Consider the following 141,757-nt stretch of genomic DNA (forward strand, 5'->3'; position numbering starts at 1 on the left):
AAGAGTTGTGTCCAAAAATGTGTATTTCAGGGTTGTTCTGTTGTCAAAGCACAAATGAATGAAAGCAACACAAGAACAAAGCTGAGTAATCATCTTATCAGTTCATCATAAAAAAGTGTCGGTCGGAGCCCTGCAGGAGGAGAAAACACTGTCAGATGATCGAGGCTGAGGAGAATATAGAGCACAGAATAATACTTCCATTATTCACTCAGCTGTCTAGACGCTGAACTGATTGGATTGACTCAGGTTCGCATGTAGTTTTATCGTGTTTTGTGCGTGGAGTTTGCATGTTCTCTCTGTGCATGCACAGTCCAAAGCCATGCAGGTTATGTTCTCTAGATTGTTTGCTGGTGTCTTAGTTTTCTGAACTGGAGTACAGAGTGTGTACGTTATGTAACATGGAAAAATCTCCAACAGCTACGCCACAAGAAAACAATATCTACAGACAAAATGAAGGGTGAAATCAGAAGATTGATGAAGTTATGTGATAATTCATGACTATAGCAATTCCTACATTCTCCTTTAACCTATATGAGCAACTGATGATGTCTCTGCAAACACGTCTTCTTTGTTGTTGTTTCTGTGAATTAGCTGCACGCGGGAAAAGTGACAGATAAGATTGTTTACGAGCGCGAGAATAAATGCTTCTTGTGTGAGTGTGGAAGTTTTATCTGTACTTCACTGTGACTGTCCCTTTTCAGATGCACCAATATCTGTGCCTGAATGTCCTCCGCTCATGCGGATTCTTTTTCCTCAAAGGAGGATTTTCATGAATGAAGCGTCTACACATCAGTATGCGTCGCCTTTCTTTCATGCGGAGACTCATTCATGTCGAGGAAGTGAGGCTTCATAAACACAGATCAGCACATGAGTCATTGTGCCTCCTTCCTGACAAGTCAGCCGCTAATTTGAGCACATTTTCATTCACCGATTTAATTACCGTGTGACTATTTATAGCATATAAGTTACATGAAGGGAGAAGAGATGCTCTATATATATTTTTGGGTTCATTTTCTGGAGGGAACAGGCTGTGTGCTCATATATAACATGTATAAAGGGGAAAAACAGCATCAGCTACACATATAGAAAATAAATTCCTGTAAAATGTGTTTACACATTTCAAATTGTTTGAACGGAGCAAGCGGCACGAAATGATAAATGATGCCCTGTGAGTTCAATGTATGATAAACCGGGACGTGATGACAGCGGATTTAATGATCGGCTGTGAAGGAGGGAAGAGAAACATAGACGAGCCTTTGTTTGTGTTTGTTAAAGCTTCTTTCTTCAACTCCTCAGTGTGTGTGTGTGTGTGTGTGTGTGTGTGTGTGTGTGTGTGTGTGTGTGTGTGTGTGTGTGTGTGTGTGTGTGTGTGTGTGTTTGTGTGTGTGTGTGTGTGTGTGTGTGTGTGTGTCCTGTGACTGTGCTCGTGTCTGAGGTGTTGAATAATGACAGAAATAGCAGATTCTTGCTCATGCCAGCAGTACCAATCACAGGGGAGGAGGAAAAAAACATTACAATGGTTTCCATGGCAACTCCAGCCTCCTCCTCCCCCCCACACCCCACACCCCACACACACACACACACCCTCCTGCAGAAACCTGAGGGCACAAACATTCACACGCTCTATGTGTGAATTGCCAACACTTTATTTCTTTTCCTTTTTTCTTTTTTTTTTTTTGCAGACACGTTAGATGAGTGTGTTATTTCCAGACTTGTGTGTCCCTCTTTAGCTTAAACACAGGTGGGTTGATTCATGCTCATTTATAGCCATTGATCTAAGAACAGTCTGCAGTGCGATCTGAGACACAACCAGTAGAGGGCGCCGTCACATTTAAGAAAGAACCGCTATTCTTGATGCTTCTGACGATATTGCTCTTTTCTTCTTTTTTTTTTCTGGACACCATGCTGAAGGAATCAGGACCTTTAGGTGACATTCATGCACAGCTTGTTCATAACTCACACAGAAACATGCACTTTACTGCAGAGAGGAGACTTTCACCACCTTCAGTTTGTATTTTTGTCTGAAGCACAAAGGTGCGAGGTGGATTTCAATATCTCTCAGGGAAATTTCAGTTCCTCTGCCTGACGTATGCAGCGTGCACAGACATCCATTGTTCTGGTGTGAGGAGATCACGCTCCGGCTGACGTCAGAGCCCCAAAAATAACCCATTCTGTAAAACTACAATACGAGTTTCAGAGAGACAGACAACCATGGAGATGGAAGCAAACCACGGACACGGTCATAAATGTACAGAACCTGTAACAGATCAGCTCTAAGCAGCACAAACATGGAGGTCACCACTGTCTGACCAAAGTTATAGTTGGATTGTCACAACACAGGTACGACGTCCACCTGGAGAGTCAAATCAGGCTGTTTTAATGAGATGATTCAACCCTTCAGGTGACATTGTGGAACCTGATGGGCAATTATTATTATTTTTTTTACCAAACATCTGGCTCTTTATCTATTTTTCTATCAATTCTGTCACAGCACATCATCTTCAATTCAATTTGATTTTATTACTATAGCGTCAAATACAAGAGTCATTTCAAGGTGCTTATAAAGAAATTCCACATGAGCAAACATAGGAGACGCTGGAAATGAAAAACTCCAGGAACAAACCTGCACAACCAGACTCAGAGGTGGAGACTTCTCTATTTCTGTCTCCCATGTCCTCGTCTGCCAGCCGTCCCTTGTCTTGCATCCATGAACCTCCTCTCTGACCTTCCTCTTCTCCTCTTCATCCTCAGCTCATCATCTATCATCTCTCCTACACACACACACACACACACACACACACACACACACACACACACACACACACACACACAAACATTAAAGTGGTAACAGAGTTATCGAATGTTTTCATCCGTAACCCTCTCGGGTACATTCATACATTCTCAGTTTCTTTACATTGATGAAGTGAAAGAGTCATTTGCTTTAAACAACTAATTTTCAGTTTGCAGATCACATAGCTCATCCTAATAACTAGACAAGTATTATCACTATTGCAGACACATTATTTATTGATGTATACTGAAATAACTTGACTTTGATGGGCAGACTGCAACACCTTTAAAAAAAAATTATAAAATCAGCTCAGATGAAAGTTTGGATTCCTTGCTGAGAGTCCTGGGACAGCCTGTCCTGCAGTTGGCAGCCAGAGAAAAACACTGACCAGACACAGTAGCTGGTTTGTGCCGTTTGATTTGACCAGATTCAGGCATTTGGCTCTCTGTCGGCTCGTTCCAGGTTGGCTCTCTCCTCCTGCACATGATGATCGCTGACGTCCCAGACTGCCGTCTGCCGGGGGACGTAAAATAATTATAAAACTCAAAAACAAGAGGCAACAAAAAATAAAGAAGACAGGGTAATGTGGCCACTTACAGCCATTCCAGTCAAAAGATTTCAGTGTGATACAACAATGCAACACTTCAGCCACCAGATGCTCCGTGCCTCTTTTCACTGTCACACTTTTACTTATGAGTACATCATGACTCCTTCGCTTTTCAGCCTTTTACTGACTATGGGTAAAGTGATGTCATTCCGCTGATTCATCTGCTGGTTTATGATCAACATGAAACTTTTGCCTTGGTAAATTCAACTTGTTTGCAAGTAAGATTCCACCCCACCCGTCCCTCCACAAACACCCGGAGGTGACAGCATGAATAAGCAGACTGAGCTGTGCTCTGAAGCATCTGGGCCGGTGCTGCAGGGAAGTGAGGCGTCCTTGGTTGAGTCACAAATAACCTTTGGGAGGTTTTGCTGCTTTACAATGCGGCAAAAAGGGAAAAAAAAAAGAAGAAAAACTACCTTCATGTGAGAGAAGCTCAGAACCACATCACAACACTGAGATGTGTGATTCTATCATGGTGACTGGAGCTGAAAGCAGGAGACACCTGGACAGGTGAGCAGTCCATCATTGAAGATGAAAGTTTGACATGTGGACATATGTGCTGATGATTCAGTTGTATGGCTCACTAAAGAAAAGCGTCTACTACGCTGCAGGATTGACTTTTTTTGATTTCTTGGATCAGTAAGTCTGATATGTGAAAACATTAAATGTATGAGATGCATCTCACTTCAATTCTCCACCTAACAATCTGCACCGCCAGGTGTGCGTCTGCAAGATCCAAAGTTTGTACGCACATTCTCCCGCAAAGTTTACTTTTTTAGATCACAAACTTTGCGTGGGAAGTGGCGTACGCATCTTTCAGGACCCGTTTTGTGCTTTTCTGCTTGCAGCTTTTTATTATTATTATTATTATTATTATTATTATTATTATTATTATTATTATTATTATTATTATTATTATTATTATTAATATTATTGTTATTATTATTATTATGATTATTATTATCATCATTATTATTATTAATAATAATAATTGTTACTATTATTATCAATAATAATTATTAATATTATTAATAATTGTTACTATTAATAACAATAATAATAATAATAATAATAATAATAATAATAATAATAATACTTACACACACATAACACACATATCCAGTTCAACATGTGTGAAAAAGAGATGAATAATACAACTTATTTAATCTGACCCCTTCTACTATATTCAAGAACCAAATTTTATAACTATCCTTCTTCCTGAATTTATAATATAATATAATATAATATAATATAATATAATATAATATAATATAATATGGACAGTGACAGATGGGGAATCGAAACATAATATGTCTGCCAGCTGAACCACTCCTCCACTCAAACACATAAGTCAACTCACACAGCTGCAGTGTATTTCTGAACTAGTCCAATCAGCACAGTAGCCCATTTAATTAATCAGAGTGACGCCCGTCTCCCCGCCGGTTACCCTTCATTCATCACACCCCTCATCTCTAAAGCGAGCGACAGCATGTCTGCATTTTCTACTCAACCCTGCATCCTGCCGACATCAGCAGTATGAGAGGGAACATCAATAGCTGCCACAATTAGGAGCACTTAAATGCATTTCCTGTTTGTGAGCGTGTGTTGTAAATGGCAGCACTTTGAGGCTTCGCTCAGCACACAGCTGAGTTTTTTGTTATTATGGGAGTGGGCGTAATCTGTAACTTTTTATTTTACATAAAGAGGATTATTCCGACTCTCTTCTGCAGTTATGTAACAAAAGAGCACATTCTTTAAAAAAAAAAAAAAACAATAACCAAAGACCTCAGATTGGTGTTAGATAGTTGTTGTTGTTTTTAATCATGTGTGCATACTTTAAAAAGAAACAGTTTAACATGTGAGATGTGAAGACTGAATCCTTTGTGTGATTACACGTGTAGAAACAACGGCTCATACAGATATCAGAGGGCAACAGAACCAAAAGATGTATTTATGTAGCATTATTCACAAACAAGACTGTTGACAAGAACTTGGAGATGCATTGAGAGAACATTAAATTTGTGTTTCCTGAAATTGTATGATTGAACATTAAATTTGAAAGCAGAAAATTGGCATACAAATCACATTTGAATTGCAAAAGGATAAAAACATTTTTTTAAAGTAACCGTAAAACGTTTGAAATTGAAGTTAAGCTAAGAGACACAACTACAGACAAATGTGAAGTCAGTAGACGGTCCAGGCAGTAGATGATACTTCCACTGCTGAAACACTAAGTTGACCTCAGGTAGTCGACAAGAAGAGGAAGCTTGTTAACTTGCGAGTGAACTCCACAACGCGCCAGTGAATCAGAGGCATTAAGGCACTCGGTGCCGTGTCGATACATAACGAGAGCGTCATGTGCTCCGTTGACAGGTGAGAGCAGGGTGGAGGTGTGTTTATGCAACGTTTGCACCCGAGAGGCGGCAACAAAGACCAGACTGTGTGAAAAAATAAATGTCTGACGCTACGAGGAGTGAGAGGAGTGAGGAGCTCACATGTTTGCACTGCGAGATCGTTCAGAGTCACAAATATATGATAGATACTACAGGCTGAGTTGTTATCTCACATCAGAATGATCCACACATAAAGACTGAATACATACAAGACATAATGAACCCGTTAGAGACTAGCTCATCTCATGACAAGGGAAAATTCTGACGACACAGGGCACAATTAAGTCTGAATGAAACGGTTTTAATAAAAGAAATAAGATAACTGAGACTGTAGATGGAGGTTTTGGCATCTGCATTTCGTCACTAACTTCAAGAGGTCAGAGGTCAAGTGAGTGACTTGTATTTCTCATTAGTCATCAAATATATGTTTCTGCGTTCTATTAAGAGGTTTCATTTGCTGAATTATAACACAACATGCTTTTTGATTGAAGGAAGTTAATTTCACTGTCGCGAAATGGTCAAGATTTGTCTGCCAGTTTGTATATTATTTGTCACATTTGGCTAATATTATTTTGATGACATCTGCTGTGTCAGTGTCCACATGCAGGACTCTGAACTCTGAACATCTCAGATTGACAATGGAATCTGATTATATAAAGTGCTTTCAAACTGGTAAAGCACTGAAGAGTTACTGGAGAATGTTAACGTTACGAAGGCGGAAAATGACCAATAAGACCTGAAGACCTTAAAATCACATTTTAAATGGTGGCAGTTTTTTGGTTAGTGTTTTTTTCCTGCTGAAGGAGAACCGTTTTGAAGTGGCCAGCCGGTTGTGCAGCGATGGGGCGAAGCACGAAGTTACTGTGTGTTGGACAGTGGATGAAAGAGTATTACTCACACTAACTGTCCAAATGAACATTAGGTGACAGAAATAGTCATGCGATGCATATTCATGAGAACATCACAAATGCCAGAGGTCTGCAAAAGTGAAACATCGACTCGACGCCCCGTCATGTTTTAGTAGTTAGTGAGATTTTCTCTCTCTGTCAGGGGGTTCGGGACAAAAAGTGCTGCTGGTCATCCGTCCCGCCGCAGAGTCAGAGGCCGTGTGGACCTGCGTTCTTCGCCCTGTTTCACCATTTCCTCTCTGCTGCAATCTTCTGTCCTCATTACAGCCACAGAAAGCTGCAGGCAGGACAGGGAGGAGGAGGATGAGGAGGAAGAGGAGGAGGCGGGAGGGGGTGATGTTGTGAAATCCAGACAGATGCTGCATGGTTAATAATGCAAGCCAGCTGTCAGCATGCACGAGGGTGACAAACTGAGAGTCAGCAAAGCAGTCCTCAAGCCGGCCGGAGACTCAGACTCCAGCTGCAGCTGATAGGCTGATATACTTCTACACGCCAGATATATCAGCTATTAAGGAAACAAATATACATTTTGAACTGATTGCACGGAGATGAATGTAAAGCCAACGGCAGCAGCTGGTTTGAGTTTTCTTGTAATTAAAACAAAAGCTGTAACAGAGCAGCTGTTTAAAATATGTCACATTAATTAAACGTCTGCTTTTATTTCTAATACAGATATGAAGCAGAAGGATCCATAAACTACTGGTAGTGTAAGGTAATGCTTAAAGAAAAGCTTGAATCCCGGTTACCCGGTGTGTTAGGATGTATTTATTAGCACTGTACACTAAAAGTTGTGAGGCCTGTTGATCAAGCTTTCGTCTCGTGATAGAAACACACATAAAAGGACCAAATAGTGTTTAGTCGGACTCACTTACTACACAAAGAGGCATTAAAACCTCAATTCAAAGCCAATTTTAATGAAACCTCCCTGTGCAGAAATCCCCAAAACGTCTCGTAAAGCTGTTGCATCATGCATGTTTTCACCACCTTGTTGCTTTGAGCAACGATGCTGCTAAATTTCATGTTCATATCTCAGCTCGGGACTCAGTGTTGTTTTGTGTTTGCTACTCTAAAGAAATTTGTTTAAAAAAAAATCCAACTTTTCTTGAAATATTAAAATTTTCTTGGTGGTTTGTCGGGTCGCATTGGAGTCTCTTGAAGGCCAGTTTTGGCCCATGGGCCTTATGTTAGACACCTCTGGTATAAAGCACAGGCTAAAAAAGAAATTAGTGCATTAGTGGAACTAAACTAGTGTAGAAAATGTAGTGATGAATATAAAGTAATATTTCCAAAATGCTGTTGGTGTGTGAACCAAACAGAACAGACCACATGTAATGCATTTATCTTAACTAGAAAGAAAAGAGGTCACACTTTATCAATCCTCTGGCTCATCGTTGCAGGTCATTAAAGGTATTCGGGGGGGGCGGGAGGGGGGGGGGGGGGGGGGGGGGGGTCTTATCTGCAGATCCAGTGTGATCTTCCTCGTCAGCCTGACGGTGATATCTGTCTCCTCAAGTGTTTCTTTGTTGTGGATTCATTCATGTAACGGGGCACACACACACAAACACCCACACTGTTTCATCTTCCTGTCTGCTTTATTTTGACTGAGAAAAACAAGCAACCATGAATAATAAAGAAGCGACATTCACTGCACCGAGGGTAATTTTGTAATTTTTCACCCCCCATCTTTTATTTCTGAGTGGCTTCAGTTTAAAGACACACCGTTCAAATGAACCAGCTTCCTTCAGGATGTTTGGACCTTTCATGGCTCGTTGTCTCCGATCTGATGCACACACTGATCTCTGATTATGAGGGATTAAGTTGTACGGAGTATCTTCCTCCTCCTCTTGATATTTTGGCAAAACGTAATTTAATTCTCATTAATATTAAAGAATCTCCAAACCGCTGACATCGCTCAGTCTCCCTTGCGAAGCTGCGGGCACCGTTGCTGACGGATGACGTCTTGTAATACTCGCCGGGTTGCATCGGGGATCTGTACAAGTACCCCCCGCAACATCGGACCCGATACTCGATACTGGTATCGGTATCGGTGCACCCCTACTGATTGTACATGTACAAGTTCAGTAATAATACCTGTATTGCAATTACTATTAGGCCACAAAGACAATTGAATTGAATGTTGAACCAGAATTTGTTTATTCATCCGGGACGCCATGTATAATATCATCATTTAAAATAGCATGAAAAGAAAAGGAGATTAACTCACAGTCTATCAAACGGGATCCCATCCCCAGAACAGATTACCAAAATACAAGAGAAATACAGTATTTAGAGAGAGAGGTCAAAGGAAGACGCAGATTTTAAAAGTTAAATGGCAGCGTTTTCTATTTATGGCAACAGAAGCCAACTTGTGGATCTTTTGTCGGGGCCCACTGTTAATGCACATGGATAAAATAAACTCTGAAATCCATCACGGAGTTAAAAAGAGGACAGCTGAGCACTCTGGGAAGCCTCCAGAGATCCTCTCCTATTGCGTGTTTGCATGGGAAGCAGTTGTGTTTCTAGTTATCACACAGCTCTGTGACAATGGCAGCTGAAACCGGATGGAATTGAAATAACGACCCCGCATTAAACCCCGTTTCCCAGAAAATGTCGGCGCACACATGCAGAGAGCAGAGAGCTGTGATTAATGGAGGCAACAGCAAGAGAAGAAGAGCCTTTTAAATCCCGGAGCGCTCGCCACAAGGCTGTTACCAAAGCAGAAGATTATCACAGACGGACACAGAATGGAAATAAATCTGTTTAATTTACAGTAACACTCTCCTCTCCTCTGAATGAGGCTGCGTAAGACGGCCCTGGACCTTGGATATCCATTATCATGACACAAATGTCAGGACTCAAAATGAGACCGCACCAAGGCTGCAGCTGCTTTGTGAATGACTCATCCAGTTTAATTTAATCACTGGAAGGAGTGGAAAAACAAAACGGAGGGACAAAAGCCACAAGCAGTGCGAAAAGACACTAGTTTCTCTGTATTTCTATTAGAATATGTTGTATAACACAAACTCCTGTATTGGAAATTTGACCTGAAATTAATTGATGCCTTTCAGCTACAAAATGTAAATCAACCAGATTAAATGCAGAAAAGGAATCAAACATCCAAGGCCAGTATCATCAGTCTCTCTCAGCTCCGCAGTGACCCGAGGCATTTTTTTTGACTCATTGTTTTATGTTTTGTTTGACTCTTGCCGCAGTGTTGTTTCCAACACAGCAGGAGGTTCTAAAAATCCACTGCTCGCTACTTGACAGGCACCAAATGGCACACGGGCAATGTTACCAGCTACTGAGAGGAACAGGAAGCGGCTAACAAGTGCTGGATGGAGAATGACGACTGCAACAGAAACTAAAGATTACAGAATCTGTGCGTCTGTTCACCCGCCAGCGGTGCTCGTTGCCACTGAAAACAACACTTTGAAAACGGCGCCCAAGGTGGACATTTTGGTAAACGCTTTGAAATTAGGGGAAAATGCATCTTTCTGGAAACACTCAGGCTCCGTCTCCTTGTGGACGGCGGAAACGCCGAAGTAAATCGTTTGCGCAGTTTTATAGTCGACAGCCACTAATAGCGATACAACTTTGTCGTCTGTCCGTCCGAATGTCTGTTTACTCCCATTGCTATTGTTTATAGAGCATTGTTCTCTGCTGCACGTGTGTGTGGTTTCATTAGAATAACAAACAAACAGCACCCACTCGTGGCCAAACATGAAAACTACATCGTCTTCAGCATTTTCGCCATTTCCGTGTAAACGGACACCGTTTTCAAATCATTGCTGTGTAAACACGAAACGATTGAAACGTTGTCGTGTAAACGAGGGCTAAGATTTATTGGCGCAATGTTTAAATTTCAGTTAAAAAAAACAACAACAAAAACGTTCCTCTCTGTTTGTGCTGTGCAGCTGCTGTTAGTTTTGCCGCAGTGCCTCAGTGAGCTGTTTTCCTGGAAACGCTTGTTTGTGCTCCACGTTGTCTCTGCCCCTGCTGCGAGGCCGTCCGGCCCCGGCTGGAGGACGGCCTCCAGGGAGAGCACCCGCGGGTGACCCCACACCTGAATAATAAATGCATCCTGCAGCACCAAAGTAACTGACTCATTCACTCTCCCACCACACACACTGCCACGGGCATCAGCAGGAATTATATAATGACTGCAGAGGCCAGTCCCGGCTTAACACGGAGCAAAGACTGTCTGTGAGCGGCTGCTGAATCGGCTTTTTGGGCCGACTTCCCACTTGTGTGTTGTGGGATCGAAGCGAACCACCTGCTGGTAGGATGGAGGTAAGAATGAAGATTGATTTCATGGGGGACGAGTGTAAAACCTGCTTATTAAAATCCTCTTACTCATGTCGGAGTCACGGCCGTGCAGTCATGCGTGAAGCGTTTGTCTTACGCAATCGGGGCCGTCAGATTTTGTTTTGGCTGGCAGTGTGAAGGCCAGAGTTCAGAGGAAACGAGAACAAGGTTGGTGCAGGGAATTGAGAAGGGGGGGGGACTCAGGGTTCTCCGGGTCTAATTTTAGAAGCATCCGAGATCATCAACATGTCCTTTAATTGCAGAGACGTGCTCTCAATCACGGGAATACACAGAGAGAAGAGCTTTCCTCCAGCAGGCTGCATCTTCACCTCCCCGTGTGTGTGTGTGTGTGTGTGCTCCATTATTCACGGCCTCGAGCTGAATAAATAAAGGCAGACGAGTGAACACCCCCCAATCTAATGATGCGACGAGACGTTTGTCTTCAAAGCCAAAGGACAGTCAGTCCAACGCCGTCTCTTCCTGCCTCCCTTCCTTCTCCCTTCCACTTCTGAGCCAACATTTGATTTGTAGCGTCGGCATTTCATTTGAAATGCTTCCCGACTGAGATACCTAATATTTTAATTGCACCCCCATCTCATACTGAGTCCATTATCATGAAATGTTTCTATATTCAACCCTGAAGTTTTGGAGGAAAATATTCATTCCAGCAAGTCGCAGTGATGTTACTGTCTTCATTTTCACTGCGTCACAACAAAACATTTCACTTTTAATTGCTCTGCTTCCCTTTTCTTTAAAAGCAGATCCTGATTATCGAATCCTTGATTATTTTGACCCTAAGAAAATTTATTCAGGAATGTATTTTCGTCTTCGCCTGGTTACAGCGCTCCGCTCCAAAACGCAGATACATTCCACCGTCTCCCTCGGAGGACAATCATTGCCGTCTGACTGGAGCGCTGCAGAGAAGGCCTCTTCATCCGGGGCTGACGTGACACCGGCGGCCACAGTCAGAGGCAACGAGAGCTAAAAGATCGGGGAGGAATGGCTGTAGGTCGGCGTTTAAACCCGCCCGCTCACAGACTCCACGTAAAAACAACAGACTCTGGATTCATTTGCAGGATACAGAGTGAGTTTCTCTGCAACGTTCATCAACTAAACCAACTACACCAACACACTGTTTTCATTTCTAAGCTGCAGAAATTCCGTTTAAATTCTTATGTCTGACGTGTCAAACCCAACGTGTCCAATGAACTGATTACTATTGTCCTGGAAACCTTTATTCAGCTTACACATATTGTTCCTATCAGTTTTCCCAGGAAGTGAAATCTGAGCTGGGACGTTGTGCCAGTGGACAACTGACAACTTCCTCTTACTCAGAACTGCTGAGTGTGCAGAACTAATCTGTGAGAACTCAGTTTGTAGCAATCTCCTTTGTAGTAAACACAGTTTTTCATAAATGGAAAACTGTGCAAACAGTTTAATTCTGTAAACATCTGCTAAGATGAACCGACACACAACAAAACCTGTACACACATATATGTATAGGTGTAATACACGTTTCAATCCTCATTACGGAGTCAAATTTTCTGATGGGCAACATGAGACCAGCATTCATGGCAGCATCATTGAAATCTCAGCTCCGGTCTCAGTGTTGTGATGTGTTTGCTATTTGTAATACTTTATTTTTTATTTTTTTAAATCAATATTTTCTTTGAAAATTTTCAGCATTTCCTTGGTGGTTTGGCCGACCAGTTTTATTTATGTTTGACACCCCCTGATCTTCAGTATGTAATTAATGAGATGTCCATTCGCAGTGAATAGTTCAGTCATGGATTAAAAACATAAATAAAAAATGTGTCCGAGGATTGAATCTTGTTTTGAAAACAGCCACGGCAGAGTCAATTTTACTTGTTAGATTAGAGGGAAACGTGGCTGCATCATTTATGAATGTTTACATAAACCTATGTAAGTTATTCACCATCGGTGGGACTCCTATGCAAAGCATTCAGTCCATCAGGACTCCCAGACGGTCTGAGCATCATCTAAAGGTGCCAGGAGATAAATCTTTAACAGCAATTCATCTTTATTTATACATTTCAGTGTAAAACGGATTAAACTCGACGCACATTACGTAGAAGGGGTAAAAAGAGGGTTTTGCCCTCTGAGACTTTGTCCACCCTGTTCATGTATCTCAGATTTAGTAAAGATGGGGCAGTAAACAAAGAGGGAGGTTGTTATCATATCTTCTTCTAGGTTTCTGAGTTTAGTAGTCCAGTGTTTTTAAATTGTAAAACACTATTCTGATGTTTTGATTGCCATTTCGACTATGAATACATTTTTGACTTATTGCTTCTCAACGATGGATTTTAAGAGACAAACCAAGGGCCACATGTTGTCTTCCTGTCTTCTCCAGGAGGCTTCTTCTCATTGGCCGAGAACAGATGCATGGCTCCTATCACAAAGACAGAGGATTATCACTGTTTTCCCACATACTTAATTAGACGAGATTCATCCTCCTCCGTTGGGAATGGCCGATACACATCAACTCCTTCATCTCTGCCGCGCGGAGAGGATTACCAGGTATTAGAGATCCAGCCTGGGAAATGCCATCTGTTTCCAATATCACCGGCTCGCATTCGCTGTCTTTTCAGATCATAAACAAAGCCAACCTGCGTCCTTTGTTGTGTCCGTCTTCGCACTTGATTACAGATTTAATATTTCCCAGATGAAACTTAAAATAGACGTGTAAGGAGCCCTGTCAGTTTCACCTGACAAAAAGTAATTATGCCCATTTATTACACCGAGCCTTGTAACTGCAGGCGAAGCAGCTTTAATTAGCGAGTGAAAACAACATGTGCCCTGCCTCCTGATTACATTCATTGTTAGGAGCTGGCAGTGCCTCGTGGGGCTGACACCTGCAGCACTTTCTCCATGGTTCGGAGCGGGAGGCTTTTCACAGCGTAGGAAGACGAGCCCCCGTCAGAGGTCCTGTGACACTGCTCCGGCCCACACTCCTTTCCTACACAAACCAGAGTGATTGAATCAGTGGAGGAAGCCCTGTTGTTCCGCCCAGACTGAGATGTGTTGTTGGGTGTTGTTGTCAAAAAAGGGGGACCTAGTTCAGTTTGGTCGTTTAGCACCACTAACCCCGTTGAGTTTCTTAGAAAACTACCGTGTAGTCGTGGACACGTGGCTCGGACTCGGCCTGTTGCTAAGCGATGCGAGAACGAGACGTGCCAAGATTACAAACAGCTTTGCCTTTTATCAGACCATGTGGCTTCCATGTGGGCTTCTTCCTCCAAGATATGATTGTTCAGTGACCTTGTCTCATCCCTGCTCTTCTGATCACACACAACACTGGGAGAGTATCCATGGAAACCGAGAGCAGTCCAGACATCGCCAAACAAATCTTTTTTTTTTTTCCTTTTTCTGTTTCCTCTGGAGACCAGTCCTTCAAGTCTCAAATACAGTTTTAAAATAGTTTAAAATATATATTTTTTTTAAATTACCCTCTACATATGAAGTGTCTGCTAATATTTGCGTAACGGCATAAAATCTGCCACTTCTTCATCGAGATCGAAGCTACTTCATCTGCAGACCAAAAAAAACACATCCAAAAAACAAATTGCAAAACTTCAATGATCCGCATCCTACTGTTTCAGTTCACCATCAGCTCAGTGTTTTTGGCTGCAGCAGGCAGTATTTTTTCAGCACATATAGTTCTAAGAAAACCCACTGTGCACCACCTACAGACAGTTTGTGGTCAGCGAGTGAACACAGTAGAGTATCTAGATGCTCCACCACCAGGTATTTTCCTCCAGGAGACCAGAAACCTACATAAAATAGACTGAAGTGGATTTTTTTTTTTTTAACATGAGTCAGGAACTAAATCTAAAATATGAAAAGTATTGTTGACGATTTGATTTGGAAAATAGCTAAATAACCTTGAACTGGCCACAGTTTTTCAGCCATAGCAACGTGTTGTAGATGCAGCTGCAGCAGCTGTGCGAGCAGCCTGTGTGGTTGTACTCACATCCATGTGTATGCTGTGTCAACCAGTCAGCTGAGAGTGAGTTTACTGTGTAAGCAAAGAAGCAGGTGGAGCGCCGGCAGAGTGAACTGTATGCAAACATCACTCTCAATGATGTGATCAGGCCTGGGAAAAAGAAAACAACGGAAAAAAAAAAAGACTGATCATATGATCACACAGACTTCTTGCGTTCAGGTTGTAACTTAATGTCAACATTTATGAAACATGATCAGGTCATCTCAGGTGAAAAAAATAAAGCAGATGAAGTTTTTGTTGCAGGAGTCACTAAATGCTGCCAACTCTGAATGACTAATGAGCAGTGGAGTTCAGCATTTCTTTCTTTCCTTCTTTGCCTTGACTGATCACTTTGCCAAGAAAAGACAGATATCCTGTCACATTTCTTTAATATTTCATGACACGCTGATGAATTGTGGCGCACGTTTGGTAACTCGGTGTTCCTCTGTCAGGAAATCTCCCTCGCTCTTAATCAGGACATCGATCCGGCTGGGAAACCTCATCCGAGCAGGTACGTGCAAGAACAAGAGAGGAGAAGGCCACCTCAGATTTGCCACTAAGCCAAAACAGTCAACGAAAAGGCCGGCGGCGGTTGCCAGGCAACACTATCCCTATCCCAGCAGGAAGGGGAGTCGAACGGTGCATTAATCACTTTCAGCTCCATCTCACAAGAGTCCCTGTGCTCCACAGCTCTGGTCAGACAGAGGTTTCACGAGTTAATATGATATGAATGGTGAGTTTAAAGTCAAGGCATGGTGTGGTGTTTCCTGGATTCATACTAAAAAACCTTGCAAATGTAATCCAAGCCAATAATGAGGAATATCTGTCTGTTTTAAAGGGGCTTGTCTCACCTGCTATTATTTTGCTAAACAGGAGGGATCCACTCTTGCAATCAGGCATCGAACCTAATGTCTGCTGGACGCATGAAATCAAGGTGACATTTAAATCAAAATCATTGCAAAGGTCAAAGTCTTACATGAGGACAATTTAAACTCCCATATAGGTTTAATATTGTATTGACATGGATTTTGTGCACTGATTAAAAAGCTCTTTCATTTAATGTGACCCCCCAGATCTAAATCTGTTTATGTTAAATTCTATTGTAGTGATGTCAAAACACCTGATGATAACCTGATATAGTTAATCCCTCAGAGGAAGGTCACGCCCACATTATAATGAGACGACATTAAAATGTTCCTTCTGTCTCGTATTGCTTTAACCTTCACTTGTGGTGGCATTCCCCAGTAGGAGGCTGCATTACTGTAGCGGTTAATTCAATTGGCAATGCACAGGCCTGCACAGCTTTGCCAATGCTAAGAATTGCTGCAGCAGATCTGTGAATTGAGGAAAATCCGTCAAAAAAAAAAAATCAACAAATAAATAAATAATCAAAAGGCAGCGTGTGGGTGGATTCACTTGAGTAAAAAATGACAAGGTTTTCCCTGCTCAGCCGGCACGCAGAAACAGACCTAATCAAATACAAAAACAGTGTGCACGGCGAGCCAGACAGAACGAGCTGCTTGAGGGAATCAATTCAAGTATCGATCCACAAAGAAGTAACTCCGTGGTGTGAAAGCTGTCAGCACGTTTTAGGGAACATCAACATCTAAATATGCTCCAACAGGGTTAGTCTCTGGCCCGAATGCTGTGTTAAAGACGACATGTTCAACCATGTTGACGCTGGAAAAAGAAGACATCAGATGCATCCCCTTGAAGATAGAGAAATTAATACACGAAAGGCTTTTTTTCCACTTACAGTTTAAAGAATGAAACATTTGTTTGAGTCTTTCTTGTGTTCAAACTAGGGCTGCACCAATACAGATTCCAGCATTGGTACAGGGTCCGATACTCCACAGAGTACTCCCACTTATACTCATAAAAGCTCCTGGTGACCATTACGTGACATCATGCATCAGCATTGATGTTAATGAGAAAGACAAACGTAAGGTAGACCATAGATTATAATCTGCCAAAATATCAAGAGGAGGGGAAAAATATGTCATACAACAGCAGCAACGTAATCACCAGAGATATTTGGACCAGCAGAGTTATCCCGATCTCATTAACAGCATTAACAGTCATTATAATATCTGCTGATTCCATTTTTTTATTTGTGCTGGGGAGCTGCGTCGACACGTCACATCCAAGATGGCGACGTCCGGTCAATGTGGCCGCAGCGGTAAAAGAATGGACGGACAAGCTAACATATCAGTCAAGCGCGACTGACACAAGAAGGCTACGTCATGGGAAATAGGAAACATATTTAACTTACCACCGAGGTAAACCCATAAATGCGCCGTCGTCTTTTAACTCTAAATGACTCTAAACGAGTGTGTAGTGCCGCATTATGTACTAACGGTGTAATATGTAATACTGCAATACATTTTCAACTCATTATGTAATAATGGTGTAATATGTAATATTTTACTAAATGTTCAACTCATCATGTAATAACGCTGCATTTTGTAATAATCTGCCACATTTTGTCATAAAATTCTTCAATGGATTCTGTAATAAACTTTTTCATATTTTGTAATAACTAACAATATTTTGTCATTTGTTACATATTGCAACAAAATGCAGCAAAGTTTATTAGAAAATGAGGTGTTATTACATAATGACCTGACAACTTATTAAATTATTACATATTGCACCATTATTACATTATGCGGCGCTACAGTGCATCCTCTATTGAATTCATAACACAAGGACATCATAAAAACACCATATTCCCTGCATTTTATTTGTGAAAAATAAGTATGAATATTGGCGTCAATCATCTAACTTTTGTCTGATTGCCTATTATTCTCTTGTGGCTATAATCGACTTATTGAATCGACCGGGCCCTACTGTAGACGCAGCAGTATACTGGAGCCTTCGAGGCTGTTGGAGGTGCCTGTAGCGTTAATGCAGAGGCGGTTCACGGCAACGCATAGCCTTCACACATCGTATGGAGTATGAATTTGGCTTCATGGCATTTAATACTCGAATCGGTACTCACTATCAGCAAGTAGCTAAAGGTTAGTGCTAGTACTCGTCCTTTAGAAAACGTGGCATGGGTGCGTCCAACAGACACCAAAACGAAGAGGAGAAGACGGCGATGAAGGAAAGACCAAAGGCCCACCAGTTGGAGCCGATCTGAGACAGTTGGGTCACGCAGACTCTATGAATGTGGGCTTTTTGTGTCCCACAGATGTCACGGCAATAAAGTGACATTTGGAGGGACCAATATAATCACGCTCTCTAATTAATTTATTTATTTTTGGTGTATTTTTCAGAGTCTTAATCACAGATGACATGACAACAAAGTACCACCTTACATGACTCACTGTAGAAACTGGGATTACTCAATCAAGATCATCCGCCTCAATACAATCGGACCTGCTTGTGTGACGAGAAAATAAAAATAGTAGCACTCTCCAGAACATGCAGTCACGGCTCGCACTCTGCTGTCAGATGGTAAGTGATGAGCGAGGAGAGAAAAATGTGTGACAGCTTTGTACGGCCATATTCAGCCACATGTGAGAGAAATCTGTGCCGACAGAAACAACTAGCCAGCGACTGTATCACACTGTGGTGTCAGAAATACGTTTGGTGAGGTTAGTAAACCCTGCCATTGTTATTGGCTAGAATCAGCTCCACCACACAGCCTTGAGCGGGATAAAAGCTGAATAGAAGATGATGAAAGGATGAATATTGCTTTAGCTATTGCTCTTTTTGGTGACAATGATAGACAGAGGTGAATGTGTGTAAAGCATTTCGTACTAGGGTTTGGCTCGGGAGAGGTGGACTCGAGACGCCAGACATCGTTGTTGAAAGCCAACAATGTCACTTTATTACAAACAAGGGAAAGAGAGAAATCCCAAAAGCAAAGTCCTCAAGTTCAAGGGAGCAAAAAGACACGAAAAGAAACAAAACAGCAATGCAGAAACACAGAAACACAGATGGAACGCCAACCACAACACAGAAGAGAAGCCCGTTATATAACCAAAGCCACCAGGTGAAGACGATCACACACTCGGGAACAGCTGAAAGACATCAGGGCAGGGAGCAGCAATCAGACATGAGGAGGGGAGACTGGAGACAGTCAGGCCACGTTTATGCACAGGTATTTGAAAAACCTGCAATGTTTCTCTGCGTTTGGGCCTTGCTTTTACACATAAACACCACCAACGATGATTCCTGAAAACTGAGATCTGGATTAAGTTACCTCGATGAGTTCTAGCGTATTTGCATTTCCGCACTTCCGAGGACGCCCTGCAAGTAGTTACTCATGACGTAGGTGAGTACACACTGGCGTTCTAAGAATTGGAAAACGGTCCATGTCTCCGGTTCCATCTAAAGGGGGGTAGGCTGATATTTACGTCACAATTCAAGACGTGGTGTTTTTTTTCCAGGATTTTGATTGGCTATCATGGCTTCATGCTTCTCGCTACTGCCCCCTACAGGTTTGGCAGGCTCATAGCAGCTCTGAACCAGGTGTATATGCGTACATGTAAATGAAGATTTTTCTTTTTTTTTTTTTTTAAAGGTAGAGGGGTAAATATCCGTTTTTGTAAAAGCCCAGGTACGTGTAAACGGGGCCTCAGAATCCGACAAAAATAAAAACACAAGAGACGGCATATGAACCATGTCATTTCACAGCTAAACCGTGAAGTTTTATAGTTTGACCCAGTGATGACTGGAGCAAAGATCAAATGTTCACTTTTAAGTTTCTTCCTCTGGGAAGATGGAGCTATAGTGGTTAGCCCTGTTTTCTCATCTGAGTTTTTTTTTTTTATGTGATTAATGTTATTATAAACGTGAGTCTCTCTCTGTCTCTCTCTCTCTCTCTCTCTCTCTCTCGGAGAAGACCTGAGAAATTATAGCAAAGATTAATGGATAACAGGGAAATGAAAAATCCCTCACTTATCATTCAAACACCCCCCCCCCCCCCCCCGATTTATTCTGTATATTTGCTCTCAAACATTGACATACATTTTATATTCAACAAAATATGTTCCAATCTGACTATTTTATTTCTTTACTTTTTTAAACGTCTATCACTGTTTCCGTGTCTTCAATTGTCACATTGTTATCTTGTTTTGATATTGTTACTGTTGTTATTGTTGTACTTATTATTATTATTGTTCATATTAGTTTGCCACTCTTATTTCTGTCCACTTGCTGCTGCACCAATGCAAATTTCCCCATTGTGAAATAAATAAATGATTTTATCTTATCTTGTCTTGTCTTGTTTTGTCTTGTCATTTGTTGCTAATGTCCTTTTGTCTCTTTGAGTTTTGTTTCTTTGCGTCTTTAGGTGAGTCCTCTTCCAGAAAACAGCGCCTTCCCTCTTGGTTTGAGTGAACTTCAACCGCTGCATCCGCAGTAGCAGCATCAGGCCTGTGAGGAGCCACTGTAATGAAGCGTGTGTGTGTGTGTATGTGTGCCGAACACTGCTGATCCTTAATGATCTCCATGGCTGCTGATGAGAGCGGACCAGAGCCGGACCTGCTCAAACTGCGCCAATTACCCGCAGCGGACGGAGGCGCGGCGGCGGCGGCGCATCCACAGAGCACTGAAACCAACACACACCTGCTTAAAACGGGGTTATCGGTGCCTGTCTGTTGAAAGGACAAGTGCTGTCTGGTATTTACGTAATTTGTTCTTTTATTTTCTTTTTTTTTTCGCCGGGTGCGCCGGGTGCCTCGTGGAGCGGGATTATTTAGAGGAGCTCCGTGCGTCCTGCTCCCTCCTCCCTGCGTCCGTTGTTGTCCTCCACACACAGAAGACTGAGACTCAGTCAGACGGGGGCTGTTCGCATGCAGCAGCGGAGTAAACAAACCAGGAGCTGTTTTCATGGAGCCCAGCGTCTCTGTTTGAGGTGAGCGTCTCCCTGCGTTCTTCTCTATCTCCTTCCTGCGCACGTTTCCATGTCGAGCTCGTTTGTTTTCCTACATAATGGTGCAATGCAACGCTCCACCGGCTCTGAATAGACAAGGGCATCTCGGAAGATCCCGAAATACATAGGATTGCGTGTTTATACATTTAGATCCTTTATTGGTTGGTTATTTTAGTGTGATTTCAGCGTTTGCTGGTGTATTTTTCTGCGCGTCGGAGAGAGAAAGAGAGAGAGAGAGAGAGAGACAGGGAAATGGAAAGAGGAAGAAAATCGATGCGTTTCCTCCAGGTGTGTGTGTGTGTGTGTGTGTGTGTGTGTGTGTGTGTGTGTGTGTGTGTGTGTGTGTGTGTGTGTGTGTGTGTGTGTGTGTGTGTGTGTGTGTGTGTGTGTGTCAGGGGAAAGTTTGTGCTGTAAACAGTGTTTGCGTGAGGAAGGAAGACTCGGAAAGAGACAGTGGCCTCGGTGCATCACACTGCTGCATGTTCCCTGTGGTTCAGAGGGGAGGGACGCCTTTGCACACTCACTGAAGTGAATTATGTAAAATACTGGTGCTTTAATGACTTTTGTATTGATTTTTAGGCGGTCTGGCCTTTCATGAGGACTGTAGCAGGATTGAGAGTGAAAGTCATCCATTCTTCATTAGAATACGATGTAAACAAAGTGAAAACCACCAGGATCAATATCAGAAGACCTACCACAGAAACCCATTGCAAACCTAACTGTTCCAAATTACCTTTACGTGATTTGTATATTACAGTTTGTGTGTTTTATGAGTGAATCCCTGTGGATGGATTCATTGGGAAAGCACTAAATAAGTTAAATCCATTGATCATTTATATAATGCAGGATTTTGCATTTTATTGTGTTGTTTTGTTTAAATCTGTGTTTATTTAAGACCTAAAACAATGTCTTCTTCTTTTTTTTTTTTTTCAGCCTTCCATTCAACAATGTGCCTGGAAATCCAGCAGCTGCCCCTTCAGACTTCTTTCTGAGAATGGGAACATAGTGAGCGCCCCTGGGATTTCAAACACCTGCCAGCATGTTGCAGCCTTCCAGCAGAACAGGTGACGGCCGGTTGGAGTCGTTGCGCCCTCGGAGTCGTCGGAGATGGGCCCTGTTCGTCTCCCTCTGCACAGCCATCCTCTGCCTTCCGGGGGAGGCGGGAGCCACAGTAAACTGCCACAAAACGTGCATCTGCGCCTCAAACATCATCAGTTGCTCCAAGATGAATTTGACCGTCATTCCGACGGGTTTGCCGCTCTACACCGCCGTGCTGGATCTCAGTTACAACGAGATCATCCGGCTGCGAGCCGAGTGGACCACGGTCAAGCTCCCAAATCTTCACAACCTCCTTCTCAGCCACAACAGTCTCCACTTTGTGTCTTCGGAGGCGTTCATCTACGTCAAACACCTCCGCTATTTGGACCTGTCCTCCAACAGCTTGCGGCTGCTGGACGAGTTCATTTTTGAGCCTCTGGTCAACCTGGAGGTCCTCTTGCTGTACAACAACGAAATCACGCAGATCGATCGCTCGGCGTTTATAGGCATGATAAACCTTCAGAAGCTGTACCTCAGCCAGAACCAAATCTCACGCTTCCCTGGGGAGCTGGTGCGGGAAAAGTCCCGCCTGGAGAAACTCACCCTTCTGGATGTGTCCTCCAACAAGATCAAGATCTTGCGGACTGAGGAGCTCCAGCTTCTGCCCGCCTGGATTAAAAATGGCCTCTACTTCCACAACAACCCGCTGCAGTGTAGCTGCGATCTTTACACGCTCCTCGCCCACTGGTACATCCGAAAGCTCAATTCCGCCGTGGACTTTAAAGACGACTTCACCTGTATTCTCCCCGGACCCCAAAAAACACAAGCCAGAGTGTTTGACCTGAGCGGCGACTCGATGAACTGCAGCACGTTTGAGGAGAAAGACGAAGAGGCTTATCTGGAGCAAACTCTGACACTGAGCTGCGACACCAAACACAGGGACATGACAAAGACCTGGTTGCTTCCCGGCAACGTGCCGGTGGCGCCGGGAAGCAACCAGACGACCAAAGTCTTACCAGACGGCAGCCTGCAGATCAGGCCAGTGAGAGCCGAGGACTCCGGCACCTACACTTGCATCGCCATGAGCGACACCTTCAACGAGACGATCTATGTGGTGCTCAAAGTTTACAACATCACCATGGAAGGGAACGGGGACATGCTCAACACGGCGTACACCACCCTGGTGGGCTGCCTGGCCAGCGTGGTGCTGGTGCTCATGTACCTCTACCTGACGCCCTGCCGCTGCTTCTGCTGCCCGAACAAGGGCAAGGCTCGAGGCGAGGACAGCATCCACTCCTCCATGCTCAGTGTCACGCCCACCCACGGCGACCCGGCACTGAAGGCCGAGCTGAACCGCCACGTGGCGTTCATAGACTCCAAGGACTTGCAGGGGCAGAACGGCAAGCTAAATCCCACCGAGGAGGAGGAGGACGAGGACGAGGAGCTGGACGCAGAGGCCGGTTCGCTCATGAAGGGAAAGAGAAAGAAGTCGGTAGCAGAGTCCATCAGCTCCGTCTTCTCAGACACTCCCATGGTGGTCTGATAGGAGTCACATGACTGGATGTATGATGTTACTGCAAGAGCCATCAATCGTGACTGTGACCTTGTGGGAGAAAAAGCTATGGAGGGATGTTCATCCGTAGCTTCTGACACGTGGGGGGAAAAGGACTTCAAAGGGAGTAAAAAAAAGACAAACTGTCTTGTTGTCATACGGGACAATGGACAGGACTTTTCCAGCAATTTAATCTGTAGCACTTAATATTCATACTGTGAAGGATGGCAGTGGACCCGGACAGTGGAAACTTAAACAGTCTTACTCGAGTAAATGGTATACTCAGGAAGTGATTTATTCAACTGAAAAGCGTGGGAAATACAGATTATGTTACACATAGTATATATCAAAACCACAACTGACTCATATTTAGATTAAGTAAGAGTGATTAGAATAGATTGCATCCTCTGTAAACAATAGAGCATAGATACGTTCCTCCTTGTTTTATCAACACAAGGGGAAAAAAGATTCCGAAGCAGAGTGACGACACCGCGTTATGAAAACCTGTGACGTTAACCTGAAGTCACCTCCAGCCAAGCGGCGTGTCAGAACGCCACGTTACGAGACATCAGAGTACAGCAGGGACGAAGGGAGTATAAACTTTTTATCGGTGGGTAGTCAGATAATAATGAATGAAAGCAGGAGCACAAACGTATTAAAAGATCCTACGTCATGTTCAGGGTTTAGTGGAACTCAGCCGTAGTAAATTAGATTCTTATTTGGGTTCGCTGTCATAAACTGTGATACAACGCAGAAGCTTTTTACTTCACCGTGTTAAAAATAGACTCTGGTGCGTAACGTTATCCAGCATTGGGCGGATTGTTTTTTTGTATTTCTGGCCCCGTTTGCACGACAACGTTTCAAGTGAAAACGTATTTTGGTTTCAGAAAAGTTTCGCCTTTACATGACAACGCTTTGAAAACGATGTCGTTTTTACGTTGGGGCACTAGTGTTTGTTCTTGTAATGAAACCACACAAACATACAATACGCCCTAAACGTTAACAATGGCAAGTACACAAACATTTGAATGTGAAGTTGGATTGCTCTTCCGGGTGACTGTTAACCATAAAAACTACCACGTCCCAGGAGAACATGGACTGGATGTCATGACACTCTGGAGACAAACATTGTTGTTATTGTCCATCTACTCGAGCATTTACAAAACAACTATTTACTACAGCCATGGTGCGCATTAGCAGTAGCACCATTCACCCATTTCCACGGAGACAGAGCACTATCGAAAATGTTTCCAATACGCAACTGAGGTTTTTGGCTCTTTCACTTGAAAACGTGTAAACGGGGCCGCAGTTACAGGAACCTTTGTAGTTTTAAACAATAATTTAAAAAACAAAAAAACAAAACAAAACATGGAATGCCTTCAAGAGACATTGGGGACAGTAATGTGCTTCGTTATGATTGTTAACAGACATTTCCGTCACTTGAAGGAACAGACTCGTGTTTGTTGCTGCGCTGAGGTGCCACGTTCCCGTCCAGTCCGACTCGTCCTCCTCTCGGCCAAGTCCAATAGTTCAATACCGAGCCAACGATAGCAGCTGCAATGTTTAACCCCGTCACGTCTGTTCTGTGCGTGAAATGTGCACCTTACTCTGAATCCTGGAATATTTTGTGTGTATAAGAAAATATTTTCATGCATCATGAATCAAGTCCGAGATTTAAGTATTCGATCACGCGTGTTGCCTGGATGAGTGGCTCCGGTTGTTTTTGTTTTCTTAAAGTAGCTGTGATGTGGTTAAGACGTCGTTTCCATAAATTCGAGTTGAACGACAGGAAGAAAAATAAAAAACCCTCCGTTGTTCCTCCACAATATTCAGCTCACGTCGGGGACGGAGCGTTTGTAGCTGCTGACAGGAGATCTCTGGTGGAACAAGCCATTCGGATGCTGTGCAGATATTCATCCGCGACCTCAGAACGGGAAGCCGCCTCGCCGTGAACTCGGAAGGGGGATTCAGTGCAACTGTGTCGTGTCCACGTCATAACACAATGAGGCAAAGCCTGGCGGAGACGCTCATTGCATCCTTTGACGGGACGGCGCTTCCCTTTTTGCTTTCACCGTTTTTGTCTGCGAGCTGGAGGGAGATCGGTGTGCCAACATGAGTCAGCCGCACAAAGCCATTCTCTGCGGCCCGACAGCCTCGATTCAGCCCGGATGTGTTGGCTTTGTTTGTCTACCTTTTTGTCATTACGAGGCTGCCCCGACTTGAGTTCAAAAGCAATGAATCAGCCAGGCAATGAATGTGATGCCCTTTAAGCAGCCCGCAGTTTGTTTATGCGGGAAACGCCTGCAGCTTTCATCGAACGATGGGTTCAGAATGTTCAAAAGGTACAGGAATAGATGTAGAGAATCAATTCCTGTGTGGATCACAGGCGACTTGTAGCTAAATATCAACTAAACCCTCAAATACACATTTCTGGGTGCAATAGTTTTCCTTTTTTTTGTTTTATTTTTTTTAAATACGGAAAATAGGTGGAATATTCACAGTCACTGTGCGCACCGCAGCATCTCCTGTGTGGGTGAGAAAAGGAAGTCACACTTATCAGAGAGGTGGCGCGTGAATCTTTCCACTCTCTCACACGTCGGAATACCAGGTGGAGAAATAATGAGAGCGGCAAAAAAATAAAAAAAAAATACCGCAACGCACTCAAATAAAGCCACAAATTTAGCCCCGCCGCAGACGGCCTGCGTTCGGCCAAGAATCTGTCACGTCTCAAGGAATCCCGCTTCTCATTTTCACCCTCCGCAGCTGAAACATACACGCTGTTCCTCGCTGAAAAACCCAGAACACTGGAATTAAACTCATCGGCTGTTGAGTTGCACACAGTCAGGTTCAGGGGCAGAGTGGAATATTGCATGTTTCCCCCCAAAGAAACTTTTTAAGTGTTGATCCAGTTAAATCTGCGGTGCTGGTTAATAAACGGTCTCCTCCTCTGCGCTGTCACTCAAAATACAAGATGTAATTCCGAACGCAGGGAAGACAAACTGCAAAAAGTCCTATTGAGAGGGAGAGGAGGAGCCTTGCCGTCTCCAAAGCTAATTTGCCTTCCTATAAATATATTTATCTATATATACAGTATCTATGTATTGAGACTCACTTTCTGTGTTTAGTACTGATTAGTTGTGTACTGCTATGTTCTACCAGTGTACCGACTGTAATCCTCTGTAATCCAATGTTCATTTTGTCATTAGTTGTTTTGAGCACTCCAGTCTTGATATAAATGTTTATTTTTTAATCTTTTTTTTTTTTTTTTTAATTGAATGAGGATGTATTTTACACTCAGCTGGTGAAGATTGTGACTCAAACAGAGTAGATTTGATCATGTATCTAGAACATGCATGGGGAAGAGGGTCAGTGGATCTGATGCGTCCTGAAGGGCAGTGAGTATGTAGCCTCCAGTTATCGTTCGGTCAGTATTTGACTTTGCTAATAAAGCCATAAGCAATTCCAAAAAATAATTAATAAACGATGTCAGATGATTTAATGTCATGGTGTGGAGCAAAGCGGCCAGAAGAATTTTGTTGATGGCAGATTAAACCTGGACAGGTGAGCAGCTCATCACATCACAAATGAAAGGAGAGACAGTAATCCACACTCACTCTGACCCCCCCCCCCCCCCCCCATGAAGACGGCTGTAGGCATGTTTTCCTGTGAATGAAACGTGGATGCAGAAAGTGACCACCTCCACATTGCTGACCGAAACAAAAGAGTATTCGAAAGGCTTTGACGACAGTGGGTGTAGAAAGACAAAAACTTTGCTTTGCAGTCACTTTTTTCTTTTCAATTTTTTCACATTTATGTGTCACACATAAGGCCCGCGGACCAAAATCGACCAACAACAGGCTCTGATCCAGTCGGCAAACCAACAAGAAAATGATAAAAAAAATATAGATATATATCTCAGAAAACCTAACATTTTTTAATACATTTCTTAAAGGTCTAATTTTATACAAAATTCACTTTCTAATGGTTTTCCAACAATAATATGCGTCCCCATACCTGGAATGACGCCCCCGAAGCGAAGAAAGTCTGTCATCTCTGCATGGCTTGTTTCAGTTTTTAAAAAGTGTGTTGCTCCAACCAGCCAATCAGAAATCAAACCCTACACAGTGTCATCAGGGGTTTAGCCAATCCAAATCAAGGTAGGACCTCCCTATGTGTGTTTGGACCAACGAGACCATGTGGAAATGTTGAAAAGCTGTAAAAAGTGAGCCCTTGAAGTATAGGGGAAACAACACAACACTGAGCTGAGATATTGATGATGCTGCCATGAAACATAGCAAACTGGCCCCAAAGCCTGTCAGAGTGAGTTTGTTAAAAAAAAAAAAAAATAGCACATAATGCAGCAGCTATAGAAGTTTGTTGACATGTCACTGTAGTTTGCATAAGGTTTCTTCAAAATTGGTAATAATTGATGGGTAGGCTGACACCCCTGATATATAGCAATATCTCTCTCTCTCTCTCTCTCTCTCTCTCTCTCTCTCTCTCTCTCTCTCTCTCTCTCTCTCTCTCTCTCTCTCTCTCTCTCTCTCTCTCTCTCTCTCTCTCTCTCTCATCTCCATTCATTCCTGGACCAAGCAGCAATCACAGGAACATTGATGAGGTGGCAAGGCTAAAAGCTTCCTCCTTTCAGAGACCCTCTGCAGCACAAGACGAGGGCTTTCAGCAGCCTGTTTATTGACCACTGCTTCAGCGATGAGACGGCCGGTCACTGGCATAAAAAAATAGAAAGGTCGTGCAGCTAAAGTGAAAATGGATTTGCATGGTTTGCTTCAAAGCTGCTCTGACTTCAGGGTAGATTCAAAGCAGTAGGCATTAAAGAAAAACAGAATGCTGATATACGTATGATTTGACCTAATAAAAGGTCAATATTTGCACGTTGTCCTGTCTCTACTTTTACTGCTGTTTAATTCTTTATAATTGTGCAGCTGGAACTATCCCCTCAGATATGTATGCTTCTTGTCACACAACACAGACAGAACATGTCGGATTACTGTTAAATGAAATTACTTGATGAGTAAGAATAATCCGTCTAATGGAAAAACTGAAGCCACACAGATGACATGTGTTTTGTCTGAGCTTCCTGTAGATCAGGTGTGTCAAACTCATTTCAGCTCAGGGGTCACATGCAGCCCAATTTCACCGTGACTGGGCACGACCGGTAAAAAAAAGTGCCATAAAAATCTTTACATTTGAATTTTAAAGTTTTTTTGTTTTTTTTGTCGTGGCACATAGTATAAGTGATGAAAATGTCTATATTTTCACAAAACTGAACAGTTACTATGGAAAACTACTACAATTTCAACATAAAGCCAATTTTAATAAAAACTTCTGGTGCAAAATACAGTGAAAAAAAAATATATATATAATTCTCCTATAGCTGTTGCATTATGCATGCTTTTACAAAGTCAATGCTTTGAGGCTAGTTTACCATTTTCCATGGCAGCATCACTGATATTTCAGCTCGGGTCTCAGTGTTATTACTCCTCAGAAATCTTTTTTCAAAAATCTATATTTTTTTATAGACAGACAGACAGACAGACAGACAGACAGATAGATAGATAGATAGATAGATAGATAGATAGATAGATAGATAGATAGATAGATAGATAGATAGATAGATAGATAGATAGATAGATAGATAGCAAGTGTTAGTATATGATGTGCATTTATGTAACCTGGTGGGAATGGCTGAAGCTTTATCATACTGATGGTTCTGCACCATCTAGTGGTAGGATTGTGGTAGTGCGTCCACATGTAAACATTCACTCCCCTCTCAGTAGTTGGAATCTTCAGTGTATTGATAGGCAACACTGAACGTGACAGTTTTAGGAGTGCAGTTTATACCGTTTCAATCAAAACAGAAACTGCCTTCAGCAAGATAATCTGATATTTTATCAATACGTTAGCGATTAATATTAAGTGTAAAACCCAAAACGATCAAACTGAGACTGGAAGGTTAATGCCTTGAATAGACACAGTGAAATAACACAGAACAGGAATCAACTGTTTTTAATTGTTCCACCAGGATTTTATTTTAATTTTTTTTAATTTTAGCAGCATAATGCGGAGACTGAGGTATGTTTATGTTCTCACATTGATTATAAACTGAAACATGACATTTAAAAAAAAACAACAAAAAAAACATTTTTGCAAAAATACACAAAGTCATTTGCATACCAATATGTTTTCCTGATGACGACTGTGCATATAAAAGGTTGTTAAACTTCCCCCCCAAAAAAAGAAAAAAGTAAACACAACAGTTTTGTCTCCATGACTTTAAAGGGACATCACACTGATCTACAATCATTTAAACTCTAACCCGTAACGAAACAGCGAAAAAGCCTAGAAACTGTGAGTCCACCTTAAAGTGTAATAACTTACTTCATGGGGATTCACTTCACATGTATCCCCAAAACAACATTGTGTAAACACATTTATGTGCCAACCATGCACACACACGCATACCCGCGCGCACACACACACACACACTTTACGCGTTAGCATTAGCTTCTCTGAACGGTCCCTTTAAGGCAGACCTCATCGGCGACACACACTGGATGTAAACATTTACAAATCAATCCATCCGTCGCTCCCGCTTTTCCCAGAACAGCTTCAAGAGAAAAACACTGTTGGGTTCAAATGTACAGAGCTGCTCAGATTTACACAGAAGTGACCTTTAAAAATACTTTCTGTGCTCTATTCAACGATTTACTGTAAACCAGGGGTGTCAAGCAGATTCTAGTTGAGTAACACTGTAAGATAGTGCCATAATAACTTTTAATTTTTAACTGTGATATTTTTTCTTGCCGTGTCGCGACTCTTAAAAAATCTGTTCAAATAAATCAGTTTTCTCTGAATATGTTTTTTTTTTACAATTTTCTTGGTGCTTTGGCCGGATCGGACCCACGGGCCTCATGTTTGACACCCCTGCTATAAAACGCTGGGACACCCTTCACACGTCTGCTCTTTTTTCCAAACCCCAGCCGAGCACGTCCTCGATGGTCTCGATGGAGACGATGCCGGAGCGCGAAGGGGACGACATACATTTGTACTTGGGGGTCTTGGACAGCGAGTCCCCGCTGCCTTTACGCTTCTGAACAAATGGTCTGTGATCATAATCCAGAGCCTTGCACTGCGCTCCTGGGGGCCGCCTCCGGCTGCGGGGAGCGCAATGCGTCGGCGCAGGCAGGGAGGAACACTCGGGGGGGTTCAGGGACAGAGGACGACATGGCTTCTTGACGCGCGGCGGGCTCCCGCGGGCCGCCGCCGCCACCGCCTCGGAGGAGGAGGAGGAGAACGCTCGCGGCTGGCTTTTCTCATGAAGGGGCCGATCCCTGATGTATCTGGAGGATTTGTCCTCGCTGCTTCGCCGCGGGTCTGCAGCTTCTTTCCTCGGCTGGGCGCTTCCCGGGTTCCCGGCGAGGTCACAGCGCCGACCGGGAGCCGGCCTCGCGGCGATGGAGGAATAAGGCCGTTTGGTGCCGTGGGAGTTCTGGTGACTTTTGGGTTCTAGTTTTCCCACTGAGGTAGACTCGAGGCAGAGCGAGCCGGCGGATCTGGAGAGTTTCTCTCCGGTCCTGACTGCCGCTCCTACGATCGGAGTTGTGACACGATGCGATCTGAGACCTGACGAGACTTGAGGCATTCTTCTGGAGAGATTTAAAAAATAAATAAATAAATCAACGAATTAACATAAATACTAATCGACATGTTTGTTATCAGTCAGTCCGGACAGGTAAAATAGCGCCATAACAACCTTTAAATTTAAACTTTAAAGTTTTTCTTTGTTGTGGTACAGAGTACACGTGATGAAAAAGTCTAAATTTTCACAGAAACTAAACAATTACTATGAAAAATTATCACAATCTCAACATAAAACCAATTTTAATTAAAACTTCTGTGCAAAATACAGTGAAATCCTTCTTGCGGGCCGGTTTTGGTCCACGGGCCTTTTGTTTGACACCCCTGATCTTGGGGCGAAATCGCCCTCAAACCATTTCCCTTGTGATTATTTGAACAATAATGACAAATTAAATTCTGATGATAACGAATGAAATCTGCAATTCTCTTTAGCTGTTTGAACCCTGTAAGAGGATTATTCATAACTACTAAACAATCATGAGATTAGTTAAAGACATAAAGGCGTGTCGATTTCTGCGGGGAAGAAACCACAAGCGGATTTACAGCTCGAGGACAGAAAGGAGCCGCTCCTGAATGTTGGCTGCAGATCGTCCAGGTTACTTACTGAGGCTCGTACAGAGCAGCGGCACTTACTTCCACATGTGTGTGTTGACGTGCCGCTCCAGCATGGCGCTGAGGGCGAAGCGCAGGCGGTGCAAACGCCGATCAAAGGTGAAGATGCTGCAGCCCAACGTGCGACATCCAAACGTGCAAAGCTACAAAACGGAAAGAAGTTGTTGATTTTTTTTTTTTTTTTAAACACAAAAAGAGGTGAAGGTTTCCTCTCCTGCCAACTGGACCTAAGAAATGTTTACACTTGTGGTGAAGCGCTGGGGAAACAGAACGCTTTAGAGCAGTTTGCTTTTCAGCGGCTGGATGGCAAAACATGACATTTTCTTTTGACATTTCACTGTTTCTTTGCTTCATGTTGAAATTGTAGAAATTTTCTGTTGCTGTTGAGAAAATATAGACATTCCCATCACATATACTGTGTCCCACAATGAGGAGAAAAACATTAAAAGTTTTAATTTAAAGGTTATTATGGCACAATTTTACCAGTCCAGCCTCCTCAAGATGACGTTGCCTGAAAATAATCACAATGTTAACTTTTTTTTATTTTTTTTTTAAATAAAGAGTCCAAAAAGTTATTTTTATGGTAAGATAACATTAAGCATAACACAACATATTTGCATAAGTACATAATAATAAGGACATAACCAAATCCATTAATAAACTTAACCATAACAAAACTTTTTCCCTCATTTAATATTTTATACTTTTAGCAGCTGTGAACGAAGGAATGTCAATCACGCCCACTGGAGTGTAACAACCGTTATAACTGTGAAGTATTGATCTCAATTTCCTATATCATTCCATTTTATTGCAAACATTTGTCCACTGTGTAGACGTCATTGATAATTTCTGATCAATCCACTAATGCTCCACTAATTCCCTCCAGTAAATTATATTGTCAATGAAAAGATGATCTGAAATGTTGCATAAATCTGCTCCACATAAAACTGCAACAAGTGCACATTGTTGTACTCATTTGCACTAAAAAAAAAAGGGGGGATGATTTAAGGGTTTATTTTGATTTCTAGGTCAATATGCAACATTTGATTTTTCTCGGGAGATCAAATGAGTTTCAGTTCAGTCGGCCTGTGGACACAGAGGTGTTCACCTTCATCACAATAAGCCTGAAAAATGATCTTCTGGGAGTGTCTTCACTCACCCCGAGAGGTTTGGGGTGCCAGGCTGTAGCGGGCAGGTCTGCGGCTTCCTCCTCCTCTTCCTCACTGCCCTCGCTGGACAGCAGGCTGTGGTTGAAGGAGAACTGAGGTTTGACTTCCACCTCCACACTGCAGCCTCCTTTTCCCGCTGGAAAGCTTTCTGCTGGATTCTTTGACCTGCAATTTAAATTGAGAGATTGTTTACCTCAAACGCAAACTGCAGCAAATCAAAACGGACGTGTGCAGTCTGAAGTTAATCAGATACCTGAGAATGCTGCTGCCGAAGCTGTAGCTCCCGCCCTGAGTACTTTTCTTCTCCTCTCCATCGTTTTTATGTTTGGATTTGACCAGAAGCTGTTCTGCGTCTCGGCCTGCTGACGCCGCTCTCTGCTCATCAGCATCCTGCGACTTTCCCGACTCGTTCTGCTGCTGCTGGAACGAGTCCGTCTGTTAAGAGGAGAGAACAGAGAGAGAGAGAGAGAGGGAAAAAAAAAGTGAGGTTTTCACAGTGAATGTGAAGGACATACAGCAACGCGGCGAATAAATGTTTTAGTTACATTGCACATCAGCTCCTGGCCGGACACTTTCTTCTTTTCTGGGTCCAGAGCACTGCAGAGTTTGTTCAGCTCACTTTCTCCTTCTGTGAGCATGAAACAATGGAAGAATGAGCCACACATTCACGTTACATCTTCCAACTCGTGTTGAACGACATGTCTGTCAGTGAAGACACACGAGGCACAGAAGTGAAATGACGAGACGCAGGATGAACAGGAGACTCACTGTTGAGGCTTTTGTTCGTTCGGCCGTAGGTTCTCATTCCTCGGAGGGAACAGGGAGGCTCAGTTGACGGCCCGGCTGGCGACTTCTGAACAGACGGCCTTTCTGATAGGGGAGTAGTGGAGGAGGAGGAGGAGGAGGAGGAGGAGGAGGAGGAGGAGGAGGAGGAGGAGGAGGAGTGGCCAGGAGGTGGAGATGCAGAGGGCCGCGGAGGAACCCTGGGGTGAGGTGTGGAGGAGGATGGGTGGAGGACAGGAGGCTTTTCCTCTGTGAACTTCACTGATGATAAACTGAAGAGGAAGATGGAGAGGTAAACTTTAGGTTGTTCTTCCAGCTCAAAGGAAGTCACAAATTTATCAAGATAAAAACTGCAATGGGATCCAAATTAATGGAGATTTTTTTTTTTTTTTTAAAGGGAATCAATGGTCCACTGTATCAGCTACATGACGGAATAATTTAAACAAAAACAGTGGTAAAATTCTTAAAATTCTTGTTTTAAATAATAATTTTAGATAATACTCAGAAATGATTTGCCTTATCCATCCATGATTTTAAACAGGCTCAGTTAGTATAAACTTTAAACTTCCCCCTGCTGGCCTCCTTCATGATGACATCCCACCCACAGCTTCAGCTACTGTTTGAACTTTGCCACAATTTCTATGACATACACCTGTAAAGTTTGAAGCATCATTTACATTCTGCTCATACATAAACAGTTTGTAACGGTACCTGACGGTCTCCTTGTGGTCCTTCGAAGGTCTGCTCCGGTGGCCGGGCAGCGCCGCTGCGGACACACCGCCGCCGTCTTTCTGCCGCCTCGTACCAGAAGAAGCACTTGAGGAGGGCAAAGGTCGCTGCTGAGCAGCCTGAGCGGGCGACTGGCCACACATCCACATGACGGGGCCGTGCCACTTCTCGCAGTGTTTCTCGAAGGCTTGAGGCTTCACCACCAGCCCGCAGTGGCTGCACACCACCAGGAAGAACTCATCATGCGCAGGACAACGGCCAAATGTATGCATATCTGCAGGAGAGGGTGCAAACCGGGACGTCATCGCTGAGGCTTCGACTTGAGAGAATATTCATAACGATGGTGTCAGTGTTCACCTTCTTTCCTGAGGGTCATTGTTTCAGGCCCGCCCGTCCCATTTTTGCTGTCCTCGGCATTAGAGCCAGCTGCAGAGCAACAACAGTCAGCATTGTGTAGATATCTGTTCATTTGATAACCGACTGTTATTGTCATGAACACTGTGAACGCAAGTTCAAGTTGGAGCAGGGAGACATCGAACACATGCAGTGTTTTGGACTCCTCCCAATGTCTCTGTGCGTTTGAAATATCTCACATATCTTTGTGTGTGTCCTGTCGAGTGTGTGTGTGCACACATTTAAGTGACTTGGATCAGGGAGACATGTGAACATATGCAGTATTTTAGATGTTTCCCTTGTAAATCATCTTTATAAATAAATAAATCTATATCCAATTATACACACACAAACTGAATAGCTGACGGGAGTCACACACTACCCCACTAATAAAACACTATTCATGCTGCTCTGATTACTCCTGTTGTCTCATTGTACAGGAACACTTGCTTACATAATTTTGCACAACCTTGTGTTTACATATTGTACATAGCATCCTTTTTCTTATCGGTTTTATTGCACTGCATGCATAATAATTTTGCATGTCCTTTTATTTGTTACTTTAATATCGGCATTCTCTGTGGACAGCAGAGAAAGAATTTCATTGTGCAGGCGAACATGTTTCTGATGCACAGATGACAAACTCTTTCCTCTGTGTGTTTATAGTGTCGTCATCATTAAATAATATAAATAGTGGACCACCAAAGCAGTGTCTGTGATCATGTTTTCCCCATCAGATGTGCAGACTTGAGATGTTTCTCTTCTATTTAAAGTGTTTGACTGGATGAACGCTGTTTAAAAATAGTATTTTTTGTTTGGGGTTTATTTATGTCTGCTGCCTGTTAACGAGTTCAACAAATCTTCAAGTAACTAAATAATCAAGTAACTGTTGTTGACAAGCTAACGATATCAATAAAAGAGTCAATAGGTTAGCACTGAATCTACCTCTCGGGATTTGGTTACATTGCATATTGATCAAAAACGATGGTTTTATTCAGTGTTTACTGTTTAACGTTGGAGGTACCTGCACAAGGATGCGGCAAGTGTTTCGAATTAACTGGTTTCCACGTTACCTGGTGGCCGACTTCCTCTAGCGTCCCTTGTTGCTGCTAGTGACCACAGATGTTTTAAACCCCGACAGATAATTGGTAGCTGTCCAGGCGAACGCAGTTTAAAAGCATTTACAATAACTTTTCGGTCATCTTGTGAGTCTCTATACTGTCGGGTTGTTAACATTTGTTGTTACTAGCAGTACCAAGGGACGCTAAAGGAAGTCGGTCGCCAGTTAACACGGAAACCACTTCTTCCGAAACACGGGTCTTTTGTTTGGGTTGAGCTTTCTGAGTCTTCAAGACGCAAAATAAATCACAGGACACTCGAACGAAGACAAGGTGAATATCAGCAGTGAGACAGGGGAGTACGACTCACCGTCAGACGATAATATATTCACCCTGTCTACCCAACAACTCCAGTTTAATCCGACAAAGTCGTCGAGATTAAGATTTCGCCGATCCAAGGCGGCCATTGCTGCTCTTGCGCGCGCGTTCACGAGGCGCGCGTCATGGTGCTCGGGGGCGAGCAGGAACATTGTGTTACATAAATATAAAGCAAATAGGTAAACAAATAACAAATGCAAAAAAAATAATATAGGAAGTGTATAAAAAGCAACTATGGAAACAAAAAAAAATACAATAAGTATTGACATATATATTTACAATCGACATCTATCTACCTATCTATCTTGCCGAGTGCAGTCATAGATAAATGTAAGTGTTAAAAATGTGTTTTCATGATCTATGTTTGATTATGAGATGTAAAATTGTGATTATTGGAGTAATAATCAGAGAAGTTATGAAATAGTGTTTTTGTTGTAAATTGGGGAAGTGTTACTGGAAAAGGTTGTGAAATGTACTAAAGGTAAAGAAAAATCTTTGCAATGACGGGCACGGAAAGCATAACTTTCCCAGCAGTGATGAAAAAATCACGTGACACATTTGCTAAATCCTGAGGTCACAGGTAGAAACATGAAACCAATCATAAGGGTTGTTGAGGAGTGGTGCACCAATCATGTGTAGTTAACTGTGTATGTTGCAAAGCATGTAGATTAGGGATATAAAAAGAGGGGTTTAAACTGCTTTTATCTGGTATTTTGAAGCGAGGGGAGTCACCGGTACCCAGGAGGACCAGAGGACTGCACCGGACAGATTTTTACAGCCAGAAAATATTCAACTTGAAGCTAAAAAAAAAAAAATCTTCTCTGCAAAATACAAGAAGCTCAACGAAGAATTGCAACTCTAAGCCAGCAGCGGAGACCTCCAGTGCAGCCACTGATCGACCCAATCTCTGAATTTACAAAAGGTTAATTTTATTTTCCTCTCTGATTATTCTATGAATGATACAATTTGTCACTGGATTTTAGAATTGCAGAATACGGACCGGACACGTCTGCCCTCCAGCCTCTCTGAGCAGGATGGGAAAGCCAGGTTAAGATAAAAACGGCAAGTATTCAGAGTGAATCTTCTCGACCGTCAGCTTGAACAGACACCTTGACGATTGTCCTCTGTCTGTTGAGCCACAGAGGGGCCTCGGTGTACGGAGCCTTTAAACAGAGAGCTGGGTTTGACTTACCATCATCCACATGATGAAAACAAGATGCAACTGATATATTTCTCTTTGAAATAAATGCCATCATGCAGTTATTTTGAATAATCACAATTGAGACTGACTAATTAAAAATTATTAAAAATGATCTTACTCCTACTAGAACAGTGAAACCAATACCTCAAGGTCCTTATAATGTGCACTTAGCCACTTTGAGTTGGAAAGCACTCCGTTCTGAGATAAGCCCTCAATAAACAAGGGTTGTTCGATTATTTGTGCTCCCGTGTCGTTTTTTTTATTTCAGTTCATACAGCCGAGTCTACCGATTTGTGTCAACATCCTGGTTCCCTGTCAAGAGCAAAGTAAAGTAAACGATTAGCAAGAAGACCAGTCATGCACAATGTCAGTTAGGGTTCACCACACTGCTCCAGTTATTTGGTTTGACTGAATGTTGGTGGCTTCCTGTGTGTGTGTGTGAGAGAGAGAGAGAGACACTTGTATCAGTTCCTGTTAGCCGAATTGGGGAACATCGTGTAGAGTACGTGAGCTACCAGCGAAAGAAACAGGCAACACCTCCAGTTCTTTTTTTTATTGATGCACAGCATTTCAGGTCCACATAATATTTTTTTTTTTGGGGGGGGGGGGGGATTGTAACAAGATCTTAAGTTGTGTCTGTGATTTTGGTAACAGCAGAATAGAAAAGGTTGTAACAATGGCAGAAGTAAAGAAAACAGCTTGCATTCCCTTATAACAAATAAAAGGACGTAGAGCAAGAGCAACACAAAATGGCATGTAAGTGATTAAGGTTTTTTTTTGTTTTTTTTTGAAAACTTCATAGATCAATTGTTTTAGAAAAATGTAACATAACCGCCACCTATATGACGTTATATTATAGATGGCACAGTGGGCTTGAAATACTGTTGGGCCTTAACAGGAATATCACAACTTAACTATCACAAAGACGAACCAAAAAAATTAGATTAAAGAAAACACCTGAAAACTTGACCTCAGTAATAGTTAGTTTAAATTCTTTTAAGCTCTGAATGGTCAGAAGCAACAAGCTCAAATTATACTCAGCCATTAGTCAAACATAATGAATTGATGAAATTTGATGAAAAACAAAAAAAATTCAAATAAAATTTCCCTTACCCGCTATAAATAATCTCACATTGGCGTCTGAATTATTCTCTCAAATGATCTATGATAGAAAATGAACAAGGTCATAGAATCCCATATTGGTGCCCATTGTATTATTAAACTGAACTTAGATTCGGCCTCTACTTGTCTGAACAACAAATGCACTGCTTGGTTTAATAACTGGCTACATTTTTGTTTTAACACTTATCAACCCTGAGTCTTAAAAGGAAATTCAATGGTGAGTATATCATGCAGAAACACCACACAGCTGCGATTTGAAATAAGGGACTTTTCATTTTGGGTATAAATATGTTAAAACATGAAAACTGAGCACCTGCTAAAGCAACGCTTTTTTTTTTTTTTTTTTATCCTACATGTTAATTTTTCAGCCAACTTAAGTATTAGTGCCTTTGGAAACATGTTTGAAATTAAACCAGTCGAACTAATATCAGCTGCAAAAAAAACAAAAAACAACACTAAGCAGGCAGTTTCACAGGTACATTACACCTCGAGCAAGATTCTGCTTGTCAGCCAAACTACTCATTCATTAACACTATTCGTTAGACGTTCAGAAATGAGGAAGCTGGGCGCTTACGAGGGCCTCGCGCCGCCCTCCACGTCTGCCGGCTGGTTGGCTGATCTATGGAACGGCGTTTCCTTGTAAATGAACCAGCAGTTGCCGCCCCACACGATGAGGTTAAGAAATCCGAATATCTGCCAGAGGATAAAACGTCAATCAAACCGGTGCCGTGCGTGAACGCGCGAGTGACGCTTTTGCACGGAAACTCACCACGGAGGCGTTCAGTCGGCCCAGGTGCGGCATCGCTCCCGCCGTGCAGACTTCGGCTTGCTTGCAGACGTCCACAAGTTTGACGATGGTCGTAGGACTGGTGGCCCACCTGATGTCAGACAAGCCTTTGGCCCAAGCGGAGGATGACACCAACCACAAGAAAGTGAAAGCTCCGGTCACCATCAGATCCTAACAGAGCGGGAAAGGAGGATATTTAATGAAGGCGAACGTGGAAACAGATTTTGTGCTCATGGACATGAAAACGGCTCCCAATGTGGAACACTCCGGCTCAGTCGCCGTGGAAAAGGCAACTTTCTGGAGAAGCTCGGGCTCTGCGAAGGCGGCAGAAATGCTGCAACTGGACACGAACCGCAGTAAAAATTCTTCTGCACACGTGTGAGCAGATGGACAATAACAATGGCGGCCTACAGAATGTCATGACTTCCACTCATTATATAGTCGACAGTCACCGTAATAACAATCCAACTTGGTCTCTACCATTGATAATGTTTATAGTGTTTTAGCATGCGTGTGTGTGGTTTCATTACAAAATCCACCAACAGCACCGACTAGTGGCCCAACATGAAAACTACACTGTTGTCAGCATTTCTGCCTATTCCGTGAATCAAATTACTCAAAAACTATGAACACATGTGTACAACAGATCACTTATCTGCTTGACATTCTGAATAGCTGAACGAGGACCTTGTTCCATGAAATAACTCAAAAAAAATAATAATAATAATTACAAAAAGGAACGTACCACGAAAGGGCCACGACTCGTTTGTTGGTACAAGTGCTGGTATCCCAAATAGATGACGAGAGTGGCAGTGCAGTAGAGGAAGGCAAACACTCCGATACAGACGTAAAACTGCGCGGAGGACGCATGGTCACCGGTCAGGAAGTATTCATTGGTGAGGGTGGAGTTGTCTTTACAGTCAGGGACGTGATAGGGATGCTGCGTCAAGCTGCATGTACATACACACACACACACACACACACACACACACAGTTTTTTCTGTCCATTAGCTCCTTTCTACCTGCAAAAAGCTTCACATCCTCATTGCATTTGGTCGCACACACCTGAACGGGTAGTTAAACTTGGCAGTGATCTCCTGATTGGGCTTTCCGGGACAGTGGACATTGATGCTGCTGGAGCCGCTGTAACCGCCGGTGGTGGCAAATGCAAATATGGAGAAAAACTGAAGGAACAGACACAAGACAAGGGCAAATGAGTTTGTCCAGGACCATGTCCACCTACAAACTCACAGCAGAGCCTGGAGATGATGTTAGAACAAAGTCAAGAGCATCTACACTGTCGGTGTTGGAATAAGAGCATCTTTTCTTTTTTTTTTTTTTAAAAGTGACAGAACTAAACTGTGCAACCACATCAGAAAACCTCCCACGTCTCCAGGAGTGAGTTGCATAGCTCTGTGGGGCGTGCAGTGGGTCACAAGACAAGCAACATAATCAATTTGTAACGTATTTTTGCCATTTGGTTCGGGCAGGCAGATACTCCGCCACAGGCCATATGGTATGAAAAAAAACAAACTAAAACATATGGATCAAACTTACCCATTCTAGCAGACGGATAAACGCCAACGGCTCCTTCAGGGGACCAAAGTCGAGGCTGAATCCTGAAGTGAGCACTTTCTAATGCACGAAACAACGACATAGGATGAGCAGGGAGTTGTTGAAACTGCTGAGGAGGTATATAATAAAAAGGTGTGTTCGCGTAAAAAAAAAAAAAGAAAGTGGCCGTTCATGACGCACAGTTCCCCCGGGGTCAGCGTGTCCCTGCGCGCGCCTTACCTGAGCGACGGACTCCATCGATCCTACCGGGCCAAATTCACCGTCTCACGCCGATAATAGAGCTCTTTTCCCCGTGTCTTTAGCTGCTCTTACGAGGCTCCTTGGGTCTTGTCAAACTTTTTCACCAACTTCAGCGAATCGGAGCTGGAAACACGTGATCACCGTCTTCCGGAGTCGGCAGGGGGCGCTGTGGCGCAGCGGGTCCGTTTGTACTGCCCACAGTCTGGAGGGCTCAGGCCTGCAGAAACACACACTTTATGACCAATCGATTAGATTTTGTGACGCTAACGGCAAATCTTTCCTGAATAAATGCCCCCAAAACTGCAAAAAAAAAAGAAGTTCCAATCAATCTCCTGTAATCTCATCATACTGAATTTTCTGGTAAAATAGCATTAATACATTTCCTTAGAAAGCCTTGCAGCCTTTTCTTTTATATTTCACTATCAAAAACTGTATAACTTGAATGCTTGATGTTGCATGAAATTGATTAAAAAAAGAGCAAGAAATGCACTAATAAATACATTCTTCAATGTCCTAATATTCAATTGAAGTCCATTCAATTTAATCTATTATAACACAGTAAAACACATTTTAATATACAACACAAACACAACGTTTCAATGCAGTTTTACAGAGAAAAACCAAATGATTCCACATGAGCAAGCAGAGGAGACAGTGTAGACAGCGGAGACAGTGGAAAGGAACAGGAAGAAACCTGCTGAACCAGGGGTGGAAACTTTCTGCAGAACCAGACTCAAAAGTGGAGACTTTCTGTTGTTTCGGTTGGAGTCAGGTGATGGAGAGAGAAAAAAAAAGGATAAAGCAGAGACAGGAAGCAACTGGCAAATGAAAAAAAAAGAAAAAAGTGTTGTTCCAAGGGGGAGAATTGCATCGAGATGCAATGATACGCTGATTGGAAAAGAGGTTGACATTTACTTATAATGAACAAAGACAAGGAAGTCAGTTTCAAAACTCATCTATCACATACATACATCCAGGTTCTTTACTGTGCAGGGTCACAGGGCGCTGGAGCTAACTATGGACAAGGAGGACAAAAGTCACCCTGGACAGTTCTGAGCGTTTACCACAGCGCCACCGTGTGGCCTTTCTTTGTACTTTATGTTGTATCAATTCACAAAGTGCATGTATAAACCAATGAATAGTTTTAATGCCACGGTGTAGAGTCAAACTATATATTGAATGTTGGAACCGACAGAGTGTGATACCAATGCACAGAGACAAAAAGGTGCAGTCTCAACATTTTATTCTGTTAATCCGGGAGAGTTCAGAGAGTCATCTCCTCAAGGTGGCCTTTGTGGCGAGAACATCCTGAAAATATTATTATTATTATACCAGAGTAGATAATGTCAGTCAGGATAAAAACAACACAATCAAAAGAAAAATTCACCTCCCTGAACCCACTGAGCGTGTTGTCATAACGCCAAGGTGATGAATTCAAGCTATGGACTGAAAACTGTGACTGAGCTCCATTGCATTTAAAAAATTTCAGTGACAGCAAAGTCACAGTGATTATGTTTCACTAGAGGTCGCCTTTCCTGTAGGCGCTCAGAGAGCTCTGTTGACCTCATATGCAAAGCCAGCTATGTGCCCCATGATTCCCATTAATGTGGACTGAACAGACTCACACACAGGCCGTCTATGTAATAATGAAACGCTTGTTCTGGTGAGTAGACAAACTCAGGTACATTTGTTTCGTCCTCTTAATCTGGTTAATTTTCCTGAGCACATTTTGCAGTCAGACAAGAACATTTAGGTCCTTTCAGGAAAGCACAGTTCTCCTTTCAGCCGAGCCCATCTCGAAGGAATAACAGTGGCTTTGTTCTCCACCTTTTATTAGTTGACTAGGCTGCTGCTGGGAGGGGCTTCTGCACCATTGTACAGTCCCTTTGTAGGAATGCAGCTCTTCAGATCAGGCCGTGTGAGTTTCTGAGTGAATCTGGAGGGACAGAGAAGCAGAAAAGCAAGACACGCAAATGCACCAGAGCTCATTTTAAATATTCCCAAGGTGAAGACTGTCATTGAAAAGAAAAATTTTACTTGATTTTCAACTCTTGTGGTATTTACATGAAAAATCACCTTAAAACCCACTGAACGGGTTGCGTGAGTAACTAAACACACAAAGATAAAGAGATACTCAGCATAACTACCTGATCTACTCCTCCCATGTTTTAACAACAAACAAAAAAATGGTTAAAAAGGTTCATGCTTCGCACAAGATACTCTTTACATCAATTTGTTTTCTGATATGCAATTTGCATATTTCCAAAGCGCCAGTGACTGACACTGATAGAAATATTTTTTTGCAACCCATGACTTGTGACATGACTAGTCATGGGTTGTCAGGCATGAGTAATGAGCCGCTGTGGCATCACACGTACAAATGTAATTAAATAATAACCTGAGCAATGAACAGAACTGATCAGAATTATTTGTGGATAAGGCCAAGTAACCAAAAAGCATTTAATCTAATTCATTTAAATGAGATCATGCGACGTGACGGGTTATTTCTGCGTGTTGACCTTGTTTTTCTCTGCAGATCAAGCCTGGAAAATCTCAAAATTGGGTCTTAGAATTAAGCCTGAAGTGGAGAAACCTCAAATAAGTACTACAATCAAGCAGCTCCTCTGGGTTTGTTCTCTGTGTATGTCATTAAAAAGGAACATCCACATGCAACTTTGTCATTTGGTTGATGATTGCAGATGAAAAATATCTGTCCTGAACTTCATTTCATGCTATTTGTTGAAATGTGTTTACACTTTAGAATTAAATCAAACATGTCCAAATGAGGAGCTGTTTACTGTCACCAGTCCAATAAATAAAACATATAAATGTAAATAACTGTATTACACTGTGAATAAAAAGAAACTGAAATAAGATTTTTTTGAGATGTTTCAAGTTAACACAGAAAAATGCAATTACGTCACGTTATGTCTACTTCTGTTGTGACCTCATTTTATTTGTTGTTGTATATATATATTACCTGCACTTCTTAGTTTATTCAGTGCAAAGTGCGTTATAAAGAAAAGCTGGTAAACTGGAAAACTGATATTTTTGGAACAGACTTCAGAAAGTAAAATAATCACCTATTGAGCAGTAGTGTTGAGTTGCAACTTTAATAAGGGCGTAACACTGAATGTTAAACATGTTTAATAGTGAAGAAAACCTCCCACCATTGATGAATGGATTGACATTGTGTACGAGTTATCCTTCTTCCCTCAAGATAAAAAAGAAAACTTTTGTGACTTTTAGTATGTAAAACTGATTCGATCTGACAAAACTATATTGTCCATGAGATGGTTTGAGGATCTGAGGAGGTGCATTCCCTTTTCATATTCTTTCTTTATCTAATATTTTTGTTTGTTTTTTGTTAATGTTAATGACCAATATAATTTCTCCCTACAAGAAAATCTTGGAAAGACAAAATGGACAAAATCAGCTGCTTACTCATGTGTACTACATGGGTTTTTTGTTTGTTTGTTTGTTTGTTTCTATAATCATTGTGTTGATGGTGTGGGGGCTACTGAAAATCAACCGAATGTGATGTCATATCCATCAAGTCACTGGCAGAGAGATATAAGAAATATTTTCTTCTTGCTGCTCCTTTCCAATCGTGGAGGTTTTGATTTGAAAGTGTAAAGTGCATTAATGTACAAATTCTGTTTCCACTCTCATATACACAATAAACAATAAATAAATTGAATGACAATGACTGTGTATACTATACATGATGCAAAAATCGCGCCTTTAAAAAACGAGGTAAAATAACTTTTTTTTTTGTTTTAAATGCAGAATATACAGTATTTGCGTGATAGTATTGCGCAACCTACCTTGAAAGCGTTTGACAGGTAATTATGCAGGCTCTGAATTGGTCCCGCCCTTTTACGGACACAACCAATGAGATAATCGGATAGGTGGCCAAGCTCAGCCATTCAGCGCGCTTCCTTTCTCACAGAGCATTAGACCTGCCGACTCTATTTCTATTCGCACAGTGCGTGATGTGCATCAGAAGCGACAATAATATGCGTTTAACACCTCGGTAAAATTGTAAAATAGCGATTCTCCCTCGAGGTTTTTTTTTTTTTATTTTTTATTTTTGTCGCTGCTTCTCGGTGAAATCGATTTAAAATCCTCGAGCGGACGCTGCGCGCGCCGTGAAGCCTGAGACAGGAGCGGGACTGTTTGTTGATGTCATCCAGCGGAGCGCGAGCGACCTTCAATTCATAACCGGGACCGACAAAAGACGCCCCCCTTCCTCCCCCACCGATTTTATTTTTAATTTTTTATTCTCACTTCATCACCTGCAGATAGGATGCGACTTCTGCTCCGGGGCGTCTTGCTCTTGTCTCTTGTCACTTTCTCAGCCGGCTCAGATTTCCAGCAGAAGGGATCCGAATCGTCCGGAGCGGTTTTCCTCGAGCGGTCCAGAACCGGAGCGGATCCGGCGCACCTGGTCCGGAGGTCTCTGCCTGCATGGCTTCGTCCGCCAAATGGCTTGCGGAGAGCCCGGAGGAGCGCCGACCAGGACTCGTGCGGGTCTCTGGGGGGGTTCGAGAGCAAGTTGGCGGACAACACCCACAGTGTAAGTTAGCAGCTGAGGTCCTGTTACACTTCACACGTCTGGTGATTAAAAACGACCAGAGGAGAACGTCTGGCCAGGTGTGCAGAATCACCAGGCTGGTTCTTCCACTCACCTGCCATGGCTGCAAGAGGGAAGCTCTGCTTTCTATTGTTTGCACGGGAAACAATGCGATTAATCCTGTATCTTGATATGCTTTTTCTTTAAGATGACATTTATTTATTATTTATTTGACGCTGCAGCACAGTGTAGTGAGTCTTTTCAAAGGTCATGACCTATATTTCATCCCTCATCCCACTTCTGGCTGCCTCCTTGAATGTTGACAGGAAAATTGACCCCAAGGGGAGGACATGTGACTGGCTGCATGGCAGTTATTTTCTAATTAAAAGCCACGTTTGTGTAATTGCGAGGGCAGCTAAGAAGCAGGAAGTGAAGTTATGACACAGTGACTACAGTGTTTTCAGCGCAGACTTCCAACAAGGAAGTGGTCAAAGTGTACGAACTGCGCACTTTTTTGTAATGTCCCTATTTCCAGCAAGTGCTGCTGTATTTGCATGAAATTCAACTTTGCATCAGTGTTGGTAGGTTTGGAAACAGGATTCCTCCAGGCTCAAGAGGTTTCTCACTGACAAAGTCCAGCAGCAGAACTCCCTCCCAACACTGAAAACATTTTAGGTTTCCTGCTGAATGTACCTAATCAGCAGGAAAAATTTATGTCTGAAAATCCAATCCTTGATAGGCAGTCTGTTGGTTGTGTTCAAAAGTCTGCCAGTTGGCTTGAAGCCTTGTGTCTGCTCTGCAAAGTGATTCACTTGGCTCACTTTGTCATCGATATCTGAACACATGATGATGGGGGAAAGACGCTGCCAGTCAAAGCAACAAAAAACAACAAAAAAACAACACTTGTGTGGAGCCAAAATTCACACACTTTGGTTGCAGTTGAGAGTTGTTTTTTTCAGTTTGTCACGTTTTGCAAGCGGGGCTGAGCTGCTTGTTCCTCTTCTGATGTGGCGTCCGCCACTGCAACACACTTTGTAGTTTAATACGTAGAATAGATGAACATGTCGCTGTCGTTTCTCCTCAGTGTACGTTCAATGACCTGAGCGGGTCGGTGTCGCTGGCCTGGGTCGGAGATGGCACCGGGGTGAGTGTTCCCACTCGTCATCATCACACACGTGTCACGTTTTCCCACAAATGGAGTTCAACTCTGATGTGAACTGGAAATGTAAATAACAAACCAGCCTGCCTGCTTGTGGTACTTAATGAGTACCCTGAATTCAGGCTCGTTAATAAAGGATAGTTGCTCCGTGTCCCTCAAGCTGACGTTTTCTTTTCTTTTTCTCGGCAGGTTATTCTGGCTTTGACGACCTTTCAGGTGCCCTTCTTCATGATCAAACTGGGCCAGTCCAAACTCTACAGGAGGTATATTGTTTTTGGACCCAAGATCGTGAATCTGCAGAACAATTGTCGTGATTTTCATCAAATTTCACTTAAACCTATTTGTTTGCCAGCGAGGACTATGGGAAGTCGTTTAAGGATGTGACGACCCTCATCAACAGCACCTTCATCCGGTCAGAGTTCGGTATCGCCATCGGCCCTGAGAACTCGGGGAAAGTAAGTTCTTTCCATTTGTTTTTGTTTTGTTTTAATTACAAATTCTGTGTGTGTGTGTGTGTGTGTGTGTGTGTGTGTGTGTGTGTGTGTGTGTGTGTGTGTGTGTGTGTGTGTGTGTGTGTGTGTGTGTGTGTGTGTGTGTGTGTGTGTGTGTGTGTGTGTGTGTGTGTGTGTGTGTGTGTGTGTGTGTGTGTGTGTGTGTGTGCTCTAAAGAACCATTCTGACCTGGTCTTGCAGGTGATTCTGACGGCTGAAGTATCTGGAAGTTATGGATCTCGGATCTTTGTGTCCGAAGATTCCGGAGGGAATTTCACCCACCGGGATCTGCCGTTCAACCCCCTCATGCAGATGTCGTACAACCCGGACAGCTCCAACGTGCTGGCAGTTCTCGGCAACAACGTAAGTACTCGGAGCACAACAAAACATCGTGTCATCAATGCGACACATTGATCGTTTTCATTGTCGGTCTGATGCCACGTGACACATTTATTATAGGTATTCAGTGTGACAATGACGTCGATGAGTTAATAGTGAATATTTCCTCAGAATGAACTGTGGCTGTCGGAGGATTTCGCTCAGACCTGGAAAATGATCCACAACATGGTGTGTTTAGTGAAGTGGTAAGAGACACGGCAAACCCACGATTTCAACACTTGTATCAGTAACTTGGTGAGCAAACTTCCTCATAATGCCTGAGTCTGAGGGAGAGGTGGATTAACCCCGTGTTTCATGGCCTACGCCATTTGTAAAACATGGCGTAGGATTGCTACTAATAATGAACGTGCGCCCAAAAGCGAAAAATGGCGTGCACCCAAGTCCACCTGGAAGGTTGCGCAGTTCATATCCCACCCTCAACACGCCCACTTTTTACCATAAATGGTCAGTGCAAAGTGCCTCGTCATAATTTTTGCATCTCAATCAGCCTGTTGATCACCAGCATTTGACGCTAAATCCTGGCAGAAAAGATGAAGAAAAGGAATATTACTGAGAGCGACATAGTCATGGAGGAGGTGGAAGTCAGGAAAATGATATTATTTGGTGCTCACGGTAGTTCTATCCACCGATCTTTATCATTTAGAGATGAAAGTTTGACATATGAACATGGTGCTGCTGATTCAGTAGTAATGTTCCACTAAAGAAACATCTAGAACACGGCAGCTTGGCTGGTTATGATTACGTGGCTCTATAAGTCTGATATTTGAAGGTATTAAATGTATGAGATAAATCTGGCTTCAACTCTCCACCTCACCATCGGCGCCGCCAGGTTCCCCCGTCTTCAAAATGTGCGTGCGCCAGGTTCAAAGTTGGCGTACTGGTACGCACATTCTTCGGCAAAGTTTATCTTTTTAGATCACAAACTTTGCGTGGGAAGTGGCGTTCAGGAGCCGTTTTGTGCAAAAGCAACCTTTATAAATGAGGCCCCTGGTATGTAGTAAAGATCTAAACAGCTCTGCAGCCTAATTATCACAGGCGTTGAAATGTGGTAAAAGTTTTGGATTGCACAAAGTTCTGCTTAATATAGGTGAATGGCAGTAAGTTTTAAACATTGAGAGGCGAAGAGAACTATCCTCTTATCGGGTTATTGTTGCTGAGCCTTTGTCAAACAGGCAGCAAAACTGCATTGCTGTGAATCCCTGTTTGACTAGTTTTGTTGTTGCCAAGCCCTCCCACAGCATACCTGTTGTTTTGAAGCTACTTCCTGGTGTGTATCGTTCCGTAACCTTGGCAGCTCCGAATGTCTTTTTCGTTTCAGTTTTAAGGTCGCTTTGTCCAAAACAGTCACAGGCTTCTTACTCCAAATCCTGAAACAGGCAGCACCATGTGAACATGTTAACAGAGGGAAAATGGTTGATTTAGTTTTTTTTATTTATTTTTTTTCTTCCTCCAGCTTGGACAGGAGTGTCTTGAAGTCAAAACACAAGCAATTAAAGTACAAATTACAGAGATTTGTACTGGTTGGGTCGGAAATGCCACATCGTCACATGACTCTCTCAGAGAAGCAAAAGTTACACCGTTACAGAAGCAGATTAGAACTGCCCGTGTGAAACCGGATTTTGTCCTTGATGCAGAAATGCAAAGCATTTCCAAAGCAGACTTTGTTGAGAGAGCGAAGCGCAGTTTGTCATATAAGATCACATTTATTTAGCTTTCGCACACTTGACTTCTTGCATGATTGTGCTTAACCGAACACTCTGCCTTTAGGGGAAGAGGAAACACCATCTTCTTTACAACCAGCCACAACGCATCTTGCAGTAAGTCACTGAAAACTGACTCAACGATCAACATCCACCCTTTTCAATTTACTTTTGTTGATATGGATAATTTATGAACATGTGCATGAAATAGATTATTATTTGTCTACAACATTGTGCATAACTATTACATACCCCTGTCCAGCTATAGATATATATTGGTCGCACGCTCATGTTTGAGTTTTAAACTTCCGCAGGTGATCGGGGGACACTGGAACTGCACAGGACAACGGATTATGGTAAAACCATCAAGACTGTCGCCTCAAAGATCTACTCTTTTGGTCTGGGTGGAAAATTCCTCTTTGCCTCGGTGATGACCGGAACGGTGAGTATAAAACTTGAGCAATAAGCTCAGGCTAAGAGAAAAGTTGCCTAAATCAACTCTACATGTTCAAAGCGCTGATCCTCTTTCTTTTTTTTTTTTTTCCCCTCTGCAGAGCACCCTGAGGAAGATCCATGTGTCCGTGGATCAGGGCGAGACGTGGAACATCGCCCAGCTGCCTGCCGTCGGCCACGAGCAGTTTTACTCGATCTTGGCAGCGAATGATGAAATGGTCTTCATGCATGTGGATGAGCCAGGAGGTCAGTGTCTTATAGATGGATAGATAGGTATTCCTTTATTTGTCCCACAATAGAGAAATCTGCATTGTTACAGCAGCCAGTCGACAGTATATAAGTAATAGAGCAAATAAGAAAGGAAAAAAAAACAACATTAAAAATGTATAATCAGACTTTAACCATCACATAATTATTTTTTTCTTTATACATGTGTTTAATAATTTTTGTTTGCAAGTTACAGCAAATCAAAAAGCAAGATACTATTACATGCAACAAAGAAAACTTTCTCCTCTTCCCCTCACCAAACTAGTTTAAGAAATGTGTGTTGAAACAATGAAAAAACAAGATTCAAAAAAATTAATAGATGAATAAGATTTGAAAAAATAAAGTAATGCTGATGACAGCATTCATCAGCATTCATCAGCTACTCCTTCAGAGCTTCTCCTGCTGAAGCAAGTTACCAATATCAGCATCATGTCTTAAAAAACACTTTGGTTCTGTCTAATAAGATAAGGTAAACTTTATTGTCTGCACTATGTTTCTTTACCAAGGCCCCAAACAATAAAATACAACACATATAGAAAACACATTTAAGAAATTAAGACACAAGGTCAGACATAAAGGAAATGTTAAACGGAAACAGGAAACAGTAGCCGATACAAATAGAAATAAAAAAATCTATATGTGCAGTCCAGCTCCTTATTTCATTTTGTTCAGAGTGGCTATAGCTGTTGGAATGAAGGATTTTTTTTTTTTTGTAGGTGTTTTTGTGGACCGGTTGTGTAGTTCAGGGATCTGAGTTTGTGGTCCATTGTCGTGGTTGAGGCCAGCTCTTTAATCCGCCTTCCGATTCTCGGCCCATCAACAACCTCAGGCAGTACCCGGTCACGTCCTGACTCACACACAGTAGTGCTCGTGGTTCAGTAGGGAACATGCTAATGACATGTTGTCAGATGTGATTATGGTCACTTTCAAATCGCCTTGCAGCACATAATTTACACATGTGGAGAAAGAGAAATTCTCACAAATAGTAACGTATCAGTTGAGTACAACTTGTACAACACATTTTAGAGAATTAACATATTATACTTCAATATAGTTTGACTTTAATTTAATCTCCTCATCTCGGCTGTGTGGAATATTTCACGTTAATATTGTCACTCTGATGGAATGTGATGAACTTGCACCACGACAGTCCGTCAGTGCCTCATTTCCCCGTCACCCGCTCTGAATTTACGCACAATATATTTTCCACTTCTGCAGATACAAGCTGTGGCACAGTTTATGTATCGGATGACCGGGGCACCGTGTACTCAAAGTCACTGGAGCGCCACCTTTATACTTCCACGGGGGGTGACACCGACTTCACCAACGTCACCTCCCTGCGAGGAGTCTTCATCACGAGTGTTCTGGCCGAAGGTAAGCTTCATTCATGTGTCAGGGCTCAGGTGAAGGAATCTCTCACACACACACACACACCTGCCTGCACTCAGATTCCCTTAGAAACACACACTTTTGATAACGTCCCCATGCGAGAGGGAGGGTGTCAGGTAAATATTTAATTAGCAGTTCAGTGTTAGAAGTGTTGGCTTTCTGAAGCGGGCACAGCTCACGTTACCAGATAAACATTAACTTTGGTTTCCATGTTGCTCTCGTGTCTTTTCAGTTTCATTTGCCTGTTTAACCCTTTCTCCCTTGCTCATTGGAATACTTAAAAATAAAGTGTTTTCAAACTATTTCGCATCAAATTTTCATATTTTTATAATAGTTTGAAGTAGCTATTAACATATAGCAGTAGAGGTTACTAGTTAATCATGAAAAGCAATCCGTTTTGCAATTGTCGTGAACTTATAACAGTTTTAAAGAAGCAAGAACAGCTGTGCCTGATTGACAGTTGATTCATCCAGTGGATCAGCTTCACTTACTTTTTATTATCACTCACAACACTTTTTTTCTAAACGTGCTCCCGCCTTGCTGTTCCAGATCACTCCGTGCAGTCGGTGGTCTCCTTCGATCAGGGGGGTGAATGGGTTCCCCTGCGAAAACCTGCCAACGGCAAATGTGATGCCACGTCTAAAGACCCTGCAGAGGTAAGGACGGGTGCGAAGAATCTGCAATCCGAAAAACAGAATGGTCAATCAAAATGTATCAAAAAAGAAATTGTCCTCATAAAAACTGTTTGGATGGTGAGATGAACACTTTTATCTCCAGTGAGAGATTCTGAGAGAGCCGATACTATAAACTGGTGAATTTTAAATATGAGTAGATTCAGCAATGCAAACCACCAAAATGGCCAAAACCGGCCGGCAAGAGGCTCCAATCTGGCTGAACCACCTAGCAGATTGTAAAACATTATCTCAGACCGAGTTTGTAAAAACATGCATAATGCAACAGCTACAAAAGAAGTTTATTTGAAATTTCACCGTATTTTGCGCCAGAAGGTTTAATTAAAATTGGCTTTATGTTGAGATTGTTGTAATTTTCCGACATTTCCGTCACGTATACTGTACGCAACAACAAAGGAAAATCTTTACAGTTTAGATTTAAAGGTTATTATCGCTCTAATTTTACTGGTCCGGCCAAGTGAAGATGAAACATGTGTCTCCTGAACTAAAATGTGTTCGACACTCGTGAGCTAACACAAGAAAAACCCAGAAACGACTCCTTGGTGTGAGACAGAGTCCGGGTGAGAGTGAGCGCTTCAAACGACCGTTATGATCGTTGAAGTACCGAAACTTTCTTGTGTTTGTGTCTGCAGTGTTCACTCCACATCCACGCAGCCTACAGCACCGCCATGAGGCTGAACGTCCCCATGCTGCCTTTGAGTGAACCGAACGCCGTGGGCCTCATTATAGCTCACGGTAACGCTCACAGAAAGACTTTTAACAGTTTCAGATTCAATAAATGAGGAATTAGCTTCTTTTTTTTTTTTTTTTTTTGCCCTCTGAAGATTTGCTTGTGTTCCATCAGGGAGTGTTGGTGATGCCATCTCGGTGACGACGCCAGACGTGTACGTGTCTGATGACGGCGGCTACACCTGGATAAAGGCCCTCGTTGGACCCCATCACTATGCTATTCTGGACTCCGGAGGGCTGCTGGTGGCTGTAGAGCACAGTCCCCAAACTATCGACAAAATTAAGTGAGTTTCATTCATTTGGAGATTTGATTTCTGCTTCTTAATGTCCTGAGCAATGGTGCAGTTCTATTGAAGTGTCTGCAGCACGTCTCAAAATCTGAATATTTTTTTCCTCGCAGATTTTCCACTGATGAAGGACAGTGCTGGCACGTCTACACCTTCACCAAAGAGCCCATCTACTTCACCGGGCTGGCGTCGGAGCCAGGAGCTCGCTCCATGAACGTCAGCATCTGGGGCTACAAAGGCTCCGCCCTCACCCAGAGCTGGGTCTCCATCACAATCGACTTCAGGGATCTGCTCACCAGAGACTGTAAGTTATGTGCCAGGAAATGTATTTTACTATGAATGTAAGCCTTTTTGAGGCAGAATCTAAACTTCCGACGGCTCAGGTGGAAACAAAGACTACATCCAGTGGCTGGCCCACTCCGATGACATCAGTGACCCGACCGACGGATGCATCCTGGGCTACAAAGAGAAATTCCTGCGCCTCAGAAAAGACTCTGTTTGTTGGAACGGTCGTGATTACGAGGTCAGCACCCAGCCGACTCCATGTCAGTGCACCCTGGACGACTTCCTGTGGTAAGACTTTGAGTAAATGCCACCTTTGTTGGTAAAACTAATGGTAATGTTTGAACTGTAAATCTGAAATATTTACTCTGTAATCAACGTTGAGGAGGACTGCTCAGGTCAAATTGACATTAAATAACATTGAATTCAAACTACTGCTCAGTGACACAAATGAGAGTAAATGCGAGTTGCTTCATCCTTCCCCAGTTTCCATCTTTGCATGTTTTTGACTCCTCACAGTGACTTTGGATACTATCGTAAAGAGAACAGCTCAGAGTGTGTGGAGCAGCCAGATCTGAAAGGCAAGGTTTTGGAGTATTGTCTACATGGCAGAGAGGAGCAGCTACGGACCAGCGGGTAAGGCTCCGGCTTATTATTGAGATCGTCTTTAGCTTTAGCCAAGTACAACGCAGTCAAGTCATGTCATTTTTACAGAGAGACAGAGAGAGCGTGAGAGCGAGTCTCCCAGCAATGTAAACCTATAGCAGCTTCACTAGAAAATAGTCCTGAACCAGCCCCAGCTGTCCATCCATCCATCCATTTTCTCCCGCTTATCCGTTTTCGGGTCGCGGGGGTGGCAGTCTGAGCACTGTCACCCATTGCACCGATTAAGACCCTTTCCTGCGGGTGGTGAGCCCACGAAAAGTTGGCGCCCGGCGTGGGACATGAACCCTCTACCTTGAGATTGCGAGTGTCATGCTCTACCAACTGAGCTAGCCGAGCCCCAGCTGTAGGCTTTATTAAATTGAAAAGCTTTAAGCCTAAGCTTAAAAGTCGAGACTGTGTTTGCCGCACTTAAATTTCATGTAATGAAGATTGACAAATGACAGAAAAGAGCATTTTGTCTCAGTGCACATGTGCTTGTCTCGCAGAAATCATCTGTTGTAGAGGTTTTTGCTAGTGTGTTGTAAGGTTGAAGCGCTCAGGGTGTTTTTATAACTCAGATTGTTTCGAAATGAATTATTTTAATGATCCATTTATTATGAATTCAACCAGTGCTTTTAGCACTCGTCAGAGTCAAACTAAGCAAATACATTAACATTTACTGTTTATTTAAGGTGAACACACTCGTATACTATTTTCAGCTTGTTTGTCAAAATTGCGCACAAACCTCAAAAGATCCCGCGCTGTTGACGGAAGGACCATAAAAATGTGACTGTGCTCTCCCTTTATAGCTACAGGAAAATCCCCGGAGATAAATGTGAAGGAGGAAAGACGCCAAAGCGCGAAGAGCTGGACCTCAGTAAGAGGTGTGTGAGCGACCTGCTGGGCCAGGATCAGGTTAGTTTCTCTCGAAAGTCATGAAAATACATGCAAATAGAAATTCAGCCTTGATTCTCTTACCATCGTGCCTTCCATTTCTTTTTTCCTTCCTGCTGGTGTCGTTCACAGACGGAGGACAGCTCCTCCAGGTCCACGGTCCTCATTGTGATCACTGTCATTTTGGTGATGCTGTTGAGCGTCGCAGCAGGCGTTGTGTTTGTCAAGAAATACGTCTGTGGTGGCAGGTTGGTGCATCTCTGCAGGAATATGTGTAGACACTTTTATCCCGTCTCACATGAGATCATTTGTACATTTCTCACGTGTGTTCGCGAGACGGCTCCAACTTGATTCTGAACGTGTCCCGCAGGTTCCTGGTCCACAGGTACTCCGTGCTGCAGCAGCACGTCGAGGACAACACGGCCGACGCCATGGACGACCCGCTGGAGACCAACCACACTCACAATGGAAAAATAGAGTTTCATGACGACTCAGACGAGGTACAGTTGAAATCTTCACTTCATTCAATAATAAAATCAATAAAGTATTTTACAAAATTCACTTTCTATTAGTTTTCTAACCGTAATGTGTTTAGTTTTTGTTTTTTTATATTAAATCACAAATAATGAGCACGTTAAAATTTATGATATGAACCTTTCGACAGTGGAGCCGAGCGTATTCTTGCTTCACTCTCGGTGAGGGTTCAGGGCGACGAGAGACTCATTAACCTGTTTGTTTTCTGACCTTTGTAATCCGACTGTTTAGAAGTGGCTGGATTTAGGTCACTGGAGTTATAGTTCGCCGCGACTGTGTAAACATGACACGAGAAGACCTCTTGTTTGCTCACCTGGCTTCGTTGGCATGCCCTTTTCTTTTGTTTGCACAGGATCTCCTTGAATAGCAGGTCGGACCTGTCGCACAGCCGAGCAGCAGGTTTCCAGCCCGTCCCGGAGGCTGGTTTCTGCTCCCAACACTCTTTCCCCAGTCACTTCTTCCTCTCCCTCTCCTCCTCTAGTATAAACTCTGCCCTCAGCGACAGACCAATGGGTCTGTGTCTTATCTGCTGTCATCAGCCCAGTCTATTGAATGTACGGAGACTACTTGGGACGACCGAGAGCTACGAAGGCTTCAAGCTATCGATTCAGCTGCTTAAGCTCGACGTTATTTATTTCCGGGAGTGAAGAACCTCAGCAGCCAGACAGATTGGATTTGAAGGAATTGCTTGCTGTATAAATCCACCACTGCGTTTACGGGTCCCTCCAGCCGGGAGCGCTGATGGAAACACTCCCACGACCGTCGAGGACGTCTGTCCTTCCCCTCATGCACTTGTACAGAACTCATTTTTCATGCGTTTCATCAGTTCGGTCCGTCTCTTACTGGCTAATAAACGCTTCCAGCCCATTTTAGTCTTTAACCTCTATTTAATGAAGTATTTGTAAAAACAAACAAACAAAAAAAAAAGCCCAGACGGGGCCCAAGTATGTAAATTTGATGTTTCCGACACCTTTTATGAAATCATCTGTTTTCAGTCTGTATGTGGAATACAAGCCTGCAGACTTTTGGCACGACCAAAATCTAACTTGAAAGTAATAAGACATAACGTGGAAATTAAGCATTTCCATTAGGTTTGATAGCAATAAAATGTCTGGATTTAGTGTATTCACTATATTGTCCGTGCATGTTAAATACTCCTATTGGCACAATTGTTTTTCTCAGTTAGTTAATGAATGGTAATGCCATCGAGCTAAACATGTTATGCGTCATTGTCCAGGGTCGTGAAATGTTTCAAGACATGAAAAAACTTTGTCCGCAGTCGGAACTGCAAAAAAAGCACAAAGGTCCTTTGTATGCGAAGAGTTTGTAGTTGAACTTATTTTTTTTTCTTCTTCTTCTTCCTAAGAGCGACCTGTCGCGACGACTTAATAATCACTGTACCCCGCGTAAGTCGTGTTTGTAAGAATCGAAGCTGCTTTTGTACCGATCAGCTTTTACAAATCAGGTCACAGTCGATGACCTGTGGTTCTTGAAACGTTCAGAAATGATAATAATATAGTTTGATAGCAGATATCTTACATTTTGTACAAATACAATCAGCTAACCAAATGCTTATTTATGATTTGGTGATGGAATGCAAAAAAATAAGTAAATAACTAAAAACCCAATGTGAATCTTGGAGAGCACAATTCCAGCTTTAGGTGATCAGTTAAGAGTGGATTATTTTTCTTTTAGTAATTCTATTTTAAACTACCAGGATAATCGAAAGTCTCTTCACTGTTTCTCATCGTTCACGCCTACAAAGTCTGACCAGTCTTTTTAAACATGTCTTGCACATTTTTTGAAAAAAAAAATTTCTGTCTGTCGTGTGTTTTAAATAAATAAATGTGTTGCTTTCATACAGGTTTAATTTATTTTATTTGCGGTTGGTTCAGAATGCAGTAATTTGGATGTGGGAGGAGCTGACGTGTTGTCTAGTTACCGATTCCTATTTAAGTCGGCTCACATGTAACCGGTTTGATGCAGTGCGTCTGTGACATTCAGACTTTGCACTTTTTTTTCTTTTTCTTTCTTTCCCCAACATGAATTCTTCAGCAGTTAAGATCTCCTTTCACTTCGGCTCCAAATGAAACTGCATGTCGACTCTCGATACCGAGTTAACAGCCTCTAACAAGGTGGCTTTTCTTTTGTTTTCTGTGTTACTGTGAGACTTAAGTCAAGCTGCAATACTTTGATTAGAATCAATTCAAAGAAGAAGTGGCTGCAGGGTGTTCATGTAGCTGCTTTACGCTGGGAATGGCCCTTATTTAATGTGTTCGTGCGAAAGTAATAAGACTTTCTTACAATTTGAAACTGCTGTATAAAATGAGTCATTGTGATGGTTTTGTAAATATACAAGGTTTCATCTTTTTATCTGCCGTTTCTCTTTTCTGTATATTTGAAGCAGTTTTCTTTGGGTTTGCCAATAAATTCAAAAGTTCCATTAATTTTGTGTCCGTTTTTTTTTTTTTTTTGTAAGTGTCTTCCTGCAGTTTCTCTTCTGGTCTTTAGTTACAATTTCTCAACTTCAGTTGTGATTTGCAGAGAAATTGACACTTATCTAGTTCCGCACCTCGTTGAATGAAATCCAGTCTCACACATGTAGTAATTTGTTGTAACTTTTGTAGCTTCTTAAAATTGATAATTTATGAAATGCCAATTTGTAATGAAGAAATTAATCCTTAAATAATGTGCATTAACTCAATAGTTGAATACTGTCCCGGTTCCACTGTGGTTTGGATTTGTTAGCAGTTTTGTTTGGGTTTTCTCCCACGGTCCAAAAACACGTGCTTCAGGACGGCTTGTGTTTTGACTTCAATTTAGTTGAGGGGCCACATTCAGCCCAGTTTCATCGTGAGTGGACCGGACCAGTAAAGTAGTGGCGTAATACCCAATAAACTTTAAAAGTTATTCTTTGCTGTGGTCCAGAGTACTTGTGATGAAAATGTCTCTTTGTCACAAATCTGAACAATTATTAGAAAACATTACTGCATTTTCAAACTAAAACCAATTTTAATGATGCAAAATAGAGAAATGTCCCAAATGAACCTCTAGAACTTGTATTTTCTATCCTTTTGCATGTACGTTTTTACAAACTCTCCTGGACAAAATTTTGATAGCAATAAGGTTTAATCTTTCACAAGCATAAACAAAATATTTATTTTCCAATCACATTTATTATCTTCGTGTTGCGAAATGCAACAAAGCAAGCCAGAATGATCACCCGCAAACTGGAAATCCTCAGATTCGGTATAAAAAGTTTCCCTCTACGTCAAAGAAATCCTTTCCCACTTGCGTAACGGGAGAAGGTTTTTCTGTTCCCATCAGCTCCTCCAGCTCTTGTTCTGTCAACAATTGTCCATCCCAGCTGTCCTCTTCGCCCTCCTCCAGCGGAGCCTCCACCGTGTTGTCCATGGACGTCGTCATTAATGCATCTTTACCGACACCAGCTGTACGCTGAGCGGGAGAAGCGGCAACGTGGACGAGACTCTGAGGGAGCGATGCTGAGCCTTCACCTCTCACCACCCGAGTCTGATTGGCCACAGCGAGCAAAGCGCCTTCAGTACCTCCAGAAGGAAGAATGGCTGACGTGCGGTTGTTCCCGGGCAGCGTGAGCCTGTCCTGCCGCGAGCCTGCGCCTGAAGGCAGCCCCTGCAGACCGGCCGCAGACAGGACTTTAGCGTTTTGCTTCTCTCTCCTCTCTGGCAAAGGGATGAACTTGCTCCTCAGGACTCTACGGATGACATCAGGAGTGGCGGAGAAACTTTCAGCCAGCCGCTCGACAGGCCACTCCTCTGGCTGTTCCTGCTTGAGATACCTGAAGATAAAGAATATTGGGTTTTCTTTGCTGATGTCAGATATTCTCCGATTCTCTATCCTGGATTTTTTGATTGCCGTTAATGACTATGGCAAAATCTTTATAACCCAATATCTTCTTGACTTCATTAAATCCTACATTTTCTAATGTATTATACATCAGAGCTCACTCACCGTATCTGCTCCATGGCTTCCCAGGTTAACTTCCTCTGTGGAGCTCCTGGTGGAGTCATCTTCCTCCTCATCATGTGGTACTTGACAGTCTTCTGTCTTTTACTCTCGTCACTGAAAACACACAGAGGAAAATGAGTGTATTTTCTCAGACAATCACGACATTTGCACAGAGCGTCAGACATGACATCTGAAATAAAGTTTTAAATGGAGGCTGCAAAATATGAATTTGTGGCCACGAAATACTAATTTAAGGCCTAACAAGAAGAAGAAGATACAAATAATACGTATTCAGAGGCCAAATACTATTAATTTAGGTCCACAAAACTATTAATTTAAGGCCTCAAACTATTAATTAAAGGCCACAATTCAGACTTTTGTTTCAGTTGTCGTGTCTGGGGTTCTGTACATTTGCAGATGAGGATGATGTGTGATGATGGTTCTTACTACTCGAGGGCCTGGAGCTTGTCCTCCACATCCCCCAGCTCCTCGGCACCATTAGACGGCCGCCTGCTGCGGGAACCAAACCCCTCGCTGGGTCGTCCGGGTTCCGTCCAGGTTCTGGTGACGCCTCTGCTTGCAGACCGGCGGCCGCTCGCAGACACTGACGGAGGCCCGGAGGTAAAGCAGAGTCTGGAGAGCAGAGGCAGGACGTGAAGGGGTCGAGTCATGGCTGCAGGCGTGTTTCCGTCCTGAGTATCTCACATGTCCACCAACACTGCCGCTTCCATGGAGGAATGTCCTCCTAATACATAGATACACTTTAAAATCCCAAGGACACCAGCATGACCGAAAGACACGTGAAAGTAGTTCCGCAAATACTGTTGTAAAACGACTCAGTGCTGCCCCCTAGATGGCCGGAGGAATCTTCGCTCACAACACCTAAATATAAATACTATTTCCGACAGTAACTTGTACATTTAATGCATGTAGAGAGAAAAACAAGTGTCCGGAACCCGAAAATGTTCATTTTGAGTACTGCATTCAAATCCGAGATTTGAATGCAGTACTGTTTTCTGGAAAATACGTGTTTCTTTTGTTTGATTGAAATTATCCAAATCAAAGGAACCGTGATCAGTTTGATTCACTGATATTCCACAGCAGGGTGTCAAAAATAAGGCCGGAAAAACCACCAAGAAAATTTACCACCAAGTATATTAAAAGTATTTACACATTTCAAGGCAGTCAGTGTGGTAAACTCATGCAGTTTACAACACTCACTGCCATGAAATGTGTAAATACTGTAAATATTGACTTTTAATACACTTGGCATTTGTATAGATTTTGAGATCAAAAGTGTTTTCTTTGTGTATATTCTAAAGATTTTAAAATTAGAAGTGTTTTGTTTCCTAACCATTAGTGTCAATCTGGCTACTAATCTGCCTGTTTATTTTTGTCCATTTCCTTCTTTTGTTGTTATATGTGGGCTGCTGAAAACTTGAATTTCCCTCGGGATTGATAAAGTATCTATCTATCTATCTATCTATCTATCTATCTATCTATCTATCTATCTATCTATCTATCTATCTATCTATCTATCTATCTATCTATCTATCTATCTATCTATCTACCTACATAGTATAATTTGCAGTGAAATGATTTGAGTATGTTCCATGCACGAAACGACAATATTTTTTAATTGCATAGAAGAATTGAGGAAAATGAAGACAAAGTAAAATTTTGAACACAAATAAAGAGAATGGGACACTATATTGCAATATTGAGAATAATAAAGGGAATAAAGGCACACGAAAGATAAAGGATAAATAGATAAATATACATGAATATAGGTAGACCATTGTCAAAACTGCAAGTACACAATATATACATTTTCCTCTGGGATTAATACAGTAGATCTATTCTATTCTATTCTATTCTATTCTATTCATCAAGGTGTTTACTTCCCCCATATTTTTTTTCTGAGTGAAAAAAATACAACAAATGTTTTATTCCGGATGAATGCCGCCCCCTGCTGTCCTGCTGGAGCTCTGCATGCTTTTGACAGCTCGGTCCTCGCGGCTGCGCGCCCATGTGACACGGCCGCGCGCGTGTCTCCTCCCCGCCCGGGCGCTGTTGTTTCATTTGCGCCATTTTGTCTGCTCACTTTGTTGATTGGGCTTCAGAGCTGAACTGGAGCCAATCAGAGGGGAACCGGACAGCACACTCACGGTAAGGCAGCACCGATTGAAGGCATTGGTAGTTGTCAACACGGATTGGTTTGTCATGGACCAACCAAATTACTAACGCGGTTAAATGCAAAGGGGAAAAAAACTCCTCAAATTGCAGCTTGATTTGAAGCGTTTGATTTTGGGGCTAATGGAGGGTTTTCTTCACGAGACGTTGTCGTCCTCGATGTGGCTGAAACATGAGCGCTGCTAGCAGCGGCTACTCGGCCAAAAACACCCGACTCTCGAGACAAAGGGACGGTCGGTTCCCCGGCCGCCCAGACCCCGGCGAACACTGCCTGCTACATCACCACAATGTTTAACCTCCGGGGAAAAAGACCCGTGGCTGTAATGAAGCTCACTTTATCCTGAAAAACCTCGAGGTTTCTGGGTTTGAGTATGCTAACGTATGCTAACCTTGTTAGCTAACCCTCCATAACCCGCCCCATATCTGACAGTTAAACTCACGAACTGCCTTTCCCCCATTACTAATGACTTAGGATTCGAATCTCTCAGTCTGCATTTATGCCGTGTGTTGCGTTAAAAAAAATTTTAAACAGTATTTGCTAATATTTTTTATTTTATTTTTTGTCTCAAGGAAGATTTAAACCGACATAAGCTATGGAGCAGTACACCACTGCAACTACTACCACTGGGGAGCAGATAGTGGTACAGACAACCAATGGACAGCTCCAACAGCAGGTATACACACACACACACCCTCTACAATTACACTAACAGACCCCCCATAACACACACACACTCTCTCTCTCTCTCTCTCTCTCTCTCTCTCTCTCTCTCTCTCTCTCTCTCTCTCTCTCTCTCTCTCTCTCTCTCTCTCTCTCTCTCTCTCTCTCTCTCTCTCTCTCTCTCTCTCTCTCTCTCTATATATAACAGTTCCTTTGTATATAAATAACAGTTTCTTTGTTATATTCTGTATGATACATTCCTTTTCTATGAGAATAATCTGGGTTTAGTTTAGTTTTTGTTTATTTTTTTAGGGACCATGTACAGAAAATATTAATCATGAATAAAAGATGCTTTGCACCACATTTAGCCATGGCTAGTTTCCATCTGCAGTCTTTCGGGCAGACACATAACATTATAATACATATTTCAAATATAACCTACAGTAAAAATGTACAAAATGAGCAATAACCATTAAAATGTATCACCTGGTTTCATAAGATTCCTACAGAATACCAAAAAAATATTGTGCAAATATTGTGTAAATACATTATACAAACAACAAGTAGGAGCACATTACAATACACATTATAACTATAACCTACACTAAAGTTAGTAACATTGTCATTGCCATCATTAATAACCATTCAATTTCATCACCTGGGTTCCTAAAAACTAGTACAGAATACTAAAATACGTTATACAATAATGCAATGGACTGGTGCCGCTCCAGCTTGCATTTTCAAACTTTCATTTACACACTTATTACACTGTCAAATATCATATCACGATTTTAATTTTTTTAAATAAAATCATGATTAGGATTTTATCTTGATTCTTTTTTACATTGTTTTTTAAAATTAATTTGCAAGTTTCTGAACAATGCAAAAAAAAAAACATTTCCCGATGTAAAACATTGCCGCAACAGAAAACGATCAAAGACAATTTAGGCCAAAAAAACCTTTCTCATTATTTTTTCATTCAAATAGTTTGTGCAATTTTGCCAATTTGAGCTAAAAATGTAAACATACCTAAAGGTAAACAACTACACTAATAAAGTGTACTCTTGCAACATAAAAACTAAACTGCCCTTTGGTTTTGAGGTAGCTTTCACAAACAGTGAAACCTGAAAAGCAAATTCCAAATAATTCAATAAGACTTACCAAATGGGAAAATTAAAAATATCAACTGTTGTAAACTAAGGCAATTCTTCAAAATATTATTTAACCCAGTCATTTCTACAGGATTTAAGTATACCAATGTTGAAGTGCTTATTAGAAAGAGTCAAATAAAAATACAAAAGTAAGAAAATGTGGTTATCTGTTAAAGTGCAGCGATTTAATCAAACAGGTTTAGAACATATTACTGCTCATGTGACAGAGTTTTTCTCTCCTTCTGAAAAGGAGCTGCATTATGATAGATTAGGTCTGAACCGTTGCTGTGCACACTTTTACAATTCACGATTGTTTGCGCCTTGTCGTCCGGGGAAAATCCAAACCATTTCCACACGATGGATGTGTGGTCTCTTTTCAGCCACGCTTCTTCGATACACAACCAAAACAGACGTGCTCGTAATTCGCTGATGATTGGTTTGTCAGGCGGACATGAAACGTCAGATGCATCTTGTGTGTCAGTGCAGAACTGCAACATAACGAATGTACTCTACAGACGATTCCACGATTTCTCTGCTTTGTCAGATTGTTGACACTTTCTAATCCTTCATGATCTACCATCGCCATATCGCACACCCTCACACTACCATGTGAATCCATTTCGGGGAAACATTTCTCACATGAGAAAGTTCAGGCAACAGAGGAAGAGTGGAAGACATTTTTGCAGAACAAAGCTCAGATGTTTCAACTTTCTGCTTGCACCAGCCAGTGGTTAGGAAATACTGACAAGATGATAAGACAAAAAAAAAAGTTGACGTTGGACAGAGGGGTCATGTGATTGAGAGCAAGCGACAGATCAAGAAGTTCCAGTTTCACTGCCAGATCATTTCAAGAATTTTAAAATTTCTATTCAATTTAAAACGTACACACTCCAAAAATGCAAATGGTGTCATAATGTTGATGTATTCATGTATGATGCGTGAAGCATTCAAGAAGCTCACCCAGGGTGAGCTGATTCAGTTCTAAATATCAACAGGATGTTTATAAGCCCGATAATAAAAGTACTGCATTCGCCTCCTGAACTAAAAGTGCTGCTGGGTCCATGAGGCTGTGAGGTCACAGGGGGATTCTGGGTTTGACATTGTGGTCTGAGACGGTGTTGTCCTGCCTTGCCTGCAGACGCAGGGCACAGTGACGGCTGTGCAGCTGCAGACAGAGGCGCCAGTGGTGACGGCCTCTGGCCAGCAGGTGCAGACACTCCAGGTAGTGGTGTCACCGCCGCCCTGTGTCGGCATCATCACCAGTCTGCATGCTGAGCCCAGGCTGTGCCTATTTGATTTCATGACCCATTCTGCTGTTCGGTTCATCTGCCACCCACCCCCACCCTACCCTCCCAGCATGTGTTGCAACTGCCTTGAACTGCATGTTCCTCAGCACAGTGTCTGTGGTTTTTGTCCGTGTTTTCATGGCTGTCAGTAGAGCCTCTCGCTTGAAAAGCAGATTAAGAAACTCGGATGTTCCCGAGTAGGCATTGGAAACATGAGTCATGTGGATGTTTTTGAACATTACCTGTCACTTTTCATCATCAAGCTTTTGTTTTTATTAATAGCAGTGGGTTTCTTTCCCTATGGTTTCATTCATTTGTCCACTGCGAACTGGTTTTCTCAGTATTAATGTCAATGTAAACTCATTCGATGACAGTACTGTATATCGTCTAAATATGTACTTGCAAGCAAATCTACTTCTTATAACATCTTGGCCCAGCGTGTCCTGTAAGTATGAATCTTGGAAATTGGATAGACAGAATTCGTAAATTGCAGTTTTAAGGAGACATTGTTTGTGTCTGTCCACCATGTAACTGGACGCTTTCATAGTATCCAGATGTGAGAAATGGTTGTAATCATCAGTTCTGTTGATCCACGTGTGTCATCTCTTGCATGCAGGCCTGCAGGTCTACGATACTGAGATTCCGGCCATCATCGCTGCTGTAACAGCTTTCTGTTGCCTCCCCGTAGGTCCAAGGACAGCCTCTGATGGTCCAGGTGAGCGGCGGCCAGCTCATCACATCATCAGGACAGCCCATCATGGTGCAAGCCATGTCAGGGGGTCAGGGACAGACCATCATGCAGGTCCCTGTGTCTGCTGCTCAAGGACTACAGCAGGTAAGATATCAGGCCTGTAACGTTCTTTCCGTGAAGTCAAGTGTTCCTGCAGAAGATGTCTCACTCTTGCCTCTGTGTGTAGATCCAGCTGGTGCAGCCAAGTCAAATCCAGCTGCAGGGAGGTCAGACTCTGCAGCTTCAGGGCCAGCAGGGTCAGCCTCAGCAGATCATCATCCAGCAGCCACAGGCCGCCATCACTGCAGGACAGAACCAGGTACTACAGCTTCAATGCTTCTCCATATATATAATGAGGCGTCATTTACACCACATCGTTTCAAGTGAAAACACCTTTTTCTTTTCTTTTTTTTTTGTAGTTTTCAGAAAAGTTTCACACTTACATTGCAGCAATGTGAAAATGATGTCCAATTACCTGGCAAAACGATGAACATTGTTGGTATTGTCCATCTACTGAGCATGCACAGAACTATTTTGTACCCGCCATGCTACATCAATGATTCTGCCGACTACACAGAGTCAGAGCCTGAGCATTTTCAGAAATGGGCTTTTTCCCCCCCGTTTACACGGAGGCAGAGTCGGCGTGCCTTCAAATCATTCATCAGCCTTTTCAGTGACTCCAAGCACCGTTGTCATGTAAACGGACACCCAAAACACCACAAATGTTTTCCGTTTTCACTTGAAAACATTGCATAAACTGGGCCTTTGTAGAAGGCCCTCGGTGGAAATTTCCTGGTTTAAATCTAATTGATGTCATGACATTTTGGAACAAATAAAATTATCTTTACTGTTCGCTGACATCATAGTGCAATCACCAGCTTGTTATTCTGAGTCGAGTTAGTTTTGTTAGAATTCCAGTAATGAGAAATGCCACAATTTATTTAAATGTTGTATTTGTCTGAAAACTTGGAAACTCCACTGACCTTCAACATATGAGGCTATTGCTATGAATCTGTGCCACCTGCACCTGCTGAGAACTGTGATTATTGAGCTTAATATTCATGCATAGTGATGTTTTTTCCGTTCTCCAGGGGCAGCAGATCAGCGTGCAGGGGCAGCAGGTGGCTCAGACGGCGGACGGACAGACCATCGTCTACCAGCCAGTCAATGCCGACGGCACCGTCCTGCAGCAGGGTACGTTCAACACTCCCGAGACTTTATGAAACAGGAGGACTAACGAGTTCCAAGTTTGACAAAGAGTTGTGATGATCATCTGTTGACAGGAATGATCACAATTCCAGCTGCCAGCTTGGCCGGCGCTCAGATCGTACAAGCAGGCGGTGCCAACACAAACACCACCAACAGCGGCCAAGGCACTGTGACCGTCACCCTGCCCGTCTCTGGAAACATGGTCAATGCAGGTGGAATGGTCATGGTAAGACCCTGTGCAGAGGTACCCGTCATCTCATTTCTTTTATTTAAACAAGACTATTTAGTAGCACAGGAATGTGCGGCGCGATGACGCTCACAGAAATTCTAAAAAGAACAAATATAGTGTTTGTTATTAAATGTCTTGTAAAATATACACATGGCAACGATTATCTTTATTAATTTACAAAAAGGTCAAAATAATCACTTCTTAATGCTGTGGCTTGAATTACAAACTTCCAAATACTGATCTTAACGCTCTGGAATAATGAAGAAATCACGTAAAGATGTGAACTTGTAATAATTTCCTGCAGTGCTTCAACTTTGAATATAATAACGTCAATGCTGAGTTCAGTATCCATCGTACAAATCCGGAGGAATGAGGACAATTCATGGAAATATCACTTTTCACCTTTAAACCTCATATTCCCATCCTGTCGCTGCTGAAAGGATTTAACACACTTCATTCTCATAACTAATTCTCAGGCTTACTTGCAACCAAGTATGTTAATTTAAATTCCATCAAACACAAAACCAAAATAGAAAATGTAGTTTTTGATTGATGATCAGGTCAGTGTTTGGTTTGAGATGATATTATGTAATTAATGTGAGCTGCTCTAAAAGAAGTTTGTGATTTGAGACACAGTTGAGTTTTTTTTTTTTTAAACCCTGTAATTAATGTCCACATTGAAAAAATCCTGTGGTTCATCCATACAAATGTTTTCCTCTCAGTTATGAAATGTCAGACTTCTTGTAGTTTTGTATTAATATTTTCTTATGTTCAAATAATGTAAAAGTTTCATACCAGATCGTAAGAAGATGTAGAGATTTCTGTGGAATTTAATTTAATTACAAAAAAACCAAACATATTTTGCAGTTTCCAGAGGAACCACCACCAAGCATGAGCATGTAGGGATGTGTAAAGGACTGAGAACATCTGTATGGGTGTGCAAAGCCCCCGACGTGGCATTTTAACGACATTGTCCTGATTTATTCAACTTCATCTTCTTGCATTGCATGATGTTTTTCAGTATTCTGTTAAGTCCAGTTGTTTTCAGTACGACGTGCCCGTTTATGTTTCTCCAACCGTCAGATGGTGCCTGGAGGTGGCGTTCCCACAATGCAGCGTATTCCCCTGCCAGGGGCAGAAATGCTGGAGGAGGAGCCTTTGTACGTCAACGCCAAGCAATACCACCGCATCCTAAAGCGGCGGCAGGCCCGGGCCAAGCTGGAGGCTGAGGGAAAGATCCCCAAAGAAAGAAGGGTGCGCTCATATTAGTTACTGTGAGAAAACTGTTGTTTTTGCCCAATAACCAAGGAAGTTTTGACAGGACAGAAACGGAATGTGCAGATTTTGGGTGAGACGCACAAAGGTCACTCTTATGTTCAATTTATTTTAAGTATTTGAATAGTAATCGTCTTCACCACCTGATGCTGGGATCATTCCATCACCCACACCATTTCCATAACTGAGTGTTCAGTCGAGCTGAATTTCCGACTCAATCTATTCTCTCACCGGTGGTGGAATCGTTTCTATTGACGATGGCTGTTTGCACATTGTCATGTTCTTACCTGACACCTACCCTGCTGGGTTTAAATCCAGGTTGCTACAGCCCAACCTCATCTTGAGTGGGCCGGACCAGTAAAACAGTGGCATAATAACCTTCAAATTTAGATTTTAAAGTTGTCCTTTTTTTTTTGTGGCACAGAATAAATGTGATGCAAATGTCTATAATGTCACCAAACCACGTAATTACACCAGAAAATGACCATAATCTGAACATAAAGACAACTTTAATGAAACTTCAAAATACAGTGAAATGTCCAAAAAACTTCTCCAGCTGTTGTATTATGAATGTTTTTCAAGGCAGCATCAGTGTTGTCTTGTGTCCCTGACTTTTAAAGACATTTTTTTTAAACAATGTTTTCTTTGAAATCGTCACAATTTATGTTTTTTGCTGAAAAATATTCTGTGTTACTTCAAACCAATGTGTGGTAAAAATGGTAAAAGTTTTAAACTCGCAGGTATTTGGAGGTGTACTATAACAGCACTGTTATATTGACTTACGATTTGCTTTGTCGCTTTCAGAAATACCTCCACGAGTCCCGCCATCGTCACGCGATGCAGCGTAAACGAGGAGACGGCGGTCGTTTCTATTCACCGAAGGAGAAGGAGGAGATGGCTTTGGCTCTAGCTCAGGTGCGGAGCTGGGTAAATGAAAAACACACACCTAGCCAGAGCCTCAGACAACAAATACAGTGACAAGGAAGACGTGGATGGAAAACTTTGGAATCTGTCAGAAGTTGTCATCTTTTCTGCTCCCACATAGCTGTCTTTTCTTTATTAAATTTGAACTGGTGATTTAGAAAACGCTCGTCCCTGATCCCTTTCTCTCCCTCTGATCCTCCAGCAGGAAGTCGGACAAGCAGCAGCAGACGAGACGGTGGCTCAGATGATCCGAGTCTCATAACGACTCCCCACCTATATGTCTGAACTCTACCAGGTCTGAAGGGTCTTCATCCCGGCTAACCATCTGTTTGTTTGGTTTTGGGTAAATTCTGAGAATTTGTCAACTTTAAATATTTTTGTAAATGGTACCTTTTTTTGTTTTGTTTTGTCAGACACCTATTATTTCTTTCGTCTTCTGCGGGATGCCCTTTATTGTGAGATTTATTTTTGAAACTCATCCTGTGTGTGAGTGGCCACGAGGACTCTCTTTCAGCCTGCGACAAAAGCTTAAATGTGATTGTAATATAAAGATATTGTTTATGCTAAGAGACAACGGTCTCTTTCTTTCCCCTGTACGGTTGAAAATTCCTCCCTTTTGGTATTTGCATTTTATACTGTTTGTCAGTGATTGTGTTTGTATTCATTTTATTCATGTAGTTACTTCCTCTGCGTTCAGGTTTTCATTGTAGATATTATTTTTTTGTTTACATCAAATGCAGTCTTGCTGTGTATTGCATTGATGAGACAATTAAATTTTACAAACTGACTTGAGAATATTTGTCCTTTATAGAGTGGACATTATCATGACAAATGGCCGTGTTCTATACAGTCCATTCTGTAAACTGTGGTCTTGTTCAAGAAAGGCTGAAATGGCAAGAAACAGTGAAATTGTTTTGAATACTTTGAGTAAAAGATTAAGGCTCCGTTTACATGTTAGCATTTTTAAGTGAAAACGCTGTCTGTCTATACGAATGTCTGTACTTTAATTATTGTTTATAGTGTATTCTCTGTGCATGTGTGTGTGGTTTCATCATAAAAACAAACGGCAACCACCAGTGGCCTTACATCATTTTGAGCATTTCTGCTGTTGCCGAGTAAACGTGAAACTTTTCTGAAACGAAAACGCAAAAACGATGCGTCTTCACTTGAAACATGTAAAACGGGGCTTAAATCATTAGTAATGGCAGCCGTCTTGTTTTGGGAAATTAACTAGTTTCTATTGTGGATCAGAGAATAAGTTATTGCAAGTAAAAACTGTGTTTATAGACATTTCAGAGTTGGCTTAATTAGTAGAAATGAAAATGGGATTTCTACATAATATTCTTAAAGATATAAATGCATCATAATTCATTTGTATGATTCTGTAAAGTACCAATAGCACTGAAACAAGACACTATTATGATAAAGCAGTCTATAATTTAAAGTCTCAGTGCTTCTGCAAACCTTATAATTGTAATACAATCCTAATCCAGTTGAGTCTTAATCAAACCCAGTGTTTGTAGTGAAACAACAGACAGGTATTTCCCCCTTTGATAGGACCGCTCAGGCTCCACTCAGCCAATCAGAAGCTCTGGAATAAAGACAATCAGCCAATCGCGGAGAAGGAGGCGGGACTTACTACCCCGGTAGGTTGTCCCGCCGCAGCTTTTGGTAACGAAACATCTACGCTTTCGAGTATCAAAGTAACGAATATACTCTATGTGGGCACTTGTCATGCGGGTAACGAGTAACGGCACTCCCTCTGGTGGCTGGTTCAGGTGGCAACCTCCAGCCGCCGCCGCCCCGCCCCTCGGTGATGTTTCTGCCGGTGGATGACAGCGGAGCTGCGGGACGGACGGAGCCACTCTCAGACAAACTACCGACGCGACACAACTCGGCTCCGAGAGGACGACTCGGCTCATTTGTCGTCCTTTTTTTTTTTTAAAGTGTCGCGTCGCGAGGAGGTACCGTTAGACTGAACTCTTCGCGGGGCAGCCGGTGTCTCTCTCCTCCTCCTCCTCCTCCTGCTCCTCCTCCAGGTACCCGGGCCGGCGGATGCGATGACGGACGCGGCCGTGGAGAGCAAGACGGAGCTGAAGCAAGCCACCAAATATGTCAAGGAGACGGAGAACGTAGCGGAGAAATACTCCGCGCTCACCGTGAGCAAGAACAGCAGCGACGTGAACATGAACGTCGGGGAAATGCCGTCGGCAGCGTTCACCGCAGTCCCCACGCTGAAGTCCGTCAAGAAGGTAAGAATTAAACGTGAGAGACCCCAGCGTGGGCACCGGGGGGGTTAAGCACGTGTGATGGAGAGGGGGGGGGGCACGCGCTCACGTTGGTGCAGCACACTGCAGTGAAGAAGAAGCACCGCACTCCGATATTAACATGATATTTACTCTCAACCTGAAGATCACTGCAGCTTCAGTGGATGAACTCATTCCCAGGGAAAAATAAAAATAATCACCACACTCTGAAATACCAGATTCACGATTACTGAGGAAACAACATATAATTTTAAGAGAGACTTTCATTGGGGCTGGATTATTGCTGAAGTCGTGTAGCTTTCCTGTTTGTCTGAATCAACATCATGCCAAGATCCCGGAGTCAGGAAACAGCTCAAAGCCAAAGCTGATCCTCTAAATCTGTGTAGTAACATGAGTTACATACCTGAGCTTAGAGGGGGGGGGGGGGGGGGGGGGGGGGGGGGGGGGGGTCTGCACTCCCACGAGCTACTGCAAGACATCTAAATCAAACTAAAACTGCCAAAGTTAAATGGATTTGACTTATATTGTCCCATTTCCAATGCTTGAGCAGTCCCCCAAATACGCTTGCTCAAGGACACTTCGACATTATTCGAACCTGCAACCTTCCGATTCAGAGATGACCGCTCTACCAACTGGAGCAAAGCTTTAATATTTGTTAAGGTCATCATCCTCATGAATCCATATCGCATTGCTCGTTCCTTGCTTGGTGATACATCATTGCATTGTTCGGGTGTGCGATAGAGAAATGAATTGTTTGCACCTGTGAGAAGAGGCTTAGGGTTTCTTGGCTGTGGTACAATGGGACAAAAGACGGAGGCTCTCCTCAGGTTGGCTTTTCACATCCTTACAGATCCGCCGCTGTGAGCGAAACCTGGCAACAGGTGCTGGATAAATGCCGCACAGACAGGCTTATTTAGTTTTCCTCAGAACAAAAGCCCTCGGACATTTCAAGGATGGACCCATTCCACATAAAAAGTTGTTCTTGTTTCTCCATGACGGATAAACGGAAACGGATAATTCTTATTCTACATTTCCAACTGTAATGAGATATTTCCTTTCCGTCAAGGTGACTTTGACTCGTAACAGCAGTGTTTCTCACTCATGTTGTCACAATTATAACATCTAATTCCATGTTTTCTTGATCAAACACACCAGATTGAACTGAACTGTTACAGCTCGTCACTTTGAATAAGGTGTGTTTGAGACATTATGAAGAGAAACAAACTTATTCAAACAGAATGAATCGCCATCTTCTTGACATGTTATATGGATTATGATTTTAGAAGTGAGTTCACCACAAATGTAATGATTTCGATGTAATAAAGCTATCGATACACAGTATTTTCTTTTTAAATTTCTGGATATGAAGTAATTGTGAACTCTATCAAAGTGGTATTTATGTGGATGTTTAGTCACCTCAGCAGTTATTTTGGTTGTGTAGATTAATTTGTGTCTGAGCATTTCACATGAATATAACCACAAGAGCTGAACCGATTAATCTGACTTATGAAAACATGTATTTTCCCAGCAGCGGGGCTCGTAGACTTCACAATATTGGCTCCGACTCCCCGTCTGACGAGGCAATAACATGTGGACCGCGGATCGCCTCGGGGAGCACGATTGAAAACATATTGGATGGTCGGAATGTTGACTGCGCTTATGAAAACAAAGCGGCGTGTTATGAATAAATGTGAGAAGCCGGTGTCAAACTGAGCTGCCTGTAGAAAGTAAAGGAAAAAAAGAACCGATTTTTTTTTTTTTTAGGTGGGAGAAAACTAATGAAAGTCCTTTTCGGGTGACTGCTGCTGCATTGTCACGTAATCCGACAGGGAAAACACAATCAATGATTCAAATTATAGATGAGCGTGTGCGTGTGGGTGAGTCAAAGAACATCACTGCTGTGCCTCATCGCTCTCTGGATGCATCCAGCAGTTATGTAAGACCCCCCCCCCCCGGGAACGGGACTCTCTCACTGTGGGTCTGCTCATGCAACATAATTTTCCTCTGAGCCCTGCCAGCCGTTTTACATACAGTCTGAAATGCGTGTGCCTGAAGGTGAAACGCAACGGCCTGACATCGCTCATCCCGGGTGGACTGCGTCGACCCGTCGTGAATCGGGTCATTGCCTTCGCCAGCGAAAGTTGGGCGAGAAGGTTATGTTTCCGGCTGCTTGTGCTTATTTATTTATTTATTCATTGGCTTGTATGTATGTATTTTACCGACTTTTCGCAAAAACTACTGACCCAATTTACATGAACTTTGCAGGGATGATTTGTCATCATCCAAGGACCAATCAGTTTCATTTTGGGACGATAACGACTAACAGTTTCCGAAACTGCAAACAAAAATTCCCATACAAAGCGGATGGGAGAGGCACCTCATGGAGGAAATCAAAGGAGATCAGCATCTGTTGCCATGGAGACGCTCCCTGCTCAGTGTTTCACACAGTGATGTAGCTACCTGACCTACCTAGTAAGTAGGGCTGGTTGATTTAAAAACAATAGTGCAGTGACTGGCAGCTATGGCACACAACCATTTAAAAACAAAACAAAAAACAATGATTGTTTTGAAGAAAATTTTGATTTTCGATTCGATTTTCTTTTTCAATGCACTTAAAAATGACTGCAGACATCAGATATATTGTCAAAAGTGCAACTTAAATGCTGTGATTGTACTCAGAGCTAAAATACATATAAACAATCACAAACATTTAAACTTTAACCAGGTTTAAGCAAAAGTGCTACAGCAACTACGGAAACCCACAAGGAATGGTAGAACGGAACGTGAAAAATGCCGAAAAACTGTGTGGGGGGTGTGGGGGGGGGGGGGGGGGGGGGGGTGGAGGGGACTTGAATTTGCTAAATAAAAATATTAGCACAATCTGAGCTGAGCACGCCGAAGCGCTTCTATAAAAATAACCAGAACCGAAGTACATGAAACATTTCTGACTGTGGTTCCTATCAGCCGTGGGCAAAAATAACTCGCACCGTAGTTTCTTTCGAGGGTTTTCTGGAAGTGTAAACTCGACTTCGTGCGCACAGGTACCGCTCTGTGTTGCTCTGGCAGTTCTTAGCACCGGGGGAAAAGTCGCAATAAGATGAGAAATGTAGCACATCTATACTGACTAGTTTCCTCATTTTCCAACTGTGTTCTCAGTTTTATCTCTTATTTCAGTGAGTTATTAGCGTTCTAGATTTCTCATCTCCAACAGGAATGATTTTTACATTTTTTGGGGCTCAAATTAGAACAATGCTTTTTACCATGTTTGTTCATAAAATACAGTTATGCGTTAGACTGAAATTGCTTAGAAGTCATAGTTCATGTTTAAAGTCCAAAGACTTTTAGAGGATTAGCACACGATATATAATCATTCATCAGGCTTCGTTGCAAACGGGTGCCGTCGTTGCACTTGCAGACCTGGGAATCGGACCGTGTGCCCGCTCAGTGAGCGAGTGCAGTTAAGTGTAGTGTAGATAAGTAGTTAGTCTCGCCTTATGTCAGGCACATGTTGAGCCGTTACACCACCGACTGACAGTCACACTCTACAGCTTAAGTCTGTGACCTGGCCTCCTATCGAAGAGAGAAAGAGTATTTTTAGCTGCAGGATGGGACGCCTATTGATGCAGCAGAGAGCTAATGGAAACCGAGTTTAATTCCTCCTGTCAATCCCCTTTTTATTTAGGCGTCCAAATTAGGATTGCTGGCTGAGAGTAAACGCTGCAGTAATAGTGTTTTTTGTTGTTGTTTGTTTTTATGTGTGCGGTTTGTGTATACCTTTTCTTTTTTCTTTTTTTTTTCCTATTTCTGAATTTCTCTGCATTTGCAGCTTCTTCCCATATTTGCTCTTTCAGCACTTAAAATTATCGTAAAAACACAACCTACAGACTTTCGCAGCTGGTTGTCAAGGGCAAAGCCGGAGAGAGTGAGAGAGGCTCAGCTAAAATCGACCTCCTTTTCTCAGTAGAGGCCTCTCTTTTCCTCCCTCTCTCTCTCTCTTTCTCCCTCTCTCTCTCTCTCTCTCTCTCTCTCTCTCTCTCTTTCTCTTTCTCTCTCCAGGTTGGCCATTAGAAATCATGATAATAGGTGGGAACCTCCCCCCCGGCTCTGCCTGGGAGTGTTCAGGGATAATAGCATCAGGGACACCTAGTACCATCACACAGAGGACACACAGACTCAGGGAGGGTGTCTGGAAGGCTGGAGAGAGCAGGCAGTGACTGGCAGCTATGGCACACAAGCATGGGTTCGGGAGAGAAAGGGTGAGTTATTCCCAATCTGTCAGAAAACTTGTCTCGCATACTGATTTTTTATTTTTTTTAAGGAGACTGGATTTCCCAGTCAAAGAGGAGAAACTCTCAGCATGCAAAACTTCTCCCTCCTCTTTGCAGTTTGCTGAAAAGTTTTAAGTTTGACTTGCAGGGAAAAGAGAAAAAAAAAAATCAATTGAAATGCAGCTCGGAGGGAGAAAACCTCCAAACTTAAAGTGGCACAGTTCGGCTTTGTGGCCGACTCCTGTGTAAGGCGAGCGGAAACACAACGCTGAGCGATTCATCATTAATCGCATTAACCCCTTCGATGCCGCCTCCATCTCAATAAACCGAGGCGGAACAAAGCGAGACATTCAAGACTGTGAAAACTTTCCCGCTGAAGCCTCGGGAGCCCAAACTGATGCAAAGTAAACATAAGAGCAGTTATTTAGTCAGAAAATGAGACGCATCACGCGTTCAATTGTGAAAATAAAGATGTGCAGAGACTGCCTCAGCTTCATCCCAGTTTATTTGTCCTGACGCTGCAGGTTGACGAGGCCCGGCTGTCACAGAGTTTAGAAAGCTGGATTGTGAGATATGAAGTTGCTGTTGACTGAGGTACATCTTATAGAGTTTGTCGTAAATATCCGTCATATTTCTCATTTGCTGTCGTGTCATTACTCTTCAATGTCACACTCTTTATTACTGTCGTCCGTCTGGCATTCGTCTGTTCCCAGATTCATCCTCTGTGTGTTGTGTCAACTCCGGCAGCCGCCGCTTCAGTTTGTAGTCCAAACACATGATATGGACATTTGAAATAGGAAGAGGGGTTAAATCTCGCCGGACTGTCTCAGTGAGTGAAGAATTTTATCACTGAGGTGAAGTGAAAGTTAAAGATCTTCACGGACGGACTCGGGTGTAAAGTCGCATCCCAACACTGCGATGGAGTCACGTGATCACAGACACAAAGGTCGGATCCGGCAGAAGACCTTTAAACGGATGTCACGAGGTTTGACCACGCTTGACCCGTAACGGTGTATAGTGTAAAAACGCCGCTCAGCGTTTCACGGCGTCATTCTGCATGAGGAGGGCTGTGAGAAGGACGTGAAACGTGCCCGTGGATTCTGACATGAAACCACCAAAACACATGAAGGGATTCTTGGAAAAGCAGAACAAGAGTTGGTGCAGGACGTGTGTCTGTGTGCCGCACTTTCCTGAACCTTCAAGTCGAAGTCTTTTATTTATCACACACAACAATTATACAGAGTATGATAATGTACAGGGAAATGCTTTGAGTGTTTTTTACAGGATAGAAGAATTAAAAAATAAATAAATAAAAGAATTCAGAAAAATCTAAATTTAGAACATAAGTAAAGAAAATAGCACACTATATTACAATATTGGTAATAATAATAAAGGAAATTAAGACACATGAAAGATAATAGATAAATAGTTAAATGAAGGTTGACCAGTGTCAATAGTGCAAGTTCACAATATAGGCAAACTGTCAGTGGTGTTCAGGTTTATTTTTGTTGGAAGATAAACCTGTAATCGTGGCGGTGTGGCCATCATACAGCCCAGTAAACTACTTATCATGAAATTGACTGTATTTGAAGAGCATCTTGTCGATATAGTAAAAAAATATTCTGCAAAGCAATAAAGAAACGACGACTTCCTCGTTACGTCATGACGCGCACCTGCAGTCTATTTCAGTAAAATACTGCATGTATCAGTTCTTTGTGCCGCCGTCTAGAAACACTTTGGTTTATACCAGAAGCAGGTATGTAAGAGTTATGAAAATAAAAAAAAAAACTAACAAAAAAACCCCAAAACATTTCTTTTGTGGTTTGGAACCACAACCTCAAAAGATTGAACAGTTGAGACTTTTATTAAAATGCCAGGCCAGAAAACATCCCAGCTTCACTGCTTGTGATCCAATTTATGCGTCTCCGGATCTTTGATCTCGGTTCCTTTGAAGGGCTGATTTGACACAATGAATCACAACCAGGAACAAGTGAAGCCGGTGAACAAGACATAAATCACTGAGCATCAGGGAGCGTTTAAAAATAGGCCCCAGCTCCCGTCTCCCATCGTCCACCTGTGATTTCCTATTGCAAGGACCGCTTCAGTGTCTCACATGAGTCTAATAATATAACAAAGAGTGTGAATGCATGTTTGAACATTTTCCGTCCTGCAGACGCTTCGCCGCATTAGTCGTTGAAGCTTGAGTGTCATCTTGTTCTGTTCTTTCCCGTCCAGATTCAGTTTGCAAACGCAGAAGACAAACAGGAGTTCACCAAGTATCCGACCAAAGCAGGCCGGCGCTCCCTCTCTCGCTCCATCTCACAGTCGTCCACGGACAGCTACAGCTCAGGTACCGGACGACTAAACGCTTCATGTACATCTGCTTATGAATTTCACACAAGGAAGCGTGTATATCAGGGGTGTCAAACGTAAGGCCCGTGGGCCAAAACCGGCCCGCAGGAAGCTCCGAGCCAATCAAGCAAATGGCAAAAATCTTAAAGAACACATCGATTTTTTATAAATGAATTTACTAAGTGTAGCGGACATGACACAACACTGAGACCCGAGCTGAGATATCGGTGGCGCTGCCATGAAAGATAGCAATCTAGCATGAGCCTGAAAGCCATGCTGTCATGGTGAATTTGTAAAAATACCCATAATGCAACTGCTATTGGAGACGGTTTTAGTTTTTTTGTGGACATTTTACATCTTTGAAATTTGCTTCATGTTGAGATTATAGTTATTTTCTGCAGTTACTGTTTCCTTTTACAAAAATATAAAAATTTAATTCAACTTTATTTATAAAGCACCACATACAACACAGTCATTTCTACGTGCTTTTAGCAAGAGGGAAACCCAACAAATCCACATTAGCAAGCATCGGCGACGGAGGAAAAGAAAAACTCCGTCTAACAGGAAGAAGCCTCTGCAGAACCAGAACCGGGGGTGGCGGCTTTCTGCTATTCCGGTTGGGGTGAGAGGAGAGAAAAGGACAGGACAGACAGACAGATTGGGGTAGGGATACAGATTTTCATCACATATACTCAGCGCCGCAACGACAAAAGAATCTTTTAAACTTTATATTTAAAGGTTATTCTACCAATATTCTACTAGTCAGACTATGTGGCCCCTGAAGTGAAATATGTTTGACAGCCCTGGTGTACGTCAATAAATACATTATACACAAAAACAGATACAAGTTCCAACTTTTGCACAATGGATTTAAAGTATAGCTTTCATAATTGTCTCTCTTGTGTGCTTCTTCTCTTCAAAAATGGCCCTTTGTGTTGTCCGTGTCCCAGCTGCGTCGTACACCGACAGCTCCGACGATGAAACTTCCCCCCGGGACAAAGCGCAGGTCAACACCCACGGCAGCAGCGACTTCTGTGTGAAGAACATCAAACAGGCTGAATTCGGTCGCAGAGAAATTGAAATTGCAGAGCAAGGTACATCAGACACGGCCGGCTGGTTTATTTATCTCCCTCTTCCATCCATCTTCTATCGCGCTTCATCTGATTCGGGGTCTCGGCAGGGCGAAGTCAGGTTACACCTGGACAGTGCTGTTTTTACTCATCACTCCGTACCTTCACTGGGAAAGCGAAGTCACCGTGATGCAGGCGAATAATAGACTTGCTGTCGTTACTTCTCATACAAACGTATCTACCTGTTGCGACATGAGCTCCCTGATCTGTATCGCATGGTGTCTTTTTGATGATGGTCTCGTTCTGCTGATTTCACTCCGGTTCATCACCCAAGGCCAGGGCAGCGTCGGAAACACAATCACCTCTATTCACTGTTTGTTAAAAATGCTGCTTCCTCAATTACGTGAACTCTCCCTCCCTCCCTCCCTCCCTCCCTCACTCTCTCTCTCTCTCTCTCGCTCTCTCTCTCTCTCTCTCTCTCTCTCTCTCTTTCTTCAGTCTTTTGTTGTTTACTTCGCCCGATGAGTGTGCGTGAGTGTTCTTCAGACTTAAATCCAACGAGGCAACAGCTGCTGCTGGCACTGCTGCTGTTGCTTTCCAGTCATTCTCCATTTTACCTGACGTTCTTTCTCTCCCCCCATAACAAAGCGTGACCCTCCTGGTAACATGCAACTGCTCCTCCACAGACATGTCTGCCTTGATCTCTCTGAGGAAGCGAGCTCAGGGCGAGAAGCCGCTGGCCGGGGCGAAGATAGTGGGCTGCACCCACATCACTGCCCAGACAGCAGTACGTCCTCTCGTCCAGTTTTTACCTGATATAAATCCCCCCCCTCCCCCTTTTAAGGGAGTTAATAAAGTGTTTCTTCTCTACGGTAGGTCCTGATTGAAACGTTGGTCGCTCTCGGGGCTCAGTGTCGCTGGACTGCCTGTAACATCTACTCCACTCAGAATGAGGTGGCTGCTGCGCTTGCTGAGACGGGTTAGTCTTTTTTAGCTCATCAACATATGATTTTAATTGTGAGACTTCTACTAGTGACTCTGGACTGGCTGCCTGTGTGTCAGAAGATCCACTTCGAAATCTCCCTTCTAGTCAATAGAGTTTGAATGGTCTCGGGCCTAAATACATTTCAGACTTACTTATGGTAGCATATGAAACATCCAGATTTACTAAGTGTCCCCAGAGTCAGAAGAAACAAGGTGAATCAGCTTTTAGTTCCTACACTCCTCATCGGTGGAACAAACTTCCTGCTGACACACTCGCTTCTCTTTACATCAGGACTGGAAACACTCAGTCAGTGTTTCTTGGAACCGAAATGCTTTTGTTTTGAATCAAAATGTTCCGTCCGTCTTCAAAGTTGCTTAAGCTTTAATGTACCTTGAAAATAAACCGACACGGTTCGTTCCTTTCTCTGCGATGCATCGCTAATGGACCTGTTGTGCAGGCTACCCATAAGTATGTGTGTGTGTGTTTTCTGACCGCAGGGGTTCCTGTGTTTGCATGGAAGGGCGAATCCGAGGACGACTTCTGGTGGTGCATCGATCGTTGTGTCAACACGGAGGGCTGGCAGGCCAACATGGTATCGTGTGGACACTTTACCACACATCTAAGTTTATTTTCTCTGGGTGTTAATCCTCGTCTTGCTCTTGAAGATCCTGGATGACGGTGGGGATTTGACTCACTGGGTGTACAAGAAGTATCCCAGTGTCTTCAAAAAAGTCCGAGGCATCGTGGAGGAGAGCGTCACCGGGGTTCACAGGTGAGATGCGGCTCTGTGTTTGTTTTTGAGCTCCTACTGCTTTCCGGTATCATTTAATGAGCTTCTCCTGTTTTGATTGTGGCCACAGCTTTGAGAGTTACCAGTAAATGTCAGAGAGGAATCGCCTTATCGTCTGCGTAGCGCTGTCAATGAATAATAACAACCGCAGCCAAGTCATTACTAAAGCCGTAAAACGACTTGAGTCTTTAAGACTTTTCATGGCCAATAAATATGAATTATTGTTGTAAAAGGACAATAACAATTGCGATCTATCACAATGTGTGTCGACAGTAAGTTTGACCAGTGTGTGTTGTTGCACTGCAGTTTTTGTTTGCAAAATGTTTTCAGTATTTTAAATTATATTAATTTATACTATATTTTAAAGTAAAATGTCCAAAAACATCTGTAATTGTTGAATTATACAGTAAACTAAGCTCCTGTCTGCAGAAACACTTCATTAGTGTAATGGAGTTAATCAGAAGGCGGCTCCAGACAGTGAATGGTCACACAGGATCGTATCTTGGTGTGCGTGTGCGTGTGCGTGTGCGTGTGCGTGTGCGTGCGCGTGTGTGTGTGTGTTTGTGTTTATCTGCCTGAACCTGTTTCCACGTGTGTCCTCTCAGATTGTACCAGCTGTCTAAGGCTGGAAAACTCTGCGTCCCGGCCATGAACGTCAACGACTCGGTCACCAAGCAGAAGTTTGACAACCTCTACTGCTGCCGTGAATCTATCCTGGACGGGTGAGGAGAAGCATTGTTTGTTTGTAGTCGTGCCGTTGTTGGTCTTTATATCAAAGTTACTGTGTTTGGATTTAGAAAAAAGTGCCCCACGATCCTTCTGACGCTGATCTTTCCTCGTTTCTTGCAGCTTGAAGAGAACCACGGATATAATGTTCGGAGGCAAGCAAGTGGTTGTGTGTGGTTACGGAGAGGTGACTCAGTCTGTAATGTGAAAACATCTCATTGTAGAAGGCGTGAGTGGGCTCTCGCCGGTGCGGCAGACATTTCGATGAAACTCTCATGTGCTCACTTAGGTGGGAAAGGGCTGCTGCACTGCTCTTAAAGCCCTCGGAGCCATTGTGTGCATCACGGAGATCGACCCCATCTGTGCCCTGCAGGCCTGGTGAGTCATTCCATCTCACATCAAACACGGACCGGGCTTTTTGCTTCTGTGGCGGCCAATATTGAAATAAGTGCGCTAGAGGACAAACAAGCTGGTGTTATTATCATCATCATCGTTATTGGCAGTGCTTCTTTTCTCTCTCGTTCGCTTGAGCTCATAAAAATTTCTGCAAATGTCTGCGTGCAGCATGGACGGCTTCCGAGTGGTCAAGCTGAGCGAGGTCATCCGGCAGATGGACGTGGTGATAACGTGCACTGGTACGGAGCTGCATGTGGCGACGGCCATTACTTCTGCTTTGATAATCAGCATTTCCACCAAACAAGAGCATTGCCCTTTAAATGTTCCGGGTGACAACGGGTCGTGTTCAAGGCGCACTGCCACCTCCACAATTCCCTTCATCCAACACTTTTTTTCCTTTAATTGTAGGCAACAAGAATGTTGTGACCAGAGAGCAGCTCGACCGAATGAAAAACGGCTGCATCGTCTGCAATATGGGACACTCCAATACTGAGATTGATGTGGTAATGTAACCCTGTGTGTGTTTATTTAAAAAAAACAAATAAAAAATGCCAGGAATTTCTGTCTCCTGAGGACATGTAATGGTCCCTCGTGGTTAAAAACACTCTGCAAGGGTCAGTCTTCTTCGAAAAAGGAGGACAAGTTCTGAGAGAACTGAAAGCAACAGAAAAGTCAAAATGGAAAATAAATAGCAATCCCTTCTTCTTTGTGACTGGAAATGATTCAGTCGCCTACACACACATTTATTTTTCTACCAGTTACCTTCTGCTGCTCAAAGTCGTTGCTTAAGAGTAAAATACACTTTCAGTAAAAAAAATCTGAATTCCTGCAATAAAGGATAAAGGCCAAAAGTGTCATTTGAATAAAATCGCCTCGATCTCAGATTCCTGCTGTCCTGCAACAACAACAACAGTAGACTAGAAACATTACTGTTCTTACTTGAGCAAAGGTGACAAACATAAAGCCTGTGGGCCAAAATCAGCCTGCAAGAGGCTCCAATCCGGCCAAAATGGTAACAATTTCAAAGAAAACCATGATTTTTTTTAAGCAAATTTCTTCAGAGTAATAACACAACACAACACTGAGACCCGAGCTGAGATCTCAGTGATGCTGCCGTGAAAGACAGCAGACTAGCATTAGTCTCAGAGCCATGCTGTCAGGGTAACTTTGTAAAAACACCCATAATGCAACAGCCATAGAGGTTTTCTTTGATGTTTCACAGTATTTTGCACCAGAAGGATTAATTAAAATTAATGTTGAGATAGTAGGAATTTTCAGGAGTAATTATTTGGCTTTGGTAAAAGAAAAGAATAGAATAGAATAGCAGCAGTGAAATGTTGTGACAGCAGTAAAAAACACACAATGGTAGAAAGTATAATGCAGCAGAGGTAAGATATGAATATATACATTCACATGTACTCTGCGCCACAAGAAAAACTTCAAAGTTAAAATTTTCTGTCCATATTTGTGTGTTTGACCCCCTTGGATGAGAGGATTTTGTTGAAAAGAGGTACAATCATTGACTCGCTTAAAGCTGAATGATTTGCTTCAAATCACTGTGACCTTAAAGCATTTCTTAAAAGTTTTCCCCAAATATTAAGGTTTTAGAAGCATTAATTCGTTTCATCCCATCATCTCTCATGCTCCAGTATTCTTGAGTTTGTTTTGTAGTTGTTGCCCACAAGACCAGAGGACAGGATGTTTCCTCTCCTGTCTGCAGGCGAGCCTCCGCAGCCCCGAGCTGACCTGGGAGAGAGTCCGCTCTCAGGTGGACCACATCATCTGGCCCGATGGGAAGAGGGTCGTCCTGCTGGCAGAGGTACTGTCCTCCTGCAGCTTCTTGAGGGTCACATTTCAAAAGGTGGTTTGATCAAACCAGATCAGCTATGTGACCAAAAGACCTCGTTCATGTTTTTTTTTGTTTTTATTTAATCGTCTGTGCTGAATTTGATGCCACTGCACACTTCAAAGTAGTTTTCTGATGACTTTCAGGGTCGCCTCTTGAATCTGAGCTGCTCCACTGTGCCCACGTTCGTGCTGTCGATCACTGCTACGACTCAGGTTGGTTGGTTTGTCCTGCAGCGGCGTCCCTGACTTCCCTGAGTGTCGTCATTGTGGTCACCGTGTGGCGTTTCTCACCTGCAGGCGCTGGCTCTGATCGAGCTCTTCAATGCTCCTGAAGGACGATACAAACAGGACGTTTATCTCCTGCCCAAGAAAATGGGTGAGAGTGAAGTTTTGTATGTTACCTCATAGATTCTGTTACATGTGTGTCATGGATACATGATATATCGGCCAATTTGAGCTATTAAAAAAAAAAAAATCGGTATCTGCAAGATGCTTTTTTTTTTTTTTTATAGATGATGAATATCAATATCTGTCATACCAGCATTATGAATATCTGTTATCGGCATAGGCCAACTTTCTCATTTTAAACACCAGTGACTTTGTGTTGCTCTTATAAAACAATGGTCATTGCCGCCACCTGATGGTTTCCTCCTACAACTAAGGCCTCGTTCACGCCCCAATTCAGATTTTTTGCTCAGAAGTGACTCACGTCCGACCTGTTTTATGGCCGTGTTGAAAGCTCCAATTCAGATTTTTTCACACTTGATCCAGGCCTCGATCATATGTGGTACCAATTTAGATATTTTTCTACATGCGACTGCTTCATCTTTGACGTGTGACTGACGTCACGGATAAGCGCCGGAGGAAGAGGCTCTGCCAAAACGATAAAACCTGCTTTTTTTCCTCATTCTCCTTCTTTTCGTCATTTTGTCTAGATTTTGTCGGCTCGTATTTAACAAACACTAGAAAATGGATCTACACGGGTTGACCGGCGTTGCCAGAAATGGCGGCATTGAGTCACATCTGGCAACCCTGGTGCTGACTGGCGTGTGCTCTGCGTAAACGACGTGCTTGGTGTGACTTCACTTCAAGAAATCGGATCCCAGCAAAAAAATCTAAGCAGAACTGAGCATCAAGACCTGCAGTGTGAACGGAGCCTAAGGCTCATTATTATCCAGGCGGGGCTGATTATCCTCTCTCTCTCTCCTCCAGACGAGTACGTGGCCAGTTTGCACCTCCCGAACTTCGACGCCCACCTGACGGAGCTGTCCGACGAGCAGGCGAAGTACATGGGCCTCAACAAGAACGGCCCCTTCAAACCAAATTACTACAGGTTGGAGTCACTGTGGTGTAAATCTCTCCCATATTGTCAACACATTTGATAATAAAATTGTGTTTTTTCTTCGTGTTTTCCCCTCCACAGATATTAATGAGAATCGCCTCGTCCCCGTCACACAGTTACCCCGGAATAAACAGAGATATCTATTTTATTTTCTGCTAAAAATGGATGACTTATTTTACTTATGCTGAATGTAACTTATGAAATTCACCTTAAAAGTAGTGTTATATCTTGAGAGTAAGACTTGTAGAAAACATATAATGTATCACCGACTAACATTTGACCCGTCTTCTTGTGTTTTATGTGAAACCTACTCGCATGCTTCGACGTGTCCGTACGTATTTAGTTGCTACCAAATCATGAGCCCGTTATTAACTCACGGTTATTGTTTTTTGTTTGTTGACCCTATTCATGCACAGTGCCAAATGATGGCTCTAAGAAAGAGAGAGGAGGGATATAATTTATGTTTGTCTGTCAGACACTTTTATGAGTACATTCCCTTGAACCACAACAAACTCTGTAATACAACCTGCATCTTTTTTTAAATGTTTGTTTTGCTTTAATCTCATCGTCTGGCGTCTGCATACATGCCTTAAAAGGTAACATCAAGTCATCCTCTTCATTTAGGAAAACCCCCATCAAGCATAGCCGTATAAACAATGTGATGAAATGTTTATTTCAGGAAGTTCTCGTGGCCTGCGGAGTGAGTCTTGAATTCCTGAGCGGCGAAGCACTTACTGCTTTTTCTTTCAACACGAAACATGAAAAACTTTCCCCACATGAGAAATATCCAGAATGTTAAAGAGAAAAGTCACTGCAGCTTTTAACGATCCTACCTTACAATCAGTATTTCCATTTGTGTTTCCTGAAGAGGTTTTTTGACTGGATGAGGCCTTTCGGGTAAATGGCATGAATGTGCCTTTAAATCACTCACTGGTAAATTTCAGCACTGTCTTTATGAAAACGTCCTTCTTTTTTTTGTTTGTTTCATTAAAATCACACTTATTAGTGGAACATAAAATGTTTTGATTCCATTGCTTCTGCTGGTAATTTGATCTCTAATGTAAGAGCTGTATGTTGGAAATAATATTAGACTTGATGTCTGGCATATGATTGTTGTTGAATTATCTGACTCTTTTATGCCAACTATGATAATATGTTATGTGATCAAAATGTCCTATATGTGTACACTATGTATTAAATGAATGCATTAAATTAGCAATAAAGCAAACGTTTTTAACAGGAAAGCGACTTTGAACAAGTCCAGAGTGTGTTTATGTCAAGAATCACGGCACCAGTCAATCTGTTTCACATTAATTTGGGAATAAATCCAAGATTAAGTTCTTATTAGTATCCGTGTTCTTATTATTATACAAAACTACTGCATGATCCATCAGGTAGCTGTTGCTCCACCCACTGTAGAAATCTGACAATCTGAGGTTGCCCCCTAGTGGATGCATCCATGTACAACAAATTTACCGGAGAACAAATGAACGAGCAGTTCTCTGATTAATGTAATTTTATTTAATCAATACTAGTGCAGAGACCGTTGAAGTAATTATACACTAAAATGTGTAGTTTTTTAAAATACCACAGAGAGGAAACTACTGAAAGAACAAGACACAAACAAAGAACAGTCCCACTAATAATTAAGATCTACATATATGCAGCAGAGGTCATGAAGTCGTTTTAATGTCAAGAAAACAAGAATAATAATCTAAGCCGCCTAATCTGTAATCAGTAAAGTTTTGCAATTTAATATATATTCCAATTTGCAAAGAGGTCTGATATTATTTAGTCATTAACACTTTAATTCAGTTGATATGGAAAGTTATTGTTTCAAACTTGGCTAAATACTGTCATTAGTTTATATATTGTTGGAACAATATATTTATAAAGCAGCATTAGTTAAAAAAGAAATAATCCACAAAGATGAAATAATGATTTTCATTCATGTTTTATTTCAAAGATGCACAAAACAATTAAACAGCTCACACCGATCAACCAAAAGACATGTGACCAAACAAACCATGAAAAAATAGCAGCAGAACAATATAATCTGATTGCATGTCTGAAAAGGAGTGTGAAGAACTATAACTTATTAAATCTCAACTTCTCCAGGAATATTTTTTTAGCTTCCACCTATTTAGTGATCAATTCATTCAAACCTGTTACAACAATTATATTGAGAATAATTCCCTGTTGAAAAGATTTTATTCAGACAATGTAATGGCACAGATATAAACTCTCTTTAAATATACATATATACAATGTACATCCATGAATGTAGATTATTTTGTTGCATGAGAGAAAATAACCGTGATGTCAGGAAGTTTGTATCAAACAATGGAGATAAATGTCATCAGAACCATGATAAGCCCCTGATTCAGTCCACTTCTTCAATAGTGGGGCCCTTGGAGCCGTCTTCTGAGCGCCCTCCACAGCCTCCAGATGGCGCTCCTCCCTGGTACAACTTGGTCACAATCGGCTTGCAAACCTTCTCCAGTTCCTTCTGCTGATGCTCGTATTCCTCCTTTTCTGCCAGCTGGTTGTTCTCCAGCCAGGAAATTGTGTTGTTGCACTTGTCGACCACCATCTTCTTCTCCTCCTCGCTGATCTTCCCCTTCATGTTCTCGTCCTCCACGCTGCTCTTCATGTTGAAGGCGTACGACTCCAGCTGGTTCTTGGCCGCGATCTTGTCTCGCTGGGCGTCGTCCTCGGTCTTGTACTTCTCCGCGTCCTGCACCATTCGCTCGATCTCCTCTCTGCTCAGGCGGCCCTTGTCGTTGGTGATGGTGATTTTGTTTTCTTTGCCGGTGCTTTTGTCCACAGCGGACACGTTCAGGATGCCGTTGGCGTCGACGTCGAAGGTGACCTCCACCTGCGGCACGCCTCGGGGAGCGGGAGGGATGCCAGTGAGATCGAACTTGCCCAGGAGGTTGTTGTCCTTGGTCATGGCTCGCTCACCTTCGTACACCTGAATCAGCACACCTGGTTGGTTGTCTGCGTACGTGGAGAAGACCTGAGTCTGCTTGGTTGGAATCGTGGTGTTTCGTTTGATTAAAGGCGTCATAACGCCGCCGGCGGTTTCAATGCCCAGAGACAAGGGAGCCACATCCAGCAGCAGCAGATCCTGAACGTTCTCAGAAGTGTCGCCCATGAGGATGGCGGCCTGCACCGCTGCGCCGTACGCCACGGCCTCATCTGGGTTGATGCTCTTGTTCAGCTCTCTGCCGTTGAAGAAGTCCTGCAAGAGCTTCTGGATTTTGGGAATTCTCGTGGAGCCGCCGACCAGCACGATCTCATCGATTCTGGATTTGTCCAGCTTGGCATCCTGCAGGGCTTTCTCAACTGGTTCCAGAGTTCCTCTGAAGAGCTCCGAGTTGAGCTCTTCAAAACGTGCTCTTGTGATGGAGGTGTAAAAGTCGATTCCCTCAAACAGAGAATCGATCTCAATGTTGGCCTGGGTGCTGGAGGACAAGGTCCTCTTTGCCCTCTCACATGCCGTGCGCAGCCTCCTCACCGCTCTCTTGTTCTGGCTGATGTCCTTTTTGTGTTTCCTCTTGAATTCTTCCACAAAGTGGTTGACCATTCGGTTGTCAAAGTCCTCGCCGCCGAGGTGAGTGTCCCCTGCCGTGGCTTTCACTTCAAAGATTCCGTCATCAATGGTCAGGATGGACACGTCAAAGGTGCCTCCTCCGAGGTCAAAGATCAGCACATTCTTCTCTCCTTTCTTGCCTTTATCCAGGCCGTAAGCAATGGCTGCCGCCGTGGGCTCGTTGATGATCCTCAGAACGTTCAGTCCAGAGATCACGCCTGCGTCCTTGGTGGCCTGTCTCTGCGAGTCGTTGAAATAAGCCGGCACGGTGACCACAGCGTTGGACACCCTCTGTCCCAGGTACGCCTCTGCTATCTCCTTCATTTTCACCAGAACCATTGAGGAAATCTCCTCAGGATAGAAGGCCTTGGTCTCCCCTTTGTACTCCACCTGGACTCGGGGTTTACCGTTGTCACTGATCACCCTGAAGGGCCACAGTTTCATGTCTGACTGGACAACCGAGTCGGTAAACTTCCTCCCGATGAGCCGCTTGGCGTCAAAGATGGTGTTGGTGGGGTTCAAGGCGACTTGATTCTTGGCAGCATCTCCAATCAGCCTCTCCGTGTCAGTGAAGGCCACATAACTGGGGGTCGTCCTGTTGCCCTGGTCGTTGGCGATGATCTCCACTTTCCCATGTTGGAAAACCCCGACACAAGAGTAGGTGGTGCCCAGATCGATGCCAATGGAGATTCCCTTTGCTGAGGACATCTTGCTGGCTGCTTTGTCCTTCCTACACACATACAGGACACATTGGAATTACATTTTTAAAGAAAGTGAAATTTCAAAAGTAGGAGATTTTTATTATCATGATCAGTGATTAAAACACTTATAAAGTTAAATACTTTCTGTCCAGGCTATGTTAAATAAAAGGCTCTGTGTCTTAAAAAGATGATTGATATACATTCATTTCAAGCATGTAAAGAAAAAAAACAAAACAAAATAAAAATAGAAAAACATTTAAATGTATAGGCAAATGTAGAAGAGACAACAATTTGTCTTCAATATGTGCTCATCTGGTTTACATGTTTGAAATGGAGTAGGAAGACGTGTAAACCTATTTATTCCTACCCCTCGGCATCTTTGTCATCAACTTCATTTTTTAAAAGTCAAACAAGAAGTTTTTCCTAATTCAACATGAATGTCAATCCAGTTATAAACCCAAACATCAACAGCTACACAGTTTTCTACAACAGTTTCATCACAACCATCAATCAGTGCAACAACAAACAAATTCTCACTGTCATCCCTAGAAGCCTTTAATTTAGGAGTTAAAACATTTTTAATTGAAATGATTAAAATCCAGCTACAGGTTCAAGATGACAGTCAACATCTTTAAGCATCAACATTTCTGCTCTGTTGCCATCATGAATCTCTATTTAGAAATTAAAAGCTGGACTTACTGTGAGTGATGCGTCTCTCGGTGAGCAGCTTCCTGTTGTCAGAGTTTGTCTCCTTGTGTTTCTTCTGAAACTTGTGTCTGGATTGACTCGGGCTGCTTGTGTTTATAGTGAAAGCAGGTTTCCAGAAAGCTCCCGGCTCCTCCCCCTATCCACACGCTGTCTGACTGCTCTTGTTATTATTAGAAAGTGCCGCCGCCTTCTCGATGCAGCGCGAGAGGTGGAGAAGATTCCAGAAGGTGCCAGTCACCCGAAGCTCATTCGAGAAGGAGGATGACTGTGACAGAACACAATGTGGGCAACGGAGCAGCAAGACTGTAACTACTATAATTGTGTCGGTTGATTATTTTGTTTATTGGCGAATTCAATATAACGACTTAGTTTATTTTGACGTCGGTGTTGTTTCGTATTACTCGTATCCGCGTTGGTGATTTTATTTTGAAACAGGATGTAGTACATATCGATTTCCGGATTCTCGTATAAGCTAAACTAACTTGACCCCGCACTGAAAAATCGATGTAAACAAATAGAGATTAATGTTTATCGTTACGTTTTTTAAGTTATTTTGTCCACCGTTTGGACTAACGGAGGCTTTTAGGACAATTTCCTTTATCCTGCAGCCAGCGAGGTGTTTGATTTCTGTGTTTTGCTCCAATTTAGTGTTGCTTCAATGATGTACGTGTTTTTCTAACTTTGTGATTATTGTAATGCATTTTACGTTTTTGTTCATTTTTCACGGTGGAATTGATGAAGGAGGAGAATGAAGAAGCTAAATAAACCAGTTGAAAGAAAACCACTTGTGTCTTGTGTCACTTGTGTCTGCTTCTGCTACGAAGGAATTACAAGAAATCTTTCAGGAATGACACATGAATGGTTTTTATTTATGGTCATAATTCAACAAAATACAAACACCAACACATTGAATTCACTTTAACTGACCAGGAAAATGAATAGGCTGAAGCCAGTGGTTTTTTTTGTGTCTGTCATATATGATTTTCATTCATTCATTGATTCATTAAGTCCCTGGGAGTGCCTTCCCGCTCCATTCTTCACATTGTGTTCCCTGACAGTCATCCTCCTTCCGGAATGAGCTTCAGAACACTGGCACCCTCTGGAATCTTCTCCTCCTCTCTGGCTGCAGCCAGAAGCTCCGAGGAGGAGGAGTCGGAGGAGGAGCAGGGGGAGGAGCCGGGAGCTTTCTGGAAACCTGCTTTCACTATAAACACAAGCAGCCCGAGTCAATCCAGACACAAGTTTCAGAAGAAACACAAGGAGACAAACTCTGACAACAGGAAGCTGCTCACCGAGAGACGCATCACTCACAGTAAGTCCAGCTTTTAATTTCTAAATAGAGATTCATGATGGCAACAGAGCAGAAATGTTGATGCTTAAAGATGTTGACTGTCATCTTGAACCTGTAGCTGGATTTTAATCATTTCAATTAAAAATGTTTTAACTCCTAAATTAAAGGCTTCTAGTGATGACAGTGAGAATTTGTTTGTTGTTGCACTGATTGATGGTTGTGATGAAACTGTTGTAGAAAACTGTGTAGCTGTTGATGTTTGGGTTTATAACTGGATTGACATTCATGTTGAATTAGGAAAAACTTCTTGTTTGACTTTTAAAAAATGAAGTTGATGACAAAGATGCCGAGGGGTAGGAATAAATAGGTTTACATGTCTTCCTACTCCATTTCAAACATGTAAACCAGATGAGCACATATTGAAGACAAATTGTTGTCTCTTCTACATTTGCCTATACATTTAAATGTTTTTCTATTTTTATTTTGTTTTGTTTTTTTTCTTTACATGCTTGAAATGAATGTATATCAATCATCTTTTTAAGACACAGAGCCTTTTATTTAACATAGCCTGGACAGAAAGTATTTAACTTTATAAGTGTTTTAATCACTGATCATGATAATAAAAATCTCCTACTTTTGAAATTTCACTTTCTTTAAAAATGTAATTCCAATGTGTCCTGTATGTGTGTAGGAAGGACAAAGCAGCCAGCAAGATGTCCTCAGCAAAGGGAATCTCCATTGGCATCGATCTGGGCACCACCTACTCTTGTGTCGGGGTTTTCCAACATGGGAAAGTGGAGATCATCGCCAACGACCAGGGCAACAGGACGACCCCCAGTTATGTGGCCTTCACTGACACGGAGAGGCTGATTGGAGATGCTGCCAAGAATCAAGTCGCCTTGAACCCCACCAACACCATCTTTGACGCCAAGCGGCTCATCGGGAGGAAGTTTACCGACTCGGTTGTCCAGTCAGACATGAAACTGTGGCCCTTCAGGGTGATCAGTGACAACGGTAAACCCCGAGTCCAGGTGGAGTACAAAGGGGAGACCAAGGCCTTCTATCCTGAGGAGATTTCCTCAATGGTTCTGGTGAAAATGAAGGAGATAGCAGAGGCGTACCTGGGACAGAGGGTGTCCAACGCTGTGGTCACCGTGCCGGCTTATTTCAACGACTCGCAGAGACAGGCCACCAAGGACGCAGGCGTGATCTCTGGACTGAACGTTCTGAGGATCATCAACGAGCCCACGGCGGCAGCCATTGCTTACGGCCTGGATAAAGGCAAGAAAGGAGAGAAGAATGTGCTGATCTTTGACCTCGGAGGAGGCACCTTTGACGTGTCCATCCTGACCATTGATGACGGAATCTTTGAAGTGAAAGCCACGGCAGGGGACACTCACCTCGGCGGCGAGGACTTTGACAACCGAATGGTCAACCACTTTGTGGAAGAATTCAAGAGGAAACACAAAAAGGACATCAGCCAGAACAAGAGAGCGGTGAGGAGGCTGCGCACGGCATGTGAGAGGGCAAAGAGGACCTTGTCCTCCAGCACCCAGGCCAACATTGAGATCGATTCTCTGTTTGAGGGAATCGACTTTTACACCTCCATCACAAGAGCACGTTTTGAAGAGCTCAACTCGGAGCTCTTCAGAGGAACTCTGGAACCAGTTGAGAAAGCCCTGCAGGATGCCAAGCTGGACAAATCCAGAATCGATGAGATCGTGCTGGTCGGCGGCTCCACGAGAATTCCCAAAATCCAGAAGCTCTTGCAGGACTTCTTCAACGGCAGAGAGCTGAACAAGAGCATCAACCCAGATGAGGCCGTGGCGTACGGCGCAGCGGTGCAGGCCGCCATCCTCATGGGCGACACTTCTGAGAACGTTCAGGATCTGCTGCTGCTGGATGTGGCTCCCTTGTCTCTGGGCATTGAAACCGCCGGCGGCGTTATGACGCCTTTAATCAAACGAAACACCACGATTCCAACCAAGCAGACTCAGGTCTTCTCCACGTACGCAGACAACCAACCAGGTGTGCTGATTCAGGTGTACGAAGGTGAGCGAGCCATGACCAAGGACAACAACCTCCTGGGCAAGTTCGATCTCACTGGCATCCCTCCCGCTCCCCGAGGCGTGCCGCAGGTGGAGGTCACCTTCGACGTCGACGCCAACGGCATCCTGAACGTGTCCGCTGTGGACAAAAGCACCGGCAAAGAAAACAAAATCACCATCACCAACGACAAGGGCCGCCTGAGCAGAGAGGAGATCGAGCGAATGGTGCAGGACGCGGAGAAGTACAAGACCGAGGACGACGCCCAGCGAGACAAGATCGCGGCCAAGAACCAGCTGGAGTCGTACGCCTTCAACATGAAGAGCAGCGTGGAGGACGAGAACATGAAGGGGAAGATCAGCGAGGAGGAGAAGAAGATGGTGGTCGACAAGTGCAACAACACAATTTCCTGGCTGGAGAACAACCAGCTGGCAGAAAAGGAGGAATACGAGCATCAGCAGAAGGAACTGGAGAAGGTTTGCAAGCCGATTGTGACCAAGTTGTACCAGGGAGGAGCGCCATCTGGAGGCTGTGGAGGGCGCTCAGAAGACGGCTCCAAGGGCCCCACTATTGAAGAAGTGGACTGAATCAGGGGCTTATCATGGTTCTGATGACATTTATCTCCATTGTTTGATACAAACTTCCTGACATCACGGTTATTTTCTCTCATGCAACAAAATAATCTACATTCATGGATGTACATTGTATATATGTATATTTAAAGAGAGTTTATATCTGTGCCATTACATTGTCTGAATAAAATCTTTTCAACAGGGAATTATTCTCAATATAATTGTTGTAACAGGTTTGAATGAATTGATCACTAAATAGGTGGAAGCTAAAAAAATATTCCTGGAGAAGTTGAAATTTAATAAGTTATAGTTCTTCACACTCCTTTTCAGACATGCAATCAGATTATATTGTTCTGCTGCTATTTTTTCATGGTTTGTTTGGTCACATGTCTTTTGGTTGATCGGTGTGAGCTGTTTAATTGTTTTGTGCATCTTTGAAATAAAACATGAATGAAAATCATTATTTCATCTTTGTGGATTATTTCTTTTTTAACTAATGCTGCTCTATAAATATATTGTTCCAACAATATATAAATTAATGACAGTATTTAGCCAAGTAAACTAGAATTTTCCATATATATATAAGTATTAATGACTAAATAATATCAGACCTCTTTTCATTTTGGAATATATATTAAATCTCCAAAACTTTACTAAAATCCTCAGTTTCTAAACCCAGTGCTTTCACTTTCTACTGTTTCATTCCACACTCAGGCAAGGCAAGGCAAGATTTATTTAAAGAGTACCATTCAAATACAAGGCAATTCACAGTGCTTTACAAAGAAATCCAAGAAATTAAAGAAATACAAAATAAAGAAATACATTAAAGCTTTAGAAGAAATTAAAGAAATTCTTTCTAATTTTCTACTGTTTAATTCCACACTCAGATTGTGGTAGCTGCTGAAGTGTGTACAGATTAGGATGCGCAGAGTTTTCTTCTTGTTTTCCTGACATTAAAATGACTTCATGACCTCTGCTGTATATATTCATTCATTCATTCATTCATTTCCTTCCGCTTATCCGTTTCCGGGTCGCGGGGGCGACAGTCTGAGCACCGTTGTAGGTACCAGATCTGTCCGGTGTAGGTACCAGATCTGTCCGGGCTACCAGATCTGTCCGGGGTGGGGTTTGCGCATGCGCCTGAGCTACCAGAGCTGTCCAGGGCGGGGCTTGAACCCACGCGTGGTGATGACGTTTCACATTATGGGGTTTGCGCATGCGCCTGAGCTGCCAGAGCGGTCCAGGGCGGGGCTTGAACCCGCGCGTGGTGATGACGTTTCACATTATGATTGGCTATGATGGCGTTTCGCATTTTTACTGGCTGCAAGTTTCTCCCGTCACAATATGAAGCTAACATTAGCTTTCGCAGTTAGCTTCGTAGCTCCGTGAAAAGCTAACAAGGCTGTGTGAGGTGAACAGGACGCTACGAGTGGTTTTATGCCTCTGAATGTCCCGAAGCAGCAGTGATCTGTCTGGTATAACTTCAGGAGAGTTTATGGAGAGTCTGGTGGTGCTTCGTCTGATTTCATGAAGTGTCCTTTTTTGCCCACTTAATGCTGTAAAGACATGTGATGGGTGACAGTGACATTTAGTCTGTTTGTCATATTTCAAGCACGTGAAACAATAAACGGAGTGTTTTCCAAACTGAAAATAAATATTGTGGCCACATGAATGAGAAGGAATGTACAGATATAATGTAGAGATAAGTGACTGTTTTCATTATATTACCAAATACATACACAATATTATAATATTGGACATAGCGACAAAGGTAGAATTCTTATGAAAAAGTTTATCCATCTATCGATCGATCGATCAAGCCTGTAATATAATTTGTTTATATGTATTTGCAGTAGATCATATTGTGTGCGACGTCATTGACAGGCGCAGGCACGAACTCCGCCCGGACCGATCTGGTAGCCTGACCGCATGCGCAAGCCCCGCCCCGGACAGATCTGGTAGCCCGGACAGATCTGGTACCTACACCGGTGCTGGCTCTCGGTCCGACGTGGACACCAGGTCTGGTCCGCCTGACGCTCAAGGAATGGGTGACGTCACGTGTCACTATTGTAAGAGGCAGGGGCATGTCTTCGCGGCTTGTCCGGTTCTAGTGAAAAAGAACGCTAAAGGCCCCTGCATACTCCCTTTTTGAACCCATAGGAACAAGAAGAAAATTCGGCAGTGACATCAGCCAGCTGCCGAAAAAAAAGCTTTTGCGGCAGGATTGTTCATACTCCGATAAGAAGCTGCCGAACTCGCAGGCCACGCCCCCTCGCAGAAGCCACATGTCTGTGATGCGGCGTTTAAACTTTTCAACTGAACAGTTTATTTCTCGCCTCCAGTGCTTTCAGTAATACATTTCTCTGAACTTTTTCAGTAATAAAAGAGAGTTTTTGTCCGAGCGCGATGTTGGTCCGGTATTAACTACAGGAGATGACAGCTATTCGTGATGCGTTCAGGTGCATCATGTAAAAGCCTGGACATTTTAACGAGCTGCGGCGCTCGTACAGTAGCGATGTTTACAAGCTAAATATGATTAAAATATGACTGATAGTCATGAGCGAACTGGAACACGCATGCGCAGTGCAGAAGTTTCGGCAGTGCGGCACCCACATAGTTCGACCAGGGTGGTTGGGACAGCCGAAACAAATGTCTTCGGCCAGAGGGAGCTGTCCGAAGGAAATGACGTCATTTTGTTCGGCAGGACCCCGCACTGGCGAACTTTCGTCTTGTTCTTATGGAGTATGAAGAGGCCTTCAGCCGGTGACTTCAGTCCACACTGTGTGCCCATCGAGTGAGTCTCAAAAACGCAATGATCTTGCTGCCGAAAAGCCTTTTTTGATGAATGGATTTGTGTCTCTATAAGGAGCAAGACGATCCTGCGTGATACGGCAGCCTCTGTCATTTATCCTTGCGCGGGTGTTTCCGTTGAGTCGTGCTACGGCTGTTGGTTCATATGTTCGGGTGCGCAGCTTTAATATGCGGGACATTGATGTTCCCCTGCACAGAATTGTGCATGAGTCGGACCTCTGGTCGGGAGACAATGTGTGTGCGTCCAAGCTTCCCGATATCGGGGGTGTCGATGATAATGGGGAACGACTTGGCTGGTGGCAGGCTGCGAGTTACCCCGAAGTGACGCCTGTCCCTGTTTGTGAGCGTCCGGACCAGTTCGCGCGGGTTTATCGGGACTTGATAACGTCTGGGGCCGTGGCGCACGCGGTGGCAAACACGTAAACCGACTTTGACTAGAAGGAGCAGTGGGGAAACCAGGAGCGACCACACCGGATGGGGGTGGCTTCCCACGATTCGGTCGATACATGAGCAACAACCGCCATTTTGGTGGCTTGCGTGACAGATGCGCCGAGCCGCGCGTCACTCTGGTGACAGTGGACAGGAGCTGTCCAGTTCAGCACCACCAGGTGTGGATGGCTTCGTGGTGGCGTTGACTTGAGAGCAGGTATTGTAATCATACATATTTGTGCGAGGACAATGTGGTGGCAGACGCTGTCCTGTCTTTAATTAATGGGTCCGTTGGGTGTTTTCTTTCTGGGTAGTTTGGCGTGGCTGTACCGGCCGTACTGTTTTCGCTTTTTATTTTCTCTCTGGGTCTAGTCAGGGTTCGTGTTTTTTTCCGTAGCTCGGTGTCGATACTGGTTCGGCGGCCCTGGACAGGGTTGGGCCATTGCCGCACCTGCCTGTTTCGTTTGGCCGGGCAGTCACGCCCATTTTTCAGTTAAACTTTTTCCTGTTCCGTTTGTTTGTTTGTTTGGTTTTTTTTGGACAGGTGGACGAGGCTCTCGTAAAAAGAAATCAAAGAAAATAAACTGAATGTGTAAAAACGTATGCCCTCGTCTCCCGTGTCCTAAAATATGTCCCCTCCCTCTTTGGGGTCGTAACAGACAGCATTGTAAAAACAAGTCGGACAAGACGAGCAATGTGAGAAAATGGTTCGAAAACACAAATGTGCTCCACTGTCAACATTGTTTTGGTGTTTTTTTTTAAATTATTATTATTATTATAAGGGTCTTTGTAAGTACCTTGCAGGAAAGTTATAAAACTATGTCAATAAAAATATGACTTTTAAATCTTGGACTTACTTCCTAAAGAAATGTCAACAAAACGGTAAAATGTACCAAATGTGATGCTGAACAGAATTGCTAAATTTTGGGATATGAACAGAGGTGAAGTATTAGCCGGTTTGTATCCCTGTGTATTTCCCTGCAACTTTGTAGTTATCATTTTCAGGAAGAAATATGACCCTTAATGTGGCTCCTGACACATCAAAACTTTACACAAAATGTAAAGTCATTTGTTCTCTTTATTTCTTTCAACAACGCTTCTTGGTAATTGATCTACAATTTAAAGCCTATTTCTTTCTCACATTCATGAGAAACGTGAACAGTTCAATAGTTCATCTTGTTACAACAAACTGTGTTTGTGTTGGTCTCTCAAAGTGAACAAGCTGATCCCACGAGCGTCCATTAAAGTTGACGTCAGGAAGCTGCCATGTCTCTCTGTCCTATCCACCCCACAGTTCCAGGTGGTCTCTGATAACACCTGTTCTGAGGGGGGACCTTGTCTGTGGAGATGGAAACAATACAGCAGTAAAGCCTAGAAACTATTGTCCAAATATCAGCACAGTCAAACTATTACATATAAAGGTGTGTGGGGACAAAGAAGCAACAGGCATTTTCCATTAGTGACTGGAGAGAAAATGTGGCTTTGACACTGAAAAATTTTTTTTTTCAAGGGAAATGTGAAGGAACAGTTTGACTTTATTTATAGTTTTAATATGAGTTCAGATCAATGGGGCCCCTGAATTAAAATGGTCCGCGCCAAGTAACCTGCCAATCCCACGGGTTTGTGCTCCGTTGGAGAAAGCTCATCAAGGCAAAATAAACTGATATCATCTCTCCTTTAAGATCACGGGGACACCTTGGGCACAAATCGATAATAAATTAAGATAAAACAAATTAAGATAAAACAAATTAAGTCATTTTGGGGGTTTCTTTCTTTTTTCTTATTTTTTTTCTTTGGCGGTTACATGACACGACTCAGAAATAATGACTGAGAGATGGAAGCATCAGTCACCAACAGGTTATTGGGGGGGGGGGTTGTTCCTCTCCAGGAGGCCCGTGGTCGACAGGCAACAGAGAAGTGATGTGAAGTTTACATTATCCAGTTGCACGTCGAGGCCCCTGGAGGAAGCATCTGGCTCTGTTGTGGAAAACTTGCCACTGGAATGAAGATTGATATTTTCTCCAACATGAAGCCATCTGACTGTGTTGATTGTAATTAGGTGGCTCTGGCTGTCCAAAGGGTGCCAGAATCTTTTTCATTTTAGTTTTATTTTTTTTACACCTGCAATATGCTAACCACCCCAAACCCTCCCAGGCCTGACATATGGATTGAAGCCTTAATTAGAGTCCGGGCTTTGTGAGGACTCAAACCTTTAAGCAGCTGTCTGCACCGATAAAGTTGGTGATTGTGTGAAGTTTGAGCTCATTTGGACACATTGGAAAAGGGTTGTATTTGGAGATGACATTGCTAAAAATGGCTTATCCACATGGTTGTAGTGGAACAGTCTGGCTTTGGACTGGAGGGATTATCTGAGTGGAGTTCGTGTGGTCTCTAAGATTTTTCCTTCCAGAGTAAACAGAAATGTGTTTCAGATTAATCTTGTGTCCGTCTGCTTTGCTGCATTTTTCTATATTTGTCTTATTATGCTGATTATTCAAGACAGAGAATACAACTTTTATAAGCCTCCACTCAACAAAAGATTTGTCAACCAATCATCTCTGGAACTGTGATGATGAACCATACCAGAGTCATTATTAATGGCTTCTCCCTTATCTGTACCATTCTCATGAGCATAATATCTTCAGCAAATTTCCTCATGCGAAGATGATTCAAGGATTAACTAATTAAATTCATACTCCTGACATTTTTGTCACCCTCACAACTCCGATGGTTAGTGGTTTTCAAATATTCTTTTTTTTCCCATGCTCTGCTGCTCTTGCAATAAAGAAAGCTTGTAAAGTTTATAATTTTATTTAATTCGTTCTTTATCAGTCGAAACAATCAAATGAAGGAGAACTCTGCCGACGCCTCCTGGAGTTGCATCGCGGCTCTGTCTGCAGCTTCTTGGCCTTCTTGCACTCCTTGGCCTCCAGTCGCTGCTTAGCCTCCAGACGCTGCTTGGCCTCCATGCGCCTTTTGGCCTCCTGAAACCACTCGGCCTCCGCTCGCAGTTCGGCCTCCGCACGCAGTTCGGCGTTATCGCGCAACTCGGTCTCCCGCCTCTTCTTGTTCTCCCGACGTCTCTTGGACCTCCCACACTGTTGAGTTCCCTGAGGCTTCTGGTCCTCCTCGCACCGTTCGGTCTCCTTGCGCCTTTCGGCCTCCTCGCGCTGTATGGCCTCCTCGCGCCGTTCGGCCTCTTGTCTTTCGGCCTCTTGTCTTTCGGCCTCTTCGCGCTGTTGAGCTTCGCGCCTTTCGGCCTCTTGTTTTTCGGCCTCTTGTCTTTCAGCCTCGCACCGTTCGGCCTCTTGTCTTTCGGCCTCTTGTCTTTTGGCCTCTTCACGCCTTTCGGCCTCTTGTCTTTCGGCCTTGCGCCGTTCGGCCTCTTGTCTTTCGGCCTCCTGTCTTTCGGCCTCGCGCCGTTCGGCCTCTTGTCTTTCGGCCTCTTGTCTTTCGGCCTCTTGTCTTTCGGCCTCCTGTCTTTCGGCCTCCTGTCTTTCGGCCTCGCGTCGTTCGGCCTCTTGTCTTTCGGCCTCTTGTCTTTTGGCCTCTTCACGCCTTTCGGCCTCTTGTCTTTCGGCCTCTTGTCTTTCGGCCTCGCGCCGTTCGGCCTCTTGTCTTTCGGCCTCCTGTCTTTCGGCCTCTTGTCTTTCGGCCTCGCGCCGTTCGGCCTCTTGTCTTTCTGCCTCTTGTCTTTCGGCCTCGCGCCGTTCGGCCTCTTGTCTTTCGGCCTCTTGTCTTTCGGCCTCCTGTCTTTCGGCCTCCTGTCTTTCGGCCTCGCGTCGTTCGGCCTCTTGTCTTTCGGCCTCTTGTCTTTTGGCCTCTTCACGCCTTTCGGCCTCTTGTCTTTCGGCCTCTTGTCTTTCGGCCTCGCGCCGTTCGGCCTCTTGTCTTTCGGCCTCTTGTCTTTCGGCCTCCTGTCTTTCGACCTCGCGTCGTTCGGCCTCGCGCCGTTCGGCCTCTTGTCTTTCGGCCTCTTGTCTTTTGGCCTCTTCACGCCTTTCGGCCTCTTGTCTTTCGGCCTCGCGCCGTTCGGCCTCTTGTCTTTCGGCCTCGCGCCGTTCGGCCTCTTGTCTTTCGGCCTCTTGTCTTTTGGCTTCTTCACGCCTTTCGGCCTCTTGTCTTTCGGCCTCGCGCCGTTCGGCCTCTTGTCTTTCGGCCTCCTGTCTTTCGGCCTCGCGTCGTTCGGCCTCTTGTCTTTCGGTCTCTTGTCTTTCGGCCTCTTGTCTTTCGGCCTCTTGTCTTTCGGCCTCCTGTCTTTCGGCCTCGCGTCGTTCGGCCTCTTGTCTTTCGGCCTCTTGTCTTTCAGCCTCTTGTCTTTTGGCCTCTTCACGCCTTTCGGCCTCTTGTCTTTCGGCCTCGCGCCGTTCGGCCTCTTGTCTTTCGGCCTCTTGTCTTTCGGCCTCTTGTCTTTCGGCCTCCTGTCTTTCGGCCTCGCGCCGTTCGGCCTCTTGTCTTTCGGCCTCCTGTCTTTCGGCCTCGCGTCGTTCGGCCTCGCGTCTTTCGGCCTCGCGTCGTTCGGCCTCTTGTCTTTCGGACTCTTGTCTTTCGGCCTCTTGTCTTTCGGCCTCCTGTCTTTCGGCCTCGCGTCTTTCGGCCTCTTGTCTTTCGGCCTCTTGTCTTTCGGCCTCCTGTCTTTCGGCCTCGCGCCGTTCGGCCTCGCGCCGTTCGGCCTCTTGTCTTTCGGCCTCGCGTCGTTCGGCCTCCTGTCTTTCGGCCTCGCGTCGTTCGGCCTCTTGTCTTTCGGCCTCTTGTCTTTTGGCCTCTTCACGCCTTTCGGCCTCTTGTCTTTCGGCCTCTTGCCGTTCGGCCTCGCGTCTTACGGCCTCTTGTCTTTCGGCCTCGCGCCGTTCGGCCTCTTCGCGCTGTTGAGCTTCGCGCCTTTCGGCCTCGCGCCTCTTCTTGTTCTCCCGACGTCTCTTGGACCTCCCACACTGTTGAGTTCCCTGAGGCTTCTGGTCCTCCTCGCGCAGTTCGGCCTCCTTGCGCCTTTCGGCCTCCTCGCGCCGTATGGCCTGCTCGCGCCGTTCGGCCTCTTGTCTTTCGGCCTCTTCGAGCTGTTGAGCTTCGCGCCTTTCGTCCTCGCGCCGTTCGGCCTCTTGTCTTTCGGCCTCTTGTCTTTCAGCCTCTTCGCGCCGTTCGGCCTCTTGTCGTTCGGCCGCGCGCCGTTCGGCCTCTTGTCTTTCGGCCTCTTGCCGTTCGGCCTCGCGTCTTACGGCCTCTTGTCTTTCGGCCTCGCGCCGTTCGGCCTCTTGCCGTTCGGCCTCTTGCCGTTCGGCCTCGCGTCTTTCGGCCTCGTGCCGTTCGGCTGCGCGCCGTTCGGCCTCTTGTCTTTCGGCCTCGCGCCGTTCGGCCTCTTCGCGCCGTTCGTTCTCCTTGCGCCTTTCGGCCTCTTGTCTTTCAGCCTCTTGTCTTTCGGCCTCGCACCGTTCGGCCTCTTGTCTTTCGGCCTCGCGCCGTTCGGCCTCGCGCCGTTCGGCCTCTTCGCGCCGTTCGTTCTCCTTGCGCCTTTCGGCCTCTTGTCTTTCGGCCTCTTGTCTTTCGGCCTCGCGCCGTTCGGCCTCTTGTCTTTTGGCCTCTTCACGCCTTTTGGCCTCTTGTCTTTCGGCCTCGCGCCGTTCGGCCTCTTCACGCCGTTCGTTCTCCTCGCGCCGTTCGGCCTCTTGTCTTTCGGCGTCATCGAGCTTTTCAGCCTCGAGCCACCACTCGGCCGCTTCAAGCCGTTCAGCCTCTTCACACTGTTCGGCTTCCGAAAGCTGTAGAGTAGAGGTATAAAAAATATAGCTACTTTTGCATCCTACAGTCAAAGATAGTGCTATAGCAGATGGCCCCGTTGCAACAGGAGCTCAGAAATACCCCATCATTTATTTAAGGGGGTATGAAATGTTCATTGAAGTATTAATAATTCTAAATTGTACATACCTGTTGAAAATTGGTGGACTGCGGAGCCCAGTACTGAGTGGGTGGTGGTACCCAGTAAAGAGTGGGCTGTGGTACCCAGTACAGTGTTGGTTGTGGTACCCAGTACAGCGTTGGTTGTGGTACCCAGTACTGAGTTGGTTGTGGTACCCAGTACAGAGTAGGCTGTGGTACCCATTGCTGAGTCCCTGAGTGAACGAAGGTCATCGGTTGCATCGTGGTCATGGTTAGCTGATAAAGACAATGAGGACTCCTGAAAACTGAAAATCCACTGTGTGATGGTTACCATCCCAGGACAGTCAATTTCAACTTCAAAGACCAAGTTCCTTACTAACATCTATGATGTCATTAGCCTGTCATCTTGATATCTCAGGCTCTTTTATGTCAAATGTGACGAGTCATATGCAAATTATACCACTGTTTTACTGTTATTTTATGATACAACTCCTATTTTAACAGTATATTACTGTATTTTGAATTACGGTGGCAGTTGTGGTTATTTTACAGCGCATCTACTGAAACTTATTTAAAGGGGACATATCATGCTAAATCCACTTTTTTAGCCCTTAAATGCATTTTGTTGTATATTTAGAGTGTTTAGAAGTACAGAAAAGTTCAAAGTAGTCTCTTCAAGTGCTCCGTTGATATCTTTATATTCTGTTTTGGTCATATTTTGCGATCGGTTTCGATTTTTCTATTCTCTATTACGTTTTTTGAACAATGACGTCACAGTATTCTCAGCGGAACTGCCAAATTAGGACATCGACATTTCGAGCAATCCGCCAATTTTGTTTCTCGCTGCGATTTTGTAGTCCAACCGAAGTTACGAGAGGATAAGTCGAAATGTTCGGTTGTTGGATGTAGTAACCCACAAGCTTCGTTACACCGTCTCCCAGCATCAGAACCTTTTCGAAGTGCCTGGTTGAGTTTTATTTTTCACAGAAATGTACCCACATCTGTGGGTAAGGTCATTTTTGTGTGCGCGAATCACTTTAAGGACGACTGCTTCAGCAACCTCCGCCAGTATAAAGAAGGATTTGCCGAAAGACTTCGTCTGATTGAGCGGTCAGTTCCTTCTATCTATGGAGACGGCGAACAGGGCACTTCGGTAAGCTGTATATAACGCTAAAAAGTGTGATGATAAGACGTCCCTGTCATTGTTTTGTTAGCATTAGCAGTTGCACCGTCTTCATATGTTAGCGCTGTGTGCTCGTTTTAGATTATAATGTAACTTCTGTGTTAAATAGTCGTTGTAATACAGGCAGTATTGTAGTAGTGGGCATGGATGGAGAAGTTAGTGTAAATATAGTAACACACCATTGCGTTACATCCATATGAAGACGTTGTTCTGTAGGTGCATCATCGTCATTTTCATCTCGCTCCGCCGGGTCCGACTCTGGCTCCAACATGTATGGCTGGATGGACAAATCTTCCGTTGTTGACATTTTGTAAATAATGTGTGAATATAAAGTTTCTGCGCCGCTAGATAATTGTATCTGTTCTATCAAACTACAAAGATGGCCGAACAGGGTGACGTTGAACCGAGTGTCACCTCTGCAACCTGGAGAGGAGGAGGGGTATGAAGTGTCTCATTTGCATTTGAAGAGACCGCCCCAAAACGAGTTGCTCTCAGAAGCACATCAGAAAAGGGGTAGAAAAGGGGCCTGTGGAGCTATAATAATGAGGAATTCAGACCCAAGCATTGCAGTTTCGCGTTGTATAGACCACAACTGTATGATTTATATGTAAAAAGGAAGGATTTAAAAGCATGATATGTCTCCTTTAACAGTATAATACCGTTTTTTGGATTACAGTGCATGATGGTAGGATAACTGGGTTATTGTAATTTTACAGCGAATCCACTGTAAATTATTTGACAGTATATTACCGTATTTTGAATTACGGTATATGACCGTAAAATAACGGTGGCAGTTGTGGTTATTTTACAGCGCATCTACTGAAACTTACTTAACAGTATAATACTGTTTTTTTCAATGACAGTACCTGAGTTATAATAACAGGGTTGTTAATTTACAGGGCATTCACTGTACTTTATTTAGCAGTATAATACCGTTTTTTGGATTACAGTGCATGATGGTAGGATAACTGGGTTATTGTAATTTTACAGCGTATCCACTGTAAATTATTTGACAGTATATTACCGTATTTGGATTCCAGTACGTGACAGTAGGAGAACGCATATTTGCGTTGGTATAAATCCTCACAAATGTGAAAACAAAGTATGCAGGGCTTATCAAATACCCAGACCTAAACACTGTTCATGTGTCTGAGCTCACCTGAAGAAAAGTAGCAGGAAAAGTTAGTGGAGCACTCGGAGGAGGACATTATAGAGTGGACTGTACAACAAGCGCTCACTCTGACGCAGTTTTCACGAACCAAGAACCAGAACTCAGAGCTGAGCTCTCACCCCAACACCGTTTCCCAGAACCAACAGTACAGAGCTCTCACTTTAAACTTATTCAACTGAATAAGTTTCATTGTTAAAAGCCAATCTTTCCTAACCTCCGACCATGACTAAAACTCAGATGCAGACCTGTAATAAGTTTGAGAGCCCTGGTATAGAACACAAGAGAATATATACATTGCTGTAGTTTATTACAAAGGGCTCATTTGTACAGCATACTCTGTAAGATTGGTAACACAGAGAACATTTGTAGTACAAAAATGACAAAGTATTGCATTCCCACAGTTGGAAGAAACTGTCTTCAATACAATCATCAGCATAACCTGTCCTCATAAGAAGGGATCTATGTATGAACTCTCATAAAACACATAAATGTTCACATGACATCACTAAAACTGCAAAATGTTTATTCATTTATTATTATTTTTTTAAATCAACTTAGTGAATAACGTATTTTCTGTTTTTAGGTACACACACACAAAAGAAAATAGACCACCGATAACAGCTTCCACCAATACTGGGACTCCCTATCCTCCACAGACACCAGGGCTGCCTGTTTATAACACAAACACACAATTGTTGATTTTTAGTAGCACAAATAAAAGTCACAAGTCCACAACAGTGGATAAACATTCAGATTTTGAGCTTGGGAGAGATTAACGCCTTTCAGCCTTATTTCATTCAAACTGATGATAGTGTCCCAAAGACTTATTGGCAGATGAGCTCGCTGTACAGTGTCACCTTAACTAATGGAATCTGCACGTCATTGCTCGAGAATTGCAGATCATCTGCAAAATCGGCTGCATTTTTCTCCTTGTGACGGACTCTTTTTCTTTTGCCTTTCAAGAAATAAAAAAAATATCAAAAATCTGCTTTAACCCTGAAGCCATTTTCATAACACTGTAAAGTGTTTGATGAAGATATTATGTTCATATTATATTTTTTTCCCTCCGTGTGCTTTGATGAATTGCGGTGATGGAATTCTAATATCAGCACGGTCCCCTCATTAAATACAGACTCGAGATCTTGTGCAAACCCAAATACATCATGATTAAACTTTGGGCACCATCACAGATGTGGACAGAAATAGACGCTCGTTTTGGTGATCTCATGAGAGGCAGCACGAGAAGAGGAAGGCTCTGCTGCTGCTGCTGATTTGATCTCTAGATCAGAATGTGTGCGAGTGTAAATGTAAGCTGGAGAAATAGCATTACGTCTTTGTGTTCAGCCTTTCAGCGTGGATTTCCGAGCTAAACTACACACACAAATTAAGAAAATTGTCTGTTTTGACCTCTGGTGTAACCATTCTTCTGGGGAGGGATTCTGACATTGTTGGGAAGAGTAAAACGAGACACAAGTTCTACAGTGAGATAATGCAGAGTAAAATGTCAAAGGGGAAGCCGGTGGCTTCAGTCCACACTGTGTGCCCATCGAGTGAGTCTCAAAAACGCAATGATCTTGCGGCCGAAAAGCCTTTTTTGATGAATGGATTTGTATCTCTATAAGGAGCAAGGTCCCGGTGACGATCCTGCGTGATACGGCAGCCTCTGTCATTTATCCTTGCGCGGGTGTTTCCGTTGAGTCGTGCTAAGGCTGTTGGTTCATACGTTCAGGTGTCCAGCTTTAAATGCGGGACATTGATGTTCCCCTACATAGAATTGTGCTTGAGTCGGACCTCTGGTCGGGAGACAATGTGTGTGCGTCCAAGCTTCCCGATATCGGGGGTGTCGATGATAATGGGGAACGACTTGGCTGGAGGCAGGCTGCGAGTTACCCCGAAGTGACGCCTGTCCTTGTTTGTGAGCGTCTGGACCAGTTCGCGCGAGTTTATCGGGACTTGATAACGTCTGGGGCCGTTGCGCACGCGGTGGCAAACACGTAAACCGACTTTGACTAGAAGGAGTTAAAGTTTTTCCTGTTCCTTTTGTTTGTTTGTTTTTTTGGACAGGTGGACGAGGCTCTCGTAAAAAGAAATCAAAGAAAATAAACTGAATGTGTAAAAACGTATGCCCTCGTCTCCCGTGTCCTAAAACATGTCCCCTCCCTCTTTTGGGTCGTAACAGACAGCATTATAAAAACAAGACGAGCAATGTGAGAAAATGGTTCGTATACACAAATATGCTCCACTGTCAACATTGTTTTGGTGTTTTTTTATTATTATTATTATTATTATTATTATTATAAGGGTCTTTGTAAGTACCTTGCAGGAAAGTTATAAAAATATGACTTGTAAATCTTGGACTTACTCCCTAAAGAAATGTCAGCAAAGCGGTAAAATGTACCAATTGTGATTCTGAACAGAATTGCTAAATTTTGGGATATGAACAGAGGTGAAGTATTAGCCGGTTTGTATCCCTGTGTATTTCCCTGCAACTTTGTAGTTATCATTTTCAGGAAGAAATATGACCCTTAATGTGGCTCCTGACACATCAAAACTTTACACAAAATGTAAAGTCATTTGTTCTCTTTATTTCTTTCAACAACGCTTCTTGGTAATTGATCTACAATTTAAAGCCTATTTCTTTCTCACATTCATGAGAAACGTGCACATATAAGTAAGTGTGATAACAGTTCAATAGTTCATATTTTTACAACAAACTGTTTGTGTTGGTCTCTCAAAGTGAACAAGCTGATCCCACGAGCGTCCATTAAGGTTGACGTCAGGACGCTGCCATGTCTCTCTGTCCTATCCACCCCACAGTTCCAGGTTGTCTCTGATAACACCTGCTCTGAGGGGGGACCTTGTCTGTGGAGTCACCGGGGGTCCGTGTAAGTTTTGTTCATTGGGTTTTCTGTTCAGAAAAGGAAATAAAAAAAACCATGAGTGGTTATTTGATTAAAAAAAAGAAGAAAACTAAGACTTTTTTCTTTATCATGGCCAAGAATACATGTTCTTTACAAGTGTACCACCAATGACCAAGGTAATCCACCAAATACACATCCCCTTACTTTTTTTTTCTCATGTCGTTTATTTCACTGGCATTTCTTACTCAACACCCACCCATGCGCGTGCCCTTCTTGGAGTGCACGAGCATGCTTCCAGCGTTGTCTGTCAGTTTCTCTCTCACACTCGCGCAGCCAAACTTGAGAGTTGGAGGAGCAGCAGGTAGCACGATCCGTGGAGGAGGATCTCTCCAGCTCCTGCCCGCAGCTCCATCCTCAGCTCACCTCCCGGGACCCGGACCGGGGACACCGGACCACGATGGACGCAAAGCGACTGGACACCGTGTCTGCGCGCGTGGACACGGCTGCGTCTTCAGCTGGTAGGACAGGACAGCCGGTGGCATGTTGCGTGTGGACTATTTCTCTACCTGCTAAACTACTATGTCATGTTGCCTTTGTGGATCTGGCAAATTTCATGCAGATCTTTAAAACCTCGTGTTCCGCTGTGAAAAGGCAACCTTAACTTATTTCTCGTGCATGCTGCTGAAAGGTAGTTTTTACTTCTTTTCAAGGTAATTGTTATGTTTGGACTTTTGCCTTCTCTTGGAAGAAACAAATATTAGTTGGCTGGTGGTACATTGGTAATTGGGCGTTATTATCTTTTTTTTGTTTTGTTTTAATTAAGGGAAGTCACGGTTTAGTTCCATTAAGCTTCCAGGTAAAACCAGGTCGCAGTAAAGCAGTGTGTTCATGAACGCGTCCTTAGTTAGCGCACCTGTGGACGTGGTCACTCTAGTTTAAAAAAAAACAACAAAAAAAAAACCTTCAGGCATAAATCGATCAACTGACCATACAACTGACTTTATATATTTTTTCACACATTAAGTGATAATACAAAATATATCATGATAGTTAGACTTTACTATATGTAAAGACTTATTCACTAAAGTTAAGAAAAAGAAAAATCCTTCCAAAACCTCAGGTTTGAAATGTTCATTTTCAACTGTGTTTCAATATCTCCCCTATAAAGGGTTACCAATGATGATATTCCAATGTTTGGACATTTTTGTAATAGCAAGCCTTGTGCAAATCAGTTTTAAGTTAGTTTTGTTTATGGATCAAGTCATTGTGACTTGAAATTAAATTGTTTTATCATTCATTTTAACTTTAGTAAGCATGGCAGTGTTATATGATTTTTTTTTTTAACCATTTATTTGATCTCACAGCTTTAAATTTGGGTTTGAGCTTAAGCGTCCCAGAACAGTTATTTTAGATAACGTACAACTAACAATCTTCCGATAATGTAATTTAAATATGGGTGCGCCTGGGCATCTGTAACAAACAAACAAGAAAAGAATAGATCTAGACATTATACATTCAGTGGCCCAGCTTTACTCCTGCACCCCCACCCATCTCCACCCCCCCCCAGTACTTGGCTGCCATCCAGAATAATGATCACTCAGTTATAGTCCATAGGTTTCCCCTCAGGCTCCTCTCTGCCTCACGGAGTCAGAGGAGCAGTTAGCTGCTCATCTCTCCACTCTCAGGTTAATGTTTGTTTGCACACCTAATTGACTCCTAATTATCCCTTATTAAAGGTGTTCCTCATACTTTTACCATTCTGAGCAGATTTGGAGTGTGAAACAATAAACGGAGTGTTTTCCAAGACTGAAGATAAATATTGTGGCCACATGAATGAGAAGGAATGTACAGATATAATGTAGAGATAAGTGACTGTTTTCATTATATTACCAAATACATACACAATATTATAATATTGGACATAGCGACAAAGGTAGAATTCTTATGAAAAAGTTTATCCATCTATCGATCGATCGATCCAGCCGGTAATATAGTTTGTTTATATGTATTTGCCGTAGATCATATTGTGTGTGACGTCATTGACAGGCGCAGGCACGAACTCCGCCCGGACCGATCTGGTAGCCTGAGCGCATGCGCAAGCCCCGCCCCGGACAGATCTGGTAGCCCGGACAGATCTGGTACCTACACCGTCACCCAGATCACAAATCACACCATTTAAGAACCTTCCTGCAGGTGGTGAGCCCACGGGAAACTGCTGTATATATGAAGATCTTAATTATTTGAGGGACTGGTTTTTCAGTACCGTTTCCTCCGTGTAATACAAAAAAAAAAACTTTTAATGGATCATTACTTCAACCGTCTCCGCACTTCTCCAGTACTGTTAAAAAAAAAAATCAAACAATCAAAGAACTGCTCACTGATTTGTTCTCTGGTAAAAACGTTGTACATCGATGAATCCACTAGGGGGTAACCTCAGACTGTCAGATTTCTACTCTGAATGGAGCCTCAGCTACCTGTTGGATAATGGTGTAGTCTCGTATATTACCAATACCAACACTGATATTATTAATAATCTGCTGTTGAACTTGAAATCGGTCTATGGAGATCTCTGCCTGGGGAATAACCTTTTTTCAGAGTTATAACATTTTTCCAATTTTGAGCAATAGCTGTGCATAAGTCGGAAGCTTCAACCAAATAAAAGAAGCAGATCAATTCACTACTAGACAATTCAGTTTTGGTCGTTCTGCATAATTTACCATAGATCTTGAATAACGCACCTTCCATCTGAAATCAACTATAACAAAGCAGGGCTAATTAAACAGCGCATCTCTCTCTCTCTCTCTCTCTCTCTCTCTCTCTCTCTCTCTCTCTCTCTCTCTCTCTCTCTCTCTCTCTCTCACACACACACACACTTCATCAGCGCATCATGAGGTCTAATTAGAGGGAGTGGTCTGATGATCAGAGATCAGTCAGCACTCAAAGAGTTAAACTGCCGAGCCTGTTGTTGAGCGCGCACCATCCAACCGGACTGTGTCGCTGGGGGAAGGCAGACTGACTTGTGGAGAAGCAACAGATTTCCCCAGCTGGGGAGAAAAACAACAACTAACAAACGCGCATCTGGCATTTGATCCGCGCGTCTCCACCAGGAGCGACAGGTGAGATCCTTCATCTGATGGACTGGAGCTCCGGACCATTTGCAGATGTCCTCTTCATCGTGATAGGAGAAAAGTTGTGAGGAGTAGTTGTGTATTTTTTCCCCCATCTGGAGGATTTGGATAAGATTTGCCACATCGCGGGGGTGAAGTGACCTGTGCGTAATGACGCGTCTTTGTTCTGCTTATATGACATGAAGCAGTTGAATGTCTTTGTGTTCGAGATCAGGGATTAGCAACAGCATCTGAAGGCATCATTTGTCCAAGGGAAGCATCCAGAAGGAGCCTGAGCACCTGTTCTTGGTTCGGACTGAGTTTGTTACAGGTGGTTTTCCTCGGAGCGCTTTCAGATTTGCGCTCACTCGTTATGAAAATGAGCTGCACAGGTCAGTGCACAGAGAGTCTGACATGAGGGCGCACCGTGCTCTGATGTTCTGATTGATTGATTTTTTTGTTTGTTTTTGCACAGTAATTTAAAAAAAAAAAAAAAAAGAGGAGGCGAACAGCCTTCAGGTCTGCTTCTCAATGATCAGCTCGGTGTGCGTTTCGTCGTACCGGGGGCGCAAGTCGGGCAACAAACCTCCGTCTAAAACATGTCTGAAGGAGGACATGGCCAGGGGGGAAGACTCGGACAAGATCATCATCAACGTGGGCGGAACTCGACACGAGACCTACAAGAGCACCCTGCGGACCCTGCCGGGGACGCGCCTGGCCTGGCTGGCGGACCCGGACCCGCAGGTCAGCTCGGACGCGGACGCGGCGGCGCCTCCGCCTCCTTCGTCCGAGTTCTTCTTCGACAGACACCCGGGAATCTTCGCCTACGTGCTCAACTACTACCGGACCGGCAAGCTGCACTGCCCTGCGGACGTGTGCGGGCCGCTGTTTGAGGAGGAGCTGGCCTATTGGGGCATCGACGAGACGGACGTGGAGCCGTGTTGCTGGATGACCTACCGGCAGCACCGGGACGCGGAGGAAGCCCTGGAGATATTCGAGCCGCCGGACCCGGACGACACCGACGACGACAGAGAGGTGCCGAGGCGGTTCGGCATCGAGGACTGTCCGGACCGGTCCAGGGGCTGCTGTCAAGTTTGGCAGCCGAAGGTTTGGGCGCTGTTTGACGACCCGTACTCATCCAGAGCCGCCAGGGTGAGTCCAGTTCTCCCTCCAGGGAAGTCAAAAACAAGAGCATTTCCATCTTAGAAATAAAGATCAACAGGTGTGCTGATGGAGAAGCAGCCAGTCAGACTGCAGCCGCAGGAACAGTTCAGTCTGGAGAATAAATGTTTTGAGTTATTATGCTGAGACTTTGATATATTACCTGTATTTTCCACTTCATTTAATCTAATTTAATCCAACCCATCAATGACCCTCTGACTGTGATGAATGATCAATACAGGGCTCAATAAAACAATTGAAACATATTTTAGAACGTCAGCTTTATTCATATCTCTTGTAGTCTCCTTTATCAACCTTAATGTAAGTAAAGCATATGATGTAATTTTGTATTCATAGGTGCACCTTTCCTACCTGTAGTACTCATACCTTGTAATATTTTGTTTTTAGTTCAAAAACACAATTGGGATGTTTTTTTTCCCCCACACTTGATCCTTGACTTCTCCCAACATCATAATCAAACATCCGATTAACAGTTTCATTGTAAAAATATGAATTGGACAAATTTATATTCACATATATTTTGCATTATAAACCAGATGATGGAGGTGTGACGGTTACTACACTTTCTTATGAAACAAAAACAACCAAATTAAGCAAAATGTAACCAAACCATTCTCCTAATTTGAGTTTTTATTTCAACAAACAGCCAAAAGTATTTAGATAGTCCCGTTGTGTTTAGAAATATTTCAAAGCAGGATGTTCGTGACATAAGTCAGAAAACATTGATATTCTCGACCACAGCCAGGCAGTCATCAGGCGTTATTAGTGTCAGACCTCTTTGTGGCTCAGATTCCTCCTGCCTGGTTCAGTGGGAGACAGAAACACCAACTGGAGCATTTCGCTTTGCTGCACAACATCAAGCAAAACTATCTGGGCTTCTATTGGAACAATTTGGATCATAAAGGTTGCTTCCATTGAATCACACAAAGAAAGTTCATTCCCACATGACTCCCAAAGCACTCAGATGATCTCCTCTCCTTGTTGCTAAGCACCTGCAACAGGTGTATAATAACAGTCTGCACGCTGCTGTTTGTATGTTCGTGTACTTTGTTAGATTTTGAACAGATTTGATTTCATGAAGGGACTCAAAGCTGTTGTTGACATAGAAGCATGCCTGAAAGTCCTGTGTTTGGTCCGTCTCCATCTGACTCCCCTTCGGCCTCCTCATAATGTGGACTGTGTACTCGTCCTTTAGCTCACTTTCTTCCTACTGCCACAATCACTGCAACGTACATTTCATTTTTTATTTATTTTTTTCAAAAACCTTAAAAAAACATGCCTGTTGTTGTTTTTGTCATGAAATCACTGTAATACAGCTGAGTCTGTGCAAGTCGTGGCCACATTCAGCCCAATTTCATCTCGACTGGGCAGGACCGGTGAAACAGTGCCATGATGCAATTTTAAGCCTAACTTTTTTGTTTGTTTTGGCGCAGAGTATAAGTGATGAAAATATCAAAATTTTCCACAGAAATCAAAGAATTACAACTTAAATTTTAACTTAAAGCCTATTTTAATGAAACTTTCTAGTGCAAACTACAGTGAAGTGTCCAGAGAATTTCTCCTATAGCTGTTGCATTATGCACGTTTGTACAAACTCACCCTGACAGCATGGCTTTGAGCAGGGAGGTAGCAAACTTTATTATCTCAGCTCTGGGTTCAGTGTCGTGTAGGAAATTATTTCTTAGAAGAAGAAAAAACTTTTATTGTAATTTTTACCATTTCCTTGGTGGTTTGGCCAGATTGAAGCCTTGTGTGGTCTGGCTGTGGCCCACGGGCCTCATGTTTGACTCCCCAGATGTAAAGATTGCACTGAGCACATCACGAGATGAGCATCATTTATTATTTATTTCCAAGATCACAGATACCAATATTCCTAACCAACACTGTTATCTCCCTCAGATTCAGGATGCAGATACTCAGTATTGTTCTGCTCTCAAGCTGTGAAAACTTCCTCCAGCCAAATCTTTTACACGTGGAGCGTCAGTCCTGAGCAGCTGCTGCACCTCACCTGTTTCTGTGCATAAAGACTGCATGTTGGAGTTTTTTCTGTTTGGGCCTCAGCTCTTCTCTGCAGATGTTTGTTTCTGATCTGATGGCACTGCTGGATCTCCTTCTACTTAAATTGAAGTAAACGTGATGTCTTTCAGTCTCCAGGCTGCTGCAGTCTATCATGTTGCCTGTTTTCTTGTTTTTCTTTATAAAAGCCTGATCAGCAAGTCTTAAAGGGGTTATGTTTTGTTTTTCCAACAGTAATAATCGTCCCCATACCTGGAATGACGCCCCAGAAGTGAAGACAGTCTGTCCTCTCTCTCCCTGGCTTGCTTCATTTTTTAAAAAGTGTGTTGCTCCAACCAGCCAATCAGACATCAAACCCTATATAGTGTCATCAGGGGTTTAGCCAATCCCAATCAAGGTAGGCCCTCCCCTTGACCCTCCCACATTTAGGCAGCTCTGCTCTGGCACATGGCACCACGAGAGGAAGTACTTCCTCCTCTTCCCAAGATGGGTATGTGTGGGCGGAGCCAGTCCAGCTCACACAGACACAGCAGATTCTGAATGCAGCTCCTATGATCCAATATTCAAATGGAGGAAAATCAAGGAAAAGCAATAAACTAAACAAGGTTTCTGGACCAACGAGACCATGTGAAAGTGTTGAAAAGCTGGATAATATGACCAGTTTAAGCTTTATTCTGAGTGTGTGAACGAAGCTCGCTCACAGTCTTTGTTACGGTTTAGCTGTGGATCATCCAGCTTGAAACCTCCTGCACAGATCTTAACGTTTCATATTTAGTATGAATAAAGATAAAAGTGGTGTTTATTTAGACTTTATAATCTGACGAAAATTTCCACCAAAATTCCTGTCTTTATGCAGCTTTTTAAGATGAATCCAGATATTAGCTTTCTGACATCAACACTTGAATTTTCTCCAGAACTCAGCCTCCTACTGAACACATTTTTGTTTATCGCGATAAAAACATAACACATTTGTTTAGTTTCCTCCTGAGGTAATTCTGTCTTGTTCTTTAAATGCATTTCAAAGCCTGCACTTCTCTCCGGGCGCTTTCAATCAGAGTGAGCAGTCACTTTTTTCCCCCAGTCCTCACTTAAATACATGTTATGAAAATTGCAGCGAAATGCTGAAAATGGAGAAAACGCTGTTTCATGACTGCAACACGGAGCTGGTGAAGTGTTCCCACACATCCTATTCAAGGTTGCACTCAAAAGATGAGTGTTTGAAAGGCTGCAGGAGAGCACGTCCGTGTAGTGTAAATCAATCTGTACACTCTACAGTGAAAAGGTGTAGAAATTTTAAATTCTAAATTCACACAAAGCAACAAGTTTAATTATTGACAATATCACTATTTATTCAGTGTATGCATGTTATTTTTCAATGTGCATCTATGTACATATAGAGACCTTTTGCAGCTAAAACAGCTTAAACTCTTCTAGGGAAGCTTTCCACAATGTTTAGGAGTGTGTTTATTGGACGTTTGGACCATTTGATGTGGGACGAGAAGGCCTGGCAGTCTCCGCTCTAATTCATCTTAATGGTGTTCTGTCGAGTTGAGGTCGGGACTCTGTGCCGGCCGGTCAAACTGGATCTTCCCGGTATCTGTAGACCTTGCTTTGTGATGTTTTGAACAGGAAGTGACAATCTCCAAACTGTTTCCACAAAGTCAGGAGCGTGAAATTGTTCCTTTAACAGGAACTAAAGGGACCGAGCCCAACTTCCCCAGAACGACCCCAGACCACAATTCCACCTCCGTCGGACTTTACACTTTGTACAATCAGTCAGACAAGTATTGTTCTCCTGGCAACCACCAAACGCAGACGATTTGACTCGTCTCCACTGTTCTTGAGTGCAGAAGCAGTCCATGAAGCTCTCTGTTCTAATCTGAAAATCACGTGAAGTTTGGAGGTCCATCGCTATTGACTCTGCTTGATTTTATACATCTGTGGCCATGGAAGTGACTGGAATGCCTGAACTCAATGATTTGGAGACCCGAGCAAATACTTTTGGCAATATAGTGTGTTTATTTCTTGATAAGTGATAAGTTTCACGTCCTATTCAGAAAGAAAATAAATAATGAATCAAGATTGGACTTGTTCGCCTTGCTCTCACCGGGGGATACGAACCAGCCGTAAGCGCTTTGAGAGCGCGGCATGCCTGATGGTCCGAACAACAAAAGCAGAAGAGTGCTTATTGAAGTGAACGTGAAAGCACATATCCAGTGTCAACAGCAGGAGTTGTCGGGCAGCGAGCCAGGAGCTTTCATCAGGAAAAGGAAAATACATTTAGTCCAGAAAGAGAGGAGCTCATGCTCACTCTAATTTATGTTTGTTTGGGGAGTTGAATGGTCTATTCAGACACTTGCAGGGTTGCAGAAGTATAATGTTCCCGCCGCACGCCAGTCACGCTACAAACGGTGTTTATTTTAGCTTCTCGGCCAGGTGGCATTTTCAGGCTGTCGCCGAAGAACAGCCGACATTTCTGTGAGTCACAGCTGTCACTGCGTCGGTGTCGTATGAAGATGACCCTGCTGGTTAACCACGTCTGTCTCTCACCAGCCAACACTTGTAGATGAGTCAGTGGAGATCTGTGAGGTTCTGAGCGAGGCTGCGAATCTGTCCGGCGTCGCATGAACGTCTGAGACAATCGCGCTGTCCTTTTATCCATTTCAGGTCCGCTCGGTTCATGCACGTATGTTTACCCTGTTTGCTTTCTGAGCGGATGCTTTCCGAACGGATGCTCAGATGCTTTTTGAAGGAGTCACATTACCTTTATGGCCTTTTTATTTTTCAGAGAGCCTCTGAGCTCATCTGCAGGTAATGTAATTCCTGAAAGCCAGTGGGAGGCTGTCTGTCCGTCTCCTCAGGCCACATCCTTCCTCGGGATCAGCCGTGTGGGAGACCTGATGTTCTCACGTTCAAACAAACATTTGATGGGATCGGGGCCGAGCGTAGAGGAGAAATGATTTAAATCTGTCACAATGACCAAAATGTGCCCACGTCAGCTTTGATTCGATGGCATTTTTTATTGAAATATGTTGACACCCTTTTAGGAGTTGCCCTGTAGACGGTAACTCTGTACCCCAGAATCTCGGGCCACGTTTACTCAACAACTTTTAAGTGACAAAGCTTCATTTTTACGTTTATGTTTCAGAAACATTTAGCGTCCAGACAGCAACATTTAAGTGAAAAAGCTTTGCAAAAACTATTAACCCGAATTGCAATTAACGGTTCTTTGGTGTGATCGACGTGCTTTTGAAAAAAGTAACGCGTATGAAGGAAAAGAGGAATACTCGGCGGTACTCCAATATTTAACCGATCCAACAGCGAACTGTGACAATTCGACTCGGACCAGAACACTTTTGTGCTTTCTTCTATAATGCAGTATTTCATTAGTTCTCTTTTCCTCTTGCTTGTAATTAATCACCGCGGTGGCAACAGGCTGCAGTGGTGCGTAATTAAAACCTTCTTTCCCACAGAAAAGAGCAACACATTTTCTCTCACATGGAAGGATCAATCTGTCTTTGTTGGGAGATTAGCAGATTGAATGATGGAGGATTTCTGAAGTTTTTGAAACTTTAGAAAAGGGAAACACCATAAGATATGGTTTCTTTCAGTTTATATCCAGTCTCATGTGTACTGGACTGCAAATGTTGGTGTGATTTTTGATAAACCATGTGGTTGAATTACATGTTTGATGTTCCGGGATTGACCATGTCAAACATTCATTTTATAAAATAAGTGAATTAAAAAAAGAGCTTTCTGCTGACATATTGAGTTATAAGAAGGTGCTGAGGTGTGTAACATTGGATAATATGATAATTTTGTCCTGCTCACCGCAAACTAGAAAATTAATTTTCTCAAGGGGATTAATAAAGTATGATCAGTAAAAGCTTCCTCTTGTTACAAGGTGAAGTAGGTTTAGTTCCGAATGAGTTGCAACTGCTCACACAGCTGACATTAAGTTCAGTTTACTGAATAACAATACGTTTGATTTCTCATTGCTGGTTGTGAAACGTGATGTCATTTTGGTGAACCCCACTGACTCTCACTGGTGTAATTGGTGTGATTTTTCACCCATCAAAGGAGACGTGAGGTCTCGGTGAGAGGAGGACGTAATCTGGTGTGATTATGTCGGGTGTTTATTCTGCCGGACTCGAAGCCCTTCAGCTGAAAATGGTTCAGTGTCAAAAAGTCTGTGCACAGTTACAGGCTTTGTTTTGCAGAAATAAAATGAAAAGAATCAATGAATGCATGTGCCTGAAAATAGCATTTTTCTTCCATGTGACTCAGAGAGCAATTATCAGTGATGTGGTTTGCTGGTGTTTGTCAGTGCAATTTTCACTTTTCTTGTATAAAAAGCTTGATAAGTAATTGTATAACAATCCAGTCAACTGAAATAACTCACTCCTCAGTGTAGAAAACCTATCAAATCTGTTTTGGACATCTGTCTGTAAGTCTGTAAGTGATGTTTTGTTTTGTCTTATCTAGTCTATCTGGTTTCAGAAAAGTTTGACGCTAGATTTTGGGATCGAACAGCCAAAACACAGCAACGTTTTGAAATGAAACCGTGCACGCATGCAGCAGAGAACAGTAAGCTATAAACATTAACAATGGCGGTACACGGACATTCTAGTGGACAGACGACCAAGTTTGATTGTTATTACAGTGACTGCCAAAATAAAACTACCAAGTCCCAGGAGAATATGGACTGGGAGTCATGACACGACGGAGGAAAAATTATTGTTATTGTCCATCTACTGAGCATGTGCAGAAGGACTAGTTACTATGGCCGTGGTGCGCATGCGCAGTAGCAGCATTTTCGCCCGTCTACACGACAACGAAGTCGGAGCGTTTTGGAAAAGTTGCATTTTCAATGGCTCTGAGCAATGTGGTCACGTAAACAGGCCCCAAAAACACAAAAAGTTTTCCGTTATAATTTTTAAACGTTTTCATATAAGTGGGTCCGAAGAGGATGTCAGTATTTCCGAGCTTTTTCCAGAAATGAAAAAAACACTCTTATATTTAGACCAATACAATAAACATTTGGCCTCTTCTTTGTCGCTCGCCTGCTTTGCACAGACAGCTGATGCTGAGTTCCCTGAATGTATAAATGATATTATAATGTTGTGCCCCCACACTTTGCACGGTGGCAGTCGACAGATGAATAAAACGGCAGTTATAAAGTTCCATCTTCATCTAAACCATCTTGTTTTGAGCGTAATCTATGAAATTTCCCACCGTTACTGCCTGATAGTTTCGGTTCTGTGAATCCATGAAATATAGATGATGATGAAAGCTCAGGAGACGGCAGATTAATGGCTCGTCCTCAGGTGTACCGACTCGGAGTCCATGAATCAGTGTGACGTGAGTTCTAAGAAAAACCTGGGCAGCCGCTGCTTCTGATCGCTTTGCAGCTGCTGACGCTGGCGCTAACGGCTCGTCTGTGGAGTTGTCGCATCGTAACGCGTCGCCGTGCTAACAGAGCGTGATGCTGAACAGCTGGGGGGGACGACTGTGGCGGGACTCTCCAGCTGCTGCACACTGACGCACAGCTTGCCGCCTGTTGCGCGTCGTGTTTCGAGCTCCCCTGCTCTGATCTCTTAGCTGGCATCAGGTCGTCGCTCCCTCTGGTGACCTTTGACCTTTGACCCATGACACCCGATGAGCTTCGGTTGATGGCTTTTAGCCACTACTTGAATCACATAAGGAGGGCGGAGAACAAACAGAAATCGTGTGACTTGTCAGCAGATTTTCAGAGAACCAAAACACAGAATCAGCGATCCAGGTTTTCTTCATTCCACTAAGTGTAAGCTCTGTTAACAGAAAGTTTTAAGCCTAACCTTGAAAGTGGGAGCTGCTTCCACATGAGAGGAGCTTGAAAACTGAAATCTTGCCTCCCATTCGAGTTGTAGAACACCTGGGAACCTCCAGGGGGCAGCACTCTGAGAACCAAGTGTTCCTCTTGGGCGATATAGAATGACCAGTTCTTTAAGATACAACAGAGCCTGGTTGTTAAGAGCTTTATAAGTCAAAGAAGGGTTTTAAATTGTTTTATAGATTCTCGACAGGAAGAGAAGCTGATATTGGAGTGATGTGATTTCTCCTGCTGTCAGGACTCTCACTGTGGTGTTTTGAATCAATTGAACACTTGTTAAGCAGCTATTCAGACACCCTGATAATACAGAGTTACAATAGTCTAATCTGGAAGTAACAAATGAATGAATTAGTTTCTCAATGTCACTCTGAATCAACATGTTCCTGAATTTAGACGCAGTCCTGTAGACTTGCTTCATGTGGGAGTTGAAGGATAAGTCCTGGTCAAAAATAACTCCCAGGTTCCTCAAAGTGCTACTGGAGGTCAAAGCAATACCATCCAGTGTGACTAGATGTTCAGATAATTTATCGCTCAGATGTTTTTGGCCCAAACATAATAACGTCTGTTCTATCTAAATTCAGAAGCAGATTTCGATCCAGGATTTTATGTCTTTAAGACTTGACAAGTTGATCAGTGTCACCTGATGATATTCCCTACAGGAAGCAGGTATAATGTCAAATGTATCAACCCTAAGACAATACCCTGTGGAACTCCATGTTTAGGCTGGGCTGAAGACTCATTAGCATGAAGAAATTGGAACCTGTCTGATAAATACTATGATTGAAACCAGTTTAGTGCCGTACCTTTAACCCCGATGGACTGTTCCAGTCTATGTAATAATATGTTATGATCAATGCGGCACTGAGTTCTAACAGGACCAGAAGAGAGACCAGTCCTTTGTCTTTCTGTTAAACTCCATGTTTATTATAGCAGAAAAGATGCATCCTCCTCAGATGTTTCTTGTCAAAGATAATCTAATAAGATTTGTTTTGTAACGACAGAGAGCGTTTCGGCTTTCTATGCGTAAACTTGTTTTTGTGGCCGGATACAGACTCAGTGAGGGTAACGGTTCACTCTTGCAATCAGAGCTTCCTGTGATCGTCTCCAGTAGTGGACTTATCTGATTTTCAGATTAGATTGAAGCGTAGCAGCGGTTCAGGCTGATCACGAGGTGAGAAGCAGGAGGAGAAAAGTAATCGACTCTGTTACTGTTTGCTTGGGCCTGGTCTTTCCAGCTTGTGTAACAGCGGCACACCAACTGGGAAACACACTTTGGCTGCGAAGAGACATTATGGCAATTGTCCCAACCCTGCGACTGTGTTTACAGTTTCCACTACTTACCTGTAAACATGGTATTGTTGGCTTCCATTGTGATCGGCATTAAATAACATGTGCAGACACATTTTAATGCCACAGTATTTATTGTCCAAGACGGGAACTCGCAGTCGTAAAAGCTCACAGATGATAAACAGGCGGGGGGGATGAATGTCGGTGCAACTCCACGGCATTCAGACAGGTGTCGGGTCAGAACGTGTCATGTTCGGGTCGAGTCTTTTATGAGGAGAACAAAATTTTCTTGACCTCTTGCACCTTCCTCTCAGAGGTGCTGCAGAGTTCTGGTTTTGTTTGCGTCGATTGGCCTTTTAATGAATTAATAATCCTGAGGATTATATCAGATGTTATTGGTTTGTTATTTATGTGATACGAGTATTGGAAAAAAGTCTAAACTAAAACATTTTATATGTCAGATGAATTATGTGTACAAAGCTAATATTTCATGTATCTTGAAATACTTGAAAGACATACAGCACTTTTTGAGAGAGAAATGATCATCAGTGAAATCTTGTTTTGTTGCGTTTCAGAGCTTCATTTCATCGTCTCATGCTCAGACAGCGTGGAAACAAAAAAGATCACTGACCGCCGGACCGACGATTTGATTCCCACCATAATCAGCAGTGTCGTGTGTCTGAAATGGAATTGTGATTGAGTCTTCAGAGCCATGGATAATTTAATGACAAAAGTGTTTAAAGTCGCTGTGGAGGTTATAGATTAATCTCCTCTTAGAGCTGCTATACATTATTTATTTGTTTATTGTTTGTGAATTCATCAGTGCTCGAGTACGTGGAAACAAAAAACCGGAGCGTAGCAGCACATCCAGAAAGTCACAAGTGCTGAAAGAGAACTCAGTATTTGGACGGTTTTAATGTTTGAGGTCTCGTCCAGATGATCTTGTTTCTAACGTTTCCATATTCATGGCAGACTCAGTGACGGAGGCGAGGGAGATGTGATTTTTAAGAATTTATGACGAGGTAATTGAACTTTTATGGAACCATCAGACATCAAATATTATTCATTGTCGAGTATTTTTACTCTGCTCATGTGGAGCGGATGTGTAAGGAGTTCTATGTCTGCTTTCAGGTCTTCTGTCAAGTCTGCGATCCTCTCAGATTTCTGTTTCTGAGTTTGACATGTGTGGGTCACAGCGTTCACGCAGACTGGGAGGCAATCCGTGTCAGTTCTGCACACAACGCGTTCCAAATGGCTCCATAACAATGTGTGATCAGAGGTGAAATTAGTTGGTATTGAATGTTGAGGATGGATGAATAAATATGAAGGAGAGAATAAATGTGAGAGGAGGAATTTCATTGGATTTTAATGAAAGTTGGGGAGGAGGAGGAGGAGGAGGAGGCAGAATACCTGGGTAGGAAGCAAAACATATATTGCGTTTTGTGTGTCCGTTTACACGCCAACGCATTGAAAATGCAGAGTTTTGGAAACGGCTGCCAGGGTGGAACTTTTCAGAAACACTTGGGCTCCGTCAACTGGTGAAACGCTCGGCGCCCGTCTCGTTATAGACGGTGGAAACGCTGCCACTGCACATGCGCACCACGGACGTAGTGAATAGTTCTTCTGCTCCCACTAGTGGCCTGGCATGCTAACTACATTGTTTTTATTGTTTCCGTAGAAACGGGCATCCTTTTTCAAAACATTACTGTGTAAACGCATCACTTTTCTGAAACCAAAATGCAAAAATGAAACGTTTTCGCTTTAAACGTCAAGTAAACGGGGTCCTATAGGGTATTATAGAGTATTAGAATTTCTCTATCGGGACAGAGGGCAGGAGAGGCTCAACTAAAGCAAGTAGTTTATGTGAATATACTGTATATATATATTTATATATATTTTTTTTTCAACAGCACAAAGCCTGCTGCCATGAAGTGCTGATAATGCAACATCACACCATTTTAACACCTTCTGGAACAGATTACTATGAAATAAGTGCTTCTATCACGCTGCCACCGGAGGAGGCACAGCAGGATACATATACCAATCAGCCATTACATAGTGATCACTCTGTTTATCAATAGAAGCCAACAAGTGAATATTTTTAGGAGTGAGAGGGAATTTGTGATGCATGAACAATGATGTGTGTTTAAAGCAAAGGTTAAAAATGTCGTCAAGAACACAACTCGTCACATTCCGTTGAATATCCTGCAGGAAAGAGTCAAGACGCCCACAAAGACGTATGATGTGAGAAAATACAGAATATGCGTCATAGGATGATGTTATTGCAGAAAGACAAGGCCACGGTTGAGGTAGCTCTGGTTCGAGTTGTGTTTCATCTGCCTCCCATCTTGAAGATGAGGATTTGAGCTTCCAGCTGGTTGCAGGCTTAGAGGTGTAACTGGGGGGGGGTTACCACACAAACACCCCACATGTTACATCCGCTCTATAGCTTCCTGCTGGCAGATGAAAGGACGTGATTAGCAAAGCTTTTGTGTCACAGAGATAGCTCGTCTGCACAGACTGCTCAGAGATTTTAAATTTTTTGTTCCTTTTCTATGTCTGTGGGCATTTGTCTCCTTTCAGCCAAATCTGGTGTCTCACAAGTGGGTTATTTTTCAGTTTATTAATACCACAACTACAGTTTTTCATTAGCATTACTGGCTCGGGTTGTATTCACAAATGATATTCACTCGTCCTCCTGTAGCAGCTTTTCAACGACGGAGCATTTAAGTTATTCTTTCAGAGTGTTGTGCAACAAGCGAAGAGCCTACAGTGGGAATTGGAAACCCAGAGAGGGTTGACAAAATGCTGGAGTTGCATCTGATTAATTGACATTGGAAATTGAAATGCTGCGAGAGAGACCGAGCTGTGCCGTTCTACTGAGAGTGCCTTAATTATTCCGAGCCACTTGTTTATCTGCTGCTTTTTGCGGATCATTTTCCTGATGGAGATCACCAAAGAAAGAGCTGAAATTTATTTTCGGTCGTACGCTGGATGCCTCCTCTAATTGAAGCAATTTCAAAAAGCATTTATAAAATGAGTTAAAGTAGTTGCCACTCAGGTTTTTTTCAGCGATTTAAGTGTTGTGAGTCTCTGGCGCTGTGAAGTTGCAGCTCCTCTCGGGGCAGAGTTCATGCTTCACCATCTTGTTGCCATCTTCCCTCCTGTCATGCGGAACGTTTGCTCCGTGGACTCGAGCTGCGAGAGCCTCAAACCTCAGAGGGACCGAGCAAGCAGGAGCAGGTTGTCATGGCTGACAGCTGCGCTTTAGTTGTGTTAATGTGGCACAGTGATATAAAGACATATAATGCATATATAGAAACAATTGGTTCAGGGTTTTTTTTTGTGGGCTTTAATGCAAGCCGCAGACAGCCGACAAGCTTTTTTCTTTTTTTCTTTTACATGTCCACGGTCACATATTGAATTATTGTTCCCTTGGGGTCCTTCATTCTTTGTTTTTTAAATTCTCATCGCAGATTAAAAACACAATAAAGCTGAATGAGAGTCCCTGAAGGGAAAGCGGCTCAATGCATGCAAGTTGCAGGTACATATTTATCCAGCTGCAAGATTAAAAAAGGTAGGAGTGACATTACAATTTGTCCGGGCTTCAGTAAACAATGAAGACAGATTGAGTATAAGTGAGCACGCAGCGTAAACAAACACACAGGATGAGCCATTAGGAAGGATTAAGCCAATGTCTGTCAGTCACATTGTTCAGTTTACCTCTCAGGAAGTGTAAAAGTTGGTCATCTCGCTCAGTTTTTTATGTATTTATGTGTTTTATTTTTTTGCATTATGTGGGGTAGAACCTTTCTGTGTGGAGTCTGCATGTTTCCTCTGAGCCTGGATGGATTTTCACAACTTGTTCATGCCTTCGTCGTGCTTGATACTTTGATTGGTGGCTCTAATTTGTGTTTAGGTGTGACTGGAGTTGTTACCTCAGCTCACGACTAACAAAGCAGGTATAGATGGATGAATATCTATATCATGTTTAAAGAAGCACAACAAAATGTCTTGTCGTCTTTTTCCAAGTCAGATCTTTGCCTTCTTCTGGTCAATTTTTGTCTTTGTGATTATGAAAGTGATTAAAATGTTTAATATAACTCTTTTTCTTTTTAACACTCTCCATTGAGTGGCCCCATGCAGGTTTGAGCTCCTCGTGAGCGCCCCCTGCTGCCTGTGGCTCACAGAGTCCACGTCAGTGAAATCACATTTGGAGCTCAGCTTGTTCCGTCTCCATTGGAGTAATTGGTTTCAGATTGGTCTGTTTTCTGGGAGAACATTGTCATCACTCTCCTGCAGAGAAACTGCTTCTTTTTTTGTTGTTGTTGTTTTTTTTGTTTTTTTTATAAATTAAAATCAAGAAACTCCTCTTTGGCAATCTTCAGACTAGAGTTGTGGAGGAGGACCACCTCTCCTAATTATTTCCTGGGAGGTAATTGGATGTCATGAGGAGGCACAGAAATAGCAGGAAAAAGAAGATTGAGTTTGATAATTTGTGGCTCCGCTGACAGCATGAAAATGGTTTCATTTTGTGAGCTAAAGTGTTCATGACAACTATTTGATTAGGTTTTGAGAAGCAAATATTTTCTCTGGATTTTATCGTATTTAATTAGTCTCAAAAAAAATAAACAAAAAGAAGTGTTTGTTGGTAAACAGTCATATTTGGATGTCCAAGTCTTTTTATTGTTGTTACTGTAAAGTTTGAATAAAAATCTTAAAATGTACAATGTTGATCACCAATAAGTTGAATGAGCTTTAACTCCACTTTGAAAATCCGATGTTTTCTGTCTTTACCTACAAAGCATTGCATGTATTAACAGTGATTCTGTGTGTCTCGTTCAGGGAGTGGCGTTTGCGTCCCTGTTTTTCATCCTGGTGTCCATCACCACCTTCTGCCTGGAGACCCACGAAGCCTTCAATGAACTGCAGAACCGCACCGAAGTGGTGGTCATAGGCAACGTCACACATGAAGAGGAGAAACGGGAGATGGTGACCAAACCCATCCTCACCTTGGTGGAGGGCGTCTGCGTCGTCTGGTTCACGTTCGAGTTCCTGATGCGAATCATCTCCTGCCCGGACAAAGTGGTCTTCATCAAAAATGCTCTCAACATCATCGACTTTGTGGCCATTCTGCCGTTTTACCTCGAGATGGGCCTGAGAGGTCTGTCCTCAAAAGCCGCCAACAACGTGCTGGGCTTCCTGCGCGTGGTGAGGTTCGTCCGGATCCTCCGGATCTTCAAGCTGACGCGGCACTTCGTGGGCCTGCGAGTCCTCGGTCACACCCTGAGGGCCAGCGTCAATGAGTTCCTCCTGCTCATCATCTTCTTGGCACTGGGCGTTCTCATCTTCGCCACCATGATTTACTATGCCGAACGCATCGGCGCCCAGCCCAACGACCCGACGGGCTCCAACCACACACACTTCAAAAACATCCCGATCAGCTTCTGGTGGGCGGTGGTCACAATGACCACGCTGGGCTATGGAGACATGTACCCAAAGACCTGGTTGGGGATGATGGTGGGGGCTCTGTGTGCGCTGGCCGGCGTGCTGACCATCGCCATGCCAGTTCCCGTCATCGTCAATAACTTTGGGATGTACTACTCGCTGGCCATGGCCAAGCAGAAGCTGCCCAGGAAGAAAAAGAAGCACAACCCCAACCCGGACGCTCCGACCGACTCGGCGTCGTTCGGCAAGTCGGAAACCAACTCGCACAGGGACAGCACTCAGAGCGACACGTGTCCGCTGGCGGCAGAGGAGAGCGTCAGCAGGAACCGTTCAGGTCAGACCATGGTTTCAGGCAGAAATTGATGCTTTTGGTGTCCATCCAAACATGTGGGTGTCCAAAATGTATTTGGTCGGCGACCAGTGGGTGCGGGGTCAAAATTCACTTAAGGTCTATTTCCCGATTTTTTTTTAATACAACTTAAATGGTGCACGCCAATGCATTCTGGACGACGAAACATGAAATGTAGGTTTTGCGTCTTAATAGTAAAATATTTCTTTTTCTCCCTGACATTTTTGCTGATGCATCATTTATCATTTTTTGCTTTGTTAAATAGTTATCTTTTTTTCATTTAAGGCGATAGCTTCTTTTCATAGGCGATGGTTTCCACCTGTACCTGTACCTGTACCTGACTTGCCTCACTCCAAACTTCACTACATGTGCTCGTTTATGCCCCCTATAGGTGGCACATTGTAGTTGGCAAATTGATCACAGGTCCATGGATTTAGTCCCACCTGTGTGGATTCTGCAGATAGAATTCCTCAGCATTTTGGAAAGGAAATTCCTGCTGGTTACTGGGCGTACTCAAGCCTATAATCTGCTATATTTTTGGCAAATTAGACCGTGACAAATAGTGATGACCATTATACACATATTTTAGACGGCTTTAAACAACCCGTCCTCTATTTTTTTGGCAGCCTTTTCCGAAAACTGACTCGTCCAAATGACGGCTGGACGGCTCGCCGTGTAAAACCATGGCGGAGACACACGTTCGTCACACAGACAGTTCAGCAGTGAAGCGATACCTTTGTTAGTGGGACTCATTGACGTGATGCTCTGCATGTAGGGGACAATCATGCTTTCACGATAACGTACAGCAATGAAAAGCTCAAGTAGCAGTTGATTTCTCCCTGAAAAGAGCAGATTTCATCTGTGAGCTTCGGGAGGAGATATCGTCTGTCAAGTGTTATTATAGGAAAGTGTTTTATGTAAAAGCCTTTGTTGTGGAAAGGAAAACTCCCACAAAATGAACTATATATTGACATCTGCAGTTTGACAGTATAATAAAAGGGAGGGGAGGAAATGGTGTTTGCACACTGAGGGGATTGACCCTTTAAGCTTTTATCACTGATGGTTGTATTATTCATAAGGTTTTTAATATACATTCAGCATACTGTTTATCATGTTTTAATGGGATCCCCCATCCTTTAGAGCCTTTATGATAAATATTTAAGTGATCTGGAGCCTGGTGGTAATGCAGAGAGACACTATGTTTTTTTTTGTCTGGTAGTTTCTGAGGCTCTTCAGTCCTTGCAGATGATCTGAGCTTAGTCATAAAGACAGTTGCACACCAGGATCAAATTATTCCTCATAACATCTCAGCCAAATTGAATTTCATCACAGAACGATACAGATTTTATGCAATATACCTCTGTCTTTCTCTGGGCCCTCAGGGAAGTCTTGGTAAAAGCTTTGGCATTTACAACGCTGTTTTTTTTTTTTTTTTCCGTTCTTTCTGTCAGACTCCAAACAGAACGGAGATGCTAATGTGGCCCTTTCAGAGGAGGAAGGCTGCAGTTTGACCCAGCCGCTGTCCCCCAATGAAAAGTGGTCGCTGCGCTGCTCACGGGGCCGAGACAAGAATAAGAAGGAGGGAACCTGCTTCCTGCTGACCTCTGGAGACCCCAACGTCCATTCTGGTGAGTTACATAAACCCCCGGGTCCAAGCCAATGTGGTCGGCCATCACAAACATGAACGTTCGGTTTTTAACATCAGAGGTTTTTAACAAAAATGTTTAATCTATTTCATCTGCATTTGTTTTTGTAGTTTGGCTTTCAGATTGACTCTTACGAGCACAAACGCTTTAGATGTTTATACCCTTATGCATACCTCAAAACATTCTCCAATCCAGCTCGTCAAACCACCAAGCAAAACGTAATCATTTCAAAGAAAACGGATATTTTTTGCCTCAAAACCATGTTGCCAGAGTGAGTTTGTAAAAACACCCACAATAGACCAGTTTGTTGGACATTTCATTGTATTTTGCACCAGAAAGTTTCATTAAAATTGGCTTTATTTTATAATTTTCATAATTGTGTGGTTTTGTGACAATATAGACATTTTTATCACGTACTCTCTGCAGCACGACAAAGAAAATACAAAAACACTATAAACACACTGCCACCATATGAGCTTCTTTTTTTTTTTTAGTACCTCCTCGACGGTTTTTAGGCATTGTTTACCACTCGGATCAATAGAGAAGCTTTGTTACACTAATTGCAGCATCTGTCTGTGAAAAAAAGGAATCAATTGTGCGGTGTCAAAAATATTTTGTGTCTACATAAAAAAAAAGAACCTGTAGATTCAGGTACATGTGCAAAATGAATTAATTCATCTTTTGATGAGAGTTTTTTCATGCAGAAAGACACTTTAATCTCGGCTCTTTGACTGATGTTTGAAGTGACTAACGTGGGCGCACAGACGAGTCGCTGTCAACCTGCCTCCTCTCTCCACCTCAACAGCTGCTGCTCGGATGCTTTCTCACATTTGAGCCCATAGTGCCCTAAAAAAAACCGAAAAAAAAACCCAAAACGCTGTTAGAAGAGGCTCTTTCTTTGGCAGCAGTGGATTCATTCCTGACATCCGGAAGAACAACTCCCACCCAGTCAACATCCTGACTCAAACAGCCCAACAACAACGGAGGTGTTTTTCTGCAAAACTGCTCTTCACCAACATGCAGAGCTCATTAGCACATCACCGTTGAAGGGGGAAAAGAAAAACACATAAATGGAGCACTTACTGTAGCTCAGTGTGTTTTTCCTGCCAGCCCATTACAAGGAAATTGTATTTCACGCTTTTTTTTTTTTTTTTTTTTTAAAGCCTTCTCAATCCCTGAATGATGCAGGTTTAATGGCGATAATGTCACATGCAGATGGAATCCAAACATCCTCGGTTATATCGGTCAGATGAAGGAGAAGACGAACTTGTGCATGGAATAGTTTGAGAGGAGTGTTTACAGCCTCAACAAACTGTCTGTCATGCTAAATGTTCTGGTCATTACATGAAATCACCATTCTAGATTTACTCCGATCGCACACACTCAGGAAAAAAAACCCCAACATTGAGCTGAGCAAAGCCAGAACACCTCGGAAACAAATCTGTGAGGGAAAGAGGACGGGGGAGTAATTCAATACCGAGCCGTGCATCTGGTCTGTGCATAATGACATCTCCGTCCATTACCGGGGAATATCACACATACACAACACATTTTGGTGCTTCATCTGCATGAAGGGCTCCAGTGGACTTTCAGTGTTTAACAACAATGTCAAAAGCTGTTAAGGCAGAATCCAAATCACGTCTTTTGGATTCAGTGGATCTCCTCTTTAGTTGTTTTGGTAACTCCAGGCTCATAGGTTGTAACGTATGGATGATATATACCAGCGGAGAGAAGGAAATGCTGTTGAAGTGAGTAAGGTCATCACAGAGACGCTGTGATTAACACTCGCTGTCACACTTTATAAACACAAACAGTGGCCAAGTTAAACACACCTCATGCCTGCAATGTGATATTCAACAGCCTCCTTCCAGTTTGTATAATATGCATCATGTTATTGTATTGGATAGTGCACATTTCTGGGTATACATTGTATTAAATATTTCGCATTTCAGGGTATATTGTATTAAATACTGCACATTTAAGAATATATTGTGTTATACATTGCAAATTTCCATTATCATTACTTGTTGCACTATTTTTCTTGCCCATATTCTTATTTTTATTTTTATGTGGGTGATATATTTTCTTATTTTGGGTGATAGTTTATCTGTATTCTCTCTCTTTTAAAAAAAAAAAAAATTCTGGATTATATATGCCGACATCGTAGGAAGTAAAACGAGACGAAATTTCGATTCTACTTTGTGTCTTGTATTTACAGCAGAATTGGCCATAAAACTCTCTTTGACTTTGAATGTGCATAATAATAAAAGGTAAATAGTAAAATGCTGCTCGAGGACAGCGGGCAGATCTGCAGATCTCCTCTGGATGATTCCCATGAACAGGTTTCCATTAAAAACCTGGAAATATGTTGATTAATCAACAAAGGACATATGATCACTGAATGAAATTGGACTTTTCAGCTTGTCCAGGACGATGTACTAAATGTTATTTTCATGCGTTTGTGTTGCTCCTCAGAAAGCTGTAAAGACATCCTCGCTGCCACTGGAAACTACGCTCAGCCAGAGGTCACCACTCTGACCTGACGCTGATCACAACCACTAGCCTGGGGCTCATGGCGGCGAACATTCCCTTGCTCTTTTCTCTTTTTTTCCCCCCCCTGAATGAACGGACCGGATTCTTCTTTACCTGGATGAGTTTTTACTGATCTTTCACACTCCCCCAAAACCCTACAACATTAAGCAGATTCATTATATGTTCACTCACATGGCTTGTTAGAGCGTTTTGCATGGATTGCATGATGAAGCGACGGACATTTAAAAACACTCGCTGCCTTTCACATGCTTGTTGTTTAGCGGACGTGTCATAGCGTGATTTTTTTTTCCCCCCCTCACTTTCGTGAAAATATATATATATATTTCTTTTAACCCACGTTAGAAGGACAAGAAAATGTGACGTCTGATGCCAGATTAGATAATGATTAAATCCTCTCATTCTGGCCTGATGGTGCAGAAAAATAAATTTTTGACAGCAAATTAACACTTTATTAGGAAACAACTCCCCCCCCCACCCCCCCACCCCACCCCCCACCTGTTAGGCTGTTTTTAGCCTGGAGATGAAACCTTTTTTTTTTCTTTTCTTTTTTTGAAAAACAGCGTAGCATGAAAATGAAAAACAAAAACAAAAATGTAAGCAAAATCTTTATTTAGGAATGATTTTCTGAAAGTGTGGGGGAAGCCACTCCAGAGCTGCAAGTTAATTTCTTCATCCGTGTATCTTCAAACTGCCTCTTTCACCACATCACACACACTAAGGTAATTCTCTGTGAGCTCCATTTCATAATATTCCTTTGTTTCACTTACTGAGCAGTGAAACTTAAAAGATTTCAACGTTCTCTTTTCTGTTTCCGGCGTCAATCCTGTTGATTAGAATTTTAACTTTTGAGTTTTTAGGGCTAAAACACGTCATGATGCTTCTGAATGAATGTTTCTACCACAAAACTGTTACTGTGAATTAGGACTTGAACCTTTTATTTATTTATTTTTTCCCATTTGATCCTCAAACAAACATTGTTTTTCTTTTTAAAAAACGAACGTCCCTGCCTTCTGTTGGTGCCGCTGATTTCCGCCGCTGACCACGTGGAAACTTGCAGGTCGCCTGCGGAGACGGCGCTCGGTATGAATGCTACTCAGGCAACGCATTGTTTTATAAATCCTTGTACAATAAGATTGTTTAACAAAAGAAGGAGAAAAGAAAAAAAAAATCAATGGCGCAGTATTGTCTGTCTAATGCATTCGCTGTACGATTGATGCATCATTACTGGTTGAGTCAGGACCAAATGTAGACTTTATTAGATTACATGGTAGATTTTCAGTACGTGTGTGTGGGGGTAAAAAAAAAAAAAACTACACACAGTGCGATGCCATCAGTTTCACTTGTGCCTCTTGTCGAGTAATGGAGTTTAAATGTGTGCAGTAATGTAATTCGATTTGTTCCTCAACACTTCAGTACAATCTGTAGAAACCTGGCTACACTTATTTCTACGCCGTCGGAAGCGGGAACAGCGCTGTTCCTTTCACTTCGCAACCTGAAATAACCATAGTGGCCTTATGTTTGATAAACAGAGAGGAGACTGGTTTTTGATCCTTATTTGATTATTTATCGTCATGCCTGTAATTCTGTAGAAGCACAGCTGTATGTATGTAGCACACCACGATAAAGTAGATCTTTTTCTTTGCTCCTCTGTACATGAAGTTTATGCACAATATAATAGACGATCATTTTCATAAGTTGCCTTTTTTTTTTAAACTAATTTCTTGTTTTTTCTCGTCGTATATGTCTGAAATTGACCGATAAGCACATGAGTTTGATATTTCACCGTTTAGAGATTGTATCAGTGACTTTGGTGGATTTTAACCCAAGCTGTCCATGCATTGTGTGTGTGTGTGTGTGTGTGTGTGTGTGTGTGTGTGTGTGTGTGTGTGTGTGTGTGTGTGTGTGTGTGTGTGTGTGTGTGTGTGTGTGTGTGTGTGTGTGTGTGTGTGTGTGTGATATTGTATCATGTAGGCATGTAGTTTTATGCAAAAAATTAAAATAAAAAACGAAGTGATTTATGTTCATTCTGAGTTTGTTTTTTTATTCACATCCAGCAAGGAAGGCTTTGCTTCTTCTTGCTTTGCCCATTAACTTCTTCCTCAGTCTGCACAGTCCGAGGCCCTGTTATCCGCTGCAACGGCTATTTATAGATCAACCAGACTCCACTCATACAGTCTGCCGGTTCACATGGAGCCCACTCGGAAGTGTGTGTGTGTGTGTGTGTGTGATTCTGCGGCGAAGGTGTAGATGACATCCTGAACACGTCTCCATGGAGATTCCAGACGACGGGGCGATGGGGCGACGGGGCGGCGGGGCGACACTAATTAGAGCTCGACTGCTTCAAATCTCCTGCTCGCTCCGTGTCACATGCAGAGACACACACACACACACACACACACACACACACACACACACACACACACACACCTTTGTTGGCCCTGACAAACGTTTTTGATGTTGCGGGAGGCATTGTGGTGATGAAGGGAGGCAGCAGGGTGGCGAGATGTCATGGGCGATTCTGAGGCGTTGGTTCCACATGAATGAGAGCGACGCCATGGGAACCACACAAAAGCACTCGCCGTCTATCATCCCGAGTGTTTTGGTCAGAGAAGCAGATTGACAGGATGAAGAGAAAGCGTCTGTTCTTCACCCTCGTTACCTTCTAACAGCTGGGAGGCTTGGAGTTCGAGCCACTTTGCCGCTTGGTCCGTCTCGTTCTCAGTTGGAACCGGTGGTTTTTCTTTCACTCTGTGCTCATTTGTGATCGATTGAACATTTACTGTTGTTCTGCAGGAGTTTCTACTCTGTGATATAGATCTGCTTGCTTGGACTGAATGACTTGAAACGAGCATTTATGAGAAACACAAATACAAAGGAAATCAAAAGATGTTGTTTGTTATGTATGAAGTCTTCAGACAAGCCTGTTTATGCCCCATTTTTCTGTACTTGTTCAATTGAATGGACTTTTGGAAGTAAGTCATAGAAAGAGGATGATCCTATAGGATATTTTAATAATTTGTTTGTTTACAGTGACAAAGGATTTGATTGGTTAATGGGATCTCTGTCTGGAATCATTAAGGTCTGATGAACGACACCTGCTTGTAGAGCCGGACAGAAGAAGAAGGTGCAACAGTTTTATTCACTGCAAAGGGCAGATTGTTGAAGATGACAAGAATTAAAACCTGAAGAATCCAGACAAACGTCGCCGTTTCTACTTTCTGAGAAACCTCGGTGTCAAAAGTACAAAAATAAACGGCTGATTGGCGTCGCCAGCAGGCTGCTGCAGAGGTTCATGACGACTGGTTTGTTTGTTTCTGGTTTGACGGGCGAACAAGCCGAGCAGAAGCAGACGAGCCCCGGGGAGGCACGTTGAGGAGAGCGCTACAGAAAACATCCATCTCAAGGGTACTTCTCACAAACAGCGACGGGAAGGAGCAAATCAAAGGCTCGTTAGGTGAGAATTTAGATCTGCGGATGTCAGGATCAGTGGTGCAGTGGCTCGCGCTCTCGTCTCACCACCCGGGGAGTTTTCAAGTTCTTCCTGTGTGTTCGTGGATGACATGGAGTCCCTCACAGTCCAAAAAAACATGCACGTGAGGTCAATTGACGAGTCGAAGGCTTCGTTCACACTGCAGGGAAAAGAGACTCGGTTCAGATTTTCTGCTCACAAGTGACTCATATCCCATCTGTTTTGTGACGGCGTGAACGTTGCAGTTCTGATTTTGTCACCGCAGACCAAGGCCTCCACCATATGGGATATCTATCTGAGTTCCAAAGAACTGTTTCAGGAGCCAAACGCAGCCGTCTGCTGATTGGTCTGTTGTTGTTTACAGACTGTGCTTTGCGCACACTGGTTGTTCTGTTAATTCGTTTTATTTTATTTTTCTGCGGCCGCAGCCGAGTCTACTGTTGCATAATGACGTCATGTACCTGCGTCGTCAATCCCACCTACATTTCAACCGTACTCTTTGCAGTGGGACTGCGAAACAGATAGCGCTTTTCTACGAGTTCATACTCAGCCCTACTCGACTCGACTCTACTTGCTTTCGACGCTTTTGACCATTACGTGTTAGTCCCTGTACTTCCATGGTACCCGATCATAACAAGAACGCTGACAAACAGAGATGGACGCACAGAAATAAACTTTCTTTGTCTGGTGGCCGACCAGAGGATTCAGAGGGAGCTCGACGGCGCGACCCGCTATGAGTATTAGGAGGTCTCCACTGGCGTTGTGGATTAGCAGGTTTCCTTGTTAACTGGTGACCGGCGTCCTCAAGTGTCTCCTTTTCACAGCAGATGTTAAAAACCCAAACCAAAATCCGCTGCTGTCGTGGTGAACGTTGTTTAACCTCACTTCCATTAAAGTTTAAGGTACCGTACCGTTTATTTGTCTTATTTTACCATCAGCTGCTGCTAACGGCTTGTGGCAAAACTCACCAGTTAACAGGGGCACCAGTGAAACCAAAACAGTGGCGCACGATCGGAACAATCCATATTTTGTAATATTATTAATAAATACATAAAAATGTAATTTATTATTTGAGTATATTTCGCTCCGCAGCATATCGGGGGTGATCAGTTTTGCACGACGGGGGAACGCTCCGCCCACGCCGTGGTGGTGCTATGTTGTGATGGAAAACGACCCGAGGCTGAGTCGAGTTGAGGCGAGGCGAGTAAGGCTGAGTGGAAAAGTGCCAAGAGTTGGGTCTGCATATGCTTTTTGTCTTTACCGTCCAGTCCTGCCCCGTTCTGTTCTGTGGAAACGAGTCTTTTCAATGCGGTCGCCGTCTGAACGGTTAAGTCGCAATCTGCACATGCGGGTCACTTTGGGGTGGGCTAACGTTGGATCACGCAAAGAAATCGGATCTCGGGAAGAAGTCGGGATAGAGCATCAAGACCTTGCAGTGTGAACGTGTGTCTGTCCCTCTCTCGTGACGTTATAAATGACTCGTCGTCTTAACGGTCTGACATCTGAGCTGCAGCAGGCAGAATTAACACTTCCCTATGGGTCGTCTTCAGCTTCTTTCCAGTGATCCCTCAAAGAAACGTCAAAATGTCCTCTTAAACACTTGGTGGCCCCTTGACTTACTATTGTCCTGTCCAGTGCGTTTCCTGTCTTCGTCCATAGTAAACTGGGATCAGCTCCAGAAGATGGATGGACGTATATGTCAGATCCATACTTGGATTTAATCAAAAAGCGCAGACTACAGTATGCGCTGAAACAATATCCAGTCGAGGAGAGATCACTTTTTATTTCCTCTCACCGTGCAGCTTATTCCAGAGAAATGAAGCATCTGGTCGCTCTGATGATTCAGTCACAGCTTCATTGTTCATCCAAGATGAAATATGTTGCAGAAAGAATGATTTTAAACAAGCAAATAATCACCATCAGGCCTGCTCTGATATGAATCTGGTGCCTTCATTTCATTTGATTCGATTTGATCCATAATGACGGGAAACACGCGGATAAACACTCTTCCTGGATTTCTGGATTGGACTCGCTCATCTCTCATCCCTCGTGTTGGTGTCGAGAACCTGCGGAGGATGGCTGGATGGCAGATTTCTTCACCATATGTGAGATTTAGAGGTATCAATAAAACGTAGGACCAGAAGGACTTTATGCTTAGTTAATATTTTGTTTTCATTCAGGTCACTTGAGTCAGTCAGGGATCACCAAAGATCAATATCAACCAATAATGTAATAATTTGGGCCATTTTAAACGTAAAAGAGCCAATAACATAACAATCTGGCAGTAATGTAATTAGATATTCGAATCAATCACAAGTGTATAGCGTGGATAAATGAAAGAGAGAGTGTAGGGAAACATAACTGAATAGATGAATATTTAAAATCAAATTAAAAGAAAAGTATTTTATTGATTTTATGAAACAAAAATAAAATACCGCCAAGGTTTGAGGGTTTGAGCAGTTTGCTCTTTAAAATTAGCTACAGTGGATGTGATTGTCATCTTATTACTTGATGGAGTTTACATACTACGCAACACATTCTCAATTATAATAGTGGATTATTAAAAATCCATTACATTATTGCCTTTATGGCATTTGAAATGGATAAAATTGTTGTATTATCGACCAATATTATATTATTAATGGCTACAGGGCTGCATGTAGCTCACTGGCTGTACAATACAATACAATACAATACAATACAATACTATATAGTTATATATAATATTGTTACTCCAGTTGATGCCTGTTTCTTTTAGGTTTGGTAAAAAAGTGTTTAAAAAAAAAGTCAACATTCACTTGAAAAACACTTTATGAAACTATTTTAATGAATCTATATCATGGGGAAAATGAACATCCTTAATGAGCTTTTACTAACAACGATCTTCTTGGTCTTGAGATTCACTTTGATATTCTCATTTGTCAAAAGCTTTAAGCCACAAACACAGTCGCTGTATTTCAAGATCAGCCTATTTTAAAGGAGCAGAGAACAATTCAATTCTATTTAGATTAACTCATTGTTTTGAAATATTTTCATTACAGTTATTGCAGCACATTTGCATAAAATGACTTAATTCCAAATATATAAAGGAAATTAAAAACGTGTCTAGTTAAAGTTTTGGCTTTGTTTAAATAGACACTTTTACCTCCGTACATTGATGAGCTGCCAGTAATGATTGATTGACAGTTAAATATGCACAGCTCAAAAAACTAAAGGGAACACCTAAACAACACAATGTAACTCAAAGTATATCACACTGGTGTGAAATCAACCTGTCCAGGCAGGAAGCAACACTAATTGTGAATCAATTTCACCTGTTGTGCAAATGAAACAGACATGTGGAAATGAGAAGCAATTAACAAGACAACTCCTATATAGGAGAGGTTCTGCTGGTGGTGAGTACAAACCATGACGCTGTTCTCGTCCTTTCTGGCTGATGTTTTAGTCACTTTTGAATGTTGGTAGTGTTCTCAGTCCTCGAGGCAGCATGAAGCGAGTCTACAACCAACACAAGTTGCTCAAGTTGTGCAGCTCATCCAAGATGGCGCATCAATACAAGCTGTGGCAAGAAGGTTTGCTGTGACTCCCAGCACAGTGTCCAGAGCGTGGAGGAGATACCAGGAGACAGCCCAGTACACCAGGAGATGTGGAGGGGGGCGTAGGAGGGCAACGAGCCAGCAGCAGGACCGCTACCTCCTTTGTGCAAGAAGGAACAGGAGGAGCACTGCAGGAGCTTTGCAACATGACCTCCAGCAGGCCACTAACGTGATGTTAGTGTTCAAACTGTCAGAAGCGGACTTCACCAGGCCTCATGTGGCTGAAGTGTGTCAACAGTTCTTCCATGATGAAGGTATTGATGCTCTGGACTGGCCTGCCCGCTCCCCAGACCTCAATCCAACTGAGCACATCTGGGACGTCATGTCTGGTTCCATCCACCAACCACACGTTGCACCACAGACTGTCCAGGAGTTGACTGATGCTTTGATTTACGTCTGGGAGGCCATCCCTCTGGAGAACATCCCTCAGGAGAACATCTGCCGCCTCATCAGAAGCATGCCCAGGCATTGTAGGGAGGTCATACAGGTGGCCACACACACTACTGAGCCTCATTTTGACTTGTCTGGAGGGATTGTCGCTGACGTTGGATCAGCCTGCAATGTGATTCTCCACTTTTATTTTGATAGGATTCCAAATCCAGACATCCATGGGATAATAATTTTGACTTACATTGATATTTTTATATGTTATTTTGTTCTCAACGCACTCTACTATATATTGAATAAAGACTTTCAACTGCAATATTTCATTGAGATCTAGGATGTGTTATTTGTGTTCCCTTTATTTTCTAGAGAGAGAGAGGCTGTCAGGGCTTGTCCTGTCATCCTAGATGACTCTTTTTTATTATTGTTCCCCTCATCCCTGGTACCCCCGCCCCCCTCAGCTGGTGAAGGTTGTCATGACGATCCTGAACACAGTTTCCATGGAGAAACACTGAGCCCGAGTCACCGCTGTGGAGAAGGAAATCATTTTGATTCACCTTTTTCTGGTAGAAAAACAAACTTAGAAGATGCCAATCAGAAGCATGTATGTATGTATGTATGTACAGCCCCCCAGAGGGACAAATAGTCTTTCATTGTGAAAAAACGGGGAGACTGATTGCAATGTTAAGGTTTATTGATGACGATGATTGGTTCCATTTCTTTTGTGTCACCTGAACGCACTGTTAGAACGAGTTGGCCTGTGATTGGCTGAGAGTGGCGAAATGGGCGGGTCAGGCGAGCGTGCAGACTGCATGCATGCTCTGCATGTGTCTGTGTCAGTTTGGAGGAGAATGGAGGAGCTGGTTCTGCTTAATAATAAAGAGAGATATATAATAAGAAAAAATAATAATAATAAAGCAGTGTTGCAGACAAGAAGCTCGTCCTGCGGGACGCTGCAATAGTAACACACAGTGACTTGGAGAAGTAACTTTAATCTGATTACTGGTTTGAAATAGTAATGCGTTAGACTACTCGTCATAACAGAGTAACGCGTTAGTAATTAACGCGTTACCGGCACCACTGCCCCCTATCATTGAGTCTGCTGCTCTGTTTTCTTCCGCTTGCGAGCCAGATTTGGTCCGCGGGCCTCATGTTTGTCACTCCTGCTTTAAACCCCGACTGTCGTTTGAATGCAAGCAGAGGCTGCAACGTCTTTTCTCCTTCTCTTCCTGTCGATGATCCCGCCTCACGTTGTTCCCACACAAGTCTCGTTATCCGCGGTGTTGATCCCCACATTTCTTCACCAAGCAAGTAATCCAGATATAGAAACCACACGGAGGAAGAAGTCTTTGACTTCAATCACGTCCATCATTCGTGGCGTTGAGTAAAAGTCCCGCTGGTGCAGCGTCTGTGACTCCGTCTCTCTCCTTGAAGTGGCCACACTCATTTTCTCTGCCTGTCTTTGTGAGCTTCTCATCTGTGACAGTAGAAGCTCTCTGCTGGATGACAGATAATTTGGTCCACACTTTGTTCTGCAGTCGACACCGTCAGACGCTTTCAACTCATTTTCACAAGTCGAGAATTCATTTCCTGTGTGGCAGAACCACCTGTGAATCATCACATTTTGAAGCACCTCCAGTTGGAGCGGGACTTAGGAGGCGATGATTTTAAGGCTGTTTTAGCTCTGTGCAATAATAGTCTCCCCCTTTTTTTCGTGTTTTGGTTACATTTCCCATGTGGAATCATACAGAAAATACAGATTATGTCAACCATGATATCACAGCAGTTGTGTTTGCCGAGATGCAGCGACACAGTAGAGTCATCTTTGGCTGGTCTCAGGTTTGAGGTACAGATTGAGGAGAAGTTGGTGCTAAATTACTTGCAGATGATCAGATTTCTGATTAATTTCTGATGCACCTCCTGGAGAATGACAAGAAAAGACAAGAAGAACAAAAAAATGTCCTTAATCATGAAGAAGCCAAGCAGATATGAGCAATGATGACATTATGACATACAACTTTATTTACTTCAGTTTGTTTCAACGTCAGTTCAGACATTTCAGATTAATGTGTGAATATGTTTCTAATTTTGAATGTTTTGCAGAATTGTGTTCATTATGACACCGGTCATAACCCTGAACATTTTAAAATCATGTCATGTGTAGGTTGAACTCATTTCTAACCACACATTATTTTCCTATTTTCCATAAAAACCAAAGCTGGGATGGGAATTG

General features: G+C 43.1%; 10 protein-coding genes across 31 annotated transcripts; 6 read left to right on the forward strand and 4 right to left on the reverse strand.

Moving 5' to 3' along the window:
- The first annotated feature begins 20,388 nt into the window (after nucleotides 1-20,388).
- On the forward strand, nucleotides 20,389-26,111 carry amigo1 (adhesion molecule with Ig-like domain 1). Its single transcript, XM_080469652.1, has 2 exons — nucleotides 20,389-20,873; nucleotides 21,825-26,111. The coding sequence occupies exon 2, from the start codon at nucleotides 21,931-21,933 to the stop codon at nucleotides 23,470-23,472; it is 1,542 nt and encodes a 513-aa protein (XP_080325778.1). The 5' UTR covers nucleotides 20,389-20,873; nucleotides 21,825-21,930; the 3' UTR covers nucleotides 23,473-26,111.
- A 3,381-nt stretch (nucleotides 26,112-29,492) lies between these two features.
- Nucleotides 29,493-36,369, reverse strand: atxn7l2b (ataxin 7-like 2b). Its single transcript, XM_080470171.1, has 9 exons — nucleotides 36,255-36,369; nucleotides 34,791-34,859; nucleotides 34,416-34,707; nucleotides 33,690-33,976; nucleotides 33,467-33,549; nucleotides 33,175-33,356; nucleotides 32,912-33,086; nucleotides 31,774-31,895; nucleotides 29,493-31,148 (listed from the first exon to the last, which is right to left on the reverse strand). Exons 1-9 carry the CDS (start codon nucleotides 36,349-36,351, stop codon nucleotides 30,452-30,454), a joined length of 2,004 nt encoding a protein of 667 aa, XP_080326297.1. The 5' UTR covers nucleotides 36,352-36,369; the 3' UTR covers nucleotides 29,493-30,451.
- A 1,633-nt stretch (nucleotides 36,370-38,002) lies between these two features.
- On the reverse strand, nucleotides 38,003-41,404 carry sypl2b (synaptophysin-like 2b). The gene is made up of 6 exons (XM_080469355.1): nucleotides 41,167-41,404; nucleotides 40,930-41,007; nucleotides 40,438-40,556; nucleotides 40,118-40,322; nucleotides 39,355-39,543; nucleotides 38,003-39,278 (listed from the first exon to the last, which is right to left on the reverse strand). Exons 1-6 carry the CDS (start codon nucleotides 41,182-41,184, stop codon nucleotides 39,156-39,158), a joined length of 732 nt encoding a protein of 243 aa, XP_080325481.1. The 5' UTR covers nucleotides 41,185-41,404; the 3' UTR covers nucleotides 38,003-39,155.
- Nucleotides 41,405-45,170: 3,766 nt separating this feature from the next.
- sort1b (sortilin 1b) lies at nucleotides 45,171-58,131 on the forward strand. The gene is made up of 20 exons (XM_080469356.1): nucleotides 45,171-45,766; nucleotides 46,848-46,907; nucleotides 47,112-47,185; nucleotides 47,275-47,377; nucleotides 47,615-47,776; nucleotides 47,924-47,997; nucleotides 49,580-49,629; nucleotides 49,827-49,954; nucleotides 50,067-50,211; nucleotides 51,451-51,606; nucleotides 52,171-52,277; nucleotides 52,946-53,048; nucleotides 53,158-53,326; nucleotides 53,443-53,633; nucleotides 53,713-53,902; nucleotides 54,131-54,247; nucleotides 55,066-55,171; nucleotides 55,283-55,398; nucleotides 55,521-55,650; nucleotides 56,037-58,131. The coding sequence occupies exons 1-20, from the start codon at nucleotides 45,497-45,499 to the stop codon at nucleotides 56,049-56,051; spliced, it is 2,466 nt and encodes an 821-aa protein (XP_080325482.1). The 5' UTR covers nucleotides 45,171-45,496; the 3' UTR covers nucleotides 56,052-58,131.
- Nucleotides 58,132-58,166: 35 nt separating this feature from the next.
- ngrn (neugrin, neurite outgrowth associated) lies at nucleotides 58,167-60,507 on the reverse strand. The gene is made up of 3 exons (XM_080469361.1): nucleotides 60,119-60,507; nucleotides 59,675-59,785; nucleotides 58,167-59,501 (listed from the first exon to the last, which is right to left on the reverse strand). Exons 1-3 carry the CDS (start codon nucleotides 60,340-60,342, stop codon nucleotides 58,925-58,927), a joined length of 912 nt encoding a protein of 303 aa, XP_080325487.1. The 5' UTR covers nucleotides 60,343-60,507; the 3' UTR covers nucleotides 58,167-58,924.
- A 1,222-nt stretch (nucleotides 60,508-61,729) lies between these two features.
- On the forward strand, nucleotides 61,730-70,476 carry nfyal (nuclear transcription factor Y, alpha, like). Of its 21 annotated transcripts, none has more exons than XM_080468688.1 (10): nucleotides 61,730-61,840; nucleotides 62,435-62,538; nucleotides 64,815-64,901; nucleotides 65,651-65,797; nucleotides 65,880-66,011; nucleotides 66,784-66,886; nucleotides 66,976-67,127; nucleotides 68,214-68,384; nucleotides 69,210-69,320; nucleotides 69,532-70,415. In XM_080468688.1, exons 2-10 carry the CDS (start codon nucleotides 62,458-62,460, stop codon nucleotides 69,589-69,591), a joined length of 1,044 nt encoding a protein of 347 aa, XP_080324814.1. In that variant the 5' UTR covers nucleotides 61,730-61,840; nucleotides 62,435-62,457; the 3' UTR covers nucleotides 69,592-70,415. The 21 variants fall into 21 exon arrangements, with proteins under 21 accessions (XP_080324814.1, XP_080324794.1, XP_080324808.1 ...); XM_080468668.1 differs by having other exon boundaries at nucleotides 66,976-67,145; nucleotides 69,210-69,332; nucleotides 69,532-70,412; XM_080468682.1 differs by having other exon boundaries at nucleotides 66,976-67,145; nucleotides 69,532-70,404.
- Nucleotides 70,477-70,982: 506 nt separating this feature from the next.
- ahcyl1 (adenosylhomocysteinase-like 1) lies at nucleotides 70,983-86,721 on the forward strand. Of its 2 annotated transcripts, none has more exons than XM_080469825.1 (17): nucleotides 70,983-71,581; nucleotides 78,100-78,214; nucleotides 79,167-79,310; nucleotides 79,973-80,073; nucleotides 80,163-80,265; nucleotides 80,769-80,863; nucleotides 80,937-81,043; nucleotides 81,667-81,783; nucleotides 81,911-81,974; nucleotides 82,077-82,165; nucleotides 82,352-82,422; nucleotides 82,592-82,686; nucleotides 83,904-84,002; nucleotides 84,176-84,244; nucleotides 84,329-84,407; nucleotides 85,244-85,364; nucleotides 85,455-86,721. In XM_080469825.1, the coding sequence occupies exons 1-17, from the start codon at nucleotides 71,390-71,392 to the stop codon at nucleotides 85,459-85,461; spliced, it is 1,668 nt and encodes a 555-aa protein (XP_080325951.1). In that variant the 5' UTR covers nucleotides 70,983-71,389; the 3' UTR covers nucleotides 85,462-86,721. The 2 variants fall into 2 exon arrangements, with proteins under 2 accessions (XP_080325951.1, XP_080325952.1); XM_080469826.1 differs by lacking the exon at nucleotides 70,983-71,581 and adding an exon at nucleotides 75,732-75,852.
- Nucleotides 86,722-87,316: 595 nt separating this feature from the next.
- On the reverse strand, nucleotides 87,317-90,559 carry LOC308113077 (heat shock 70 kDa protein). The gene is made up of 2 exons (XM_080469015.1): nucleotides 90,369-90,559; nucleotides 87,317-89,698 (listed from the first exon to the last, which is right to left on the reverse strand). Exon 2 carries the CDS (start codon nucleotides 89,674-89,676, stop codon nucleotides 87,757-87,759), a length of 1,920 nt encoding a protein of 639 aa, XP_080325141.1. The 5' UTR covers nucleotides 89,677-89,698; nucleotides 90,369-90,559; the 3' UTR covers nucleotides 87,317-87,756.
- Nucleotides 90,560-90,609: 50 nt separating this feature from the next.
- Nucleotides 90,610-94,746, forward strand: LOC308113078 (heat shock 70 kDa protein). Its single transcript, XM_080469016.1, has 2 exons — nucleotides 90,610-91,689; nucleotides 92,360-94,746. The coding sequence occupies exon 2, from the start codon at nucleotides 92,382-92,384 to the stop codon at nucleotides 94,299-94,301; it is 1,920 nt and encodes a 639-aa protein (XP_080325142.1). The 5' UTR covers nucleotides 90,610-91,689; nucleotides 92,360-92,381; the 3' UTR covers nucleotides 94,302-94,746.
- A 17,507-nt stretch (nucleotides 94,747-112,253) lies between these two features.
- On the forward strand, nucleotides 112,254-132,065 carry kcnc4 (potassium voltage-gated channel, Shaw-related subfamily, member 4; the record flags this gene model as incomplete). Its single annotated transcript, XM_080468759.1, has 4 exons — nucleotides 112,254-112,874; nucleotides 126,925-127,861; nucleotides 129,328-129,504; nucleotides 131,998-132,065. The coding sequence occupies 4 exons, from the start codon at nucleotides 112,254-112,256 to the stop codon at nucleotides 132,063-132,065; spliced, it is 1,803 nt and encodes a 600-aa protein (XP_080324885.1).
- Nucleotides 132,066-141,757: the final 9,692 nt, after the last annotated feature.

Source organism: Lipophrys pholis, assembly GCF_963383615.2.
Source record: "Lipophrys pholis genome assembly, chromosome: 8".
In the NCBI taxonomy this organism is placed as follows: Eukaryota; Metazoa; Chordata; class Actinopteri; order Blenniiformes; family Blenniidae; genus Lipophrys; species Lipophrys pholis.

Coding starts and splice junctions, on each gene's coding strand:
- LOC308113078 (XM_080469016.1), top strand. CDS start 92,382: ATGTCCTCAGCAAAGGGAATCTCCATTGGCATCGATCTGGGCACCACC.
- amigo1 (XM_080469652.1), top strand. CDS start 21,931: ATGTTGCAGCCTTCCAGCAGAACAGGTGACGGCCGGTTGGAGTCGTTG.
- LOC308113077 (XM_080469015.1), bottom strand. CDS start 89,676: ATGTCCTCAGCAAAGGGAATCTCCATTGGCATCGATCTGGGCACCACC.
- sypl2b (XM_080469355.1), bottom strand. Junction 40,323..40,437: donor AAGTTTAACTACCCGTTCAG/GTGTGTGCGACC, acceptor ATGTACATGCAG/CTTGACGCAGCATCCCTATC. Junction 39,279..39,354: donor GCCGACTGAACGCCTCCGTG/GTGAGTTTCCGT, acceptor ATCCTCTGGCAG/ATATTCGGATTTCTTAACCT.
- atxn7l2b (XM_080470171.1), bottom strand. CDS start 36,351: ATGGCCGCCTTGGATCGGCGAAATCTTAATCTCGACGACTTTGTCGGA. Junction 34,708..34,790: donor AATGACCCTCAGGAAAGAAG/GTGAACACTGAC, acceptor CCTCTCCTGCAG/ATATGCATACATTTGGCCGT. Junction 33,087..33,174: donor TTCGGCAGCAGCATTCTCAG/GTATCTGATTAA, acceptor TTTAAATTGCAG/GTCAAAGAATCCAGCAGAAA.
- ngrn (XM_080469361.1), bottom strand. CDS start 60,342: ATGACTCGACCCCTTCACGTCCTGCCTCTGCTCTCCAGACTCTGCTTT. Junction 59,786..60,118: donor AAGCTCCAGGCCCTCGAGTA/GTAAGAACCATC, acceptor GTGTGTTTTCAG/TGACGAGAGTAAAAGACAGA. Junction 59,502..59,674: donor GAAGCCATGGAGCAGATACG/GTGAGTGAGCTC, acceptor CTTTATCTTCAG/GTATCTCAAGCAGGAACAGC.
- ahcyl1 (XM_080469825.1), top strand. CDS start 71,390: ATGACGGACGCGGCCGTGGAGAGCAAGACGGAGCTGAAGCAAGCCACC. Junction 71,582..78,099: donor CGCTGAAGTCCGTCAAGAAG/GTAAGAATTAAA, acceptor TTTCCCGTCCAG/ATTCAGTTTGCAAACGCAGA. Junction 79,311..79,972: donor AATTGAAATTGCAGAGCAAG/GTACATCAGACA, acceptor GCTCCTCCACAG/ACATGTCTGCCTTGATCTCT.
- sort1b (XM_080469356.1), top strand. CDS start 45,497: ATGCGACTTCTGCTCCGGGGCGTCTTGCTCTTGTCTCTTGTCACTTTC. Junction 46,908..47,111: donor GGGTCGGAGATGGCACCGGG/GTGAGTGTTCCC, acceptor TTTTCTCGGCAG/GTTATTCTGGCTTTGACGAC. Junction 49,955..50,066: donor CCTCGGTGATGACCGGAACG/GTGAGTATAAAA, acceptor TCCCCTCTGCAG/AGCACCCTGAGGAAGATCCA.
- nfyal (XM_080468668.1), top strand. CDS start 62,458: ATGGAGCAGTACACCACTGCAACTACTACCACTGGGGAGCAGATAGTG. Junction 66,012..66,783: donor TCACTGCAGGACAGAACCAG/GTACTACAGCTT, acceptor TCCGTTCTCCAG/GGGCAGCAGATCAGCGTGCA. Junction 69,333..69,531: donor TAGCTCAGGTGCGGAGCTGG/GTAAATGAAAAA, acceptor CTGATCCTCCAG/CAGGAAGTCGGACAAGCAGC.